Source organism: Ochotona princeps, chromosome 27, assembly GCF_030435755.1.
Source record: "Ochotona princeps isolate mOchPri1 chromosome 27, mOchPri1.hap1, whole genome shotgun sequence".
Lineage (NCBI taxonomy): Eukaryota > Metazoa > Chordata > Mammalia > Lagomorpha > Ochotonidae > Ochotona > Ochotona princeps.
In genome coordinates this window covers 27,839,595-27,978,840 of record NC_080858.1, presented here as the reverse complement: position 1 = coordinate 27,978,840, position 139,246 = coordinate 27,839,595, and the positions used below count along the sequence as shown (strand labels likewise).

Genomic DNA, 139,246 nt, shown 5'->3' with positions numbered 1-139,246 from the left:
CTGGTTGGGTGCTGCATTCATATCCAGTACAGGCAACCACGCCCTGGCATTCCATAATGTGTACTGGTTTTGTCGCGACCAAACCCGGCTCATCCCACACTCTGATCTGGTGATCGGATTTGCCAGTGGGTGATACGGACTGATTCAGCCTGGTCTGCTCCTGACCCATGCTGAATGTGTGCCAGTGGGAAACTTTCCATGGCCTATTCTGGACTGTTTCCTATCATGCTTCTTGCGCTTACCTGCAGGGACTGTGTCCTGCCAGAGGAGTTGCCCAGGCTCCTCCATCAGATCCCCTCCCAAAGGCAGGTTTTGCGCATGCCAGGGGGTCCTTGAGCCAACCCAACTCAGTTCACCTCCTGCCCTAGCAGGAACAGTGGCTTTTCCTGGCTGGCTTTCACCCCATTCTGGTTCTTGTTGTTGGATGTTTCAGCCCAGCCATGGCTCGTCCATACCCACATACAGCTCACGCATGGCTCAGTAGGGGGTTGAGACCCAGCCTAGTCAGTCCCACATCTACCCCCTGGTTCTCCATGCCACCAGATGGTGTTGGGGTCTGAACTGGCCTGGTGCATCCAATCCCAGCCCACACTAGTGCCTCGGGTGACTGCAACTGTTTCCTAGATAGAACGCAGCCCCAATTCCAGCACATACGCCCCTTGGTGGGAACCTCAACCTAGTTAGGGTGTCCCGTTACCTCCCCGATTGGGCTTGTTCCTAGCTGTAAATCATGCACCTGCCCGTGGTTGCTCTGGGGACCAGTAGGTGCAAGAGCCTAGCTCGGTATGACCTGTGTTCCATGCTGGTTTCTAGTTTTGCTTGTAAACAAAGGTTTGTTCAGTCCTGCCCAGTACATTACGGTCCATTACCAAGTTACACATTTTGGAGCTACTATGCCCTGCTAGTCTGAACCCCAGATTTGGACGGCATGTTCACCAGTGAGAGCTATGACTCGCCAGGGGAGCTTCCCAAGTACCTCCACTTGATCCACTCCCAAACCCAGTTTACATACATGCCATTGGTTTTTAGGCCAGTGCCCGGTGTACTCTGGCCTCCCATTTGGCCTTGTATGAGCTGGTGAATGTTGCAGCCCGGCCCACCCCACAGCCTATTCAGGATGCGCATTTGGGTGCTGCTGCCTTGCCCAGTCCAGTCTGTGATTGATGGCAGGCTCCTTGGTCACACCTAGCTTAGTCCATAACCACCTAAAATTTAGGTTTACCAGTGGGGCCAAACTTTCTACAGGGTGTGGCCCACACATCCTGCACAGAGTCCACCCCAGTATAAGGTTCTAGAGTGCTAGTTAAAATTATGGACCTGCCTAATGTGACCAGTCTCCTGAACCAACATCATGTCAGGCAAAAATATCCTGCTAGACAATCCGGGGTTTATCTTTTGCATTATAGGTGTTCAAAGCTCAGCATTATTGAGTGATTAGAAGTTCTCCAAAAGAAGAGTTACTGGCGTTGGGAATCTTTAGGATTGACTCAGAACCCAGAAACAATGGGGTCACCCTAGAGCTATCTAAGCAGCAATTCGGACATCCATTACCCCAGAGCTTCCCGGCCGGGAGGCCAGCAGGCAAAGCCTGGCACCACATGGTGCACTGGCCGCCCTGGATGAGGCCGAGGACTCGTTCACTGCCTTGCGGCAGTGTCTTTGGCGTGAGCCCCCAGCATTGGGTCCGACCCGGCAGGGGCACCCCCCACAGCCGCCACACTGTGAGGAGCGGCAGTTGCCCCCGAATCCCAAGGCCCGAACCCCTCCCAAACTCACCTAGCTGCCAGATATTAGCAGCTGGGTGGAGCTAGGAATTTTAAGCCAGTTCCCAAGTTCCCACGTGGTGCACTTACCCTGAGGAATGAGCTCTCTTGGGTCCTGGATGAGGCCGAGGACTCGTTCACTGCCTTGCGGCAGTGTCTTTGGCGTGAGCCCCCAGCATTGGGTCTGACCTGGCAGGGGCACCCCCCACAGCCGCCACACTGTGAGGAGCGGCAGTTGCCCCCGAATCCCAAGGCCCGAACCCCTCCCAAACTCACCTAGCTGCCAGATATTAGCAGCTGGGTGGAGCTAGAAATTTTAAGCCAGTTCCCAAGTTCCCACATGGTGCACTTACCCTGAGGAATGAGCTCTCTTGGGTCCTGGATGAGGCCGAGGACTCGTTCACTGCCTTGTGGCAGTGTCTTTGGCGTGAGCCCCCAGCATTGGGTCCGACCCGGCAGGGGCACCCCCCACAGCCGCCACACTGTGAGGAGCGGCAGTTGCCCCCGAATCCCAAGGCCCGAACCCCTCCCAAACTCTAATTCTATTTTTTTTAAGACTTATTTATTTTCATTACAAAGTCAGATATACAGAGACGAGGAGGGACAGAGAGGAAGATCTTCCGTCCGATGATTCACTCCCCAAGTGAACGCATTGGCTGGTACTGCGCCAGTCCGGGGCCAGGAGCCAGGAACTTCCTCCAGGTCTCCCACAAGGGCGCAAGGTCCCAAAGCACTGGGTCATCCTCGACTGCTTTCCCAGGCCACTAACAGGGAACTGGATGGGAAGTGAGGCCACCATTAACCCTAACCCTAACCCTAACCCTCGGGCCTCCACAGGCCAAAGAGCAGGTGGGTCACTGGGAAAGCTCATGTAGGAGACCTGGAAGAGGCCCCTGGCTCCCAGCTCCCAGCTTAAGATTAGCTCAGCTCTGTCCGTGGAGGCCATCTGGGGAGTAAACCAACAAATGGAAGACCTCTCTGTCTCTCCTTCTCTCTTTGCAAAATCTGGCTTCCAAACAAAAATAGGTAAATCTTTTTTTTTTTAAAGATTCATTTTCATTATAAAGTCAGCTATACAGAGAGAGGAGGAGAGATAGAGAGGAAGATCTTCTGTCCGATGATTCACTCCCCAACTGAGAGCCAACGGGCTGGTGCTGCGCCGATCCATTGCCAGGAACCAGGAACCTCTTCCAGGTCTCCCAAGCGGGTGCAGAGTCCCAAAGCTTTGGGCCGTCCTCCATTGCTTTCCCAGGCCACAAGCAGGGAACTGGATGGGAAGTGGAGCTGCCGGGATTAGAACTGACGCACATATGGGATCCCGGGGCGTTCAAGGAGAGGACTTTAGCTGCTAGGCCACGGTGCCGGGCCCAAAAATAGGTAAATCTTAAAAGATGATTCAAATAAACAAAAAGAGTGCCTGGTGTGATGGCCTAGTGGCTAAATCCTCTCCTTGCATGTGCCAGGATCCCATGTGGGCACTGGTTCCCATTCCAGCTGCCCCACTTCCCATTTAGCTCTTTGCTTGTGGCCTGGGAAAGCAGTTGAGGACAGGCCAAAGCCACATGGGAGGCCCAAAAGAAGCTCCTGGCTCCTGGCTTCAGATTAGCTCAACTCAGGCTACCTGGGGTATGAACCAGCAGAAGGAAGATTTTTCTCTCTGTCTCTCCTTCTCTCTGTAGATGTGACTTTCAATAAAAATAAATAAATCTTTAAAAACAAATAAATAAAATTTTAAAAATAAACTAAAAGAAGACATGGTTAAGACAAGCTGTATCAGAGTACCATGACTCAAACCCTCCAGATAGCAGCTTCCCAATAAGACAGACCCTGGGAGGCAGCAGTCATGGCTCAAGTACCTAGGTCCAATCCAAACAAATGGGAGGCCTTAACTGAGTTCCTTAGGGTTATGGACATGTGGGGAGTAAATCAGTGGATAAGAGCTATGTCTCTTTGTTTCTCTGCCTTCAAAAAATTATTTTTAAAAATCTTCTTCTACCAGGCACACATACTTTACTTTCCAGCTACCTTATAGGTACATAGGACCATGTCACCACACACATGAATTCTGCCACTTGCAGGATGGCTCCTAGTATCATATGAAAACCCACAATGCTCTCTTCCCTTTTCTAGGGCCCACAGAGTAAACTACTTCATAACCACAGAGGATGGTGGAACTATTCAATGGAAGAAGTTTGATTCTTCTATGAGTGCTAAGAGCAAATATTTCATCCACTGGTCCCAGTCAGCCCACCACAGGCCTCGTAAACCTTTATGCTAAGCCTCTGAGGTGCTGATCAACACATACCTTTAGCACCAGAGGCCGACTAAGTGAAAAGATGCCCTGTGGTTCCAGGATCTGCAGTACAAATCTGAACTACTGCCTCCTCACCCTGGAATGTGCCTTCCTCAATGCCTCACTAGTTACTCCTCAGCTCCCTAACCCAGAGCCTCCCTGACTTTCCTATCACACACAGCAACTTCTGCTCGTAGAGCAGAACACATTGCTCTATATCAGTACTGACATGTATGCCCACAAGCCAAGGCTTATCTTGAGTACCAGAATCTAATGACTGGACCTGGCACATGGCAGAAATAATGTATGCATTAAAGCAAGGATGGCCATATATGATCTTAAATGAGTCATTTATTTGTTGGATAAAATTTTTTTACAGATTTGTTTTAATGATATAATACATGTGAATGTGATTAGTAAGTTACAGATTCTTTTTTGTTTATTTAGTTATTATTTGTAATAATGATTACATGGTTGATGAGGGTGGGAAGGATCGGAGTTTAGGGAAAATTGGGTGAATTCACTGCTTCCAAATTTACTGTTTCTTCCTGTTGTTCCCGGGGGAAGGGGAGGAACAAAGAGGAAAACCACTTACGACTTTCCACACAGGGATGAGAAACTGCCTCATCATACAACCCAGAGTCTCAAAGTGGACATATTCTGAGGCTTCTGTCCAGGTGGTTTGGATAGTTTTAAAATGCTGCCGATTTCACCAATCCGAGGATGATGTCACCCTCCCGATGTCCATTGGTTCCATTCACTGAAATTTTTTGCTGCCATCATTTGTTTGGGGGTAGTTGTCTGGTTAGTTCTGTTTTTCTGCTACAGCACCAAATGTGCTGCCATATTCTCCTTTTACAACAGGGCCTGTGTTCACTACTCCACCTTTTCATTAAGTAGGACATGTTCTTACAGGCAAGTCCAAGTACCTGGGTCAGGTGTCCCAAGCATCGCCGGATCCCCCATCCCTGGGGATCTGGAACCTGACATCCACCTAGTCCCCCATCCCTGGGACTCATGTACCAGGCCCCCGTTAGGGCCAGACTGGCATGACTCGCCTCACCTCAGTGTCTGCAGGCCTATTGTGCAGCCTGGCCTAATCTAGTCTGCCCCCTGTTTCAGCTCCTGTTGGTGGGTGCTGCAGCCTATCCCAGCCCAGCCTGATTGCTGTCCTGGTCCTAATGTGAACTGACTGGTGTTGTGGCCCGGTCTGGCTTCTCCTGCTTGCTGCACTGGTTCTCAGATCTGTTAGTGGGTATTATGTGCTAGCCCAGACTGGTCTGTCCCCAGACCTGTCCCACATGTATGCCAGTGGGTACTGTAACCTGGCGTTGTCTGGGCTGCTCCTTGCCTTGCTTCTTGCGCTCACCTGCAGGGGCTGCATCCCAGTGAAGCAGTTCCCCAAGCTCCTCCATTAAGTCTCCTCCCAGGGACAGTGCTCACACACACAAGTGGGTCATTGGTCCAGGATGACTTTGTCCACCTCTTGTCCTGACAAGAATAGTGGCCTTGCTCACTGGCCACACCCATTCTGGTTCTTGTTGGTTCTTGCAGCCCAGCGATACCTGGTCCACGCCCAGACACAGCTTTCACGTAGTTCAGCAAGAGTCAAGACCTAGCCTGACCTGTTCTACACCCAAATTGGTTCTCAGTAGTGCCAATGGGGGCTGGAGGCAAGCCCAATCTGTTGCTCCACCATCCCAGCGCACATTTATGCCGGTGCAGGATTACAGATTTTAACAGCAATGCGTTGATTCTATGTTTTGTAAGCCATTCTAACCCCTTTTTCAGTCAAACCCATCTTAACACTTCAAAGCAATACTATCCAACATAAACACAATGCAGGTCACATTTGTAATTTAAAATTATTAGTAGACATAGTAAAAAAAAAAGTGGGGGGAAGAAGTAGAATGTAAAAGTGGGTAAACATTAATTTCAATTTTAATTTATATTATGATAGCATGTTTTATGCAGAATATCAACAATATTAACCTTTATCTAGCATGTTACATTTTTAAATTAAGTCTCCGGCATGCAGGTTGCACACACTCATCTGCACTCCCGCCAGCTCCCTCAGCTCTCAGGAAATCCCTCCATCCCCACTCCGCAGATACCAAGGGGGGCGTTCCCAGGTAGCCTGCTGCGCCTTGCAGCTGCGCTCCCCAGAGCAGGAGCAGGTGGCTGTGAAGCCCAGGTCAATGGTGGCCCTGGGTGGGAAGAGCCCGGAGCGCGGGGTGCAAGGCCGTACGCTGATCAGCCAAGAAGCCGAGGCACGCAACCCACGTCCACTCAGGGGCGCAGGAGCCTGACCAGCGCCAGACCTCCTGCCTCGCACCACCACTGCAGCCATCGCGGCCGCTGAGCCCCGGAAGCAGGCGGAGATTTCCTGTGGCCGCCCCGCCCGTGGCTGGCTCCGCCGACCACCCACCCGTTCCAGCGCCAGCCGCCAGCGGAGGACGGAGGGCGCAGAGGGCGCCCAGGAGGGAGGCACCGGGCCGACGGCCAGGCCGACCCCGGGGTGAGTGGGGCCGGGCCTAGAGAGGGACGGTAGTCGCGATGGGAGGGTGCTCAGGTCCCTCTGGGGCCCAAGCAGGTGGACGCGGCCTTCCCAAGGATGGCCCGCCCCGCCCCTTGCCCGGTCTCGGTCCACATCGCCCACATCGCGGGCCCACCAGCTCCCTCAGAAGTCACCGCGCACGACGCCCCACGGTGCCCCCTCCTTTCCCTTAAACCTGCCTTCTGGCCTCGCTCAGCCTTGTCCAAAGATCCGCAGTCCGACTCCTCCCGGGTTCTGAGAATGGGCAGGGGGAAGTCTTTACCCTTGAGTAGACTACTAACGCCAATAACCCACCTGCACCGAGGCAGGATTCTCAGCGCACCTGCAGAGTGTTGTAGTCTGTGTGCTCTTGGGTTCCTCATTTTGATGCAACAGCCCTTTATCTGTCCTAGAGCACTCTCTGCAAAAACGTCCTGCTGCAGGACCGATGGTTGAGGGAAAGGGGGAAAACCATAGTCCCAGAACCCACTGAATAGGCACACGACCATCCTGGACCAAAAGCAAGGTTGAGGCTGCAAGTGTCACCAAGTATCCAGGAAGTGCAAGTAGAGTCCCTTTACTTCCAGGGGGTCTATCACACTGGTCCTAACATGTTCACGGCCAGCTCAGTGGGCTCTGTGCACAGAGGCTTCCTGTGGAGGCCTCAGCTAGCTCTGGTGGGACGACAAGTGAAGAGGCAGATGTCCAGACGTATAACTAAAGGGAATGCCCTGTGGAGGGCAAAGCTGTCCAAAAGAACAAGGAAGTCTTAGGGTGGAGAGCAGGCAATTGATGCCCTTTGTGTTAAAAGTGAAGACAATACAGGGATTGAAATTCAGAGACAAGAAATACAATGAAAGTTTCCCTTATTTTTCATTCACATGATGATTGTGTGAAAAGCTGGAATCGGCCCAAGAAGCAACTGTAAGAACCTAAGCTATCTCTGAACTTGTGAGAGGAAAGGAGCCTTCTTTCTTTCTGTGCACTGACTTCAATTATCACCTACCTCCTGTGTCAAATAGGCAAAAAGATTAACAGTTTGTCATCTGTCATTACCTACCCTGGCTCTCGGGGTTCTTGCAAACATAGTGAAGGTGAGTGAGCAGAGCTAATTACCAGGGTGTTGGGAAGTCTTTCACTAGCCCAGAGTGCTTGAATGTGGATTGACAATCACAATATGTAGCCAACAGACTTCTGCCACGGAGCAGCAAGGCCCCTGTTGGAGCACTAATGGGGTCTGTCCTGCTCTCAAGATGTACAAACAACCTGATCTGGCATACAGCAGGAGTATCAAGAAATAATCTCATCTCATTGTGTCAAAAGTCGTTTCTTCTGTGTGTTCTACATTAAGATAGAAAATACCTCCCTTTACTGTTTGGCAATACTCAATAGTGTTCTGTAACCAAGAGAAAGCTAAGATCACTATTTTCCATTGACTGTTGTTCCAATCCCTCTCTTGGTTGTCATTTCTTCTGATAGACACACTGGCTTCTTCATACCCTTCCTGAAAACTGACTGTATTTCTCTAATGAGAGCTGACTGGTTCCTGCTGTACACAAGTCTCCATTCCCAAACCACAGGGCTGTTGGTCTGCCCCAGGGTCATGTTAGCAGCACAGCAGCCCCTCTTCCTACCTGCAGCCCAGACCCTTTCTTCTCTTTAGTACTTTGTGTCAATTAGACATCAGCTCCTCACTCACCAATTGTTTCTTGTATTTATTATGGCTGCTTTGAAGCCTTATACCCATTTTCCAAGTTATTGGTATTTTTACCATATTTATCACTAGTTTCATTTTATACATGATAGTGACAGATCCTTCTCAATGCTTGTTCTAAGACACCATTTAGTTCAGCCTCTGGAGAGCCATGACATCAGTGTATCCCTGGCTGCAGTAATCATCTCATATATGGACTCACCCCATCGGATGCACTTCTGTGCCACCCCTCCTGCGGGTCTCCAGGTGGCCCATTTTCCTGTACTTTCAGTGGTTGGGACTAAAACTTTTGAATTTCCAAGATTGCTCAGTCACCAGGGATAGTGTGTTTCTACCAGGAGGTCCCCCCAGGTAGTAATTAATGACTTTTCCTTATAGTACCAGACAATTCTTCATTCTTCCAAGAAGCTTTCCTCATACTCAGTTACTGAAACACATCAAAATTTTAAAGTTCATTTTCCATAAAGCTCCTCCTATCCAGTTTCAACTTATGCCTGGGACTGTTCACCATAATTTCCTTAGGAGTATTACCACTCTTCCATTTTTTATGGGCATAACTGATACAACTTTGTTCCAGGTCGCAGTTTAGGCTTATGGTCATGATGCTTTCAGAACAGACTGCAGCACTCAGGACAGGATGGGAGTCAACAAATGTACAGCTGGATAGAGCACGGCCCCCTGCAGAAAGGGGAAGCCAGGAAGAGGGGCCACGGAGGACAGCAGCAGGGCCACTGGAGCACTTGTACTGTGGACTGGAAGAGGAACCACAGTCTCTCCAAGAGAAGGGTGAGAGCCCAGGGATCACGTGGGTTCATCTTTCTGCAAAACACAGAGCTGAAACCCCTGAATAGCCATGGGCCAAACAATGTTGCCAACACCAGGACCAGTCCATTAGTCCTGAGCTCTAGGTCCAAGTACATGTAACTGTGCTCCTTCTGTGTCTTGCATAAATACTCCTGCCACGTGGCAATATTTAATTAGTGGCACTGAGTGTGGTAGATGATGGAGTGATACCAACATCGTTCACTGCTGAAGAACACAACATGTAAGGTGCACTTTGAAGAATAAAAATGCAAACCACAGCTAGTCTAAAATCTACCTTTAAAAAAGACCTTTTGGGCCCGGGGCAGCGGTCTAGCGGCTAAAGTCCTTGCCTTGAACGCGCTGGGATCCCATATGGGTGCCTGTTCTAATCCCGGCAGCCCTACTTTCCATCCAGCTCCCTGCTTGTGGCCTGGGAAAGCAGTCGAGGACGGCCCAAAGCCTTAGGACTCTGCACCCACATGGGAGACCTGGAAGAGCTCTTGGCTCCTGGCTTCAGATCAGCACAGCTCTGGTCGTTGTGGTCACTTGGGGAGTGAATCATTGGACTGAAAATCTTCCTCTCGGTCTCTCCTCTCTCTCGCCCCCCCTACATATATATATTACATATATATATATATATATAATATATATATGTATATGACTTTGCAATAAAAAAATAAATAAATCTAAATAAATAAATCTTCCAAAGGACAAAACAGTCATCAGTCTTATATTTAAAAAAAGACAATTTAAGTGAAGTCTATGCATTGAGTTTTACCAATGAGCATAAGTATAGAAGATAATACCCTTAAGCCCCACTAAAAGGGGCCCAGGGTCTTCTTGGAAAAGCATCAATAATCACGACTCATCTCTAATGGTTCCTCTCTCCCCTCCCACCAGCTCAGTCTGCTCCCTGGGTTCCTGCAAGTACCCAGGAAGGGAGCGCCGGAGACTGGGAGATGGCCACTGCACTTCTTGCAGCTGGATCACAGGTGGGCTGTAGTTCCCCTCAGCCTCTGCCCAGGCCTCATCCCTGTTGCTTCTACAGCTTTCACATCATTCCATTGATTTATTTGTCACAGTAACACCAGTGGTGTGATCCTCTTATGACTGAACAGATTCTGTCCCTTCTCAATTAAATGAAGATGTAACAAGAAGAGGGAATGCCTTGAAGTTAGTAGATTTTGATAGACATCTAAGCTATCCATAGACAGAGACAAATTATCGTCTTGAAGAAGTAAATCTACAAAGATTAGGAGAAAGGAGTCTGAAGAAAGTGTAGAGCATAAACAGGAAATGATTAGACAGATAACAGAATTATAAAAAAAGGAGAAGGCCGGTATGAAGAGGTTCAAGGCCAGCTAAGACAGTCCAAGAACACAGCAGTGGTAACAGTGTTGTAACTCTGCTCTCACAGCACTCCTGTGTGATCAGCCATCCCATTTTACAGAGTAAAAATTGAGGCAGAGAGAGATTAAAGCATTTATATAAGGTCATATTGCTAGTAATGGACACAGTTAAGAGGCATGCGGCTCCAGGATCTGGAATTCTAAGCACAGATGACATCAAAGATGAGGAAAGAACATGTGCTGGCAGGAAAGGTCAGGTGAAACATGGAGGCAATAGTCTGGTATGGAATTCCTACAGAGAAGATGGGGCCACTGAGGAGACACAGTAGACAGCAGTGGCTGAAAAAGGAGGGCAGGGTTTGTGGTGCTTCTGGCTTCTCGTGGCCCCACTTGGAACACTCTTCTGGCAACAGAGACCTCTCTCAGTCCTTGGCCATGTGCCTTCATTCCTCTCTTCACCTTACCAAAATAACGTGTCTGACCTAGGGACCCAGGGACCCAGGGACCCTGGGAAATTCTTTTCCTAACCACCCCCCAAACCTTGCCATTTCATCTCACTGAGGTCACATGTTTTAAGAAACAGATACTGACAGAGTATGTTATATTTTTGTTTCAGGGACTGGTAACCATCAAGGATGTGTCTCTGTGCTTTTCTCAGGAGGAGTGGCGGAGCCTGGACCCCTCTCAGACAGAATTCTATGGAGAATACATTATGCAGGAAAACTGTGGGATAGTGGTCTCCCTGCGTAAGCATGCCATTCCCCAGCCACAGATGATTCAGCCACTCAGAACAGAGCCACCTGATTCAGAGTTCTTGGACCTTATCTATCCAGGGATCTGTCTAGGAATTCACCCAAGAAAGAAAAGTAGAGTTAAGCCCCAGAGAACAAAATGAGGTGTTATTTTAAAAACAAACAGCAAGTAATACTGATTTGTGAAGTAAAAAATTTGAGACTCTGCTTGGTTGGGAATTGGAAAGTTCTTACAAAGCATAAACAGGAGCATCTGAAACTGAGTTCTTGGAAATCTGGAACCATCTGGAAGATGGGAAACAGAACATTGATCACTTGTAGTAGAAGTAATGTGCAGAAGGCCCGGGAAGGACAGCTGACCTGCAAGAATCTGAGTGGAAGAGAATAAACATGAGGAAGGCAGCTGTGAACATCTAGGACCAAGAGGGACTGAGCAGAAATAGGGCAGATGAAGAAGCTAGAGTTCCAAGGAATAATCTAGGAAATGGCTTTTTTAGACACATAAATTTCTCAGCTAATTAACATCTCAATTTTCTTTCCCATGAACAGAATTTCCAATTCCCAAACTGGACATGCTTTCTCCAGTAGGAGGAGGGGGACAACCAGGGTTCCCTGACCCCCAGGACACAGAGGAGAGAGACATTGTGAGGGTCACATACACAGGTAAGGACCCAGAACAGACTTGGAGTCACTGCCTTCACCTCTCTTAAGCTGTCATCATTATACGCTGCTCTAATTCCTCCTCTGCTTAGGGAGGTAGAGTCCAAAGGACCAGAAATAGTTTTCTTCAAAAGCAAGGTAGTGGCACAGAATGGTTTGGAGGGAAGGTACTGCAACCTTTGTGCGCCTGACTTCTGAAACATACCCATGGCACCTTGAAAAAGTAATTAACTCTTTTCGGTTTCCTCTTCTTTGAATTATTGTGTGGATTAAATATGTTAACAGATGAGAACAGCAAAACAGGGCTCAGCACCTGCCAAGGTCTCAGTCAGTGTTAGCTGTCGTTTGATCAGTGATGTTGCGGTGGTGGTTCAAACTCCCAGCCATCAGAGACTGCCTTCCACAATGGCTCCGGTATTGCTGATATGGGGGTGGAGGGGCACTCACCAGTGATGACTTAGGCAGGAAGATGATGATTAATAGTAATACATAATAAGTAATGGCAATCAGTGAATATTGATATTAGCACATGCCATTTACCAAGTGCTTACTGTGTGTAAGAATTCTGCTAGCCGTCTCATAGAAATGTTGAAAGAGGGGTGCTGTCACTCCTGTTTATGGCAGTGAAGGCTTAACAAAGCTAAATGGGAAAGCAGGAACCCAAACTGGGGCAATTTTTCTCCTAAGCCTCAATATCTACTGCACTGCTTTTTTTTTTTTTAAGATTTATTTTTATTGGAAAGTCAGATATACAGAGAGGAGGAGAGACAGAGAGGAAGATCTTCTGTCTGATGATTCACTCCCCAAGTGAGCGCAATGGCCAGTGCTGTGCCAATCTGAAGCCAGGAGCCAGGAACCTCCTCCAGGTCTCCCACATGGGTGTAGGGTCCCAAAGCACTGGGCCATCCTCGACTGCTTCCCCAGGCCACAAGCAGGGAGCTGGAGGGGAAGTGGAGCTGCCGGGATTAGAACCGGCGTCCATATGGGATCCCAGCGCGTTCAAGGGGAGGACTTTAGCCGCTAGGCCACGCCGCCGGGCCCAGCACTGCTTTTTTTTTTTTTTACCAGTTCTCCATTTTATTGATTTTTGGGGTATCTTCTTTTGGTTTCATTTTTTTTTATTAATTATTTTGCATTATGTGACAGTTTCATAGGCTCTGGGAATCCCCCCACCCCTCCCCACACCCGGTGGATTCCTCCACCTTGATGCAGTATTACAGTTCAAATTCAATCACGATTCTTTCCTTGCAAACGTATACCAAGCATAGAGTCCAGCTACTTATTGTCCAGATGGGTTGAACAGTTTCTTGGGGAGACCATTTCTGGTCCGAAGTTAGAGCTGGTAGAATATCATCCCAGTCAATTAAGAATCCCAATATAACATCAACAGCAATTTGCAACATTATGGAATTGACATGGTTTTGAGTAACCAGTATGTTAAAAAAAAAAAAAAAAAAAAAGCAAGTTCTTAACCACAACTTATGATTAGCTCATTGACATTTCTATTTTAGTTTATATACAGGACCGGCTGCTATATACCTTAAAATGGCTATAAGGTACCATTCAGCTGTCTCGTGTCTATTTCATTTTAGTATTTAGCCATTTGTTGTGTTGAAGTATAATTTTACTGATCTTGGCAGATTTTAGGACAATCTAGACTGGCTTGCAACTCTAACAAGACATTTGTCGACAATTAAGGTGCAGAACATTTTTTTGGAGGGGTGCAGGAAAATCCTCAACACCATGGTGAGGAGTGTGCACTGCTTTTTATGACAGCAAAGAATGTTCTCTTGGCTCCTATGGTAGAGGCCTGTGCCCTGAAAGGCATCACACAACCTCAGCTGTGACTTGGGTCCTGGGGTCCTCTTAGGTCTCCCATTCAGATTTGGTGTTTTCCCTTTTCCACAGGAGATGCAAGTGAACATGAGGCAGATACAGAAGCAGATCCTCCCAGAACGTTCTCCAGTGTATCCGAAGATACTATTCTTTGGAGCCCAAAACAGGATGACAGCTGGGACTCCACTCATAGGAGCTCCAGAAGAATGCTCCTGGGCCCACCTTTCCTTCAGGAAGATAGCTTCTCAAACCTACTGTGTAGCACAGGGGTAGATTCCCTGTTAAGACTTCATACATGCCCCCAGTATGGGAAACAGTTTGTGTGGGGCTCCCATCTTGCTAGGCACCAGCAGACTCACACTGGAGAAAGGCCCTACAGCTGTCTCAAGTGTGAGAAGAGCTTCAGGAGAAGACACCACCTAATAAGGCACCAGAAAACCCACCTCCACGACAAGCCAAGCAGGTACTCTGAGTGTGGCAAGAATTTCAGATGCAATTCCCATCTGGCCAGTCACCAGAGAGTACACACAGAAGGAAACTACTGCAAGGACCAGGAAGCCAGTGAGAGTCCTGGGGCTAGGAAACAGCAGCGCGCTCCACTGGTGCCAAAATGCCATGTGTGCACCGAATGTGGGAAGAGCTTTGGCCGAAGGCACCACCTAGTGAGACACTGGCTCACCCACACTGGGGAGAAGCCCTTCCAGTGTCCACGCTGTGAGAAAAGCTTTGGCCGCAAGCATCACCGGGACAGACACCTACTGACCCACCAGGGACAAGGTCCTAGGAGCTGTTGGGACAGAAGGACATCTGCCTTTTGAAATGTGTTTCTGTTGCAGTTATGGCAAATCTGTGAGCTGGTGCTACTAGGAGTCACTGCCAAGCTTGTCCCTCTGCACCCCAACAGCCAAAACACGAGCCCTGGCAATATCTCTAGAAAGATGAGATTTTAGCATTTGCCACAGAATTTCTCACCTGTTCTGAGATACCACATAAAGAATGCTGGAGAACTTCTGGGAGACAATGCATACTACACAACTGGTTTTCGATCTGAGCTCATTCTCAAAGATACAGGGAGCACCGGTTATGGCTGATTGGATGAAGTCTGTGCCGTAACAGTTGTTAAATATTTTGAGTTTCACCCTTGTATACTAACTATATTCTCTCCATATAGAAAAAAACTACATATCAAAAGCTTGGAGAACTTTTGCAATACAGCAAATGGTTAAGCATCTATTAATGTGCTATTTCCTAAATTTATTGTGCCTCAGTATTCTACTTCACCTCCCACAGAACTGGTGACTGCATGCAACACATGCTGTGGAAGACTGGGTTAGCAAGTAACATGGAAACAGGAGAAAGTGATCAAGTACCCAGAGCCCCCTTTTAACCAGCAGAACCCGTGGTCCAGGACTCCTTCCTGTGTGGCTTCGTCATTCTTACCCTGTCATCCACACACACACCTGCACCTCTCACTTCCATCTGCCAAAATCAGAATAACGTTTGTGCTTATATTCCTCCCCCTCACCCTTTGCATACGCACACACAGAGCTAAGAGATTGTTACAGTGCTATGAGATGCACCGCATATCCCCAAGAAATCTCCCTGAACAGACCCTCTCCTCTTGACTTTTTTTTGTGTTTGTCTACATGTGTGCATGGTCTCTGAAGACAGTATGTTACCCAAAAACTGTACAAGGTAGCTTTTTGTAGGGGCTGTATTCTGGGGATGAAGGTAGAGGGAATTGTGTGGGTGTTCTTTACTTGTTTTCTGTAAAGATTAGAGCCCTGGTACAAAGGGCTAACTGATGTCATGGGAGCTGAGTACTTTCCCAGCATCACTGGGTGAATGTGCAGCTGTGGATGTATCCATCTAGGTCCAGATCACTGGGTCATAGGTGCAGACAACTACACACGCATGTGTCCAGGTCTGAATCACCAGGACACAGACTGCTTCCCCCAGAGAATCGCCTCCTCAGTGGGTCGTTGTTGGCTTCAGGCAAGGTGCATCCAAAAGCTTTGTGCTGAGTGGGGGTTTTGTGCTGTTTTGGCTTGAGTGCTGGGAAATTAGGACAGAATCACACTGTTTGTAAGTTGTTGCTATTACTCCTGTTTGATTTTGATTGCTTCATCAACAGGGAAATTATTCTTGAGGATCTCACTCCCCAAGAACTTCCTGAGGAAACCGCTATGGTTGAACTCTTTAGCTGGCTTAGGTTTTCCCCCAGTGCAGGAAGGTATCCATACTAATAGGCTTAACCTCAGGTGTCCAGACTAGGATTCTAAATATTGTGACATCTCATAGTCAATGGATTGCTGTTTTCATTGGAGATTATATTAATACCAATTTTAAAGATCTGTTTATTGATTTGAGAGGTAGTCAGAGAGAGAGGGGGAGATATAAAGACAGAGAGATCTTTTATCCACTCGTTCAGTCCCCAAATGACTATAACAGGTGAAGCCGGGCCAGGCCAAACTCAGGAGGCAGAGGCTTTTTCCAGGTCTCCCATGGGGAGAGAAGGTACAAGCAGTCATGCTTTCTGCTGCTTTCCCAGGCAAGGAGCACATCAAGAGTGAAGCAACCCAGACTTGAATTGGCACCCATATGAAATGCCTACTATACCACAATGCCAGCTCCAATATTAATCTTACAATTTTACCTTAAATGGGGCCCAGCAAAGTGACATACCAGGCTAATCCTCTTCCTGCAGTGCTGGTTTATGTCCCAGTTGCTCCACTTCTGATGCAGTTTCCTACTTATGGTCTGGAAAAAGAGCAGAGGATGGCTTAAGTCCTTGGGCCCTGTACCCACATGGGAAGCCTGGAAGCAGCTTTGGATAACCCACCTCCAGCCATTGCAGCCATTTGAGGAATGAACCAGCAGATGGAAGATTTCCCTCTCTGTCTCTCCTTCTCTCTGTGTAACTCTACCTTGTAAAAAAAATAAGTCCTTTTTATAAAAAAGTATCTTATATGTTAAGAAAGAGGAACTGAACTGAAACAATTTAATGATTCAATTTTTTAAGGAAAAGCTGAGCAAATAACAGCTCCTCAGAGTTCTGGACCCAAATGGAGTCGAAAACAGGGGCATTTTGCTGACTGGGCTTCTGAAGTATATGTGACTTCCCCCACCCCACCCCATCTGCCTGCAGCCACTCAGAGCATCATTCTTCCTCCGCCTGAAATGCATGTCTCTTGTTTGTAATCCAATAAAGAAAGCAAAGTAGCTTGCTGCTTATAAGGCAAGCCTCACCCCCCAGAGGTCCTCGAAGACAGGATCTGCATCAGGAGATGCCCCAGGGAGTAACAAAGTATTAGGTTCCAGTGGTACAATGCCAATTCTTTATTCTCTCACTTTAATACATATCAGTTCTAAATAAGCTATGATTTAGAACCCATTTTGGATCACAGATCCATCTAATGGAAAACATCCACTTTTGAGAAAAGTTATTTGCAATTTATTCACTTTTATACACATCAGAGCCCACCCATAGAATCAGTAAAATGGGCTCTAACACATTCATTATATGTTTGTGTCAAGAATCACGAGGCAAGGATCACCAAAACATCTTCAGTGCTCAAATACCAGGGCATCAGGGTGTTAGAACAGGATCTGGCCTTCAGGGACTAGAAAGATGATGCTTACATTCTACATTTCAATCAGCCCCTCCTCAAGCCTTGTTGGAAGGACTTGTGGGAAGTGTTCTTCCACACTACCAGATGGCACTTCTAAATGACACATATTAACTGCCAGTCTTTTATCTATTTTAGCAGTCAGAAAGACAGTCCCCAAAGTACTGGGCCCCTTGGGTCTTTCTGGTTTACCACTCTCTACCTTGATCCAACACCAGCTCCCTTGAGCAAAAATAAAAAAGCAACAGCCATCAGATGATTGAACAGAATTCAGTGGTTTGGTTTTTGTGGGTTTTATTTTTTGTTTGCTTTTTTCTACAGTGAATCAGCCTCAAACTTCTAGCCAGCTTCTTTCTGTCACCTGTCCCCGCCCCCGAACACACATACACACACACACACATTCCCTTTTGAGCAGCATATAACAGGAAAGCCCATCTTCAGAAGCCTGTCACTTTTGCGCATCTGCAGGTCACCACCCTGTTCCAAGTAGATTCCCCCTTTCCGTTTCAATAGAATTTCTTACACAAGAGTGTTTCCCAAGGCTACATTTTAAGCCTTAGCTCTAATTGTGGGAGAGAAAGTTATTCCCTTGCTAAAGTAGTTATGTCTTTATGGAGAAAGGGGGCTCATTTGGGATTAAATCCTTTCCCTCCAACACTCCTACCATTAAGTCACATTTCTTTTTTTTTTTAAGATTTATTTCTTTTTATTGGAAAGTCAGATATACAGAGAGGAGGAGAGACGGAAAGGAAGATCTTCCTTCTGATGATTCACTCCCCAAGTGGCCGCAATGGCTGGAGCTGCACCAAAGCCAGGAGCCTGGAGCTTTTTCCGGGTCTCCCACATGGGTGCAGTCCCAAGGCTTTAGGTTCACCCACCCTCATGTAATGTCTCTGCTGGAAAGAACCTTCCTTTTAGTCCTCACAGTCTGAGTTATAGGGCTTGCTTTACCCTTGACAGAAATGTGACTTTAGAGCCTGCCACGGTAGCCCAGCAGTTACAGTCCTTGCCTTACATGTGTCAGGATCCCATATGGGTGCCAGTTCAAATCCCGGCAGCTCCACTTCCCCTCCAGCTCCCTGCTTGTGGCCTGGGGAAGCAGTCGAGGATGGCCCAATGCTTTGGGACCCTGCACCCACGTGGGAGACCCGGAGGAGGTTCCAGGTTCCCAGCTTCGGATCGACGCAGCACTGGCCATTGCGGCTCACTTGGGGAGTGAATCAGCAGAGGGAAGATCTTCCTCTCTGTCTCTCCTCCTCTCTGTATATCCAACTTTGTAATAAAAATAAATAAATCTTTAAAAAAAAAAAAAAAACAGGACACTCTATCAGGACTATGGTTCTCAAAGTACAATCTTAAGATCAGCAGTAGTGGGCCCGGTGCTATAGCCCAGCGGCTAAAGTCCTCACCTTGCACATGCCAGGACTCCATATGAGGGCCAGTTCTAATCCCGGTGGCCCCGTTTCCCATCCAGCTCCCTGCTTGTGGCCTTAGAAAGCAGTCGAGGATGGCCCAAAGATTTGGGACCCTGCACCCGCGCGGGAGACCCAGAAGAGGCTCTGGACTCCTGGCTTTGGATCAGTTCGGCTCTAGCTGTTGAAGCCACTTGGGAAGTGATCTCTCTGCCTCTTCTCTCTGTGTATCTGAATTTACAGTAAAAATAAATAAAATAAATAAATCTTAACAAATAAATAACAGCAGAAGCAATGTTACATCAGAACTTGTTAGATATGCACAGCCGCTGGCCCCACTCCATACCTACTAAATCAGAAACTGCACGTGAAGGCGGACAAGCAGGTCCCCAGGATATACAGTGTGCCTGAAGCTTGAGAACCTCTGTGGGAGATCCAAATTCCAATTCAGGCAGTGGTTTTCTGCACCCTCCCACCCCCACACCAGTCCTACTCCCACAGTAAGTTGGATCTTCAAACTCATACTGTCAGGTTTACACCCTCATCTCATTAGGCTTGCCTCAAGTTCTGCTCTTTTGTTCCCAGCTCTTCACTCATCTTTAACCCAATTTTCACCAAGTTCAGAGACTTTGATGAGGCAATGACTAAGTTCCCACTGTTAATTTGGGTTGGGGCTTCCAATACAGTCACTGGAGAATCCCTTCGCTCCCCAGCCAGCCAGAAACTGACAACCTGAAGACTCCAGACTGAGGACATGTGATTAACTCTGTGTTCAGACAGTGTTCTATTTTTTCATTGTTTCTTTTCATCTGCTCCCTATTCTGTTTGATTCACTGTGCCATTCGCAGACATCCAAGCGCCTAACTAAACTACAGCAAAGTGAATTTCAAAATTTAGATCATCTCAGATGAGGCACGTTGCTAGCATTTTCCTACTAGTTGGGTTTGCATAGGATTAAAGCAGTGATGCTCAATTAAGGGTGAGGACAAATATTAATATCACTTAAATTTGTTTTAAATACGCATACTTTCTTCTCCACTATGGAAGACATTAGACCGTTCCAGAGGAAAGCTTGGTCAAGTATGCAACCAGAAAGAGCTTCCAAGCAGTTCTAATACCTGTTCATTTCTACCTTTACCCCTTTGCCGGAGTCTAGCTCCAGAAGAGTGCGTGGAGAAGGCGCAGAAAAGAAATGGAGCACTACAATTTCAGGTGGTCGTAGAGACATCCACCAGGCCTTGCCATGCAGCGGCAAATTCCTTGTGGTCTTGTCTGCAATGAAACAGTTCTCTTCACACCTTCATATCCTCCACACCCACCGTGTGGACCCCAGCACCCCTTCCCAAGAATCTAAAGAACTTTTTGGCTATTCCAGTTTCCTTCATTCCTGTGAATTTGGCTGAAATATCTGGCCCTTTCCAAGTCAGCTACTCAGATGTTCACTTTCCTTGGAACCGCTGCTGTGTCCTACCACAGCCTTGGCATGACAACTACTCCCACACAGTTCTTAACTTCTGCCTTTAGAACTAAACCATTCATATTTGCTCCATACACAATGCCCAACATTCATTGTTGAGAAAAGCAAAGACCTGGACATTTATTATCTGGCCTTTCCCATCTCCTTATATTTTATACGCTCTCTGTAGCCCTAATAGTTTCCTCTTCCCGGTTAATAATGCCATCATTGTTGAATTTTTTCAAGCAATTCGTATGCCATATTTTAGGCCCCTCATCATTTTACCAACACGTAAAGTCAGCTAAAATCATACAAGCCCAGTCCCAACACTGTGAATGTTTAACTTGGTATACGGTCAGTGCAGCAGAACTCTCACTCAAAAATGGTTTCACTAGGTACTGATGCTGTGTGTTTTTCTGCCTCAGCAACTTTTCACACCAGGGTGACTATTAATAGAAATACTTAAGTCTATGCTGGATGTTTTTACACATTAATTTAACTGGGGATTAACATAAAAGGCACAGGCTTTCTAGGTAAAACATATACATTCATTAAAATGAATCCTAAGTGCAGGGACACCGTCCTAAAAGAAGTTTTAGTAAAGAACCCTCTAGATAAGTGGAACACCTCTACATAAAGGGTGGTTGCTCTTCTCCTAACATACCCTCCTCTGTAGAATTCAGTTCGTATTGGCCAATGTTTAACATTCATTCAACACTGCTTTCTAAGCCTGAAAGGCTGTGGTTGTCCTCCACCTGCTTTCTTTCCTCCCAAAATGGCAAGAGAAAAAGAATCTAGGCTTCTCTCCTCACCCTACCTCCCAGGACAGGCTCACAGTAACAACCAGCCTCCTTTCCCCTTCAGGTGCAATAAAGAGCAGACAGACACAAGACGGTGGGAAGGTCTTGCAAATACTTTTCCATTTCAACGAGCATGAGCGCTGAGCATTTGCAGAAGGGTAGTGTACTCCCACACTACGGACTCCCCACCACCTGCCGAGGCCCATCACACTTCAGGGAAGCCTTGGTGCTGGCCTTCCCCTGCCCCCCAGAAACCCGGTCCGTTTTCAACGGGGATGGCTTCTGCGAGGTGCATTTCACCGCCTTCTTCTTGTCCTTCTCTTCATTTTGCCTCACGCTGGACCTCGTTTCCTCCCGTGACCCGAGCCTGGTGTCTTCCTTCGAGGCCCGTCCTCTCCCCTCGTCCATCTTCCTGGCTCTCACGTTTTCCTTGGCTTTTGGCCTCATCCTCCTTGTCCTTCCGTTTACCTTCGTGCTTTGTCTCCATACTGCCCTGGCCTTCTTGGCAGCTTTGCGATTCGTGTGGCGCCTCCGAATGCTTCTGGATCCAGTGGGGGCCCTCCTCGGAGGCAAGCGGCCAGCCTCCTCCAGTCTCGGGCGTCCTGGCTTTCTCTTTGGCTTGGGAATCTTCCAGACCCTGAAGTAGCCGGCGGCTTCGCTGCCACTGACCCGCAGGAGCGTGCCCTTCACCTCGGGCCTGGAAACTTCGCCAGAGTGACGGCGGTTCTTCCTGCGCACCTCGTAGCCTGCGTTTCCGAGCTCCCTCTTGAGAGCAGCCAGGGTCAGCCCTTTGTGGGCAGCAATGGCTCGCAGCAGCAGCTGGGACACTTTCAGCACGGATCGCGGGCTCCGCCTGGATGAGCCCCCGAGCGCTCTCTCTTCAGGCTGCGGGCTTTTTACCTCTGCGCCTTGGGATTCCCCACTGGGCTCAGCCGCTTCAGCCATGGCCCCGCTCCGCCTCCGCGGGGCCACTGGCTTTGGGCCTCTCCAACCAAGCAAGGCCCACGCTGGACCAGCGAGGCCACGTCACAAACGCCGCGCACACAAGGCTGGCAGCCCCACCCAAGTAGGCCTCTGCTTCCAACAACCAACCAGACGCAACCTCCTGCTAGGTCTGAGCCAATCCAAATGTTTAAAGCAGAGAGGCTTGGGATGTGTCTGAGTAAATAAAAAGGACAGCTACTTGAGCTGTTGATGGAGGGCACCAAGTGACTGTGTCCATGTCTCTTTTTCTCACCAAATCCATACACCCTTCCACAGGGGTGGAGGTGGGAGGACAGTAGCAGGAAATGAGATTCAGAAAGGCAGGTTGCAGCCAGGCTGTGAAGGAGAGATACCAACATAATGACACAGTGTTAAATGATCACACACCAGGGGGTGGCATGGTCTAGAATGAAACCTACAGCTACTTAATTCTAAGTCGCAAGTATTCACTACTACAGATATCCTTTTTGCTTAAGGCTGATTCTCTTCCTCTTTTATACTGCTGCTACAGAAGAGACGTTTAATCTCTATAATAAAGTTCAGAGTCACTCAGATTCAAGATCCTTACAAGTACCCACTGTGCCTTTTTCCAGTCTTTAAATTGGGACCAAGTCGATCTAAAGGCAGGAGGCAGGAGCTTCCTCCAGGTTTTCCATGTGGGTACAGGGGCCCAAGGACTTGGGTCATCCTCTACTGCTTCCCAGGCCATTATCAGGGAACTGGATTGGAAGTGGAGTAACCAGAACACAAACTGGTGCCCACATGGAATGCCAGAGCTTTGAAGGTGGAGGATTAGCATTGTTGAGCCACAGCACCAGGCCCATGGCATGGTATTCTTGCTGGGAGAGTCCTGAGGCGGCACAAAGCATCATCTGGCAAGAGCACAGGTGGAAAAGGGATCACATGGGAAGCCAGGAAGCACAAAAAGCAACTTGGCCTGAGTCAGCTTTTATTAAACTGATAAGAACAGATACTACACTTGATCTTAGCCAAAAGACCGAGAAGCGATGAGTCAGCTTTTGTAAACAACCCTTTGGTAAGAATACTTTCTGAGGGTACATCCAATAGCTTAAGGACCTTCCATTAGGTCTGTTTTTTTTTTTTTTTAAACTATTTTCTGTGGAACTTTCTTTGTTAATGTTTACTTGTTTATATTCATTTGCTTAAACAGTAGAAAGAGGATGGGGATGAAGAGAGATCTTTCCTCTGCTGGTTTACTACAAAAATGCCAACAACAGAGAGGGCTAGGCCAGGTTAAAGCCAGGAGGCTAAAACTCTACTCAGGTATTCTACTGAGTGCCAAGTGTCCGAGCACTTGAGCCATCGCCTGCTGCACTCAGGGCGTACATTAGCAGGAAGCTGACTTGGAAGTAGAGTAGCCAGGACTCAAACCAGCACCTTAGTATGGGATTCACTTAATCCACTATGCCACAGAATTCTCCCTATAGCGCCCCCTTTTCAAAGATTTATTTTTTGTTTTTGTTGGAAAGTCAGATTTACAGAGAAAAGGAGAGACAGAGAGAAAGATCCTCCATCTGCTGAAAGTCAGGTTTAGTCAAAGGGAGAGAGAGAGAGAGAGAGAGAGGTCTTCATCTGTTAGTTTACTCTCCAAATGACCATGGCACCCAGAATCGGACCAGACCAAAACCAAGAGCCAGGAGCTTCTTGCAGGTGCCCCGCTTGGGTGGCAGGGTCTCAAACATTTGGGCCATCTTTCACTACATTTACTAGGCTATTGGGTGAGAGCTGGGTGGGAAGCCCATGTTGGTTGCCAATGTAGGAGGCAGTGGCCTCAAGGATGACTTATGAGTCACATCTCTCCAATACGGAGCATAGTGCTCATTCTAGGGTCTTTGTTAATCATGGTGCCTTGACCTTTCTATTTGTAGCCCCTGCTTTCTGCAGGAGTCCTCTTCTCTCAGTTTACTGCCACTTTTGGAGTGATCTAACCTCTAGTATCTTGTTGGAGGTGAGTGGTTAGGAGAACCAGCATGTCTAAATATGTCCATGATGTAAGTAACTCATCAGAGACACATTCCTGCCATCACACTAATGTTCCATGTTTTATCTCTTGTGAAGGAACTGAATTACTTTCCATCTTCATTACTAAAAATATCCTGTGGTACTGGGCATAATGAGATGAAAGTGTCTGTTTTACAAGGGGATTTGATCCTTCCATGGGTGGTTGAGAGAGGCATGCTAATAAGCTGATCCTGAGTTCAGGACTAATTTCTGACACACGCAAAGTGACTGCCCAGGGCAGGCCAGGGGACAGAGGATCGTGCTCAGGCCACCCTGAAGTCCCACAACAGGTGGAGTTGGCACCAGAGTCACCATCTTCCTTGGGGTGCTTGAGTAAGATCTGCAGAGGCATTTCCTGGACATCAGTTCTTTACTTCCTACTTTAATGAATCCCAGTTACTCCTGATGTCTGGCTTGTCACTTGAGAGCCCCTAAAGGCTGCTTCTTAATTAAGCTTCTGAAACACACTTACAAGCCAAGTCTTAATTGAGCCAAAGCAAAGCTGCCTGTGGAGGATTCTGCTTGGAACCTGTGGGAGTATCTAAGCAGCAATGCTAAGGAGGCCCTGAGGCTACCTTCCATCCCCTCAGTCTGCTCCACAGACATCAGGGAAGGGGAAGTGCAGGTTTGCACTGAGCAGAGACTGGCCCCAAATGCCACAGGAAGTGTGCATGCTCTCACTAGTTCCCTGTTTCACTGGGGAGTAAGTGTGGAAGTTACTGCTGGCCACTGACTTGTACCAGGCAATGCCCTGCATTATAATTTTCTGTGGGAGTAGCAGTTATGGTTGAGACTATTAAACCTGGAAAAAGTTAATCTGTGGTTTATATCTTCCTTTGGTTTACTTTAGGAAATGAAAATATTGCAAGGTCATGTTCTTAGAGTAAGCAGAACCTTTGCAAGGATCTGGCAGATGACTGGCAAGCAGGCTGGGCCCTCCCCAAAAGCTCATGGAAAATGCCCTCTCACCCTGCAACTAGAAGAATATTCAGTTCACTCAGCCTGCCATGTGCCAACCAGGGATCAGTGTCACAGGAGACAGATGAGCAAATCATGCCTTTGCCTTCAGGTAGGTAAAAATCTGGCAGAACCAAGAAGAGATTTTAAAAATCACTGGAAGTTTGTGCATATGAAGTACCACTAATGAGACACAAGCAGAAACCAGATTGCATTTAGGGAAACTGTTGGGTATAATGGCTAAGGTGTTGTTGGAGACCCCTTATGCCAACCATATCGGAGTGTTCAGGCTTGAATCCTGAACCTCATCCAGCCCCTGCTGTTACAGGAATTTGGGGAGTGAACCAGCAGATGGGAGTGTTCGCTCGCTGTCTTCCTTCCATGTCCAGGAAGCCTTGCTGGATCAGCACAGTGTCTTCCTTGTTGACTTAGGGCAGATCCGCTGTGGTCTTCTCCAACCAGTGCGTGGTTCATTTTCTAACCATAGTGCAATAGAAGCTGCTGTGACGCTCTTTCCTCAAGAGATCCCAAGCACAATCTTGCTCATATTAATTCAGTAATTAGGGAAGGTATGGTAGAGTGGGGGGAGCTGTCTTCACTCCCATGTTTTTCTCCTTGTTAATGGACAACTTCATAACATGCTTAATGTGTGTTTTTTTTCATTTATGTGATTTCTAAATACAGTTATTATTTTGTAGGCACGTCTTTTTTCTTTTATCTGTTGCATCCCCTAGTTTGCTACTCAAACACCTGTAACAGCTAGTGGTGAAATAAGCCAAAGCCAGAAGCCAGGAATTCAAGCCAGGTCCCTGAGGGCCTTTTTTTAAAACTACACTCCAAGTTATGCGCCTCATTCTGTGTCTTATTTTATTCACTGAGCACTATTTGTCACCTCTGTCTACCTTGCCTCATGTTAGCACATTTTTCTTGACTTTGGTGCCTGGCTGCTCATAGTATGTAACTGCCACCATGTCCCTGGGCACTCTTCCCAAGGCAGCTCCAACTCGATGGCATACAAATAGCCCTGCACTGAGCAGCCTGTGAACTCCTCTGGACTTGTCAAGAGTTTGTTTTATGTTACTTAGGAGAGGAATTGTTGGGCTACTCGCTATGAACCTGTCTAATGTGTTCAAGAAATGTCAGCTAACTTTCAAAGAGTGGTGGAACCAATCTTGAAGAAGTGGAATGTTCTCTGATGCCATGTGCCAGGAAACACTTTCTAGAGTTCCGAGTTTTGCTGTTTTGATAGGTATAAAGTGCTGTTGTTGTTGGCTTAGTTTGTACTTGGTCACTAGTTGTTTTGATCAGAGTCTCACATACCTGTTAGCTTTTTCCTCCAGTGGATTACCTGGGCACATTCTTTGCTTCTTTGTTCAAGTAGGGTTTCAGCCTTTTGCAAGAGTTTCTTATATAGTCTGGAGTGAGATGACATCCTTGTCAGTCACTTTTAAACAAAGCAAATACTTTCTCCATTCTTCTATCTGCATGTTAATTTCTTCCATGATGCCCTGTATGGTACAGGTTTCGCTTTATGGCTTGTGCCCTTGACAGTGTTGAAACACAGGTGCCCCTCTTAGTGGTGCTGGCTCTGTACCTGACATCTCCAAACTAGAGTTCACCGCAAAGGTCCCTCCACTCCTCTTCATGGATCTCCAAATAATGGTACTGATAGAATGTAAAGCTAATGGATTTGAGCTTTTGGCGCCTGGAAGTCTCAGCTGTAGGTGTCCTGTCTTTTTCTTCCCACACCCCTCGCTGCACGCGTCTTTCCTTTTACATCCTTGACTATGGGGAACTCTGCAAGCCAGTCACCTGCGGATTTTGCAGACTCATATGTGTTTAACAGCGCCAGCACTGCAATAAGAACTGTGTCCAGAAGAGTAGTCTTTGCCAGGTCACCCCTCTGAGGGACAGCATTTACATTCATCAACATCCCCTTGGAACTTGGCTTTGTATCAGCTTATTTGTTCCCGATAACTATAATCCAGTTTTTCTGCTTTAGTGGCCTCTGATACCTTCTTAGAGTGACACAATTCCTTCCTCTCCGTATCTTCTTCCAAAGGACTCCTTTATTTCTCCACTATCAGGATACAGGCGCCATACAAGACTGTCTGGATGACATCAAGCACTTCTCATTTGCCTTCTGTCACTTTGCTTTTTCATTTTATGTTATGTCTCCTTGCTTTCTCTCCTTCCTATGCTCTTTCTTCAGCCGGTCCTTCTGAATTCCACAAATGCTGGGCTGACTTTGTGGGCCCTGCTCCTGTGCACAAAGGCCAGCACTCCTTCTCCAGCTGCGTCAAAACTTCGTTCCTGGTCAGCTCTGGGGCAGAGTGGCTTAGGCTGCCACTTGCTAAATCAGCATCTCAGATGATACCCCAGCCAGGGCCTGCTGTTCACATACATCCCATGTGGGACTGATATCATACCACTTGTGATGCCATAGTTCATAATGGGTGCAGATTTGAGGCCCGACTGCTCCGCTTCTGACCCAGCTTCCCAGCAATATGCTTGGGAAGCAGCCCCTTTCCTCTCCAAACTACCAAGAAGAGGAAAAGCCAAACAAGCAGAATCTCCCAGGTCACACCCCCCAATGCTCAGTATGCAGCACTGTGAGACACTACCATGGCACCATTGCCAGCGTCACCCAAACCGTGGGGTGATCAAGGGGAAGTGTGCCACGGCCGAGCATGCTGGAGAGGGCCCATGGCCAGACTCTCCTGACAGTCCCCTTCACTTGCACTCACATAGTCCTTGTTTACCACTCTGAACTGGTGCTGCCTGGGCTTCATGGCACCTGACTCATCTGTAAAGTCAGGCAACTGGGAGGTGGCTGGTGGGTGAGCCCAACCACACCTTTGCCTCCACCACCAATTGCTGGGATGTCTGCTCTTCAGCTGCAGCTTCCTTCAGAAGCTGGATGTTAATCTTAATGTTGCCTCCAGCCTACAGACAATATTCCAAGTCATTTCACATTCACTGAAGAATAGTGAGGGAAGTGGGGGTATTTGGTGCAACAGTTAGGACACAGCTAGGAGGCCTGTGTCCCACATCACAATGCTTAGTTGGCATCTCAGCTTCCTGCTAATGCAGCAGTTGATGGCTCAAGTAGCTGGTCTCCACAACCCATTTACAAGATACGGGTTTTGTTCCTGGCTCCTGGTTTTGGCTCAGTCTAACCCCAGCTACTGCATGTGTGGAGGAGTCAACCAGTGGATGAGAATATGCTCTGACTCACTTGCAGTCTCCAAGTAAAATGGTGAAAATTTTAAATATTTTTTTCTTTGAAAAGCAGAGAGAGGAAAAAACTTAAAAAAAAAAAAAAGCGGAGAGAAAGACAGAGAATCTTCCATTCATTCTCCAAATAGCCAGAATGGCTAGAGCAGGGCTAGACCACAGTCAAGAGCCAGGAACTCTGTCCTTGATTCCCACATTTTTTTAAAGATTTATTTATTTTTTTATTACAAAGCCAGATATACGGAGCTGAGAGGAGCAGAGACAGAGAGGAAGATCTTCCATCCAATGATTCACTCCCCAAGTGAGAGCAATGGCTGGTACTGCGCCAATCTGAAGCCAGGAGCCAGGAACTTTCTCCTCTGTATCTCCCACACCGGTGCAGGGTCCCAAGGCTTTAGACCATCCTCGACTGCTTTCTCAGCCCACAAGCAGAGAGCTGGATGGGAAGTGGAGCTGTCAGGATTAGAACTGGCGCCCATATGGGATCCCAGTGCGTTGAGGGTGAGGACTTCAGCTGCTAGGCCATGCTGCTGGGCCCGATTCCCACACCTTGACAAGTACTTGGCCCATCTTCTGCTGCTTTTCCCAGGTGCATCTGCAAGGAACTGGATCAGAGGAACAGCCCAGACTCAAACTGGCGTTCTGATATGGGATGCTGGCATCCCAAGTGGCAGTTTAGCTCACTGTGCCATAACATGGTCCCTAAAACAAACAAACAAACAAAAAATTCAGAGAGCATCTAGTTGTGCCCATGTGCTCTGTTGGCCTTCCCTTGGTCCCCACACCTTCACATAGCCGTTTACATTCACATACCTGCCTGTTAATGGGCCCAATGAAGTGCACAAGTTCACAAAAATAAAGGATCAGCACTAAAACTTGCAAACCAAGTACTGTGACCTTCAAGAAATTTTCAGAGATCAGTGGAGGACTCTTCTTTTTTTCTAGGGAAGGCTGCTTCAGTAACACTCAAAATGGCTCACAGAATACGAACACACAGAAAGATGCAAACCTGGGTCAAGAATTAATTCACAGGCATTAGACTCGGTGTGAAGAAATTATAGTACAATGATTAGTTATAGTTGTGTGCACAGTTGTGTTACCAAGAAAGTTGCAATTCTAAGTAAGTCTAAAGGTATTCTTTAAATACCGATGACACTTAAAAGTGTGAATGATGGGGCCAGCATCTTGGTATAGTAGGCTAAGCCTCCACCTACAGCACCAGCATCCCATGTGGGCACCGGTCTGTGTTCCAGCTGCTTCACTTCTGATCCAGCTCCCTGCTTGTGGCCTGGGAAATCAGCAGAGAATGGCTCAAGTCCTTGGGCTTCTGCACACAAGCAGGAGACCTGGAGGAAACTCCTGACTCTTGCTTCAGATCAGCTCAGTTGTGGCCATCTGGGGAATGAACCCAAGTATGGAAGATTTTTCTCTTTCTGTCTCTCATTCTCTCTGCCTTTCAAATAAAAAAATGGAATAAAATATAAATGATAAGAAAGCTCTGGATCATCTAGAGGGCCATATGCTCCCTTTCTTCAGGGATGTGCCATAGACCCAAAGGCCCTGGGAAGGCAATGAGCTGGGTACACACTGTTGAGCCACAGACTCATTGATTCAGCCAGGAAGCATCCCAAAGGCACAGAAAGAATCACAAAAATAATGCCAAGCGGGAAGCAGCATCCCCAGGAACATGCCACGGGGACAGCAGTGAGGGAGGAGCCTAAAGAGCTGGTGGTGATCTCTTAACTGGGAGGCACACGAAAAAGCAGGAAGACCAAGAGGAGCCCCAGGACCTGGTTCCAGACCGTGCCATCACCTCCCGGGACTGGTGAGCAATGAGTTCTGAAGCCAAGCTCTGCCTCCCCTTTCAGCTTTAATGACACCTTTATGAATTTAACAAAAATTACCAACTATTTCCCTAGAAGTAAAAGCCCATATTTGGAATCAAGAAGATTTTCCTTTTACAGGTAGCCTAAGAGAAGAAAAGAGGACCAGAGGATATGAAGGGAAAGCAGTTTCAGAGCTGATAGCCTCGGCTGTAGCCCCTTCTCAGGAAACAGGTATGATGCCAGGAGCACTCAGGATGAATGACCAAGAGAAGAGGACACAGGGCCAGGCAACTCATCCAGGGTGAAGCAGCTGAAACATTATTGGTAATAATGCTGGCCTTGACCTTGGTGAGATAGTATGTCTGGAACATGTAGCTGGGAGGAGCTGGTGTTGTGGTGCAATAAGCTAAGCTGCCACCTGCGATGCCAGCATCCTATATGGGAGCACTGATGCTGGCCCCTTCTGATCCAGCTCCCTGTTAGTGTGCATGGGAAAGCAGCAGAGGATGGCTCAGTGGCTTGGGTCCCTATTTCAGGTTCTCCTGTCCTCAGCCTGGCCCAGGCCTGGCCAGTGCAGACATTTGGGGAGTAAATGATTCCGTCCCTCCCCCAAATTCAAATGAACACAATTCCTTAGGGGAAAAAAAAGGAAGCATGGGAGAGAGGGAGAGAGAGAGAGCGAAAGAGAAGGAAGAAAGAAGGAAGGGAGGAAGGAAAGAAGAAAGCAGGTGAGTGAAAGAAAGAAATGGAGGGAGGGAGAGAGAGAAAGAGAAAGAAGAAAGGAAGGAAGGAAGGAAGGAAGGAAGGAAGGAAGGAAGGAAGGAAGGAAGGAAGGAAGGAAGGAAAAGAAAGAAAGAGAGAGAGAGAAAGAAAGAAAGAAAGAAAGAAAGAGAAAGAAAGAGAGAGAGAGAGAGAGAAAGAAAGAAAGAAAGAAAGAAAGAAAGAAAGAAAGAAAGAAAGAGAGAGAGAAAGAAAGAGAAAAGAGAGAGACAGAAAGAGTACGTATAGTTGAGAAATGATCTATAGGGGCAAGTTGGCCAGCACCTTCCTAGGCAGGACCTAGACCCCCATGTTCCCATGAAGTTTTGAGGAAGCACTGGAGAGACAGACAAGCATCTCTGAGTGTGCACTCTGAGCTATGGTGGGAGAAGAACTACCCTCGCAGTAGAAGGATGCAAGAGAGGCTGTGGAGGCTGGTTAGTTTACCACAGCTTACCTTCAGATTCTTCAGATACATTCTGTCTCCTTAGCTTCTGCCACCCACCTCCTGGCACAGGGCCAGGCCTCCGGTGGGCACTTGGTGGCGCTTGCCAAAGCTCGGCAAGAGTGTCACATTGTTATTCTCCAACAGATGGCACCATTACAGCATTCCCGACAGAGCAGGGGTCCTGCATTAAGCACTGTGCCGCCAAGAGGACTCTGCCTCCAGGACAACCCAGAAGCGATAGGAAAATGTGGCAAATGGAGTGAAAGACTCAGGAACACACTGCTGGCACTGCGACATTGCTGCTTACCGCAGTGGGGATTCTGGCATGTCCCTGTGGGATGAAAATGTGTCTTTTCTAGTCGCAGGGAGAATAGATGAAAGTATCCAGGGAAAGAATTGTTCCTCAATTTATGAAAAGCTTCCAAACGAACTGCTTTACTTCACACATTGAGGCAATAGCCTAGGGTGCTTCTAAAGTCACAAGGTGATGTTGGCTGCAAGGGAGCGCAGGGGAAGTCACCACATACCTAGCAGCAGTTTAGCTGTACTGTGCAGACACTGTGGCACACACGTGTCTTCATTCTGACAGGTGAAAGAACCCCTTAAGACAGCCTACCTGGACCAGGGAGGGGGCCGTGCTCCTCACCTCTCACACTTGAGCAGTGCTTGGAACCCAGGGCGCAGGCAGGCTCAGCAACAGCCCAGGACAATTTTTAGCACACAGTGTGTGTCAACATAGACAGTCTTGACTGGACAGGTGGCGAGCAGTGAGGGAAGCTTCTGCTGTGAGAAATACTCCGCAGACCTGGGGGCAAGGGCACTGGCAGCACTAGGCCTGGGCAGAGACACCTGGCTCACACCCTCAGTGCCCTTAGGCTTGCTGCTCCTCTTTTTTCCTCACTTTTTGAGAATCAGGTTTAAACATGGAACTGTATAGTTCTGCACTTGGTTCCAAGGTGTGTCATCCCCTGGAGTCCCACGGTGCCAGGACCAATGAGAGCCTGGTGGGAATCCCAGCCGATACTCCTATGACAAGAAGGGCTGAGCAGGACAGGAGGCTGCAGAACCGTATTTGCTGATGGAAAACTGTTTGTATCTGAACCCGGAGAACCAGATAGGAGAATGGACTGAGGGCACAGGACAGGAGGCATAAAAGGAGAGCTGAAAGTGGTGGGGGTTGAAGGACCAGACCGGACACACCCAGACATCAGTGAGTGAGCTAAGCTGCCCTGGGCACTCCTAGCAGACTCTGCAGGCTGAGTTCCAGAGAACAGAGCAGTGTGGGACGCCGAGACCCCAGCTCCTTCCTCCCCAAGAGCTGGTCCTCTGGCATGTCATCTTCGGGTTGCTCCCTGCCTCAAATCCAAACTGCCCTGACCAAAATGCAGAGTAACAGAAACTGAGCCAATTCCCTTTCCAGTCAGGGACTCAGAACAGCAACTGGCAGACTGGTTCCCACTTAGGGTGCTGTGAGTCAGACACCCAGGTTCAAGTCTTGGCCTGTGACCTTGAGCGAGTCCTAGAGTCTGTGTCTAAAAATAGCCACAGTGCTACTTGGGAGGGTGTGCTCAACAAGTGCCTCCAGACCTGAGTGCTGGAGCTGTGAGGGGGGCCTCGACCGCTTCTTGCACGCATCCTGTTCTTTTAAGCCACTGCCCACCACCGTGCACCTACACCCACCAAGAACCTGGAAAGGCCTGTGCCAGCTCAAGGATGTCACTATCCCTTTCCTTAATTCTCTCCTGAAGGGTACAGTTTCTTTAAATAAGAAAAGATCCAACATTACAGTTTCTGGAAGCTTCCCTAAGTAGTCTTACTTTCTCAGGGGGGCTAGTTATCACCATTACCCCCATCCCAGGGAATTATAAGGAAATTCACATTTGCACAAGACTTCCTATAGGTCTTATTCATTTTTCTCTCCCAACAACCAAATCCTCATTTTATATACATGCAGAAACTAACGAATCATACCATGTTAGAACTGAGATGCTGGCAGATTTGTGCCACCAGGACTCTCCCCGCTTACCCCACCTCCACTCCACCCCCGCAACCCAGAAGCAGCCAGCAGCAAGACACACACAGGCATGGACACACCCAGGACCCTGGCTCATCCCTTCTCCAAGCTTGCTCCAGGGAAGTCTTGGAAAATCTCTGTGGCTCAAGGCTGTAGATGAGCTGATGTCAGTGCAAGCATTCTGGGGAACACCTTACCGGCATCCTCCACTAGAGACCTGAGCAGTTATGGTGCTTTCCTTTGTGATGTGTCACTCCACACTTAGAGATCCAGGGCAATCCCTCCAGAACAATCCCTCCCACTCCACCCCCTCTCCCAACTGCCACAGAACAGGTGTCCAACCTGCCATTCCAGAACCCAGGCTTGCAGACCATCTCCCTGGGGGCAAGACATTGCACTGAAAAGAGGTCTTTTGCACAAGTGCAACTCCAGCTACTGCAAACCCTCCTGAACAAGGCCAGGGGAGTCTTCAACATATCCTACTGCTCACCTAGCCAGAGGTCAAGGGCCAGCACAAAAGGGAAAGCAGGCAGAGATGGCCGAGCCTGCCCCGACTAGGGCAAGGATAGTCAATTCCTTGGAACTGGAGACAAGGACAGAAGCAGGAAGCCCTGGTCCACGCAGGGCGCCCAGAAGCCCCTTCCCTCACCCCTTAGTATCAGTCAGCAAGGAGGAAAGATGATGCCTTTTTATTGAGGTTAACACAAGGACAGCGCCGAGGAGAGGTACACAGAGGAAGGGCACGTGGTCATCACTCAGGAGGAGGGAGGCACATCGGTTCAGGGACCTCAGGACAGCAACATGCTCCATGCCCTGGGTGGGTTGGGGGGAGGAAGGGAAGCGCCACGACACTTGGGGGCTCACGGGAGGGTCTGAAGCTTCCTGAACTAACACCACAGCCACAGCCCTGTCCCTCGGGGCTCACACACTACTGTACAGTGGACACGGACACGATGGAGGCGACACGGAGAGGCAGTGGGCAGGGGCACACTGACAGCAAAGGGAACTGCAGCTAAGCAGGTGTGGCCAGGAGAGACAGTTCGGCTGCAGCTCCGAGAGTGCCTCAAACGTCCCCCTTGGTCTCTGCTGCCTGCGAGAGAGTGGGAGCCTTTATTCTCTAACCCCAGAGAGAGGAAAAGCGATCCCGTGCACAATCCAGAGGCTGACCTATTACTGTGTCTTCATGCATATTCGCGGCCAGCTCCTCCCGGAGCGCCCTGGGAACCCCATTCCGCTTTACCAATCACAGCGCAGACTCGGGGAGCCGGGGCGGGGTGGCGACTTCTGCAGAGCACACAGTGTCTGGTATTTAGCACAGGGGCACCTTCCTATTGCCAGAACAGAATCTGCCCCTCGCTCCACTCACCCAAACCCCCGGACCTCCTTAATTTCTATGTAAATGGTTGGAGACTGTCGGCTGTAGTCCCAGAGGAGTCCTTGTTTGGAATAGAAAAGGCAGGGTTCTATGTACATAGGCCAGGGGTCCTCCGGCCGTCCTCTCGCGGAAGCTCACCTTTGCACAACCCGCCAGGGTCTCGTGGCGGGTAGCGAGAGCTGCGGTCTGAGCTCCCACGAGCCAGCGCCCTGCAGACCCCAGCCGCCAAGGCGTCCCTCGGCCCTGCCCGTGAGCAGCCGTCGGAGGGCGGTGTCCGACCCACTACGGCCGGGAAGCCCCCGGGAGCTCACAGCGAGGCCTCACCCCCGAGCCGCAGCAGGGCGTCAGGCGGGTCCCGCGGCTCCAGCGGCAGCGCAGCCTTGCTGCCTGCGCCAGAGCTCTCTGGGCGCTCCCGGCCACCGGTGGGAGCGGCGGGGCGGGGCCGCTCCTTCTCCTCCGCGTCCCCGTCCTCCGGGTCCTCGCTGGCGACTGCCTCCGGCACAGGGCACTCGGGCTCCCGGGGGTTGCCAGCGCAACGCCCCTGGCCGCCCTGGCGTGGTGCCGTGGTCATGATCCGGCACATGGACACGATGGCTCGCTGGTTCGCGCACACGTCGTCCGAGAGCACCTGGATGTGCGAGGCCTGCTCGTCCAGGGCGCCCCGCATGGCCCGCACGTCCTCGAACAGGGCCTGCAGCTGCGCCTTCAGGTGCTCCATCAGCTCCTTCATGCCGCCGTTGTACTCGCCCGAGAGCACGTCGCCCACGGCCGGCACGCTGGACACCTCCAGGGGCGCCGGCACGTCGCCGCTGTCCTTGGTCATGAGCTCCAGCGGGCCGTCCTCCATGGGGTCGGGGGCGCGTCCAGCTCCGATGCGTGGGGCAGCGGCTGCGGGGGTCCCGGGGCCGGCGCCTACCGCGCGCGCCCTGCCCACCTCGCCTCGGGGCTGTTCCCGAGTCGGCGCACCCCGTGCAGCGCGCGCCCGCCGGTGCCGTCCAGGCTGAGGCCGCGGTCCGGGGCTCGGGACACCCCCCTCCCCAGCCAGGCACGGGCGGCGCCCGCGAGTGCGGCGGGGGCGCGGCTCCGGCCGCGCGCCCAGCTGCTGTTTCCAAGGCGACGCACGGTACGTAGGTGACGTGTCTCTGTGGAAACCGGGACGTGGGGCGGGCGAAGCGGACCGGTGAGGCGCCGCAGTGGGCGGGCCGGGGCGCGCGCCTGGCGTCAGGCTTCGTCAGGCAGCCTGCTCCGTGTCCTGCGAGTCCGTGTGGCACCTGGTGCGGCCGTGGCGGGCGCGCGTGGCTCCGGAGAATGTGGTGTTGTGCGAACGGCATCGTGCACGTGGCCACTTTAGAAGTCCTTGGACTAGATCCTTTACGCCGTACTTCCAGCAGCCCTGGCCACTCCCTTTCTGGAGCTGTGCTGGGACCTTCTGTGTCTGAGGGCGGGGGCGTGGGAGAGAAGCAGAAAGCATCTGCACTTCGAAATGGAGTTCTCACGGGCGGACGAGCCTGGAACCTTGGAGCCGGGCCGGAGACCCAGAGGCGGCTCAGACCTGCGCTGCAGCGATTGAGGTACAGGAGGTTGCAGAAATGCTCGGTAGGCTGATAGTATCAGGCGGGGCAGCTCTTGGAAATTTGGTTTCCCCAGTAAACACACTAAAGATGTGAAATCCTAGGATTGCATGTTCGGAAACCAGCAACTCAGGCCTGCCTGCTGTTGATGCCTTCTTTGCTTCCTCGGGTTTCTGCATCCACCGAGGTGCTGCACCAGCTGAGGGGCTGTCACCCTAGCACACCCGCCCCTGGTGCGGGTGAGAACACTGGGGGATTGCTTGTGCCTTGCTCCAGAGGCACTCCCACCTCGGAAAGTTGGCAACAGGGCCCCTGGAAGACAGCAAAGCCAGCTCAGTCACTGACCGGGCCCTGAGCCTGAGTAGCCAGCGGCCCGCTGTTACACGTGTGTGTTGGGGGGGGGGGGGGGGAGTGCCGCTGTTGCCAAGCTCTTCACCTAGGGGAATCTCATCTTCAGCTGCACCCAGGCTGCATTCTTGTGTCTTCACAGTCTCATAAACTTACCCTATGAGCCAAATTATACTCTGCTGCCCAAGGGCCCTAGCTGGGAGTTCCCTGAGTGCAGGTATGGGCACTCAGAGCCAGGGAGGGGTATCAAAGGCTGATGCAAGTGCCGGGAGGCAGGGGTACCACTGACCTGGTGTTTGTGAACTGAGGCTGGATGGAAGCTGAGGGAGTGGCCAGTGATGGGACCACCTGGTGCCTTGTATTCAGATGGTGGCAGAAATTCTGTGTGAAAAAGAAGGGGCTGGTCTTGGTCAAGCAAAGAAGGGGACACATTTCATACTGTTCTGTGGACAGGGGAAATTGTCGGCCAGACCCTCACCTGCCAGACCTGCTCTCTAGCCTGGCCCCTAGCTTTCGCCACACCGCTCCCTTCCTTCTTGGCTGTGTGAGTATTGTCCCCTGCGGCAAGAAGCTCCACTCCTGCTGTATAGCAGTCAAAGCCTCCTCAGTCCATTTCCTCTCCTAACCCTAACACAGCCAGTGGGTTGCAGTCATGGGACCCCCTCAGGGATTGGAGGCACCAAGATGCTGAAAAGCCATGTGCTGTGGTTTGGTCTCACAGGCCCAGCACAGCTCCTCTGTACCTGTCCAGAGAGGCAGCTACAGATCACCTATCTGAAGTGCTGGGCACATGGCCTGGTGCTGTCGACACCTACTGGGTGCTTGCTGAGGGCTGGATCCTACTAGGGTACTCTGTGTGTTGCAATGTGTGCGTGTACCCGCCAAGTGTCTGAAGTGCTGCACAGGGCCTGGTGCTCTGACACCTTCTGGTTGCGAGCTGAGCAGTGACTGAAGTCACAGAAGTCTGCCTGAAGGACTCCAAGTCAGCCTCAATTTCCTGAGCTTTAGCCTGTGAGGCCACAGAAGCTGTCTGAGTGCTTAGGCTGTTTGCTACCCACCTGGGGGACCCAGATGGTATTGTGTGGTCCACTTTCTGTCTGAGCAGGCTATGCAGCCATTTACAAAAATGGACCAGCAAATGGAAGACCCTCTCTGTGTCTTCCCCAACCCCAGTCACTTGTTATTTCCAATAAATAAAACTTTAAAAGAAAAACAAGGTTGATAAAGTGCCCACCTGCTCTAGTCCCCTTGCCTATCACCAGACCCACCATTAAACTTGCACTGGTGCTGAGGCCCAGATTATCAGCACGCCAGCTCAATGCAATCCCTCCCATCCACCAATCCCCGGTCACACTTGTTCAAAAACGGCATGCTCTCTATACTTTATCTTCAGGAAAGAACTCCTGATTTACATGCCTGTTCTGCTGCAGTAGGTCTCAGAAGTACCCTGTGACCATAAGGTTGGTAGCTACCCAAGAAAGGGGGTTCCAAGTGTGAAGGTTGCTGTGCTTTGAAACTGGTGTTTCTCTTTCCTGAGTTCCTGAATGGGCATATGGTAGGAATTTAGGGCAATTTTCACACTGTGTTTACTTGTTTTTCCCTGTAAAACATGCAAAATAGTTGCATGCTCATCTCTCTTATTTCCATATTTGTGGATTCAACCAACCACAGATCAGAACTATTCAAACATTAGCTTCTGTGCTGAGTTTATTATTCCTTAAGCTAAATAAAGCACAACACCCACCTATAGGGTGTTTACATTGTATTTGGCATTAGAAGTGGTCTAGAGGTGATTTCAGGTGTGCAGGAGGTTGCCCTTATGTGAAGACAGCCACGGTGGGGAAGGTGGCAGGTTTCTGGACATTCGTTCATACAGTGTGTAAGGAGGGCAGTGCCATGTTCCAATGTCATTGAAAAAAAAATCTTTCTTCTAGGTTTTGTAGCCAAGCTCATATATACCTAGAGTTACTTATCCCACTTATTTCCAGGTTTGGGGATTGCTATTTTTGCCTCTTTTTGATTGACTTGATGCATACATGAGATGATTGCCTGATTGCAAAGCCAAAACTACATGTAAAGCTTAAAGACTGATTTGTTTATTTTGAAAGCGTTACAGAGAGAAAGCTCTTCTATCACAAATGGCTACAGCAGTCAGCTCTGGGCCAGGCCAGAGCCAGGAACTTTACCCAGGTCTCCCCCTGTGAGTGACAGGGTCCAAATACTTGGACCATCATCTGCTGTTTTTCCCAGGTCATTAGCAGGAAATTGCCAAGACAGAAATGTATGTCCATATGGGAAGCAGGTGGCTGCTTGACCGACTACAACTGCAGGACAATGCCAGCCCCTAGATGCTATTATTACTCAATTTTTGATTGTCCTCCCACTGCTTCATTTTGCAGAAAGAGAAGGTACCATAATAGATTATGGTAGTGATTCTAAAGGAAACATCAGAATACTCCTCGTCATGTTGATAGCTTCATAATGTTCCACCTTGTGCCTCCCCATTGATGGATATCTGGGGTGTTTCTGTGTCTTTTCCCTCACAGTGCTGATGCAAGAGTGAGCTCACAGGCTTTTGAATTCCTGTCAGCACAGTTAGGAATGCTAATTCCATGTGATGTAGATTGCCTTTCTGTTTTGAGGTAAGCATGTTTTAAGGGTTCCTTGCATGGATTTTTGTTAAAACTCTCTGCTTCTGTCTTAGGCTTGTTTTTGTATCTTAAAGATTTTTTTCGGGCCCGGCGGCGTGGCCTAGCAGCAAAAGTCCTTGCCTTGAACGCGCCGGGATCCCATATGGGTGCCGGTTTTAATCCCGGTAGCTCCACTTCCCATCCAGCTCCTTGCTTGTGGCCTGAGAAAGCAGTCGGGGACAGCCCAAAGCCTTGGGACCCTGCACCTGTGTGGGAGACCTGGAAGAAGTTCCTGGCTCCTGGCTTCGGATCAGCATAGCACTGGCCATTGCGCTCACTTGGGGAGTGAATCATCAGATGGAAGGTCTTTCTGTCTCCCCTTCTCTCTGTATATCTGACTTTCCAATAAAAATAAAATAAATCTAAAAAAAAAAAAAAAAGATCTTTTTCAAAGGTATTTACAGAGAGAAAAGAAGAAAGAGAGAGACATCTTCTATCTTCTGGTTCCCTCCCTCAAATGGCTGTAATGTCTGGAGCTGAGATGATCTGGCCTCTTTCCTCTCACCTTCCCACCTTCTCGGCCTCACTCTACGCTGGTCCACACCTTTGCTGAGGTCATGTCTGCCACTCCCAGGCCCATGTTCAGGGAGTCTGAAGGAGGCCTGCTGCAGCCTGTGTCATTTACCATCCATGCCACTTGCTGAGTCCTTCCAGCTGCAGGAACAGAATGCCTGTGATAGATGACAAACATGGCTCCCATCCCCCTGAGGACATTCTTGCAATCCCTCCCTTCAGTGACTGCACATGGCCCAGGGCGAGGTAAGTCACCTCCGCCTCATCCTGCTGACCCGGATGGTCCTCTCCTGGCAGAGGTCCTCTCCTGGCACCGTGCCTTGACGGTTGGACATCCATGTGATTGCAGAGGCTGCTTTTGCAGTCATCGCCCTTGTGAGCATTTGGCACTTTGGTGACCATTTATATCACGCTCCTTCCCACACCCTCATTTCCACGGAGCAGGGACTATGTTTTGCTGATTCTCGGTTATATCTTCAGCACAGGAATGGGACTTGGAGAGTGCTGAGTGACTGGACAGATGCATGCGTGAATTGGCCACCAAGAGCACCCACCACTCCAAGAATAAATGGAAGCAGGAGGTGTCGCACCCTACCTGACCTCCAGGGAGCACTGCAGAGGCAGCTCGGACACCATGCTGGCAGTGCGGCCATTTACCTGCCCCCACCCACCCCCACCCCCCCCCCCCCCCCCGCCTCTGGGGTCCCTAGGACCCAGTGCCCATCTGAGATGCCAGCGCTGCAGGTGCAGAACTCGCATGCTACACAACAGTATCAGCCTCTGTCTTCTGTGTACTTTTATTGGGCAGTGAAGCAGCTGAGTGCATCTGTGGACAAGGGAGCTATTTGCAAACCAGGAACACCTTGGCTTGTGTCTAACCTCGGAACAGAGCAGACCAGCGGATCGAACTATCTGGTGCTCTCTCTCGTTTATGTCTCCCTGTGGTTACACATAATAGAAGAGAGCACCCCTGGCCTCAATACATCTTTTCCTCTTTCCCTCTTCCTGTCCATGCCCATGAATTGCAAGTAACAAATCAAAGCATACCCAAGACTCTGTTAATGTCTTCTCCCTTATTTTTTTCAGTTTTGCTAACAAAAGAAAAACTATTCTAAGAATTGCCAGCTTCACACAAAATAAGAATTAAGGAAAGCTTTATATGACACCCGGGTTCTTTCAGGGTATAAAAGGCTGTGTATTATTCTTACTCAAAACGTGTCACCTGAAAGTGTGGATGATGGCCTTAGTTATAGATTAGTAAAGTCATTTCGTGGTGTCTCTCCCTCCTCTTTTGAGAGGCACCCCACCTCCTGCCTTCCTTTCCGGAGGTGCTTCCCCTTTCCCTTCCCTCCTTACCTGGTCCCTTCGCAAATAAACTTTTCTGTTTGAAACAGAAAAAAGTCATTTCTCCGTTAAGCATCTTCTTGTTACCTGTTCGATTAATCCTGGCCCTCCTTCCATTCCTAAAAGGAAAACTAGGAAAATTCCCCCTTTCACGCTTTGATTACGGACAGTTCTTTAATGGCCCCTTTAAGTCAAAACCCTCCAGCTCATGTCACCGAGGCGCATCCGTCAAGCCTCCTCAAGCGGACACCTGCCGGCCGGGAAGGCAGCCACTCCAGGGTCAGCGCTGCTTCCAAACAGGCGCCCGGAGCGCCACGTGTGAACCCGCCATGGCGGCGGCAGGGGAGGAGGGCTCGGCGCGCGGCCTCAGGTCGGAGCCCCGGGGACGCCCAGACGGCTGAGGAACGCGACGCGGGATGAGACCGCGGCCGAACGAAGGCAGCGGCGGAGTGGCGACCGCCAGGCCCAGAGCACGCATGCGCGGCCGCAGAGCCCCGGGGCAGCCGAACCCCGGGACCGGGAGGAGGCTCGCAGTGCGCCTGCGCAGAGCCTCCGGCGCCGCGCCGGGAAATCTCACCGGATCGGGTTTGCGCTGAGCGACCAGGAGGCTCGCCGCAGCCAGTGCGCAGGCGCGCGTCCCGGTCGGCCCCGTCCGGTCCACAGGGGTCGCTGGTGACACTTGTGCTTCCGGGTCACGCTTGAAAGCGGCTGTCGGGAACCACCTCGGCCCGGGCCTGGTGAGTGCGGCGTCGGTGCGGGGCGGGCGTGCGGCCAACCCCGCTACGCCGTGCGGACCCTCGAGGCCGCCGCGCGTTCCGGGCCGGGGGCGGCTCGAGCAGGCGGCCGGAGTGCTTTGGCTCGATCCCGGGGCCCCGGAGTCCGGAGTCCCTGGTCTCACGCGAGGCGGGCCGGGCGCGCTGTCTGAGCAGAGAAAATGTGATCTAGAAGGCATTTCTCGGGATTGCGTTTACTTCCCTTCGCGAGCCCCAGAGTATCCTGTTGTGGTTGTCGGCTTGGAGTCTTCAATTCACTTTATTTATTTTATTTATTTATTTATTATTCACTTTATTTTATTACACAGTCAGATATACAGAGAGGAGGAGAGACAGAGAGGAAGATCTTCCGTCCAATGATTCACTCCCCAAGTGAGTGCAACAGCCGGTGCTGCGCCAGTCCGGGGCCAGGAGCCAGGAACTTCTTCCAGGTCTCCCACATCGGTGTAGGGTCCCAAGGCTTTAGGCCATCCAGGCCACAAGCAGGGAGCTGGATGGAAAGTGGAGCTGGCAGGATTAGAACCGGCGTCCATATGGGATCCCAGTGCGTTCAAGGTGAGGACTTTTGCTGCTAGGCCACGCCTCCAGGCCCTTCTAATTCACTTTAAATCTCACTTCCTCAAACCCAAATCCGGCCTCGAGGGTACGTAACTGTTGGGCAGGATGCCCCTTGGGCCTCCGACCTTTTCCCTCAGCTCTGCTGCAGACCGGAGGTCTCAGGGATGCCTTGCTCAGACAGACACTGTGTGCAGGGCCTTTGGCCCTGCCTCACCGCCAGGCGCCCAGTCAGTAGCAGCCAGTGTCGGAGGAGGGCCGGTGCTGGCTTCCCCCACAGCTCAGATGCAGAGCAGACCACAGCGCCGGCTGGCTCAGGGCTCAGAGAGCAGTTCCCTGGCACCTCCAGGCCTCTGGATGTTAGCACCCCCGCAGGCCAACGCTGCACTGCTGTCTTGCAGGCCCCGTGGAGCATGCTCATGCCTTGGCCAGCCCCATGAGTTCCAGCATGTGGTACATCATGCAGAGCATTCAGAGCAAGTACTCGCTCTCGGAGCGCCTGATCCGTACCATTGCCGCCATCCGCTCCTTCCCACACGACAACGTTGAGGACCTCATCCGAGGGGTGAGTCATGGCGGCCCCTTGGGCAGTGGGGGACCGGGAGAGCTGCTGGTCAGCTCTGGCAGATGCTGTTGGGGAGCACGCAGCCTCCAGGGTTTCCGGGAGCTTGTCAACTTGACCATTAGAATGCACTTTCTCCTGTGTCTGCCTTCCCTCCCTCTCACTAGGCACAGTGTGTTTTTCTTGAATTCTGTTCAGGATGAGCTTCCTGGCTGTGGCACATGTGACACCACTGGGCTCGGAGTTTTGGCCTGCTGCTCGCCAAATGAGGTGGCCTCAGACCCTTGAGCTTTTGTCCCTGCTGGGGGGACATCACACACCAGATTTCCTTTGTTCTGTCCCCAAAACTGCACTTCATTTTGGTTGATTTGAGAGGCACAGAAAGAGCCCATGTCCTCTGTTTTAATCCCTGAATTTGCTCCGCAGCTGGAGCTGGGCCAGGTCACAGCCTGTAATGGTTCCTCCCCTAGCATTCCCAGTGGTGTGTCCTGCAGGTGTGTAGTGGGCAGCAGGGACCAGGAGCAGAGTGCTCCAGTAGGTGCAGCATTCCGAGTACCTCTTTTGTTTTGTACTGAACTTTATTTATAACGTGAGGGAATCACATACACACTGTCAGGGATAGAGTGGACAGAGAGGTGAAAGGCAGGGCAGGGAGGGCTTCTCTCCCAGTGGCCTGGCTTTGCCTGAGCCTGAGAAGGGAGTACCTACAGGAAAGCACCTCCAGGTCCCAATTAGGGGCATTCCATCCTGGGAAACGGGTCATTTGATTGTCAAGGAGGCAGAGTGCTACGTAGGCCCTGGGAAGTGCGGCTTCCTGTGGGTGACTCCAAACTTTGTCCCTGCCTGTCGCGTTTCAATCTCCTGAGAGATTTCCGACTCCTGTTCTTAGGGGTTGTTAAAGGGTGTGCTGTCCTTCCTGCCCAAGCAAGGACATCCCACCCTCCATAGGAGTGATTACTGCTCCTCCTGGTTCTGTGGCATTAACCCTGGAGGTGCCTGGAGGTTACAGAGGAAACCATCTTAACTGCTGGCTTTCCCCAGTTGCTCACTAAGCTGTGGGTGGCTGGTGTCCTGAGAGCTTGAGTATCCCATTCTGCATGTTACTCCTGTTGATGGGAAGTTGTGGGAAACCTTTCTAGGCCTTAAAAGATGCACAGCAATGGTAACTTGGATGCTTTAGGGTCCTCATGGATAGCCCAGACTAAGTACTATAGCTGCTTCACAGTCAAGTGGTACAATACAGCTGTAGATGGCTGTACTCGGATCTGGTGGCCTCAGAAAACTCAGCAGTGGAGATGCTGCCATGTTCTGACTCCAGCTTTGCCACTGAGAGTCACTCAGGGCCTTGGGCAGACTGCTGGGACATGGCCATGGTGTCATTTCTTCGCTGAGCACAAATGGAAAGCAGGAACCAGGAGTAGGTTCACATTACCAGCAAAGTTCAGTTTTGGACAGGCAGAGCAAAGCCCACTGACCCAGTGTGCTGTCCCACAGGGTGCTGACGTGAACTGCAGCCATGGCACCCTGAGGCCCCTTCACTGTGCCTGTATGGTGTCGGACGCCGACTGTGCCGAACTGCTCCTGGAGAAAGGGGCCGAGGTAACCTTGGACCCACACACCAGTGCTCTGTTGTGACCCTACCTTCACGTGTCTCCCCTTACCCGCACACCAGCACCTCACTGTGACCCCACCTTCATGTGTCTCCCCTCACTGTCACCCTGTTACTTCCACTGATATTGGCAGTGCTAGTATTAAAACAAATGGATGGTAATTGGGGTTGTCCCTCAGTATCTGGACTATTGAGCCCTAAGGTTCGAGATCCCTGATGCTCAAGTCCCTTATGTGGAATTCTGGGTCATCTGCCCAGCAGCTGTGTCTTGCTGTCAACCTGGCAGCATCTGTCTACTCTCTGGGACTTGCTGGGTTTTCAGGGTGTTGGGTATAGGGGCAGTGCTTCTGCCTGGGCACTCTCCATCCAACCCTGGTGGCCTCCTGGCCTCGGCATATGGGGCCTGCTTCCTCCCTTTGTCTCTTTCCCCTGGATTTAAGCTGCTAGCTCCGTGGTCCTGGCTGGCGTTTTGAGACTTGTTCATGCTTGTGTGTCATCCAGATCATTCTGACACTGCATCCCTGTCAGCTTGCTTGGGACACCCTACCTAAAGAGGGGCTATGGCTGCTGTTTGCACCCACCCAGTGATTCTATATGAGGCAGCTTGCCAGAGGTCATGAAATTAACTCCATATTGATGCAGAACCTTTGAAACCACATGTGGCTTTGTCATGATGTGTTTTCTGTGAGCCCTCACAGCTGTGCATGTGGGCTTTGGCTATGGTAATTTTGGTTGTGGCTGACATGAGCTGCAGGACAACCACAGCCTTCCTTGTGGCTAGTGGGAGGTGCACTGGACTGGGGGGCTAAGTGGTCCTTGTCCTGTTGCACCTCCACTGCTTGTGGCCACCTTGCATGCTGAGAGCATGACCATGGGTAGTACCTGCAGGGGGCTCTACTAGCAGCCACTGTCCTGGTGACCTTGCTACTCCCTCTCACAGGTGAACGCGCTGGACGGCTACCACCGCACGGCCCTGCACTATGCGGCCGAGAAGGACGAGGCCTGCGTGGAGGTGCTCTTGGAGTATGGCGCAGACCCCAACGCGCTGGATGGCAACAGGGACACCCCGCTGCACTGGGCTGCCTTTAAGAACAGCGCCGAATGCGTGCGTGCCCTCCTGGAGAGCGGGGCCACAGTGAATGCCTTGGACTACAACAATGATACGCCACTCAGCTGGGCTGCCATGAAGGGCAATCTGGAGAGTGTGAGCATCCTTCTCGACTATGGCGCGGAGGTCAGAGTCATCAACCTCAAAGGCCAGACTCCCATCTCGCGCCTTGTGGCTCTGCTGGTCAGGGGGCTCGGCACTGAGAAGGAGGATGCTTGCTTCGAGCTGCTGCACAGGGCAGTGGGGCACTTTGAACTGCGCAAGAATGGCGCCATGCCACGAGAAGTGGCCCGAGACCAGCAGCTGTGTGAGAAGCTGACCGTGCTGTGCTCAGCCCCCGGAACCCTAAAGACACTGTCTCGCTACGCTGTGCGCCGCAGCCTGGGCCTGCAGTACCTGCCCGAAGCAGTGAAGGGCCTCCCACTGCCGGCATCCCTGAAGGAGTACCTGCTGCTGCTACAGTAGCCGGCACCGCCTGTGGGCAGCACAGAACAGCCTAGCTCCTGTTGTGTTTTATAGGTTTCAAGGCAAGACACCACAGCAGCAACGCCATGCCACCTCCCTCCACCCAAAGCAAGCAACCAAAGCAATTCTCACTTTTGTTTTCTGTTCATTGCTTACGTGGCTTCTTATAGTACACCCCGCCAAAGAATAGGGCCCTTCCTTCCATTCTGGAGAGTCAGCAGTGCTTACCCCTGAGTCTCTAGGAGCAGAGAGAATATCAAGAGGTGTGGGTTCCTTTGGGGGCATGAGGTAACAAGCCAGAAACTTGCAGGGAGCTTTCCATTGATATGGGAAGAAGTTTCTGGAATGTACAGTTCAGCTCCAGGATGAAGACATGCAGGGCTCTCAGGAGGGACAATCTCCTTGCCCTTATCAGCAGCCCTCTGCCTCAGTGCTGTGGGAATGCCTAGGGCTTGGGCTAGTTTGGCAGTTCTACTTCAGAAAACGTACCTTGCTGCTTCCCACAAAACAGAGGCTCTGTGGGAGCTTAGAATCTTTAAGCCCTGGAAATTTTTCTTCTAATACTTCCAGTGCCTCTGGCACCATGGCCCTCCCAGTACTGTATGCCATGTGCTTGTGGTAGAGAGGAAAGGTGTGGCCTGGCTCCGTCTCCCATGGCCACCTGCATTCCCTGTGGAAAGCTTGCTCTCTCGGTGTTTGTTGCCTTGTCTGGGATTCTGCTTTGTGGTGATCACAATGGGTGAGGTGCAGGTGAAGAGTGAGGAAGAGTATACAGAAGCCTCATGGTGGCTGCCTACCCCAGTGTGTTTCAGTGAATATGTGGCCACTGACACTGTTCTTTTCTATGTTCCTAGGGTATCAAATCCCCACTGAACTTAGATGACCTGTGTGCAAATTTGAAGAAACTTTTTAAGGCAATTGAGTGGGATCTGCTGCCAACTAACTTGGAATAGTGTGGTCTGCATTTGTCCTTTGCCATTGATGTTTATGTCCTTTACAACGAGAATAAATAGTTCAAAAGGCACATTTGATAATTTCTATAGTTGTTACGTTTCTGCACTCCCTTCATCCCTCAGGCCTGGCCTGGTCTTCTCTGTCTGGGCCAGCTTTGCCCCGAGCCACAGTGGCAGCTGCTTCAATGGCACCAGGAATGATAGCCACTACTTTGGTAGTAGTTGTTACATCCAGCTTGGATGAGAGCAACTAGGGATTTAGGAGCTCCTGACTTGCTTCACATACTTAAAAAGAGTGTGGGAAGAGGAAAACACTTTGTCCACATGGGGAAAGATGTTGCCTATTTTCTCAGTTATTCATGATTACTTGTGTTGTTGATGGCTAATCGTTGACTTCATCTTTACTTAGGATTTAAATATATTTACTCTTTAAAGGTTTAGTTAAAAGGCAGTTTGGCAGAGATGTTTATCTGCTGGTTCATTCCCCAAATGCCTGCAACAGTCAGGGCTGGGCCAGATCAAAGCCAGAACTCCATCCAGGTCACAGCAGCAAATGAAGTCCCTGGGTCATCATCTTCAGCCTTTGCAGGTGTATTAGCAGGAAGGTGGATTGAAAGTGGAGCAGCAGGGCTTGAACCAGCACTCCCAAGTAGAAGGCCAGAGTCACAAGTGGCTATTCACCTGTGTACCACATGTGGGGTCCCACTCATTTATGACTGTGGAAGAACAGTACACATTGCCTAGGGTTTCCTCTGGGCAGCTTTCTCCTAGGCCACATTTCAGTCCCAAGCTTGCTGCTGGTCTTCTGAGTAGCTTGCCACTGTGACACAGCCCTCCCTGTCAAGTGACTCTAGAATTAAAGACTGGAAAAAGAGCCTGTCCTTTCACAGCAGTTAGCGCTGGACACACTGGTGCACTGTGCCTGAGCTGCTTTCACTCAGTGTCATAGCCTCATGGCATTTGAATTTGAGAAAAAACAAACTGCTGCAGATTTGAAATCAGAACTAAGTCTGAGATCCAGTTTTTTGAAAGACTGCATGGCTGGCAGACCCTACTGAGTCCTCAAGCCCCAAGGTCCTCTTGTGAGAGGAGCTGCCTCCCTCCCACCACCAAGCTACTTGTGGGATTCAGTGATGTAACAGGCCTAAAACAGCCCTTAACGTCTGCTATTCATTCCTCTTCCCCACAGAAACAGGCAAGGGACATTTGGCTTTAATTTCTCATCTGGATGCTGGTTTTCATGGCAGGAGCCACCTTCCCAGCCAGAAGGGATGCATGGGACACACCTGTTTTCCCACCCTTCTCACACTAGGCTGGAAAGGACATGGACACTGCTGATGGTGAGGGTCTGGGCCACGGAGGCAGCTCAATGTGCTGTGCTATGGGACACATGGGCTAGAGAAGAGACTGCTAGGAGGCAGAGTCACGTGCACTGAAGACCACAGGCTGGACCCATGGGCTGGGCTGGTACAGGGGCTGAGAGAAGACAGCAGGCGAGCCGGGGCACAGCGGCCAGCTGGAGTTTATTTATGTAGTTTGTGTCACTGCACCATAGGTGATAGAGGAGCCAAAATACTTGATTATCACAAAAAAATAAATAAAGCTTATGTTAAGGGGGGGTTTCACCACAGGGTCCAGCAGGAACACTACAGGAGTCCTCCTTGGTGACAGCCGAGGCTGGGGCCGCCTGGAGCTTCCACCCTGTTCCCAGTAGCGCTGAGCAGCCTCCCGTGCAGGGGAAAGGGTTTCTAGTGACTAAAGAGCTATGAGGCAGGAAGGGGTGCAACTAGAGCTCCAGTGCCATCAGACAGCCCTGTCCCTGGTTCCAGGCTAGACAGCAGCTTCCCCAGACCGCTTCCGGGAGATGTGCTCCAGGTGAGCATGCTCTGAGGTGTCCAGGTCTATCTCATACTTGGCTAGGATTTTGAGGATTGGTCTCAGCTTCAGCCACCACTGCTCCTTGGGAATACGATGCCTGGAGAGGAGCAAGGGGGCTGGTGAGGGCACTGCTCAGCACCTGGTAAGCTTCTACCAGAGGCCCAAGGGATAAGGATGGGCAGGAGGCCTGGGCATTGCATCTAGAATGGGTCAGACGACAGTGTTCCTCTTAAAAGAAGAGTGTGGTTGGCAGTGGCCGGGGAGGATAGCAGAGGACAGCAGAGCTGCAGAGCACAGTCAGGGAGGACAGCAGAGCTGCAGAGCATGGCAGTGAACTCACTCAAAGTCTGTCTGGTCCTTCAGTTCTGTCACAGGCTGGAAGACCAGAGCCCTCTTCCGCATGCCCAGGACACAGCCTGAGTCCGGAGTGTTGGCAAAAATACGTCCTACAGCAAGGGTGGCTGTCAGCTGGGCACCTCAGGACCAGTCCCTCTTGAGAGGGCATCCACCCCATGCCACCTACCGTTGCGGTAACTCTCTTTAATCTTCCCAGACATCCAGTTCATAGCCTTGGCGCCCATCTTAGTAGCAAAGTTCCTGTCGAAGGGAGTTGGGCTCCCTCCCTGGACAGAGATCACGTAAGTGGCAGGGGAAGGGCTCCAAGGAACGTGGAGAGGGACACATGAACACACGTGAGAACCAGCAGGAATGGAAGGGGCAGGGCTGCTGGCTGTCACACCCACTCCCTTAGCTCAGTCATCACTGGCAATGCCACTGGGCTCCCCTGTTGTCCCTCAGGAGGACAGGAAATGTTACAGATGGCCTGAGCTCAGGAATAGCCCCTGCCCTTGGGCTAATGGCCCTCCCTGGCCCCAAGTGGGACCTGATGGGGAAGGGGTAGGTGTTGGGACTGGTTCTCCTGTCGCCTGGAAATCACAGGCTCCTCACACATGAGCCTGGACCAGGGAGAAGCTCCTACACCACCCAGAAAGCTTCTCTCCAAAGCACCCCGTCTTCTGTGGAGATGACTCAGTCAAGTGCAGGGTCATCGTTACATTTCACCTTGGCCAAAGGCCAGGGAGCCCTTCAGTGGCATTTCTGCTATTTTGGGGTGAGGGGCCACAGCTGACAGCCACCCTGGGTCGGGGTGCAGTCTGTAACAGGCCACAATCACCTTAGGGAAGCCCTGCCTGATGGCATGGCACCCCAGCACAGGCCAGGCCCTCTGCAGGGCTGACTGATGTGCAGTGCCCCAGCCTGGGCAGGGCCCTCTCCATGACTGCACAGCACAGCCTCCCCACCTGCTGCATATGACCCAGCACGTTCTTTCTGCTGTCGAAGATGCCCTTCCCCTCCTCCGAGTACAGGTTGAAGATGAAGTCCGTGGTGTAGTTCTCGTTGCACTTCTCGTTTCTGCCAAGAAGGGCCAAACCTGATATCCTACTCCCACTCCCACTCCCCAGGGCTCCATATATACTCCTCAGGGAGCCCCAACCAGGAATCCTACCCGCCCCCAAACCAGTCTGTGGGTTAGGGCCAAGGTCCACCTTCCTCATTCCCAGGAACCAGACCTGAGTACCAAGCCTCTCTTCACAGTCGTCTTCATCTTCTGCACAAGATGGTCAACATTCGCCTGGAAACAGATGTTAGCCAGGCCTGGTGGGAGCTGGGAAGGCATGCGGGTGGCCCGGGGTTCTGGCAACCTCAGCCTGAGCTCTGCCCCTTCCAGATTCTTCAGGCAGACCCTGGGCAGCCCCATCACTGGCACTGCATAGCTGGCAGGCAGCAGGCTGGAGGGGTTTGGATGTGGGTAAGGGGTATAGCAGCGGGGCTGTCCGGCATCTTACACTAGGAGACCCCTCAGCTGCTGACCCACACTGTGGGCTCTGTGGGTAAGGACTCTGCGGTCCTCCATGAATCAGGTGAAGGGGCAGGCCACGCGTAGATTTGGCAGCAGGGCACCTGCCGACTGAGGGCCTCAGCCTCAGCTTCAGTGTGCAAGACAGCTCTGCTGTGGCTCAACAGAGCAGCATAGCTATGGGAGGTGCCATGGAGAGGCCCTGCTAGGACAGACCCATGCCCTAGAGGTCCCACCACAGGCTGCTACAGGTGGCTGGGAGGGACAAGGCGGGCTGTAGGTCTACCTGCAGGTCCCGGATGGTGAAAGGCTCTTCAAAGATGTAGGCGGCGTCGGCACCAGCTGCCAGCCCTGCCATGGTGGCCAGGTAGCCACAGTAGCCACCCATGGTCTCAATGATGAACACACGGCGCTTGGTGCCTGCAGCCGACTGTTTGATACGGTCACATGTCTGCAGGGACCAGGGAGCCTGCGTCACTTCTCTGTGGACCCAACCCTGGAACCATCAGGCCCCTGTGGATCCCTGCTATCCCAGCATGTGGGACAACAGGCCCTCTGCCAACCACATACAGAACTGTTGTGCAATGCTATGCAGGAGGAAGTGCCTGACACATGGATGCCTGTGCTCTTGTAGATAAGGAAAGGCCTTTGGTCAAACATGGACATTCACTGGGACCAGGGCACACAGCCAGTCCCTTCCCTGGACCTCACTTGGATGCACATATCCCCACTGGAAGGGTGGGCTTGGCAGGCTCTCACCGTACAGATGGTGTTGAGTGCGGTATCAGCACCAATGCTGAAGTCCGAGCCAGGAACATTGTTGGACACCGTGGCGGGGATGACCACGAAAGGGATACAGAGCTCGTCAAACTGCTTTCTGCCCTCCATCAGCTCCAGGCCCCCAGTGTATGCCTAATGGGTAGTGGTGGGCAGCATGAGGTGGGGATGGGACACTCACCCCAAATCCCATGGTGATGGGAATGGGGGTGCTTACTCTGAAGCCCCAGGAGTAGCAGTGAGAGGGCACTCACCCTGGAGCCCCGATCATGATACAAAGAGGGCACTCACCTCAAAGCCCCCAATGATGATTAGGCCCTGGATATTAAACTTGGTTATGTTGGCACTGATCTGTTCAAAGCTCTTTCTGGGCAGAGTCCTAGTTGGATGGGAGTCAGAGGAGGAATGACATAAGGATTTGGGGAACACAGCGAGATGTTGGGACAGGGAAGAAGATGACAAGAATGGCTGCTGGAACTCCTTTCCCCACTCACCCTGTCCCAACAGACCCACCCAGGCACTAAGTGGGCAGAGCCGCCTACTTATATCATCAGTGGGCAAGCAGCCTGCATCACTGATGTCCCCTGAAGGGTCCAAGGCTGCTCACCTTTTAGTGCCCAGTTTGGAACCGCCTTGGCCAGTCCAGCCCCCAACGTAGCTCCAGCCGGCTTCCTCAATCTGCAGAAAAAGGTCACATGCTGAGTGGTGGCCACAGCACCAGGGGCCTATGTGGCCCCTCCCTGCGACCTGAGCTACCTGCTGGGACAGCAATGCCAAGCACAGGCCTGTCCCAAGCAGGTAGCTCAGCCCTCATGGCTCACTTAGACTGCTATGGTTGCAGGCATGACGCAAGCTGTGGGCCAGGAGGATCTGCACAGCTTCCCTCAGCCTGGACCCTGACAGGGCAGGGACAAGGCAAGGCAGCCTGCCTGGTGTTGGCCCTGGGACCTCTGGTGTGTATACGCCTTTCCTCTGAGTCATACCTGGCCCTTGGCCAGGCCCTCGAAGCCATCGTGCACCACCAGCACCCGGTTGCCCTGGATCAGGCCAATCCTCACAGTGGAGCGAACAGCTGCATTCATTCCTGCTGCTGGGGCACCCACATTCATCACGGCCACTGTATGCGAACCACTCTGCACAGGAGAAAGCATAGGACTAAAGCCAGGCAGGGCAGTGGGCAGCAGGGCTGAACACAGCAGGCTGTCGGCCCCTACTAGATTCTTCATCCTACAGAGGCTGGCAGAGACCCTCCAGAGCCACACCCTCAAGCCCAGGTCCTGGAGCACCTGTGCTAGAGTGGCCTGGTCATTCAGGGCCTCTGCTCTAGGGGATGGGGAGACCATTCCCCAAGGATTAAGCCAGATGCCCATTCTTTACAATCTCACCTGCTCCAAACTGAGCAGGGGTCTCAGGTCAGGGACACCCAGGACACACCAAAGCATGGGGACTGAGACCCAGCAAGATGCAGGTCACACAGTCTGGGTACAGGGGAGGCCATGGCCAGGGTGTGGTACCTTGGAGACAGGGGGCCTGACATGAGCCAGAAGCTTATAAACCTCCCAGTTGTTCATGAAGCTCCTGTGGAAAACAGAGGGGAGGGTGGTTTGGGACTCATTTCCCATGGCCAATAGGCAGGGCTATCCTGATCTAACCAAGGAGGGGGACAAGATAGCGACTGCAGAGCGGCCTCAGTGTCTCTCAGAGCCTCTAGAGGAACAACAGTGAGAGGCTGCTCCATGGGGGAGCACCTTTGAGTGGCACGCAGCCTCCTGCTCATCCCCACCCACCACCCTAGATAAAGGCTGTACAGCCCAGGAGGAAACAAGAGTGCCTCTCTAGGCCTAGGCTGGCTGCTTTTGGCTCCCTTTGGCATTTGGTTTCTGCAGATGGTCCAGCCATTTCCTCACCGGCCTCTCAGCTTCATGGCTTCGTCAAATTTCTTCTCATCCATGGCCTTGGTCACATCTTTGGTCTGAGGAGGAGCAAGGTGAGGCAGGTTCAGGGCGGGCCCCCACACCCCTGCCCCTCTCGGGGTCCTGTACTCCACCTTTCCCAGGTCCCCAACACTGTCACAGAAGTTACCTTCCTTTCCCTAGATTCCCTGAGTAATGAGTAGCAAAAGAAAAGGGCTAAGAGGACACTCTAGTTACAGAACTGACGCAGTGGTGGCAATTGTGTCTCCCCAGCTCCATACCCAGGTCTGCCTTCAAGGTAGCCTCCACTGGGGTACAGGGAGTATAGGGGGTGCAGCTGAGGAAGCCCAGGGGGAAGCAGCTGACCGGACACTGTTAGCTGACTAGTGCTGGGGAAGCAGTTCCAAGCCAGATCCCTTGGTCTCAGAGTCAAGTGGCTAGCAGAAGGAGTATCCAGCAGCCCTGCACCACTGCCCTGGCCCTGGTGTGCAGCCTCACAACTGTGTTCTGAACACAGAATGTTCCCCACTCCCTGGCCCTTTTCCACAATCTGGGGAGAGAACCAGTAACCCATGCTGGTTCAGGAAACAGGCTCTAGGTCTACTCAGGATGAATTATGCATCCCCCACAGGGAGTATGGGGGGGTTGAGTGTCTGTAGTGAGAGGGGGAAGACCTGTGTCCTCCTTGGGAGCATTTTACAGGTAGGGGGAGCAAGGGCAAAGACCCCACGTCTCCACCCCTACATCCCACAGGAGAGGGTGAGGGCAGAGACCCTGTATCCCCTCTGCTCCTGTATCAGCACCCAGGACTTACCACCTGGACACACTCCATGAGCGGCAGGCGCACAGCCTGGTTACCAGACAGGCTGACCACACAGGCCGGGGTGTCCGGAGTCCCTTCCAACAGTGCCATCACTGCTTCCACACCCATCCTGCTGCCCTGTGGGACACATCAGGCCTGCTGAGTTCAAGGGGCCACAACCAAGCACGGAGTGGGCTCCTCCCCACTGGCTACACCTCAAACCAGAAGCCACTATATGCTCTCATGCTCAGGGACCCAAAGAAATGAGATCCCTCTTACTCATCTCCTTCCCATAAAAGACAGAACTGAGAGCAGAAAAGTTGGGCAATTTCACTGATCCTGAAAGTGCCAGGCCCCTGGACATAATTTGGGGAGTTGGCACCTGCCCTCATTTTTGGGACAAGAGTGAACCTTTTGAGTATGAGAAGGTGTCCAGGTCACGGCAGGGCAGTGTGGGCCCTGCAAGCCCTCTCTGGGGAAGACATGGGGGACCCACCAGGATGCGGTCAAAGGCCGATGGTGTTCCGCCTCGCTGCACGTGTCCCAGGACAGTGACCCGTGTGTCATAGCCCAGACGTTTTACCACCAGCTGAAGAATCAAGGACACACACAGACAGGTTCACCGAAGTCAGGGGAGAAGGCAGGTAGGAACCAGGCGAAATGTACGCTGAGTCTCCTTCCCACAACAGTCCAGTGGGGATGAGGAGCAGTGGCTGGGGGAAAGAGAGAACCACCAGAGACGGCAGAGAACACAGAGAACCACCAGGGAGGGTAGGCTGGGACCCAGAGAACCACAGGGAAGGCAGGGGCGGGGGAAAAAAACCACCAGGAACAGAGCCTTGGTGCCAGTGCCCTACTGCTCCCTTCACACTAACATCCTTCACGCCTTCTGAGGTGATGGGCTTCCCATGCCGGTCGATGGCACCCTCAGCCACAATGATGATGTTGAGGCGAGAGCCCCGGTTCCGAGTCTGGTCAGGAACAAGGGAGAGGTGGTGATGAGAAGACCTGTGCACAGGGCGCAGTGATGGGGTGTGAAAGGGATGGCTGTGCCCGTACCTCACTCAGCCGCCGACAAAGGTGATCTTCCCAGTCATCCTCTGGAGGGCACTCAGGAATGAAGACCCAGTCGGCGCCACAGGACAGAGAGGTGACCAGGGCCAGGTACCTGGGACAACAGATGGGCCACTGCACTCACACTCACTGCACATGCAGGTCTCCCACATCCGTACAGCCGAAGCAGGCCTGTGGAGCCTCTGCTTTGTGCTCAGGGCAAAGTCAGAGCACTGGGCTCCTGACATCCCTCTGTGACAGAGCCAAACCCAGCAGAGAGCGTGAGGACAGTGGGGCAGCAGTGATGGGACCCCATGGTAAGCAGATGGGGAAGGGCAGGACCCGCTACCAGGACTAGGCAAGACCTTACCCACAGTGGCGGCCCATCACCTCTAACACGAATGTCCGCTGGTGACTGCAAGAGAGAGACGGACTCACTCACACACCCAGGCCACCCTGCCAAACACTGCAAGACATGCAGGCTGAGTTGTGGAATATCCAGGGACCCTTCTAGGAGACCCTGCTGCAGTCGTCCAGGAGCCACAGGCTGGATAGCAGGCCAGTCAGAACAAACGCTCACAACACTTAGGAACCAGGGCCATTTTTGTGCCCTAGCTAGGCACCACAGGCCAGCCCCAGAAAACTGGCTGCCAGTTACCTTGGCACACATACTTCACTCAAGGAGCCCCAGCTCTATGGCCTGCCCCTAGTTAGTGCCCACCTCTGGGCAGTGGTGGTGATGGCGTCCACAATCTCAATGATACGGTGCAATGCAGAGTCTGTGCCAATGGTCATGTCCGTTCCACAGAAGTCATTGTCAATGGAGCCTACCAGTCCCACGATGTTCAGATAGCTGGACTTGGTGGCCTCCTCAGCTGTAATCTTACCTAATAATGAGAAGCACGCCTGGAGTCAATGCTATGAGGGGCGAGCAGGACCACGGGTGTCGCGAGCAGGGACGGCAGGGCAGGGCCATGGGTGTCGCGAGCAGCGATGGCAGGGCAGGGCCTTGGGTGTCGCAAGCAGGGACAGCAGGGCAGGGCCACAGGTGTCGTGAGCAGGGACAGCAGGGCAGGGCCATGGGTGTTGTGAGCAGGGACGGCAGGGCATGACAGGGAAGGAAGGTGTGTGCACTGACACACATGTGCACACAATCACATGGTCCTGACTCTTCACCATGTCTCTCTCACCTGCCTTCTGGAGGTCACTCAGCAGGTCACTCCACTCAGAACGGAAGGTGTCTGCCCCAGTGAGGCTGCCATCACCACCTATCACACACAGATTGGTGATGCCACGCTTCACCAGGTTATAGGCAGCTCGGAGCCTTCCCTCTCGTTCCCGGAAGTCCTTGCACCGGGCACTTCCGATCACTGTGCCTCCCTTGAAGGAAGAGGTACAAGTCAGCACCCTTTCTAGCAGCCACATCTGGGCTCAACACGCTACCCAATCCTTATCCCTACACAGTGAGTGCCCGGTGGAGGGAGGCCTCCTGCATCCCATCCTGCTCTGCACATCTCAAACACTTGAGACCAAGCCCTGTACTTAGAACCTCAGCTAAGGGTCACCCTCAAGTATGGTCATGGTTGCAGGAGGCACTACTGCTCTTCATATCTCAAAGGCGCTGAGAAGCCCCTGGTGGCCCAAGAGCACTCCAATCTGGGGGCCATGCCTGAGTGGCCAGTGCACGGGGATTCCCAGCTGTCCCTAGCACTCCAGGTGTGTCTCTCTTCAAAGTCTACTTCTCACAACACTAAGAGTCTTCCTGATCAACCATGGTCATGCACATTCAGGGTGGCAGGATGGCCTTTTAGATCTGTCACCAGGGGACAGCAGGCCCAGAGTTGCTCTCTTCAGCCTGCTCCAAGAGCATGGCCTGGAACTTGTACCTTTCAGGTAACCCTGGCCAGGGGGCTCCAGCCTGCCCTGTGCCCCTACCCCCAGCTTCAGGAATCACCATCCTGTGTGCAGACCAAGGGGTTGGGTCTTACAGATGGTGAGGAACACACAACCTGTCTTTCTGCATTGACTCACTATACTTACTGTGGTGCCCTAACTCACGACTCCACCTGTGTTGCTGCAGGTTTCAGGATTTCACTCTGTTTCATGGCTGGAGAGTATTCCAGCATGTCCCTACTACAGTCTTACATGTTCATCTGAAAATGGACACTGTGGGGACTCCAATCTTGCCTACTGGGAACAGTGCTACAATTAACATGGGGGATGGTCTCTGACGTAACAACCTGGTACGTTTTGGATATACATCCATTACTGGGACTGTTGGGTCAGCGACAGTACCAGTTCTAGTTTTCTGAGAACTCCCCATGCTGTCTTTTCCAGTGGTGAACTAGCAATGTGCAAGGATTCTCTTCAGCAGTACTTGTTCCCTTCCATCTTAGTGCAAACAGCCACTCTATCAGTGGTCCATATTTGCATTTCCCTGACAGCCAGTCAAATGGAGCATGTCTACACGTATCTGCTGACCATCTGTCTTTTTTTGAGAAATGAATACAGAGGAACTGTAAGACCAATCCAGGTAAGAAATGGGTGGAGATCCTGCTCCTTTCCTCTGAGCCCTTGGGACCTGAGGTGTCAGCAGCAGGAACTATCGAACCCCAAGACCTCAGAGGAGAAACAGTTGTGGGCCCAAGGCCCAGCAGGTCAGAGAGGCGATCTCACAGGCCTCCCAACAGCTGGGATGCAGAACTGGGCCACATAGAGCCTTCAACAGCTCTGCTGTCAAGTTCTCCCATGGTCAATCAGGAGTTGAACACAAGACTAAGGTGCCAGGGCAATGCCTCACGGTCAGCTCATCAACGCACAGTTGTGTGTGCCATGCTGCCCACAGTGCTTCACCTTAGAGCTAGGATTGGATGCATCCTTGGTACTCCACCTTACAGCTAGGGTTGCAAGTGGCCAGGACATTCTGAGGACTTTCTGAGCCGTGGAATGGCTCTCTTAGGCCCTCCCTTCCCAGCACACTCTGGTTTCAGGTCTCATCTCTATCACATGAAGATGGTTATGTCTCAGCTGTGCTTTGGCTCCAGGCTGCCACAGGTTATTTTCAGGGTCTGACCTTCCCCACACTCCCAAGTTGGCCCTGCTGACATGGACTCTCTGAGGCTCGCCAGTGACCTTTCTGTAAGGAGCAGGCCATCCTGTGACTCCTCCAGGGAGCCAGAGTGCTGTTTGCAAAACCAAGGCGTAAAGGGCAAGCCCAAGCACCTCTCATGTCCTCTCCAGCCACATGACAGGGACTGAGCAGGACAGGCACTGCCCGGACCTACCAGCTGCAGCATCATGGAGACACTCTCCCAGGTGGCCTCCCGAATGTGATCTCCACCATCCACCAGACCCTGGTAGCCCTGTGGGATACAACATCCGTAAGCTTGGACTGGCTGGCCCTGAGTTCTTGGGCCAAGATGCTGTCACTGAGAGGAGACCCTGCCCCAGAAAAGCAACGAACCTACTCCCCCAGTACCATGGTGGTGCGCAGATTCTCAGAAACACAGCCTAGGGAAGGCAGAGGCAGCCCTCCAACATCCTGCTCCAGTTTCTTCCATTTAATTACTTCCAGTTCCTCTCATGTTTGCATAATCTTATTCCCCAAAGAGAGGAAAGAAATGAGACTTGGACAGGCAGAAGTATAGGGCCTCAGAGGACGGGGAGAAAGAGGAGGTGGGGAGGTAGCCCTGGCAATGGTGCTGCCTAGCCTGGCCAGGGGCTTTAGCCCTGCACATGCTACGCTTGCCACACATGTCCACCCACCACAGCTGCTCCCCCTCCTTGCTCACTCCTCCTCCCTATAAGCAGAACAGGATGCACAGGACTGTTTTGTGGGTCCTGGAGCCTTGCATCAGCCCTGGGGAGGTGGATGTGTCAGAACTGGAGGACAGAGGAAGGACATGCAGCAAGGCAGGGAACTGACCTCATGAACAAAGAAGACCCGGGCTCCAGTGAAGATGCCAACTCGAACCACAGCCCGTACGGCAGCATTCATACCTGCAGGGGCAGTCAGGAGAGGTCACAGCTGTTGTGGACACGACACGCTGAGTCCAGAACCTTCGCTCTGCCTGTCTCCTCACAGCTGCATTCCACGTTGAGGGAACACCAGCTCCCACAGCCTAAACTGCTGCCTTTCTGTCAGGACAGCCCAAGGGGTAAAAGACGACAGCAGCAGCATGCATCTCCCGAGTGTAAATCGTGGGACAGACCTGTCGATGGCCTGTCAGACACCCCTCACTCACCCCTGAGGCCCCCAGAGGCCCAGGTCCTGCAGCTACAGTTATTGGGGTGCTGCACTGGCTGCAGAAGGGCCCCACCAACTGCTGTGCTGAGCCCACCCATCTCCACCCGCTGTGCTGAGCCCGTGTGAGGGCTCTCCTTGTGCTCTGCCTCAAGTGCAGACACTGAATTGGCTGGGCTTGGCAGGGAAGAGGCAGGTCTCTAGGAGCAGCAGGTCAGTCTGTTCCTGGGAGGTGGGCTCTGAAGGCCATGTCTATGGCCTTCTGGTGTTACATTTTGACTAGGGAGTCTTCCATCACAGCTACTGCCTAAAATAGAGTTAATGGCGGCTCTACTTCCTCACTTGCCTGCCTTCTCCTAGGGCTCTGTGGAGAAGACAGCTCCAGGGAACTTGAAATTTGTACCGCATATCACTATCTCTGCTCCCATTGGTAGGAAAAGTAAGGACGACATGGACGTTGTTCCCCTCACACACATGAGTTCTGTCCCTTCCATGGAAGCTAATAGTGGCCAGGATCTCCCAGGCCAAGGCCACTGCTACAGAGTGGGTTGTCCCTAGGAAAGCTCTGCCTCAATGGACATGAGAAGCATCCCTGTCCACCTCGCACAGGCGGGCTGACACTCACAAGGAACCAACTTCCAGCTACCCCACGGCACAGGTCTGTGTCCATCAAAGGTAAACTCCTATGGTTTTCACCCTGCCTACAGTGCAGACCCTAAGCTACCAGAGACCACTGGGTACTCCATGCTATCTGAAAACGTCTGTTCCTAGGGGCAGGCTGAAAAGGCGGACTGCAACTCACACTGCAGGTGTGAAGTGTTGGGTGAGGACTCATCGAACACCTGCCATGCCAGGGACTAGAGAGACCAGGGAGCAGGGAAGTGAAGTGCCTGGCCAATGCAGTGGTGACAGGGCTCAAGGCGCAGAAAACATGTCACACAGTGCAAGGTGTCACAGCAGACAGTCCACGTGCAGCAGGACACAGTGAGGATGCTGTGCTTGCCAGAGGGAAGTTGCAGAGGAGGCAGTACTGTCCAGCGCCCCTGGAGCAATCCGCTTTAAATCCCTCAGTCAGAAAAGGGTCTCCACAGACTTGACCAGCCTGCGGTGCATACTGGCAAGCATGGGAACCAGGGTAGCGGGCAGAACAGGTGGGGGTTATGGGGAGTCGCCCCAACTAGGCCGCAGCTCCAACCGGTTTGTGTGAGGACCGAGTATGAAGTAGGCAGGATCGAACTGGACTACAACACCCGCTGGTTCACGAGGAAGACAGGGCTGGAAACAGAACAAACCCAGCAATCCCAACGACCAGCAAGTGCATAAGCTGATTGGTGTGACGGACGGTATCGGACTCTGTACTAGCAAACTTGCGCAAGAATCAGGCCTGAGATCATCTCAGATGAAGTTTCTTTGGAGATCCCTCCAACTGAACTGTTGATCTTAGAACCCCAACCATGAAGAGACTGTCAGCCAGTGGATTCTGAATAGGGTTCATTGTGATTGGAACGGAGACATTGGCAGCAGTCCAGAACTGATGAACTATCAAAACTGTATGAGCAGGACCCTCAGAGCACGCCTCCCATTGGGGATCTGGGATGGGTGGGAGGCTGGGTGGGGCTTTTCCCTTTATTTTTTTCCCTGACCCCAGATACAGGGAAAAATGATATTGGTGTGGAAACAATGGTATTACCCACTTTCACCCTGTAGCTCTTGACCCTTTGTTCCCTAATCAACTAAATAAGATTATTAAAAATAATTTTTTAAAAAAAAGGTTCTCCAGACAAGAGAAGGTTGTTCACTGTTATGAAGAGCAAACCACAAGGCAGAGGCTGTGGGGATGTGAGACCACATAGCCCATAGGCACCATGCAAAAGTGTGGCTTTCACTCACCTGCCTTGACTTCATAGGGAACCCAGGAGCCCCATGGAATCACAAACACTTTTGGGAGAGGGTGATATGTGGGAAGTGGGGTGGCACTACAGCCAGGATGGATGCCCCAGAAACACCAACCAAAGGGTTTCAGGAAGGATGCCAATAAGGGGCAGTGAGAGTGACACTGGGAAACAGGGCCAAGCAAGGTCCTGGAAGCCAACAAGGGACAATCTGAAAAGGCGGGAGCCACCCCCAAAGTCCCTGTTGGCTGAGTATGACACCAGGTCCCAGCACATCTACAAATCTGGGTCAGCATACCGCAGGGAAAGTAAGCTAAACCAGAACCCTACAAAGCTCTATGGTGAAAGATGGAACATTCAGAGCCTACAAGTAGCTCCCCACGCTTCAAGATGGCCAGCCACAGGTGAGAACAACTGCAGCCCTGCAGGGTTCTCCACTGACACCCAGAGCTCTGCACTTGTGCCCTGGGAACCTCAGGAGAAATGGTAGCCGCTGGCTCCCAGACCAAGCCAGAGGAAGCACATAGCTGGAGGCCTGAGGGCCCACCATGGGAAGGGCAAGCAGAACAAGTGAGGCACTGCCTCCATTCTGTTCCCTCCCCTTCTCACCACGTAAATGCTGCCGCCTCCAGGGGCTGAGCATCCCGGCTCCTGCCCAGATTTCACAGCTCAGGGCCCCTTCCAGGCCCCACACCTGGGTCTGAAAGTCCCAGGCCAGGCTGTGGAGATGGCTCATCCTGGGACTCCTATCCCAGTTCACTGGCTGGCTCTGGCCCCAAGCCAGTCCTGGCCAGACTCTTCCTGGCTGTTCCATGTTGCCCTAAATAGCCTTCCAGAAGCAGCTGCCTGACTTGTTAACAGAAAATACTGGATAAGATTGCAGGCTCCGTTTAGGGCTGTCATGGGGAACATCACAAGTGCTGAGCTTGGTCTCTAGTTACAACCTAAACAGGCTGTGGGGAGGGAGGGCGGGGGATAGGGGTGGACATGGTCCCCAGGAGAGAGACCAAAACAACTCTATATGACTTGGTCACCACGTCTTCTGTTTTGCTGAAAGCTGACGCTGTAGTTCCTTTCTAAGTTAGATCAGAACTATGAACAGTAGACAAACTAGATGTGAACTGTACTGTGTATGTGCCATGGCCCTGTGCACCTGCCTCAGCTCAGTCTGGAGGATGAGGTTGCTCCCAAGGGTAGCTCTGCTTGGGGTTAGTCACAACCCTGGTTTCCCTGGAATTTCACCTTCTGGCCCCCCTCAGGGCTCTATGTCCCGGGACTCAGAGGTGGGGTGTCCTGCTGGAAGCCTATCCCCATGGCCCTAACAGGTCTCTGAGCTCCAGGTCAGAAGCAGGATGCTCTGTCTCTCTCGGACTTGTGTGTCTCCCCATTTCTCAAAGAGTTCCTGCCCTCCACCTCACAAGTGTGAGTCCCTGTGCAATTCACAGCAGACTCTCCACCCCCACCCCCAACTCAGATGACCTGCCATCTGAGAGAGGCCACAGGCACCACACCAGAGTTCAGCAGCAGAGAGAGAGAAAACCAATGAGGGCCAGGTCAGCATCTCCCTGGCCTCCACAGGATTCTGCATTCTGACTGCATACCTGTCCTTCAGGTACTTCACAATTAGAATCAACACAACTTTGTTCTAAAAGTACGCTGCGAGTCAAGTTTCACTGAAAAGCCCGCAAGAAGGAGCCTAACAGCAAGGACAGCATGTGACTTGCCTCATTAGTCCCACATTTACTGAGTGCCCACCAGGTTCTGGCGACTGCTCACAGATCTTCCCTGAATGCAGAGTTCAGTTTCTTACCACTCTCTTCTCCATGAAGATTTCCTTGATGAATCCAACCAGGCCCTACCACTTCATTACACATAAGATACAAAAGTGGATTCCATTGGCTAGTACAAGCTTGCTTATTTCTGTTTACGTGCCTTTTTGTTTTTTAAGCCTTATTCTATTTAATTGAAAGGTAGAGTTACAGAGAGAGAGCAAAAGAGAGAAAAAGAAGGAGATCGTGATCTTCCATCCAAAGGTTCACTCCCCAAATGGCCAGGGCTGGGCAAGGCCAAAATCAGGAGTTTCAGCCAGGTCTCCCACATAGGTTCAGAGGCTCAAAAACATGGGCCATCATCCGCTGCCCTCTTTGACCATTAGCAGGGAGCCGGAATAGTAGCAGAAGAGCCCGAACGTAACCTGCTCCCACATGGAGGCCAGAATTGCAGGCAGCAGCTTTACCTATCACATCACAATGCCAGCCCCACTTATGCGCCTTAGATAAGCAATCTAGTGACATGTGACCTTTCCACATTAAACTCGAAGTCCCCAAAAGGAATCAACTTCTTATCAATGTATGTGATGGGGTTGTATGCAGAACAGCTCAGGGCTGCAATACCTGGGCCTGATCAGCAGAAGCCCCTGCCTCCCTCTCTTGTCCAGGACCACTTCCACATCTCTGCAGCCCTTTCACAGAGACCTCGGGCCCTCTCCAGTGTGCTAAGAACTTGAGTACATGGTGAGAATACAGACACTTCACTTTTCCTACAGCTCGAGGTTTCCTGCCCACGGCCCAGGGAAGGGCACTCTTGGCTGTTTCCTGCCCCAGCTCTGGAGAATCTGCACTGTTTCCCTGCTGCTGCCACAATCTGCTCTCCAGAAAACAGACACCCCAACCAACTCTGGCAAGCACAGAAATCCCCGCCTCACCAAGGATGAATCCTGGGTCTGCTCTCTTCCCTACCCATCCTGAAGCACTTGGAGAGAATCCAACCACACCTTCTCAGCAGTTTTACCTCTATTTCCTCCCCCAATGTGGCACTCATGGCCCAACATGGCTCCAAGTCTTCAGAGAAACTTGGAAGGAATTTTTGCATAAGTAAAAGTAGAGTAAACAAAACCCAAATGAACCAGGGGTCTTGGACAAAAACAGATGTGCAGGGAAGCCCAGGACTCCATGCAGTTCCAGAGAGACACAAGCAGACTTACAGCTGTGTCCTGTCCGCATTCTTACCTTGGGCATCCCCACCAGAGGTTAGTACGGCGATGGCTTTGCCGACGCCCAGGGTTTTGGCCGCATGGTGCTCTTCGTGGGTCATGATCCACTCTAGAACACAAAACAACAGGCAGTTAGGACACAGCTGGGTCCAAGTGCTGCTAGCTCAAGCAATGGCTCCGTCACACTAGCTGGAGGTAGCACAGGCAGGCTCTCCCACTACCCTACCACTGCCAAGGCAGCCTGCGAGCTCTGGGCGTCTTCCAGGGGCAGCCACACCCCACAGAGAACCACAGCTGAAATGCCACAGTAATCAAGCCCAGTACTCAAAAGTCCTGGTTAATCCCTCCCCGATCCCTCCCTCCCCAATTGGAACCTATTTGCAGAATAAGGTAAGGTCAGGGAGAAGGGCAGGGAACAACAGAGGAGAGAACCCTCATCAATGGGGGGCAGTGAGGAGGACCCACCAGGACCAGAGTGCAGAGGCAGAAAACCAAGTGCAGCCAGGGTTTCAGGTGACAGTGGGGTTGGAGGTCATCAAGGCACAATGGGGACCACTGGGGACTACCAGCCTTCCCCATGCCCCTCACATTGCAAACTACTGAATGTAACACACATCCCTGCCCCAGATGCATGGACACACACACACGACAGGGGAACACCTACTGTTGCTGGACCCGAGACACTCTTCCAAGTACATTCAATGACAGGGCATCCAAGCAAACACCTGCTGGTTTTTCACTTCTTTTCTTCCTCTCAGAACCAAAACTGCCACCAAACCCACAGTCCTCTTGCAACAATGTCTCCCCAGCCACCATCCCACTGCCATCCTCCTGAACTGCTCACTGCAGAGCTACTCTCTCTCTGCCAAGTTCCCTTCACCATACATATAATAAACATATATATACATTATATATATATATATATATATATATATATATATATATATATATATATATATATAAACTTATTTGAAGGCAGAGAGAGAGAATCTTCCATCCATTAGTTCACTCCCAAATGGCAACAATGGCCAATGCCAGGGGCTTCATCCACATCTCCCACATGGGTGGCAAAGGGCAAAGCACTTGGATCAGCTTTTGCTGCCTTCCTGGGCACATGAGCAAGAACCTGGTTTAGAACCAGAGCAGCTGAGACTTCAACCAGCATTCCAGTGTGGAATGCCAGGTTCGTAAGCAGCTTAACTTGCTGCACTACAATGCCTGCCCTCTGAGGCTTCAACGTAGATGGATTAATACACATGAGCAGGAGCCGTAAAGGAAGTTCATGTTTCCCCTCCGCATCCACACCCACTTCAGGGCAACTGCTTAAGACACGGTCACATGGCACACACATCCACACACAGACTGTAAAGACAACCCCGGCCTGCAGCACTGACAGATTAAGGTCACCAGCTGTGGGGCACTTCCACCTGCCTCATGTACACCTCTACACTGTCCAGGAGGCTCTCCCTGCCCTTTCTACAGTCTGCACCCACCCAGCCAGGGAAGGCCAGGCCTCATGCACCTTGCTAACCAGAATGCCTTCACCAACACTCAGCATCCAGAACCATGTCCTTCACCTACCTGACTCACTTCATACCTGATGTAGTGTGTTACCTGTTGCTTACCCACTGACAAGAGTCTGGGCTAGACTGGGATAGTCTGTGGCAGCCTGGGGGCAGCAAAGGACTTGGCAACAGGGGGAAGTCAGAGTCCAGCCTACCCACAGGGACTCACATGGACGGAAGGATAAGCTGTGGGCTACATCAGCTGAACACAGCCTCCACAGAGCCTGCTTCACCCCCCACCTGCGCCCCACTCCAACCAGAGTCCCAACATTCTGCAGGTTACAGGCCACTAGACAACAGTTCAAAGTGTGAGGAATGCAGGTGGAATTGAAGACAGGCTTGGACAGATACACCTGGACTCCAGGACCTGGGCAAGCCAAGTGACAAATCCTGGAAGGGTAGCCACACAGAGAGCTGCTGAGGAACTCGGAAGGGAGCCGCCTGATTCCGCCTCCCCCCCTCCTCTGTCCTCTCCTTGCACAGCACTCCCAGGCTCCCTCAAGGACAGGTCATCAGGGCAGAGGCCCGCTGAGTTCTTAGCTAGGCAGAAAGCGCAATGAGCAGCTCCACTTTCCTCCGGAATCTCTGCAGGGCGGCGGCTCGGGACACCGGACCACGGCAGACCCACTCCATCCACATGTGCGGACATGACATACACATGAGGAGGGACACACATGGAGCGAGCCCACATCCCATGGGTCCAAAAACCCGTGCATGCGCGCACACCTCAGTCCCCACAACCCACGCAATGTGGACAGAGACCCACGCATGCGGACAAACACGAGTCCCGCAACCCATGCGTGGGAGCTGCAGGAACACACGCACACACGCATAAGCAGAGCCACTGGGCCCAAGCCAGGTTTGGGGGCCTGTGGGGGCAACTCGGCCACAGGGCCTCCCTCCTAGTCCGGTCGCAGGATGAGGCAGTGCAAGGCTGCCAGGGACAGGGGTCCCTGAGCGCGGCCCCACCCTGCGGTACTCTGGAGAGCCTGCCTTCCCCCGCACGGCCACCTCCCCAGGCTCTCTGCCTTCCTCTTGGACCCGGTCCTGCTCACCGAAAGCTGAGCTCCTGCTCAGTCGCGGCTTCTCCCCGAGCTCTCGGCCTGGGTACCCGCAGCGCGTCCGGGGGGGAGGGGCGCCAGCAGGCGCGGGGCGGGGCCGCGAACCCAGAGGCGAGGGAGGCTCCGCCCCGGCACTGCGGAGCCCCTGGCACGCGCTCCGCCACCCGGACACCCGGACACGGAGTTTCGTGCTGGTCCTGCTCTGGGCGCCAACAACAGTCTACCCCGACCCTGCCTCTGGCTCACTGTTGTTCCTGCACCTGCACATTCTGCCCGCAAACACTAAGAATGCAACTGACTTGAAGACAGACACCGGTTGATGACGGCGGAGTAAAAGCGTCCATGGCTGGAGTGTCGGGGAGAGGAATCCAATCCCCCACACCTCGCCAGCACCCGTTTTCAGAGCAGGAGGTCCAACTCTGGCTACTTTGCTTCCAATTCAGTTTCCTGTTAATGTGCGTCTGGTAAGACAGTGGAAGATGGCCACGTACTTGAGACCCTGTCATCCACGCCAGGGAGACACTCAGAGGTCTCAGCGCCTGGCTTTTAGCTGATGCCGCCATTTGAAAAATGAACCAGCGAATGGAAGTTCTCTCTTCCTTTCTTTGCCTCTACCACTGTCTTCCAAATAAATAAAGTCTTAAAAGCAAAACAAACAAACAAAAAAACTTCTGTACTGCAAAAAAATGCACTTAAGTAAAAAAGTAATCCTCAGAATGGGAGAAAATATTTGCAAATCGTCTATCATGTAGGGGACTGGAATCCAAAATATGTGAGGAACTCTTGCAACTCAGTGACAGGAAAAAATGGACCAACTAAAAATGGGCAAAATATCTAAAAAGAATATGTGTTACAAATAAACATACACAAATGCATTCAACAATATTTATCATGAGGAAACTGCAAATTAGAACAGCTTGGTTCTATTATTTGCCTATCAGAATAATAAGAATACCACAGGCCGTTGTGGAGCAATTCACTGAATGCTGATTGGAGCACACTGGCCCAGCCACAGGAAGCTAGCAGAGGATTTCTTAGAAACCTAGACACAGCCTTACCCATGATCCAGCAATGGTACTGCTAAGTATTACTCAGATAAGCTTAGGAGTACAACTGGGCTGATGTGATGACCCAATGGCTAAATCCTCACCTTGAACACACCGGGTTCCCATATGGGTGTCAGTTCATGTCCCAGTTGCCCCACTTCCTATCCGGCTCCCATGGCCTGGGAAAGCAATAGAGGATGGCCTGTACCCATGTGGGAGACCCAGAAGAAGCCTCTGTCTCCTGGCTTCACATTGGCTCAGTTCCAGCCAATATAGTCACTTGGGGAGTGAACCAGCGGATGGAAGATCTTTGTTTCTCCTTCTCTCTGTAAATCTGCCTTTCCAATAAAAATAAATAAATCTTTTTAAAAAAAGTACACCACACCAAAACCCACCTGCATATGGAAGCTTATACAGCTGCATGGGTAAAACTGGGAAAAATCAAAGCATCCTTTGAAAGGTGAATAAACATCTATACAAACAATGAAAAGAAATGATCTACTAAACAATGAGCAGATACAGAAGAATCTTAGTGGCATACTGCTTCGAGAATGTCAGCTTGTGCATAGCTGTAGCCTCACAGCTGGCTCTGTGACATAATAGGCTAATCCTCCTTCTGCAACACTGGCATCCCACATGGGGGCTGCTGGTCTGAATCCCATCTTTTCCACGCTGATCCCACTCCCTGAATATGGCCTGGAAAAGCAGCAGAGGATGACTCAAGTGCTTAACCCCCTGCAGCCATGTTATGGGTACGGTCCTCATTATAATCATCGTATGCTGATGTGGTGCATCTGTTACAGTGGATGAGCCAATGCTGTCACAACTTAGGCTGAGTCCAGAGTCTCCATCAGTGTCTACTCTCTCTGTTGGAGGTTCCTGTGACTTTTGACAAGTGAATAATATCATGTATCTGTAGTTTTATGAACCTAACAGTTTCCATGTCCCTTCCATTCCTCCCTCATTCTCTGTGCCAAGCCCAAGGTACTACTGCTCTTTTTACTGCCTTTTGCAGAATGCTGTGCGGTAGCTGTTTTTATTTGAAAGGCAGATTTTACAGAAAGAAGAGAGGGAGAGAGAGATTTTGTGTCTGCTGGTCCTCTTCTCATATGGCTACAAAAGCTGGAGCTGGGCCAGTCTGAAGCCAGGAGCCAGGAACCTCTTCCAGGTTGCCCACATGGGTACAAGCACTTGGGCCTTCATCTATTGCTTTCCCAGACCACGAGCAAGCAGCAGGATGAGAAGTGGAGTAGCCAGGACATGAACTGATGCCCACAGGGGATGCTGGCATTGCCAGGCAGAGGAGTAGCCTGTTACGCCACCTACTGGCCCCTAACTGCTTTTTGAATTTACTGATCTGAGAGTGCCCTGATGGAAATGTTTAACAGCTGAGCAGTTCAAGAGGGAATCTGCCCAGCTCCTGCTCCTGGGGAGGTGAACAGCCTGCTGTGGATCAAGGTGTGGGTGCATGAAGCCTGCACCTGCAGGCAGGGTGGTGACTGAGGAAAGGGCGTGAGGATTGCCACAGGCCAGGGAACCTAAGCATGGCAGAGCGGGACAAGCACAGGTCAGCAGAGCAAAGCAGCAGTCCTGGCAAAGGAGACGGCACCCACGCCACGCTAGCAGGGCCTGGTCATCCAGATGGCCTTCACAGCTGCACTGGTCAACAGGCTGAGTGATTCTGTGCCCTTCCCCATGTTACACACACACATAGCAAGGGGGTGACACGTCCTGGGGCGGTCAGCCTCTCACCAGGGTTGATGAATGTTCCAAGGACCAAAACACAGGAACTAACCATAATACTGCTAGGGAACTTAACTTCATCCAAGCTATACTCAGCTTTCATCTGTTGCTGAGGTTGGTAGCAAAAATCTGGAACTTAGGGTACCTGGCCCTGGCATGGAAAGAGGGAAGGAGAGGCCCAAATGCTCAAGAGGACAGCTGGCACAGGGCTGAGAGGTTTCAAGTGTGCCATCTCCTCTACCTGCACTGGCCAGGCACTGGTCTCCCTACCTGCAGCCACGTACTGAATGCCTAACTCCCAGGTAGCAGGGTTGGCAGACTGACAACCAGGTTCCTGCCACAAGGCTGCTGCTCATTAGAACCTTGTCAGAGGCCATGCTCAAGGGGCTGCTCCAGTTTGAATTACAGCCTCCAAAACTGTGAGACACCAAAAGCCCCACCTTGATAAATATTTAAGAGGGGGGGTGGGGGTGGTGCAACACCCAGTAGTTAAAGCCTCACCTTGCATGCACTGGTATCACATATGGGCTCCAGTTTGTGTCCTGGCTGCTCTAATTCCCAACCAGCTCCCTGCTTGTAGCCTGGGAAAGCAGTACAGGATGGCCCAATGCCTTGGGACCCTGCACCACATGGCAGACCCGGAGGAAGCTCCTGGTTCCTGGCTTCAGATTGGCTCAAGCTTTGGCTGTTGCAGCCACTTGAGAGGGTGGGTGTTATTCCTAGTGGTTATGAAGTCCAGGCCCCATGTTGGGATGCCTGGGGTGCCTGGATTTGCCACCTGGCTGTGGCTCCGGACTCGTGTCCTGCCAATGTGGATCCTGGGAGGCAGTGGGGACAACTCAAGTGACTGGATTCTGGCCACTCAGGGGAAATTTGGATTAAGCTCCTAGCTCCTGGCTTCAGCCCCATATACCCTTACATGGCAGGCATCTGGGACATGGACCATCAGGTGGGAGTGCAGGAGTGCTCTCACTCTCCTCAAATTAAATATACATGCACACACATTTTAAATAGAGAAATACTATTTTTGAAACTTATTTATTTGAAAGGCAGAGAGAATATTTTCCATCTGTCTGCTGGTTTGCACTCCTCCAATGGCCACAACAGCAAAGGGTAGGCAAGAGTGAAACGAGGAGCCAGGAACTCTACCCAGTTCTCCCACATGGGTGGCAGGGGCCCAGGAAGTGGGATCGTGGGTATGTGAGCAGAAGCTGGACTGGAAGTGGAACAGCTGGGACTTCAACCAGCACTCACACGTCAGATATCCAATTCCTGTCCCACCTCTTTGCTTTACAAGCTACCCTGCCTCAGGTATTTGTTACAGACTGATACCCCAGGTAATGCTATGTTCCCAGGGAGAACTAAGCAAGACCTCACCCCAGCCCCAGCTATGAGGCAGGTTCTCTGCATGACCCTCAATCTACATGATGGTGGTTCAGAAGGCCCTGGTGTGCCTTCTGGGGCTCGCCAGGGGTCAAACAACTGTTACAGTACTGGCATCAAGTTCATATACATGGTAGGGTTAAACATTGTAATGATCTGACCTGGTGTGGTGGCCTAGCGGCTAGTCTCACCTTGTACGCTGGGATCCCATCTGGGCGCAGGTTCATCTCCTGGTAGCCCCGCTTCCCATCCAGCTCCCTGCTTGTGGCCTGGGAAAGCTGTTGAGGATGGCCCAAAGCCTTGGAACCCTGCATCCATGTGGGAGACCCAGAAGAAGCTCCTGGCTCCAGATCAGCTCAGTTCTGGCCGTTGCAGTCACTTGGGGAGTGAATCATTGGACAGAAAATCTTCCTCTCTGTATATCTGACTTTGCAGTTAAAATAAATAAATCTTGGGCCCGGCACCATGGCCTAGCAGCTAAAGTCCTCACCCTGAGCACCGGGATCCCATATGGGCGCCGGTCCTAATCCCAGATGCTCCACTTCCCATCCAGCTCCCTGCTTGTGGCCTGGGAAAGCAGCCGAGGATGGTCCAAAGCCTTGGGACCCTGCACCCACGTGGGAGACCTGGAGGAGGTTCCTGGCTCCTGGCTCCAGATCGACAGCACTAGCTGTTGCAGTCACTTGGGGAGTGAATCATTGGACGGAAGATCTTCCTCTCTGTCTCTCCTCCTCTCTGTATATCTGACTTTCCAATAAAATAAATATTTAAAAATTAAACAAACAAAAAAAATCAAACAATAAATAAATAAATCTTAAAAAAAAAGAAACATTGTAATGATCACGAAAGCAGGCATCTTGGGGAGAGCCACTGAGGAATTCTAAGCACCTGGTTGCAGGCAATCATTCCACAAGAGGGCCTGGGTTCAAGTTCTCACCCCGTTCCAGATTCATTTCCTGTGATGGCCTTAGTAGTTGGGTCCCTGCCACCACCCTGTGGGAGACCCAGATTGAGCTGCAGGCATCTGGCTTCCTCCTAGTGCAGGCCTGAGTGCTAGAGGAACTTGGGGGCAGTGGCCCTGTGGAAACATCAATCAACAAACATGTAAAGCACCTGGTTCATTCCCTGGCCTGACATTAGCCTGCATGTCATGGGCAAGACAAAGACGACATGGACTGCTTTGGACAAAACTTCAAGCTGGGATAAATCTAGATGAGACTACCGGGCAATAAATGTGACAAGTTATCAGAAGCTGATGTGTTAGAAGCAACAAAGGCGTCCCCTCACCCCACTACGGTGGTGTCTTGGCCCTAGAATGGGCAAGGAAGGTCTGCACTGATACCACTGTGATAAGATGAGGAAGGTATTGCTGGTGACATACAGTGCATTTTGGAATGAGAAGCAGGGACCAGAACTGTGGCACAGTGAGTTAAGCTGCTGCCTGAGATGCTGGCATCTCATATGAGTACCAATCTGAGACCTAGTTGCTCTTCTTCTGATCCAGCTCCCTCTAATGAGTTTGGGAAGGCAATGGGAATGGCCCAAGCACCTGAGATCAAAATACAATTCCATGATCCTGGCTTTGGCATGTCCAAACCCTGGCTTTTGGAGAGTGAACCAAATATTAAATATTGGGAGATAGGGTGTGTAGTGTATGTGTAGTGTGTCCGTGTCTCCTTCTCATTTTGTGACTCTGTATTTCAAATAGATTAAATTTTTTTTTCTTTTAAATAAATAGATCTTAAAGAGGGAAATAGGCGAGGCAGTCACCCAGATGTGACTCCAAACCAGGACCCTGAGACATCTCAGGCACTGACTGGGAAGCCAAAACCAGAGCAAGCAAACAGCTCTGTCCTCATGAGCTCAGACACTAGTGAGCAAAGCACATAAAAATCACACCAGCCAAGAACTGAAGAAAAACAGGAAATGAGAAGCAGCAGCGTGACAGAGATGCTAATGAAGCTGGCTGGAGCAGAAACATTTCAGAAGAGGTCTGGCTGCTAAGCTCTGTGGGCAGCTGTTCAGGGAACCAGCACGGGTATACAAGGCCAGAGGCTGGGACAAGTCAGGTGGTTGGGGGCCAGAGGACAAGCACACCAAGGGGTTGGCAGTGCCTTGGTGGAGGAGCCTGAGGTACAGCCCTCTCTGGACAGCTGTGTCTCTGGCCCTCTCACTTCCATCCCACACAACTGGCCTCCTGTTCATCATCTGCCTCCTCACTAAATTATAAACTCTAGGAGACAGACCCCGAGCATAGGCAGGAGATGGCCATTGCACCACCACAGCTCTGGCTGGACAGGGCAGCTCCACCAGTCACTGGGAACAACGTTTCTGCCACAGGGCACCTGTCTGGCTCTTCTACCTCACTTGGCACAGGTGGCAGACTTTCTTTGTGTGTCCTGGTTGGTTGAAGCCAACAGTTCACAATTTCAGTCTAGGAGAAACTGGCTGGGGTGCCACTGCGTGACCCCTACCTGGGTGTGCTGAGACATTCTAGGACTGACAGGAGTTGGTCCAAGAAGATGCACTCTGGAGCATCACCCGAGGACAGCGGTGTGTTCAGACACGCATCTGCATGGAATTCTGCATCACACACACCACAGAATGCAGACACTGACCTCCACGGTGTGGCCCTACACTTACTCTACACAAGGGTATATGTGGGCATTCTCATTCTCCTGCAGGGAAATAAGCTTATTAATTCCATTTTCCATGAGCTATTTGAAGCATTCTTGTACTTGGATATGAAAAGTCTTTGTCTCTGATGCAGAAAATAAGGCCCTACTTGGAAAGAACATGGGCCACTGTCTCCACATCCCACCTGCGCACCCATCGGGTATGACAGGTCACCTGGGTGTGCATGTACTTATAAGAGGCAGCACAGGGCATGGTAATGCAGACAGGTGGTCCTACAGAGAAGCACATGACAGTGCAGGAGCAGGGGTGTGGCCAGCTCAGTCATCCTGGGAGTCACTGGCCACCTAGGCAGGCTGCCCATCAGGGATGTTCTCATGCCAGAGAGGTGTTAGTTGTAGTCGGCAGCCGTAGCTGCTAGACCTGAACTTGGCACACAAAACTACCTGTCATCCTTCTGTTTCCATCCTGGAGGAAATTGACCCATACCCTTGGCTTCCTGGGCTGCTAAGCACCTTTCTTCACAGAGGCTAGGGGCTAAAGCACAGGCATGAGGATGAGGCCTCAGGGACTCACTCTCCTGATGGGGTCCTGCAGCTGGTAGGGGGTGCACTTAGGCTAGCAGTGTACAAAGACACACACTCTTCCCCTCCACTGCACCCAGTGACAAGGAGTTGGAGGAAAGGCAAGAGAAACACCCCATTCTCCTGCTGGCTCTGCACATGCACAGTTGCACCACATCAAGGGGCAAGTGCTGGTCAGGCTGGCAGGAGCCGCTGAGGGACAGCAGCAGGCTTGAGCATGTCTGGATGTTAGGGGTTATTACGTCTGCTCATCACATGACATATGCACAAGCTCATCCGTGGCTCCCCACGGGGGCGTCTTCAAGCCTAGATGGGAAAGGGTGTGGTATCCACCCTATCAGACAGGTCTCCCCACCCAGCAGAGCATGCTTGTTAATACACAAATAGGGTCACTCGTTATGGTTTCCCCAGCACAATGAGCATGAAGCTCCAGCAGGCACTGTACTTGCCCCTCTCATGCTGTATCTAGAGTTCTGTCTCAATTCCTGCCCACCATTTGGGTCACAGCAGTCAGCTCTCCTTTTCTTGAAACCTATTGTTCTCTTTTTTTCCCTTTTACCTGGATAAGGCACCCTTGCCCCTCAAACCTTTCCGAGAACAGGGTTTTCTCATCCATCGGGTCACATTAGGTCTCATTTACACACTGATCCCACAGTGCTAGGTTCCTTCATGGTGCTAGCTGCATCCGAACCACACACCATGTCTGTTTCCATGGTTATTGCCATTCTCCGAATGCTCCTGTCTTGTTTGCTGCCCAGTATAGCTCTTGACACGGAATGTTCAGTAAATTTGCTTGGAAGGGATGACAGGGAGAGAAGAGGGAGAAGGGTAAGAATGAGGCAGGAAAGAAGTGGAGCTCCACACTGTGCAGGGAGGGGAACGTCAAGCTCCTGACCCAGATAAGACCCAAGAAACCAGCTGATCTGGCCCTGCCAAGGCAACTGCAGGCAGGACCTGAAATTCAGTGAATTGACAGCAGGGCAATTTTGAAAGAGGTAATTTTGTGTGGTCTGGGAAGGACACCAGTAGTACCCAAAGTGCTTTGGTAGAGAAGGCTCCCCACCCAACTCCACCAGGAAAGCTGGCTCTCACCCAAGAACAAGAGGATTTTTTCTAAGATAAATTTCCTTAATAGTCTTATATATCTTTCAATTTATTTGCTTTCATTTTATTTGAAAGGCTGAAAGAGAAATCCTCCAACCCTCAATGCATTCCCCAAATGGTCCCCACAGCTAGAGTTGGGCCAGGCTGAAGCCAGGAGTTCAGAACTCTACTCGGGATGTTAGGCACCCAAGCCCTTGGGCCATCATCAACCACCCTACCCCCCAGGGTGTACCACTGTGCTCTGGGACACACACATCCCCAGGGAGTGGCAGGACTGCTCAGCTGGACCCGGCCTAGCCCTGATATCCACAGGCGGAAGTTGTCTATGGGATAAATCTGAGCTCCAGCCAGAGGCAGGCCCAAGGCATCATCTAAGCAAACAGAGTATGAAATACTAGGAATAGAGCAACAGGAGAAACAGAAGGGCACAAGAGGACAAGCAGGAAATAACATCTACTAATTCAAGACGCACTAAGACAAAGCCCGCAGCTAGCTGTTCCCAATGCCTTCCCTGCATGGATAAAGCAAGGCTGGGTAAACGCAAAACATTCACACAGACTGGCCATGAGTAGAGACATGGCCCAACCATCTAAACAAGTCAGCTTCCTGTGTGAAGTCACCTTCTTGTGAGAGTGGTCAATTTTGTGCACACTGATAAGACTGCAACAAGCAGAGCTAAGGATCCAGAAACAAGCACTCACTCCTTCCCTGGTTCCCTACATCGCTAGACCTCCTTGCTTTGAGGTTCAACACTGTGAGCCTTTCAAGTGGGTGCTGGGATGCCCGGTTTAACCCATGGTTACTGCTAGAGAATGCTGGGAGGTGCCAGTGAGGGCTCCAACACAAGACCTGCATGGAGTCCCTTGCTTCTGGTTTTGGCCTGGTCCAGCAACACTGTGGCAGTGAGGGAAGCCAAGCAGCAGCTAACAGAGATGAAGAGGGCGAGGGTTAGGGAGGGAACGCCACTCACTGATCTCTTTTGTCTCTCTCTCTCTCTCACACACACACACACACACACACACACACACACACACACATCCTCCCTGTGTCTTAGCTCCCATTTCAGACCTGGTGGGTTCTACCATGGCTGACCACTGCACGTATGAAGACATCACGCTTCAATACTCCTGCTTTCCTACCCCAGTGACCCACAGGCCTCACCAGTTGGAAGAGATGTGCCTTCCTGGGAATCGGGGTCATCCTCAGTATCTAGTCCAGGTGAGGCCTCTGGCTTTGATGAAGGGCTGGGTGGGAGCCTGCTGGAAGTCGAGGCCTCCCCGGCTGAGAAGCAAGAGCTCTCGGTTACCCTCAAGCCAAGACCAAGGGAGGGGTGCCTCCCCCACCCTCCTAGGTCCAGTGTGCTCCCCCAACCCCTCACATCCCCCAGGCCTCTCCACTCCTAAATTCAGTAACCCATCTCCACAGTTGTCTTACAGCAAGAAATGTCTACCCCTTTGACAGACACAGAAAACTAGAGCTAAGTGGAAGGGGTCATTTCCCCTTGGGGCATAACTTGCCTGCAACAATGGCACCTGGGGTTCCCCTGGTGAGCTCAGGAACCAACTCAGGGGCTCCCTTTCAACAGCCAACCCTGCCTGCTTGCCAGGGACTGTCCACACACACCGGGCCAGGGGTCTGTTCATGCGGATGCTCCGTGAGGAAAGCATGAAGGGACACACCACTCACTGGCCCCTTCGGTCTGTTTGAGCCTCCCATGGGAGAACCCCGAGCCACAGCGGGGCACCGTCGGGAGCCACAGGGGTACCTGTGCTTGGAGGAGTCCTGACTACCTGCTGGGAGCGAATCACACACATGAAAAACTTCAGGTGAAATTCCTCTTTACGCATGGCTGCCCCTAGGAATAAGAGATAGCGTTAAAGCAAGCGGGCGCCAACGTGTCCATGATTTCCCAGTACCCGCACCGGCGCGGAGCCACCGTGAAAAGCCCGGCAAGGGCGCAGGTCAGGCGGGCTTGCGGAACGAGGCCCTTCGCGGCCGGGCTTCACGGTCCCGCCCGTGGGGAACCCCACGCGAGGCCGCCGGGAGACTAACTCGGCTCCCAGTACCTCCTGCGCAAGCGCGAGCGCTCCGGGCCTCGCCACACGACACGGCAGGGACTACAAGCTATGCAGGACCCGGGTCCCCGGGTCTGTCCTACGGCCCCGGCGGCTGGCCGCGGGTCCAGGGCCGCGACCGGCTGCCATGGAAACAGCAGCGCGAGCACAGGCCGCCGGGCGGAACCAGAGTGCACAGGCTGCAGGAGCCGAGGGACGGAGAAGAGCAGTACACGAAGGGCGCGCTTAGCGCACGCCGCGCGTGAGGGCGGAGAAGAGCGCGGGCAGCCGGGGACGGGCGCGTGGCGACCACCGCCGCCTTCGCGGCCGCACCAGCCGCGCCGCCGCGTGCAGGTGCCCCGCGGGGCTTTCGCGTGGCTTTCGCGTGGCTCCCTGGCCGCCGGCCCTCGTCCCCCGCAGGCCCTTCCGGGGGCTGGGAAAGCGGTTCCGGTTCGCGGCGGCTCCCGGGATTTGCGTTCAGCGACCGGCCGGAAACCCCCTCGCCTCGCAGCCGGTTCCGGTCCGGTGAGTGGCGGCGGGAAGCCGGGGGCGGGGGCGGATGGCGGGAGCCTGGCCGCGAGGCCGGGCCTGGCGGGGAGCGTGCGTTCCCCGGGCCCTGCCCCCGTGCCCCTCACCCCGCGCGGCCGCCGGCTGGCGAGTGGCGGTTCGCCGGAGCGCGTCGCGCAGCGCCCTGGGGCCCACGCCGGCGCCGCCCCCTGGGCTTTCCCGCCCGAGCGAGGTCGCCGCCCCGGGACGCGCCCTCGCCGGCTCACCTCTCGGCTTCCCCGCGGCCGCTCGTGCGCCCCGCGCGCCGCTCGCCGGGAGGCGCCTGCGCTAGTGCCGCGGCCGCCCCGCCGCGCCGGACGCCGCTGCGCTCATCGCCGCTCGGTAATCCGCGGTGCCCCGCCGGGATCGCTGGGCCCGGGTACGGGGATTCGCGTTATCAGCGCCACCGCAGCGTCCTATATCTCGCCCGCAGGGACGCGCCGCGTTATCACCTCCGGGGCAGCCTCCTCGGATGTTCCGAGTATTGTTCGGTGCGATGGTGATTCTCGGATGCCCGCGGGAGGCCTTGCAGGGCTGACGACTCCCTGGCCCGGGGTCGTGGCTGCCACCCACAGGGACCCCTGGTCTGCACAGCTCCTGGGGTGTGCTGGGTTCAGTGGGATCTTAAGCATCCCTTGGAGCAGGTGCCCTGAGCCTTCAGGGGTCTGGCCGCCTCCCAGCTGGTGAGTGGAAGCAGGGGTCGGGTGATGCAAGCAGGTGCTTCTGCTGACCACGGCCAAGTCCCGCAGGGCTACAGCCTCGAAAGTCCTCTCGTCGTGGGAAGGCTCAGCCAGGCCGGTGGCCAGCTTCTACCAGCAGACCCGTCCTTCCTCCCTCCCCTGTATGTGGCTCAGGTTTCTGGTCTCCTTGGGAATTGGCTGGGCTGGTGGAAGCCAGGAGCACAAGATGATGTGCCCGGGACTACCCGGCGCACGCAGATGCTTCTGTCCACACACCTAGCTGGCTGTGAGCAAAGTTTCCCAGGGACTGCGTCCCCAGGCAATCTCCAGTGTAGCCCCTAGGAGTGTGTGAACTCAGGACCTGCTTCCATTACAGTCAGGACTTCCTCCTCGTTTTTCTCTTGTAGGTCTTTATTACTTTGTGCTCCGCTACTAATCTGGTTCACCTCAAGAACTAATTGCATACATTATTTCAGTGAAGAAAATGGTTAGTGTGTACAAAGAAATTCATTATTTTTTTTAATTTTTTTTTCAAAGATTTATTCATTTTATTACAGCCAGATATACACAGAGGAGAGACAGAGAGGAAGATCTTCCGTCTGATGATTCACTCCCCAAGCCGCAACGGGCCGATGCGCGCCGATCCGTAGCCGATCCGAAGCCGGGAACCTGGAACCTCTTCCAGGTCTCCCACGCGGGTGCAGAGTCCCAATGCATTGGGCCGTCCTCAACTGCTTTCCCAGGCCACAAGCAGGGAGCTGGATGGGAAGTGGAGCTGCCGGGATTAGAACCGGCGCCCATATGGGATCCCGGTGCTCAGGGTGAGGACTTTAGCTGCTAGGCCACGCCACCGGGCCCAAAGAAATTCATTATTGAATGAGTTACTTTCTTAACAGGAAAACTTTATTTAAAACTTTATTTATTTGAAAGGTACAGTTGTATAGGTTTTGCATCTGCTGGTCCGCTCCCCAAATGGCTGCAGGAAGCCAGGACTGAGCCAAAAGTTGCACTCAGGTCTGCCATGTCGGGTACAAGGTCTTTGAGGGCTTAGGCCTTGTGCTACTTTCCCAGATGCTTTAGCAGGGAGCTGGATCGCAGCCGCTGGACCTGCAAACTGCTGCTTATGCGATGCTGGTATTGCAGGTGGCAGCTTTACCCAGAGCACCGCAATTCCAGCTCCAAGAGAAAAATTCCTACACTTGAAGGCGTTTAGTGGTCTGAAAGTTACCAATCCAGCATTGCATGGAGAATCTTGGGATCCAATATCCCTTCTCCTGATACAGTTCCAAGGTGGTGAAAAGAAAGCACTGTGGACACGCTGAGGAAGGTCGGTCTGTTTATCCCAAGTACACGTCAGGCTTCAGTTCCTTAAAGTGGTGGATCAGTGAGGAATTGTGAGGCTGGAGTAAAGGAAGTGAAGTATGGGGTGTGGGCACATCTCACTGAACCTCCCCAGCACAGCCTCCGGGTTTTTAGCTTGCTTTCCTCTTCACGTCTGTCTCGTCATTCGTCATGGGATGTGTCACTGGGCTGCAGGTTTTATATTGGCATTCTTTTTTAAAGATTTATTTATTTTTATTGGAAAGTCAGGTATACAGAGAAGAGGAGAGAGAGAGAAAGGTCTTCCCTCTGTTTCACTCCCCAAGTGACCACAACAGCTAGAGCTGAGCTAATCAGGAGCCAGGAGCTTCTTCCGGGTCTCCCACATGGGTGCAGGGTCCCAAGGCTTTGGGCCATCTTTCACTGCTTTCCCAGGCCACAAGCAGGGAGCTGGATGGGAAGCAGGGCCACTGGGATTAAAACCGTTGCCCCTATGGGATCCCAGCATATTCAAGGCGAGGACTTTAGCCACTATGCTATTGCGCCGGGCCCTATATTGGCATTCTTAATACAAAAAGAAAAAAAAAAGTTGATAACAGTTACCAAGTGACCTAAGACAGCACTACTAATTTATCACTGGTTAATGTGATTTTCTCCCTTACCCTGGAACTCAGGGGAATTCAGTTAAAGAAGAAAGGAGGGCCTGGCGCTGTAGCCTAATGGCTAAAGTCCTTGCCTTGCACACACTGGGATCCCATATGGGCACTGGTTCATATGCCGGCTCTCCCACATTCCTTCCAGCTTCCTGCTTGTGGCCTAGGAAAGCAATCGAAGATGGCCAGAGCCTTGGGACCCTGCACCCATGTGGGAGACCCAGAAGCAGCTCCTGGCTCCTGGCTTCGGCTCGGCTCAGCTCTGACCATTGTGGCCACTTGGGAGTGAACCAGTCAGTAGATGGAAGATCTTTTTGTCTCTCCTCTCTGTAAACCTAAATTTCCAATAAAATAAATAAAACAGGAAGAGTGACCTGGAGAATTTCCACATAGAAGTCTTTTAAGTTGGACTTTTTTTTTTTTTTTCAAAGATTTATTTGTTTTTGTTGGAAAGGTAGATTAATGGAGAGGAGAGACAGAAAGATCTATCTGCTGGGTCACTCCCCCATGTGGCCTCAGTGGCCAGAACTGAGCTGATCAGAAGCCAGGAACCAGGGTTTTCTATGTGGAAGCAGGATCCCGAGGCCTTGGGCCACCTGCTGCTGCTTTCCCAGATGATCCTCAGGGAGCTGGGTGGGAAGTGGAGCAGTTGGAGTTGAACTGGCTCCCACATGGAATGCTGGTGCTGACAGGTAGAGGATTAGCCACTTTAGCCATCGAGCAGGCCTGCAGATTGAACTTTGGTAATGCATTTGAAGCACAAATCTAAGGCTTAAGTTCTTTAGGGGTCCTGTTTGGCAGACTAGAAAATCCCGTGTTGATTGCTGTGCTTGGCAGTGTTGCCCTCCCTCTGTGCAACCACGAAGTGTGCTGTGCTCTCAGCACTGTTGGCGTCATACTCCACCCTCACTTTTGGCCCTGAGATGAGATGGTGTCTAGATGCAGGGGCACTGTGGCCTCCTGGGAGTCTGCTGAGAAGCACACATGCCAAGGGCTTGTTTATTAGCCTGGTTTCAGAAATTGGGCTTTAGCTTCTTTTCTTCTGGGAGAAGTGAATACATCAGAGAAGTGTTTGTGTACAGCAGTCCGTCACTTGATGTTTTGCTGCCCATGGTCTTAATCACCCATGGTCAACTCTGTGATCAAAAATGTTAAGTGAGAATTTATTTATTTTTTCGAAGATTATTTGAAAGGCAAGAGGGACACAGAGAGGATCTGCCATCGCCATTTGCTGGGTCACTTCCTAAGTGGCTACAGCAGCCAGGGTTGAGCCAGGCTGAATCAGGAGCCTGCATTCCATCTGGGTCTTCTCCAGGGGGGCCTCTCGTGTTCCTGGCAAGGAGCTGGGTCAGAATGGAGCAGATAGCACTTGAACTGGTACTGTGATGTGGAATGCTGGTGTCAAAAGGAGTGTTTTAAATCCTGGTGACTTAATTAGTCCATGTTTTGAGAGTCAGAAAACAGTGTTGTATTGTATTGTTATAATGCTTATATCTCATTATTTGCTACTTACTTATTGGGCTCAATTCATATATTAAACTTACAACTGATATATGTATTATGGTACTACAGAAAGTTCATGGAGAAGTAAGATTTTGAAAAAAGTAAGATTTCTGTTTAATAAAAATTGTTTCAAAAAAACTTTTTGAAAAATGTATAGTCTGAAAAAAAGTACGCGTGCATTTCAGTTTTTCTTAAAGATACAGAGAGGAGAGACAGAGAGGAAGATCTTCTGTCTGCTGGTTCACTCCCCAAGTGGCCACAGTGGCTGAAGCTGAGCTGATCAGAAACCAGGAACAAGGAGCCTCATCCCAGTCTCCCACACAGGTGCAGGGTCCTGAGGCTTTGGGCCATTCTCAGCTGCTTTCCCAGGCCACACCAGGGAGCTGAATGGGAAGTGAGGCTGCTGGGATTAGAACCAGGGCCCATATGGGATCCCAGTGCATTCAAGGCGAGGACTAGGTTACCACGCCTGGCCCAAGAAGCTGGGTTTCTAGGGTGCAGTGCCCAGGACCCTAAGGATCCACTAAGGAGGCATTCTGTGTAGGCACTGGAGCTTTATTTTGTTGCATGATGGGGTGGAGGGGCTGTGCTTTGTACAGACTGTAGCATTCCTTGCTTGTCCACAGGAAATCAGCATATTTGCCCTGAGTACCACATATGGAAGATAATTTTAAAAAAAGAGCTTTTCTTATTTTTTTTGAAAGACAGTGTTATGGCGAGCGGGAGATCTTTTATTTGAGGTTTTATTCCACAAATGCCACAAGGTCTGCGGCTGGGCCACACTGAAGTCAGAAGCCTGAAATTCCATCTAGGTCTGCTAGGTGAATGCGAGAGCCCAAAGACTTGAGCCATTCTCTGCTTTCCTAGGCTCCTTTGCAGGGAAGTGGATCTGAAGTGGAGCAACTGGGACTCAGACTAGCCCAGATGAGAAACTGGCAATCTGAGCAGGAGCTTAACCCTGCACAGCGCTGGCTCTGGAAGAGAAGTCTGCGTGGGGCCGTAGTTGGGACAAGGTGGCTCATCATAGCACAAGGCGCACAGGCAGGAAGGACCTGGGTTACCTGATGTTGTGACCTCGTGTGCATTGTGCAGTTTTCCTGCAGGGGTGCTCCCAGCTTGCTGCTTGTATTGGTGCTCGGATGCTGTGGCCTGGTCGTGACTGCTTGGTGGCCTGGCACAGATTGCCCAAGTGTTGGGAAGCAGCTCAGAGCACTGGTAGTTCCCTTGTTCCCCATCAGGTCAGCCCTCCTTATACCTTAGACTTTTCACTCCTGAAGAAAACAAAGGATTGATACTTCTGAGTGGCTTTCTGCTCTGCAGTTAGATAAAATGGATGTCTATAATGTTCATTAGGTAATGTTTCTCTTTTGTATCTTTTCCTCAGTGAACTTTGTATTGTTGCCAAAGTCAGTGATGTGAGAAGACCTGACATGGGTAAGACTAACCATAGTCAGTTCGATTTTTTAATTGCCCTGAAATTTTTCAAATTATGTATTTATTTTTGTACTTAACCTATTTATTTGAAAAGCAGGCTTACCAAAAGAGAGATTGTTTATCCTCAGATTTGCTTCCCAGTGCTATCATGGCTAGGGCTGTGTCCAGTGTCTGGGGCTCAAGCATGGGTCCCATCTGCTGTTGCTTTCCCAAGTGCACAAGCAGGAAATGGGGTTGAGGTGGGGCAGCTAGGTCTGGAACCAGGACTTAGGTGGAATGCCAGCGTCATGGACAGCAGCTTTACTTTATGTGCCATAGTGTCATCTGTCTGATTAGTGAAGTGCCCAATACTAACAGTGTTGGCTTCTGAATGGTAAAACTTTCCCTCAATTTTTTAATATGAAAACCTGTGTTTCATCGCTTTTCGGCTTTTTGGCTAAGATCAAGTGTAGAAAACCTGTATTTCTAATGTTTAAACATTAAAACTTTTCTGTGGGAAAACTTCATTATTTCTAAAACTTAAGGCTGTGTTTTTGAACTATTTTGGTATACAGTTTTAGTTCTGAATGAACTGGTTTCTGCATAAGGACCTCTTGAACACTTTTTTTTCAACTTAGGATTATGGGCAGGGGGTGTTGTTTGACTGCAAAGTTCTCTGGGAATCAGTTTTGTTAATTGCTTTTATTATATGAAAAGACGGGCTCATAGGAAAAATATTGAAGAATGATGTGGCTTGAGCTAATCTGGTCTCTCCTCAGATGATACTGCTGACAGGGCGAGGATGGATGCTAGCGAGGTGACGGTCATGAACCACGGCTCTATCCTCAAATCAAACTTCCTGCCACAGACAGGCTTTCTCAAGGACCAGCCTTCACGTTCTGACCAGCAGGTTAGGAATAATCACCCTTAATTAATTAGTTAATTAGTTAAGCTCATTGTAAGTTTTTATCTGATATAGTTTATTTTTTCTTTTTTTAAAAAAGTTATTATTATCATTTTATGATATAGTTCCATAGGCCCTGGAATTTCCTTTACCCACTCCCCAAATTCCCTTCCCCCCACTGAATTCCCATATATTTTTACTATAGTATAGTTCTTCATAAGCAGTCGTATCGTCCATCATTGCAGGCATGGACAATGGCAGAGAGTCTTGTCAAGATATAGGTAGCAGTTTCACTGGGAGTCTGTCTTTGATCTGGAAGTAGAATTGCATACTGCATTGTATCCTCATACCTGATATGATAACCTCCTTTACACAGTTACTACATATCCCCTTGAATGAAAAGCCACAATACAAAATCAACAACAGGAAGAAAAATAGAAATTCACAATGCATTGAAGTTAAATAGTATGCTGCTAGATATGATAGTTTCCATTATATAGTTGCTGTACATCCCCTTAAGTGAAAAGCCACAAAACAAAAGCAACAGGAAGAAAAAAGAAATTAAAAACACCATGAAGTTAAATAACATGCTACTGAATCACTAATGTGTCACTAAAGAAGTGAAAAAGAAAATCAAGAACCTTCTTGAAGAAAATGATGCTGCTGTGTGATCTATGAAGAATTTATTGAGAAAAAGTTTTGAAGAAATGAAGCAAACAAAATAAATCCTTGAAATATAGTTTCCGTTGATCTTTGTTGGTGAAATATGTCTCCTGTAGGCAACAAATACATGGGTTATGTTTAATAAACTGTGTTGTTTGATTTATGAGTTTAAGCTGTTTACATTCAGTGTTAATATGAGTGGGTGGTAATTTGGTCCTGTCATTTTAGCAATGGGTTGTTCATTGATTTAGACTTATGTTGTTATTTTACTGCGATGTTCTTCACGTTTGTCTTTGGTTTTGATGGGTGCTATTCCTCTTCTCTATCAAGAAAACATCTTTGAGTATCATTTGTGGGGGCAGTTGTAGAAGAGGCATATCCTTTAAAACTTTCTTTAATTTCATTTTCAAGGACAGAGGAAGGCTTTGCTAGGTACGTTGTCCTGGGCTGACAAGTTTTTGATTTTAGAATCTGGAATATGTCACTCCATTCTTTTCTGGCCTGCATGTGTCTTGATGAAGATCACTTTTGGTCAACCCTGTTGGGAGTTCTGTGCCACTCTTGGATGTTGTTTCTCAATTCTTTCTCTAGATTAGGGAAAATTTCCCTTATTATTTCATTAAATACATTTTTAAACCCATATTCTCTTCACCTTCTGGGACTCCCATAACACACACTTTTTTTTTTTTTTTTTTTAAGATTTTTTATTATTATTGGAAAGCCGGATATACAGAGAGGAGGAGAGACAGAGAGGAAGATCTTCCATCCGATGTTTCACTCCCCAAGTGAGCCGCAACGGGCTGGTACGCGCCGATCCGAAGCCGGGACCAGGAACCTCTTCCAGGTCTCCCACGCGGGTGCAGTGTCTCAAAGCTTTGGGCCGTCCTCGACTGCTTTCCCAGGCCACAAGCAGGGAGCTGGATGGGAAGTGGAGCTGCCGGGATTAGAACCGGCGCCCATATGGGATCCCGGGGCTTTCAAGGCGAGGACTTTTAGCCGCTAGGCCACGCCGCCGGGCCCCACACTTTTTTTTTTTTTTTTTTAAGATTTATTATTTGTTTTTATTGGAAAGGCAGATATACAGAGAGGAGGAAAGACAGAGGGGAAGATCTTCCGTCCAATGATTCACTCCCCAAGTGGCCGCAACAGCCAGTTCTGAGCTGCTCCGAAGCCAGGAGCCAGGAACTCTTCCTGATTTCCCACACGGGTGCAGGGTCCCAAATCACTGGGCCATCCTCGACTGCTTTCCCAGGCCACAAGCAGGGAGCTTAAATGGAAGCGGGGCTGCCGGGATTAGAACCGGTGCCCATATGGGATCCCAGTGCATTCAAAGTAAGGACTTTAGCCACTAGCCCATGCCACTGGGCTGTCTGCCGTAGTCTTAATTTCTGCTGTATCAGCCTTCATTTGATTCATTTCCTGTGTGACATATTCCTTAAATTCCTTGAACGCCTGCCTTACACGTTTCTCATTGTTAATAAGAAGCTTTATAACAAGTGTTTTGAAATCTTATCCCCCATTTTCTCAGTGTATTCCTCAGTTAACTCTGAGGTTGGCAAAGACTTGCTCCTTTGCAGGGGAGTTTTCAGTAATATTCATTGTGCCTACATCTCTTCTTTTTTGCTCTTGGTCATTGCAGATTCTTCTCCTTGGGGCAGGTTTCTAAGCTGTGTCACCCATAGGTCTACTATTTGATTTCTCTTATTGTGATTGGTACATGGCTCTTTGTTTACAGTCACTTGTGCCACTCCCTCCAACGAGTTCCAGGTCTGGATTCTTTTTTTTTCAAAGATTTATTTATTTTATTACAAAGTCAGACATACAGAGACAGAGACAGAGAGGAAGATCTTCCATCCAATGATTCACTCCCCAAGTGAGCACAATGGCCAGTGCTATGCTGATCCGAAGCCAGGAGCCAGGAACTTCCTCCAGGTCTCCCACACAGGTGCAGAGTCCCAAAGCATTGGGCCGTGCTCGACTGCTTTCCCAGGCCACAAGCAGGGAGCTGGATGGGAAGTGGAGCTACCAGGACTAGAACCGGCACCCATATGGGATCCCAGCGCATTCAAGGCTAGGACTTTAGCCGCTAGGCCACACTGCTGAGCCCAAGGTCTGGGTTCTTATGTTAGACTTCCACCATGGTCTCTGTAGCTCCAGCTCCTGGATCATCACTCTCCACCTCCTGTGATACGTGTTGAGGCTGAACTGTTGTCTGTACAGCCTTTCTCCCACTTCAGTTTGGAGCAGGTCCCAGGATTAGGGAGACACCAGGTGTCCTATATAGCTAGGTTGTTGGTGGTATTGATCTTGCCAGAAGCTGTTGGCCATTAAGTCTGACGGCCACATGGACCTATTTTGACCCATACGATGCCAAAGTCAGTATTATTTTCCCTGTGGGGCTAGTGCAATGTACTGAGCTCAGTGAGTGCGCTCCCAGCTGTATGTGTATGTGCAGCTCACTATTTGTCCTTGCAATCTTAAAGCTTTTGCCACATGGTACAAAATTGCGCCTGTTGTGCCACTACTGGAGTTAGTGATCTGCTGGCCATGCAGTCTGAGGGCTACCCAGTCCTATCTTGGATGGAACCTGTAGGATGCCATTTGTTTTGCAGTTCACTGAGCTAGAAATGAGTTCCCTCCCAGCTCAGTGCATGTGCGGTACTGTTTTATAGCCTTTGCCTTCCTATACAAAATGGCACCTGATTCGGCTCTAAAGGGTATACTGGGCTGTCAAATCCATCTTGCATCCGCACTGCACATCTGGGACTTGCCTCTCTGTTTCTACTCCTGGTCAAATCAAACAGACCAGCAGGACAGGCCGTTCTTTTCTGGATTCACCTCTGAACTCCTGGTAGAAGTCCCTTCCCACCTGGTTGTTGGTGGAGTTCCAGCTGTGGGTATAGCTCAGATCACTGCTGGCTGAATGCTGCTGGGGTATCAGTCACCGCAACACCACCCTGTTGTGTCTGCTCTTTCCTGTGTCTGTCAGTTTCTAGGTGCCCCCTGCTGTTGTTCTGTCCTCTCCTAGTTCCTGTTACGTACCCTCTCTGCTTCACACTGGCTAATGTTTCATCATCTTTTTAAATGTGTCCTTACCCTATTCCACTATCCTGATTCCCCTACCTGATACAGTTTAAATGCACATCTCAGTACAAACAAATATTTTTAAGAAATTTAAGATATTTGCCTATTCAGTAAGCAGAGTTACAGAGAGAGGTATCTTCTGTCCACTGGTTCACTTCTCAAATGGCTGCAATGGCCAAGGCTGGGCCAGGCTAAAGTTGGGACCGGGAACTTCATCTGGGTTTCCCATATGGGTGCGGGGCCCGAGCTTTTGGACCATATTCCACTGCTTTCTCAGACATATTAGCAGAGAGGTAGGGCCAAAGTGGAGCAGCCAGGGTGCTGGCATTGCAAGCAGTGCTTCATTTGCTGTATCAGTAAGCATTTAGAGCCAGGAATTTTAGTGTTTAGAGTTCTGCTTCTTACATTAAGGTTGAGATGAGACAGGCTAATTGAGTTATTGGGAAAAAAAACAATACCTTTTGAAAGTAGTCATTATCCAACAGTTCTGGTTGCCCTTGCTGATGTCATTTTTCTGGAGCAGGGGAAAAGGGAGGGAGCATGCACCCACCCTGCTGGGCTTGTCTGTGCTCCAGCTTTCCTTTCCAAGGCCAGTCAGGGAACAGCTGCATCAGGATCCCTTGGGTAGTGTGGAACACAAAGGCCTCACCACCACAGTCATGGTCTGTGTGCTATCTCATGCATTTTCCAAGAAAAGGAGAGAGACCTTTCATCTTTGGTTCTTTTCTCATGCCCACAACAGCAAGAGCAGGATGAGGCTGACCTAGAGCCTGGAACTCAGTCTTGGACCCAAATATATGAAGAGCTGCTTGCCAGGGTCTGCATTTTCAGGGAGTTCAAATCAAGCAGAGCTAAGACTGATATGAGGTGTGGACTTACAGACAGCGTCTGTTGCACCAGACCCTTACCCCAGGACCTATGTGTTGTACATGCCCACAGTATGAGACCCCCTACCCTAGGTCTGTGGGTTGTGCACATCCACAGTGTGAGACCCATACCCCAGGGCAGTGTGTTGTGCATGCCCACAGTGTAAGGCCCCACCCCAGGATTGTGTGTTGTGCACGCCCACAGTGTCAGACCCCACCCAAGGGCTGTGTGTTTTGCATATGCAGCTGATTGACCTTCATGCAATTGGAAACACATAGCTAGGACAATCATCTTGGTAGAGGAAAGCATGGATACCTTTGTTGAAGTAGTGCCCTGCTGTCTGAAGCTGCCTGAAGAGCAAGTAGTTGCCCCTTGTCATTAAAAATCTAGTGCTTCCCATCCCCTTCCGCTTCCTCTTGTTTTGATGAATAGCACACTGCCACGCATATCCGGCTTTGTGTCAGCAGTACTGTGGCACCTCTGATAGGTTGCTTCTCTGGCCTTTTTCTCATATATTACAGCTGGCTTTCAGATTGCCTAGTCAGCTGTTAATGAACATTCTTTGGATTGAAGCGTTTAACGTGTTTTGTTCATATTTCTCCTCAAACCCTGAATCGTTTCACCAGAGTGTGTTTTCTTTTGCTAGTATGTAGCTTGTTTATAATATACATAAATATAATGTAACTATATTGGATTCTAAAATATAGCATGATCTTGTTTGATGGTATATTTAACTTGCAGGTTTTTATTTCTTTTTACTGTTGACATACAATTTAACAAACATCTTGTGGTTTGTTTAGATTTTACCTTCCAGGCGGGATTTGGAGTCATCCTTTGCTTGCCCGAGAGGAAGTGCAGCTTACAACCCAAATCACGACTCAGGTATGGCTGTTTGCTCAGAGTCAGGCCCGTGTGTGTTTCAGGTTTCTCCCTAGCAAAGGTTTGTTTGCCATCCCTAAAGTCAGTGTCAGAATCAAGATGAAACAACATTTTAATGCACTTGGTGTGTGTATGTGTGATTGCTATAATCTTCTAATGATCCTGGTCTCAACCAATGGTGCCTATTAGTGGCACATTTTTTTAAATCTAGTTTCTTGTACATGATGCCGTCATAAAATACAGTATCGCTTTGATTTTGTTTTGACAATTATTTTGCATATATTTTGCCTTGATTTGAAACCATAAAACTTGAAAATGTGTTTCTGCCCATACTTGTCCCCATATCAGTGCAGGGAATGTTTCATTCACACAGCACCTGCCACAGCCATGTGCTCGCCTGGGTGGCTTGCGAGACACGTGGAGGTCAGCATGCTCCGGGCTATGCCAGCTCCTCAGCCCACCTGCCCCAGGCCTGCCCAGTTCCTGACATTGGTATTTCCGCCACTCCTTTGCCTCTGGCCTAGGGAAGGGCGAATCTTGTTAACTTCTTGGCAGTTTGAATCAGGAAGGTCACAATGACCTTGCCAGACCTTTTCACGTCTTAGACTGAAGTCTGTATCGCCCCCATACTATACAAGTGAGAATTCTAGTAGTACCGTCAAACCTACCTAAACGGGATCCTTTTTTAAAAACATTTATTTATTTTCATTTGAAAGGCAGGTTTATAGATATGAGAGACAGAAAGATCTTCCATCCGCTGGTTCACTCCCCAAGTGACTGCAACAACCGGAGCTGAGCCAATTGGAAGCCAGGAGCCAGGATCTTCCTCTGGGTCTCCCACGTGGGTGCTGGGGTCTCAACGCTTCGGGCCATCCTCTACTGGTTTTCCAGGCCACAGTGAGGAGCTGGATGGGAGGTAGAACAGCCGGGACTCAGACTGGCACCCGTATGGGATGCCAGCACTGATAAGCAGAGGAGTGGGCAATTGAGCTCTTGTGCCAGCCCTCTAAATGGGATTTTTATAAGGACAAATTGAAACAATAAATAGGACATGAAGAAATAATTTTTATTGTTATTTGGCTTCCTCAGGAATCTTTGTCAGCAAGATGAGATCTCCCCCAGAAAGACATTAGTAGGATGCTCTCTTAGATTTATAGAATACTTAAGTGTGATGGTAGGTGGCACTTGCACGACTCTGGGCACTGAATACCCTTCCTTGGGGTACATGGTGGTCTCCACACAGCATGTGCATGACTTGTAAAAAGCAGTGAGCTTGCTCAGAAGGTAGCTGTACTGTCGTTAGTATTGAAAAGGCCTTTCTGATTAGTAGTGCGCCTGAGATCTGGTGCTGAGGAGAGATGGTTGAGGTTGAGGGGCTAATGAATTCATGTCATCAGTGTTTCCCTGTGGGCTTGTGATTTCACGTGCCTGTTTACCTCTAGGAAGAATTGCTTAATGAGAAACAGGTGTAAACTCCTGACTATAACTGCACTCCGACTTCTCTAACCTCTAATTTTTATCTAGGGTACACACTGTGTGGTTTGGCGTGTCCTGGGTTTTTGTTTTTAGATTCATTTATTTTTGTTGAGAAGACGGTTACAGAGAGAGAAGTAGGGACAGAGAGATCATCACTCTACTGGTTCAGCTGGCCACAATGGCTGAAGTTGGACCAGCTTGAAGCCAGGAGCCTGGAGTTTTCTTCTGGGTCTCCCATGCAGGTGCAAGGTCCCATGCTCTTGGGCTACTCTCTGCTGCTTTCCTAGGCCATAAGCAGGAAACTGGATGGGAAGTGGAGCAGCCGGGACTTGAATTGGCACCCATTTCAGGTGCTGGTGCTAGCAGGTGGAGGCTTAGCTTGCTAAACCACTGTGCCGGCTCCTTTTTTAACACAGTGCTTTTTCTTTTCCATGTTTCTAAATTGTCATTTTGTGTTGATTTGTACTTCATGAAATAATTAAGAATGTACACCATTGCTAATATTCATGCCAAAATCCTAAAAGCCCAAAAAGATGTTTTAATCATCGATTGAACATCCAAACCTGACCTGACATCATTCCTTCACAAAATCAGCATGAGCTGATTTAAATGGAACTGTTTGTATTTGTTCTCTGTGATTGTGAGTGAGCTTTTTCATGTTTTGGTGCAGATAGATAGTGTGTATCATGATAGGGTGCTACAAATGTTACATGGTATACCAGGTGCCTGCCTTAAATTCCAAGACATTTAACTTAGAAATAAAGCTGATCCAAGGGCTTAGGAGATTGGGTGGTCCTAACCTTCATTCGCTTCATCATTGCTGCTATGATTTAGATTCACTTCCACCATTCTCCTTAGCTATGCTTTCATAATGACTAGAAAGCATTTGTGTGCATAGCCTTTCTATTTCAGATTCTAGATCCTTGATACAAGCAGTGTGTCCAGGGCCATCTCCAGCCCTAGTGTTCTTGATCTGGCAATATTTGTTTAGATTCCTTTGTTTATTTTCCTGCCACAGGTTGATCCCCAGACCAAAAATTTGACACTGATATTTTATCTCTCAGTTGACAGCAGTTTCTGTATAGAGAAGACATTTCATTTACAGTCATTGTCTACTCCAAAATCATACTGACATGGGGTGCCAATCTGGCCTCTGTCTAGCTTAGTTTTTGAAGCTTGGCTGCTGTGACTCCATCACAGCCCTCCTGGAACAAGCTGTAGCATAATGCAGACCTCCATGATTGCTGCCCAACAATTAGAATTTAAAGTTTAATGCCAGGGTTATTTATGCTGTTTTCTTTAACAAAATCTTTTTTAAAAAGATGTATTTATTTTTATTGCAAAGTTAGATATATAGAGAGAAGAGGAGAGACAGAAATATCTTCTGTCCGCTGTTTCACAACCCAAGTGAGCGCAACAGCCGGTGCTGTGCTGATCAGGAGCCAGGAACTTCTTCCAGGTCTCCCACACAGATGCAGAATCCCAAGGCTTTGGCCGTCCTCGACTGCTTTCCCAGGCCACAAGCGGGGAGCTGGATGGAAAGTGGGGCCACCGGCATTAGAACCGGCACTCATATGGAATCCCGGCGCGTTCAAGGCGAGGACTTTAGCTGCTAGGCCATGGCACCGGACCCTTAACAAAATCTTTATCTTTTCTTAGAGCATTTCAGGTCCACAGATGTCTGTGTTCTTTTCCACTGGTACTCACACTGATTGGTGTGTTCATTCACTTTTCTCCTTCTTGATGGTCAGATGGGCATCCCTCATCTGCTTGCCTGGCTTTCTGATCCTGTCTGGGATATTTGTCTCAGTTCTCAGCCAACTATCCTACGATGGAAATGAACTGAAAATCCCAAGAGTATAGGATCCGGGTATGGGGCTTCTCATGTGTTGCCTTTTCTGGATCTGCCTGCCCTCTAGCTCAGGCTTCTAAAAATATGTTCTTCATTCCATTCAAGATCAGACTGTTAAAAATGCTGCCTTATGAAAAAGCATCTACAACATGTCCACCTTAATGACTTAGTGATGATCAGGCTCGCTCTTTCTCTCTCCCTCCCTCCTTCCTCCCATCAAAAGCAATCACAGTGACAGAACATCTGTCAGTCCTCAACTTAGAAACAGATTCAAATGAGAAATGTTTTTGCTTACACCTTTAATCATTATCAGTGTCCAGTAAATTAAGTTACAGACGTACATTGAACAGTAAGAGGATTAAAGTTCTTACTATTATAGTAACTAAACCCTAATGTTAACAGGTGCACCTGATGATTATTTTCAGAGTAAATGATTATTTGAATCATTTTGTTTTAATGCAAGATTTATTTTATTATGTGCATGAGTTTTGCCTGTCCCTGAAGAAAATTTATAGAAAAAGGTTGAAAGATACACATCATTCTGTCATAGAAAACAACCACAGTTAGGGTTAGGGTGTGTTTCCTTCTAGTTCTGTGTGTGTGTGTGTGTGTGTCTGTGTGTGTGCGTGCATACGCGCAAGTTCACATGCACAAGTGCATTTGCAACCATATTAGTGATGACAGAGTCCCAGGCTAAGCCCTCCCTAGGAAGAGAGAACTGCCAGCCTTTCTTCCTAGCTTTGCTGCACACCTTCAGTAGCAGAAGGCTGTGGGTGACTAGGGAGTGAGGAAACCCATTGCCTCCTTCTTGGTCTGCACTTTCCCTGCACATTGGACCCTCAAGTTTTATACCTGGCAGAGTAATTTGCATTTTTGACGGATTGGTCCTCAGATGGCACTTTTCAAGTTGGAGCAGTTCCCTAGTAGGTATTAGCCAAAAGTCATGAGACAAGATGTCTATTACTACTTTGTATATATACTTGGAAACTTTCTGGTTGTTGACTGAGACTTGTTCCCATTAGCCTATGTCTTGGTCCCTGAAGTATGAGTAACAGATCCTAAGCCTAGGCAGTGATGAGGAAGGAAAAGCTACAGTTTACTTGGGAAGTAAATTTAGTTCATCCGGTAAATAAACTAGGATCAGAATCACTTCCGGCTCCCTCCCACCCCCACCGTCTTTGTTGTTGAATAAACCCTCTGTCCTTAGTAACATGAGAAATCACAAAGTTGTGTTTCTGAAGGCTGTCTTGCTTCAGGAGAGAATATTACAAGATAGAATAAATGCTGTAAATGGTAAGAATATACGCTATTATGTAAAGTTCTATAGTGATAACTTTGAAAAAGAACCTTCAAAGTGATGTCAGCTTTAACAAAATGAAGAAACAAAGTTTTCATTCTTGTTTTTCTCCCTGAAGCTTCTAAGAGTTCCTAACCTACTGTCCCTAAGGGGCTTGCTCCGGGAGAGAGCAGTGCAAACATGGTCCTGGGGTTCCCAGTTGAAATCTTGGGGGTTTCTTCAGATATCAGAGAAGAGATAACCCTCAGTCTGACTGCAAACATTGGAGCGTTCACATGTCTGATGACAATGGCATGAAGTGACTGCAGAGTTTGGTCCCAGAGCCGGATGTGTATGGGGAGTCATGGTGGCCTGGGTCAGCCAAAATAAGGCGCCAATAGGGGGTGTCTGCTCTGTTAGAGTTCCTGAGGCTTGAACGTGGTAACTAAAATGGAGAAAGCGACATCAGCTGCTCTGAAGCACTAACTGTTGTTCATTTGAATGACATTCCCCTTGGCCCTCCACTGCTTTCTTACTGGTCTGGCCTACCTTCTTTCAGGCCCAGGCCTGGGAGTGCTTGCAAGATATAGTTGGGGTACAATGTTGACTTTTGGTGGACACCACGGAGTCACATTGATGCCGATCAGGCACATGGCTGTGGCAGGATTCAGCTCCTTCACCCATTTTCAGGTTAGTATGGCTGAGTCATCCTAGTTTGTAGATGTTCCCTTCCCACAGACTGAACTGGCTCATTCTTCCCCAGAGACATGGTGATATGTCACATAGGAATACACTGTTGGATGGTGGACATGGCTGCAGTCATTGGGAGAACCAGCTGTAGTTATTTGTTTAATTATTCACACTTTTGTTTTTTAGACAACCCTTTCTTAGACAGTTTTCTTGGCTCAGGAGACTTAAGAACCTTTGGCCAGAGTGCCAATGGCCAGTGGAGAAATTCCACTCCCACATCAAGCTCAGCTTTACAGAAATCAAGAAACAGCCGAAGTCTTTACCTCGAAGCCCGAAAGACCTCAAGGTTCGTATTTTGTCTTGTTCGGCCCTTCCTCATGTACAAAAGAAAATGGCTGCAAGGCAGTGGTTAAATTGGCATTTTAAGGGAGGAGCACCCTTTTTGGCCTTCAACCTGTAGATAAATATAAATAGACAAACCCTTTTCAGCCTTCAACTTTAGATTTATTTGGTACTTGCTGAATCTGACCTTTATTAGTGAGGAGCTGGTTGAAGTCTTAGTGGTTTTGAGTATCCTCGGACCCTCAGGGTCACTATCGCTGTAAATGGTTTTAAAGAGAAACTCAGTCCGTGTGCACTCTTGAGTAACAGAGAGCAGCATAGCTCACATGTCCTCATGCAGCTGAGCCCTGACCCACACCTGCCTTCTGCAACTTGTGCCTTGGCCGCCAGACCAAGCTGTTGCATCTGTCAGCCCAGAGGGTACTGCAGGGTGCTTCATCCCCTTGACCTCGGCTGACCACCTGCTTCTGTCTGTCTGCTTATCTTCCCCTTTTCCATTTCAGTTATTCGTTACTCAGGAATGTAACTCACTCACATTGTGAAATGAAGACATGACTAACAAAGCTAAAGACTAAAGACCCCTTGGGCACTATTCAGTCTAATTCTGCTGCCACTGTGTGTTTCCTTCTAACACCTTGCTTGTGCATGTTTTCTTCTAATGTCTTGTTTGTTCATGTTTCTTTCTCATTCATGCAGTATGAGATCTATGCTGTGAGTACTGTGAAGTGTATCATACCCTCTTGTCTTCGTTCAAGATGTTCTTGAGGCATCACTCAGCAAGTGGCTTTTTTTTCCCTCAATAATGTCATACTTTAAAAAAAATTAGTTTTCTCTTACTTGACAGAGTTGGAGGAATGGAGAGAGAGAGACAGTTAGAAAAAGAGAGAACTTCTATCCTCTGGTTCACTTCCCAGATGGGTGCAAGGACCCAAGCCCTTGGGTCATCTTTCACGGCTTTCAGGAGTGCATTAACAGGGAGGTGGATTAGAAGTGGAGCAGTTGGGGCTTGAACTGATTCTTGTATAGGATGCCAGCATCACCCACCTGCGCCAGTACTGTTACTGCTTAAATTTTCATTATTACAGAAATAGCATATAGGCTTTGTTAAAACTTCACAAATAAAGATAAGCGAACACAAAATAAAAACATCACATTTTTGCCAGCCAAATATCTACTCTATGGTAGCTTAGGACATACACTTCCAGATAGTTCTCTGTTGTCACATACTTCCTCCCACCAAAAAAAAAAAAATGAGCTTGTTACTATATATACTCCCATGTAATCTGCTTTTTCAGTCTTTCAATTCAATAAGTTTTATCTGGTGTATGCTATGTTTTAAAGTATTCTCTACAGTTCATTTATCCTGTCTGGGTCCGCTTCTTGTACTTACCTGCCCTGGAGTCCCCAGAGTCTCAGAAAACCCATTTTAAGATAACCTGACTCTTAGTTGTGCTGTACCTTTGGGATCTGAGACATGACTTAACTTGCTTGCTTATAGTATTGTTTTTAAAGATTTGCTTTTTTTTTATTTCTATTGGAAAGTCAGATACACAGAAAGGAGGACAGACAGAAAGATCTTCCATCTGCTGATTCACTCCCCAAGTGGCCGCATCTGAGCTGATCTGAAGCAAGGAGCTTCTTCTGGTTCTTCCACACAGGTGCAGGGTCCCAAAGCTTTGGGCCATCCTTGAGTGCTTTCCCGGACCACAAGCAGAGAGCTGGATGGGAAGTGGGACTGCTGGGACACAAACCTGTGCCCATATAGGATCCCAGCACATGCAAGGCGAAGACTAGCTGCTAGGCTACTGCGCCAGGCCCCAGCCTGTGTTTTTGTAGACTAGATATTTGGCTTGATTAAAAAAATGATGTAGTTACATCACACTGAAAAGCAGCTGACAGGCTGTTCAGGTTCTCCTCTCATGGTGCTGTTAGATCAACCTCTGGCCCAAGGTGTGAAGTTGTGGACCTTTGTTACAGAGCTGGGTTTTTCCAGAGTACTTGGGCCTTGTATGATGGCAGCTATCTAATGGGTATTTAGGTCTGTTGGTAATCCTTACCTGCTAATAGTTGTATTAGAGTTAATAAAATTATGTTTTTCTAATTTTGTCATTTGTCCTTGGTGAATTGGACCTCTGATAACTTGTTCATTTGTTGAGGCTCTTGGTTACTCTGAAGTGAGCCCAGGGGTAAATGCAGGAAAAAAATGACTAGATCTTTTCTTTTTTTATCAGCAATTTTCAAAGTACTTTTTTTAAAAAAAAAAAAAAGATTTATTTATTTTTATTGGAAAGGCGGATATACAGAGAGGAGGAGAGACAGAGAGAATGATCTTCTGTCCGATGATTCACTCCCCAAGTGAGCGCAACAGCCGGTACTGCGCTGATCCGAAGCCAGGAGCCAGGAACTTCTTCCAGGTCTCCCACACGGGTGCAGGGTCCCAAGGCTTTGGCTGTCCTCGACTGCTTTCCCAGGCTACAAGCGGGGAGCTGGATGGAAAGTGGGGCCACCGGCATTAGAACCGGCGCTCATATGGGATCCCAGTGCGTTCAGGGTGAGGACTTTAACCACTACGCTATTGTGCCAGGCCCTCAAAGTACCTTTTAAAAATAGTCACTTTGTTTGGTTCAGATGATTTTTTTTCTGTGCTTTTTTGAGTGTGGTTATGGATTCAGTATGTTTCAGGCTACTCATTATTATTTCTTGAATGCTCTCCTTCTCATAGTTTTGACCTGTGAGAGCTTCCTTGAGGCTTGCCTCCCTGTCTAGCCCATCCTCATTAATATGTACCCGTAACCCTTGTTTTCTGGCATTGTAGAAGGCGCTTGGACTGTTTCTTTAGCGAAACAAGTGCTCACTCTGGTGACCCTGTGGAGACTCCATTCTGATTCCCCAGTGAGTTAGGTTGCCCTTGCTGTCTGCATCCTTCCTGAGGCAATCAGCCTCTTCTGAAATCTGGAGTTGCTCAGCTTTCTCATTCTGCACACACACTACCACCACTACCACCATTGTCAGAGTAAAAATGCTTTTTGAACTTCTTTAGATCTAATCTGACTTTGAGTCCAGACCAAATGTAATGATTTAAAAAGTAAATTTCATTGATTTCAGCTTATTTAACTGTTTATTTCTGTTTTTTTCTTCTCATTAGAGAAAAAAAGAAAAGTTTATTTTCAGAGTATTCAGACTTACTAAATAATAGTACATGCAAAAGAGTACTCAGAAAAAACTGAAAATTATTAAGCCTGTAGCTGAGACTGGGGTTTTGAATTCATACAAATATTTTCATGCTAGTTTTTCCTGTTAGATAGGATGCCGTCGTTTAAAGAAAGACAAAGTTCTTCCAAGAGTGAGCCGCCAAGAAGACTTCAGAGTGAGATACTGTGGCCTGCCAAGGCCTCCGGTGGTTGGCAGTGAAGGCTGGGAGCCCAGCTGGTTTCTGAGGAAAGTCAGATTCAGTTTGAAGGCTTCTGGGAAGGGCTTCCGTGTCACCCATTTTCACATATTTAATCGTGAAGTAATTCCTCTAAAGGGCTTAGGAAGGGCTGCAGGGAGTCAGTGAAAATAGTCTGTGTATGAAGCTTACTGGACACAGGTCTGCGAAGACCTCAGCCTGGTGTGCCAGCTGCTGGCGCCTGACCGTAGCAGCTGGGCTGTGGATCCAGGAAACAGTTCTGTGTGTGATAATTATTTTGTAAAAACAATACCTCTTAAGTGTCAGGACCTGATACATCAAGCCCATCTGCCATTTCTGATCTGTTCCCCTCAAGTGGCAGGCCTGTCACTCTGTCCATTTGTTTCTGGTGGTTTTTTGTTTTTCGTTTCACGAAAGTGAAAATGATCACTGTATTAGATTTGCCTTTATCCTTCTCACAACCACCCTCCTCCCCCTTTTTTTTCTTTTAGTGGATTATCAAACACTTTCACAGGAAAGTCAAACCATCACTGCCACGTGTCTGCATATGAAAAGTCTTTTCCTATTAAACCTGTTCCAAGTCCGTCCTGGAGTGGTTCGTGTCGTCGAAGTCTTTTGAGCCCCAAGAAGACTCAGAGGCGACATGTTAGCACAGCAGAGGAGGTGAGGAGACCCACCCTCCCATAAGTCATCAGACCCTCTCACGTGGACTTCATTAGCTATTCTGACTAGTCAGCTCTTCTGGCCTTTTTCTTGATGGGAGTTTTTGAGTCTAGTCATGTTTTCTAAGGAATCAAGAAGATGTTTTAGCAGACTTTATGTTCTTCATCCTGGTCTTGAGGACAGGTGTGACCATCCATGCTTTCTGAATGGCTTCTCCAACATTGGTCCCACTCTCCTCTTTTTACACCCTTCCTAGCTCCTGTTTGTATACCAGAACTGATAGCCTTGCTACAAAAAGTTTTGGGGTTTTGTTTTGAAGATTTTTGTACTTATCTGAAAGGCAGAGCTGCAAGGAAGAGACAGCATCCATCCACTGGTTCATTCCCAGTTGGCCACGATGGCCAGTTCTGGACTGCATTGAAGCCAGGAACGAGGAGCTTTATCTGTGTCTCCCATGTGGGTGGCAGGGTCCCATGCAATCGAGCCATCTTCAGCTTTTTCCCATGCCGTAAGTGGAGAGCTGGATCAGAAGTGGAGCCAGCCAGAGGCTCACACTGGCTCTCAGAGGAGATCCCAGTGTTTCAACTGGCAGCTTAAGGTGGTATTCCACTAGAACCCCTATAAATAGTTTTTGTCTTGATAAAAAAAAATTTTTTTAGGATTTATTTTTATTACAAAGTCAGATATACAGAGAGGAAGAGAAATAGAGAGGAAGATCTTCCGTCTGATGATTCACTCCCCAAGTGAGCCGCAACGGCTGGTGCTGTGCTGATCCAAAACCAGGAGCCAGGAACTTCCTCCAGGTCTCCCACACAGGTGCAGTGTCCCAAAGCATTGAGCCGTCCTCGACTGCTTTCCCAGGCCACAAGCAGGGAGCTGGATGGGAGGTGGAGCAGCCGGGATTAGAACCGGTGCCCATATGGGATCCCAGCACGTTCAAGGCTAGGACTTTAGCTGCTAGGCCACGCCGCCGGGCCCATGTTTAATTAGTTTTCATATTGAATTAATTTTTTGTTTATTCGAAATTTTTAAAGATTTACTTATTTTTATTGGAAAATCAGGATCACAGAGAGAAGGAAAGACAGAAAAATCTCCCGCCTGCTGGTTCACTCCCCAAGTGGTTGCAGTGGCCAGAACTGAGCTAATCTGAAGTCAGGAGCCAGGAGCTTCTTCTGGGTCTCCCACACAAGTGCAGGGTCCCAAGACCTTTCTCGACTGCTTTCCTAGGTCACAAGCAGGGAGCTGTAAGGGAAGCCTAGCAGCCAGGACATGAACCAGCACCCATGTGGGATCCCAGCGCATGTGCAAGGCAAGGACTTTAGCGACTAGGCTATTATACCAGGCCCTACATTGAAGTAATTTATCAACATTTCCAACAGCAAAATTAGAGAAGTGTTGGTAACTTCTTGTGATTGATGTCTTTGAGAGTAACAGAGGCCCTTTCTGTTTTAGTTTTCTCGGGCTTTTCCTAAGTTCTTACAGGATGGGATTTTTTCATTCCCTTGGTATCCTGTGACAGCGTCTGTCCACTTTGCTCTCCTCTGTTACCTGATGGGCACGGCAGTGGATGTGAACTAAAATGCTTGGTTAGTGTTGTTCATTTCCATGACCCTTCTCATTGCTTGATGTTGGCCCTTGGTGTGTAATTATGTTACTTTTTGTAGTGGGAAGGTAGAGTCCATGTTAGGGTGGGGTGTTTTACATAATTCCAGTCAGTAAAGTGTCAGAAAGCATTGCCTTTCTGCTCATAAATCATGGTCAGCTCAGTTGACAGACATGTCTTACAACCTCTCAGTCTGCAGTGATGCTTCATTTTACTCTCTGTTTAAAGAATCTTTGTATTGACAGAACAACAGAAGAGAGATGTCTTATTCTTTTGTTCATTCCCCAAGTGCCTCACAACTGTCAAGGCTGGGCAGGCCAAAGCCAGGAGCCCAGAATTCACTCCTACTCTTTGAGGATGGCTGGCAGGAACTCAGCCATCTGAGCCATCACCTCTGCCGCACAGGGAACACAGTTAACAGGAAGCTGGGTCCCAAGCAGAATGACAGCTCAATCTTAGGCCTTCTGCTGTGGAGTACAGGCGTCCCAGCGTGGGTCTGGCCTGCTGCACTGTAGCACAGCCCCTAGCTCATCAAGTAAGCCCGTAGCTAGTCAAGTAAGATAAGTCTTTCTCTTAGGGGATTGTAATGTAGCAAAATACATGTGCAGATAAAGAAAAAACCTACCTTTATATACTCAACTGTTTAATTCATTTCTGCTTATAAAAGCACAACTGGAGGTGTCAGTGCAAGTTTCTAATTTTGGAACAATGTTCAAAATCATTTGCTGTGTTAATGTAGGCAAAGAACAAAGTACTGGAGCCTGTTACTTAATGAAATCGCTCTTTGTCTCGGGAGTTCAGGGCACACTTCGTTGCTGTGCATCTTCGAGGAATCTGTTGTGTGGTCTGTCTGCTCTGCCTTTTCTCACAGCCCTTGCTGCTGCTTGCGCATGCACAGTGAACACTTCCCTTTCACAGCTTTCCATTTGCTCTTCTTCTGCCTGAAATCCTTCCTTATGTGCTTCTGTGACTTTCTGATGTGACTTTCTACTGGTACACCACCTTTTACAGGGCTGCCTCAGCCCTTCTTGCTGGTTCTCTTCATCGCTCTCTGCTGCCTGCCACCTGATCTCCACAGGATTGGAGCTTTGTTGTACTCAGTGCAGTGTCACTGACAATTGGAACTTGATGGGTGTCACTGTGAATATATGAAGGTCAGGGTTATGGGATACTTCCCAAACTTAACATTGAGGCTTTAACAGGAACAGGAAGTTCTTTCAAAAGTTTATGCTAAAGAAGACAGGATTAGTTTGCTGCAAAAAAAGTTTTGAAATCCATGCAGTTTTGTTTTTAATTTTACTTTTAATATTGTTTACATAGCTGAGAGGGATACATGCCCTTGTGGGCCTCTGATAAGGGTGTGGGATGGTCAGGTTGGAGGAAGGTGGATGGGACACATTTTTTCCTGTGTCCTGCTGTCAAATTACATCAGCATCCGGGATGGTCCTTTAATGACGATTATAAATCCCAATGTGGGAAGGTCTTGCAAGGGTGTTACTTGAGTGGTTTTGACAACCTTGAAATGTTGTTAGTTTCATTGCTCTAGGGTTGAAGACATTTTTCCCAAGTCTGCTGGTTGACAAAGTCCACTTCACTGCAGCCATAGAGACCCATGAATATGTTGCAAAGCTGGGTCAGAAGAATTGTCCAACCTGTCCTGCTTTCCATCCTCTGATGTGGCACTTAACATCCCCTGCTTGCCTAGATAAACTGGCTGTCATGTCCTTTTGTGCAACTGGACATGATGTTCATTGCACGGACATCAGCACCTGAGAAGGCCCAGTCCTGATATATGCACTCCAGGGTTGGACTACACATCCTGTGATTGTCCCTGTGGCCAGGGTCTTGAATCCCAAAAGAAACCTCACCTCGAGCAACTTCAAATTTGACGCTAGTGTGCACCAGCCAGTGCAAGCTTTGGTCTGTTACTTGTACTAGCCAACACACATACCAGTGGATGTAGCTGCCTAGTCAGTTCTGCCTCATATTTTACTCAAACCAACAGGCGCAATGGCTCAGCACAGTCAACCCATCACAGAGCCAGTCCTCAGGCATGCCAGTGGGTGTCAAGGCCTAGTTGGGTGACTCCCAATAATCCCCACAAGGCCTGACCCAGACCTGGTTTTTGTGGATGCCAGCCTTTGCTGTGACCTAGCCTGGACAGTGCACATCTTATCCTGCTCTTGTGTACACCCATGGGTGCTGTGGCTTAGCCTGACCCGTCACCCAGAACCAGCTCTCACGCATGCCAACAAGTGCTGCTACCTTGTCCAGTCTGGCCCTCCCTAACCCTGGTTTTTGTGTTCAGCAATAGATACAGTCCTGCAGAGGAGTGCCCACAGTTCCCCACAAGGTATATTACCAGTGCCGGATCTTGTACCTGCCAGGGGACACTGCAGTTCAATGTAGGCACTTGCCAGCTGGTGCTACAGCCTAACTTGGCTGCCTCACAGTCATTCTGGCTTTCATGCATGCCAGCAGGTGTAGCAGCCTAGCCAAGCCTGGGCCCTCCCCAATCCCAGCTCCCATACTTACCAGTGGAGCAGCAGGCCAGCAAACGAGTCCACACAGTTACCCTACCAGGCCCACTTCTAGCCCCAGGTCTTGCATCATGTCCCATCAGGTACTACAACGTAGTCTGAGATGGCCTGCCCTCCAGTCTTAGCATTCACCAGCAGGTGCTATAGCCTGGCTTAGCGCAGCCCACCACCTGGCTCTCATGTGAGCTCACAAGTATTGAGGTCCCAGTCAGCTTGACCTGCACCTGTCCTGGCTCACACTTGTGCCGGTATGTAACGTGGACCCTGCCCAGCCAGCTAGCCAGCCTCAGAACTAGCTCATACATGTGCCAACAGGTGCTGCAGCCAAGCTGGCCTAGCCTGCTCCCAGCCCCAGCTCTTGCGCTTAACAGCTGGAGATATACCTAGCAAGAGAGTTCCCTAAGTTGCCCTACTATGCCTGTTTCCAGCCCTGAATCCCATGTGTACCATGAGGTGCTACTGCCCAGACTGACATGGCCAGCCCCCAGTCCTGGCACTCACCAGTGGGTACTGCGGCTTATCCTGACTGGCCCACACCCATTCTGGCACTTGTGAGCACCAGTGGGTGCTGGAGCACAGCTCAGTTTGGCCCACTTCTAAACCCAGCCTACATGCATGTCGATAGGTGCTGCAGGCTTATCCAACCTGCCTCAGCCTGCCACAATCCCAGGCTCTTGTAGCTGTAGCCCAGCAGGGGAATCCCCAAAGTTCCCCTACCAGGTTCATTCCCAGCCCTAGGTCTTGTGCATGCCAGCAGGTACTTCAATTCAGCCTGGCATAGCCCACCGATAGTCTCAGCTCTCCTAGCAGGTGTGCAGCCCAGCCCAGCCAGGAGTGGCTCACACCCTGTTCTGGCTCTTGTGCTTGCCATCAGGTGCTAAGGTCTAGCCACAGAAACAGGCCATATAAACACAGGCAAGTGCTGCAGCCTTGCCTGTTCTGGCCTGGCCTGGCCCACCCCGAGTCCTGGCCCTGGTATTTCAGAGGGAGCTTCAGCCTAGCAGGAGAGTTTTTCCTAAGTTCCCCTGCTAGGCGTGCTCCCAGCCCTGGATCTCAAGCATGTCAGTAGGGGCAGCAGACCTGCTTGGCACAGTGTACCCTCAGTCCTGGCTCTTGCATGTGCTAGTGGGTGCTGCAGCCTGTCTCACCAGGCCTTATCCCAATCTCAGGCCCCATGAGTGTCAGGTGGATTCCTGTCAGGTGGATTCTGTGATCCAGCCTGACTTGGCTCATCACTGCCTCAACGTGCCACATAACCCATGCAGTGCTGCAGTCCCATAGAAGTGAGCCCACGAGTCCTCTACGTAATCTATCCCCAGATCTGATTCTCTTGCATGCTGGTAGATGCTGTGGCCCAGCCTGACTTGACCTACCCCCTGCAATACCACTACTCACAGGCAGGTATTGCAGCTTAGCCTAGCCAGGCATCCCCTCCGCCCAAGCTTTTGCAAGCACCAGTGGGCAGCACAGATGCTATTTAGCTCAGCCCAGTTATTCCACATGAGTGAGTGCCCTGGTGTCACCCAGATATACCCTCTGATTTCCCTCTTCTAAACCACTGTGTCAGTTCCTTTGCCCACCTGCAAGTGCAGTGGCCTGATCTGTGGAAGTCCCCAGAAATCATTTCTTCTCTGTCAAACATGCCCTTAGCCACTCTCCAATACATCCCCAGGTCCCTTTCCTAGGCAGTCTGCAGCTCCCCTCACCTGGGGGCTTAAGTGGCATAGCCCAGTCCAGAACTTCCCCACTTATTAAAAAAAAAAAAAAAAAGGAAAAGAATAAGCCACTGTGCTGGCACACTGGTGTAGTTAACATAAATTTAGCATTAGCCAAGCCCAGAATGACCACCCAGCTATTGGCTGCATTTTTCCCAGCAGTGTAGCATTTGTCTAGGTACAGGGTCGCCTAGACAGTTGCCTACAGGTAGAGCATAGTTTTTTTGTTTTTCATAATTAGTACTGTCATGAACTTTGAAGGTCTCAAGGATTTTAGACTTTATTTTTAAAAGATTTATTATTTGAATAGCAGAGTTACAGAGAGAGGAGAGGAAGAGTGATTCTCCATCCACTAGTTCACTCCTCAGATGACTCCTCAGTAGCCGGTGCTGGGCTGCTCTGAAGCCAGGAGTCAGGAACTTCTGGGTCTCCACATGGGTACAGGACCCCAAGAACTTGAGCTATCTTCTGTTGCTTTCCCAGGCTATAAGCAGGGAGTTGGACTGGAAGTGGAGCAACTGGTACTTGAACTGGCACACAGTGTGGGATGCTAAAGCCACAGTTGGTGGCTTTACCTGCCATGCTATAGCATAAGCTGCAAATTTCACACTTTTGTGGCAAAATGAGTTTAATGTTCTAATGAACTTTTCTGAAATGCTCTTGCAAGTGCTGGAGGTGCATGCCACCTGTAAGGTCCCTGTGCTCAGATAGGGTGGGAAGCTGTTGGCAAGCTGTTCTGAGCCACATGATCACTTTGCTTGCTTCGTTGTTTTTGTAATGGGATGCCAGGAAGCAAGGGATTTGCTTGGATCTTTGTGTGGAGGCCCTCACGTGGTTTCATTCCTGGACTTGGTCTTTGGCCTTGTGGTTTCATGTCCTGTGTTCTGGTCCCACTCTCAGGAGGGTAGTTTCCCACATTGTTTCCACTGTCACTGCCTCCGCTCCGCTTATACATACTTGATCATGCTCTGGAGTACCCTTAATGTACGTTAGTTCTCAGTAACGTCAAGGCTCTGCTGGACTCTTGGCCAACCTTTGGGGACTCCATCTGGTTGTTCCTTTGAGCAGCATTTCCCTTGTTGGATTGTGTAAAACTTTTGTTTTCTCTTACAGACGGTTCAAGAAGAAGAAAAAGAGATATACAGACAACTACTGCAGATGGTCACAGGGAAACAGTTTTCTGTAGCAAAACCTACCACACATTTTCCTTTGCACTTGTAAGTCACAGAAGGATATTGCAGATAAATTTTATTCCAGAGTTTGTTGCCCAGTACTCAGACTATGTTCTCTTGCTAGGTCTCGATGTCTTAGTTCCGGTAAGAACATTTTGAAAGACTCGCTATTTAGAAATGGGAACTCTTGTGCATCTCAGATCACTGGCTCTGACTCTTCATCCTCCGGATCTGCCAGCGTGGTCGCTGCCCAGGAGCAGCTGCCCCACGGTGTGTCTGCCCTCTCCTCTTATACCCCTAATGTTGGTACGTTTGGATCCAAAGATTCAGACCCTCTTCATCAACCCCTCCGGCAGCACTGTCTTCCACATAAGCCGGACAACTTACCAGCTTCAAATTCACAATCTGAAGGTAAAAATGATGTTGCACTGCTTCATTGTTAGCCTAAGGGCCAGTTAATTGTTCATTGGGTCTATGACAGATAGCTTTGTAATTGACATGTCACTTAGCCAGTGTGTAAGGTACTTTGATTGCAATTAATTCAGCTATGTTGCCAAGAGTAGAGTAAGATTCTGCCTGAAGACAGTGAGGTACTGATTTGATACAATATTTTAAGAAGCTGTTCCGCACTACTGCTTCAGCACTTTGTTTTATTTTTGTTTCTGTTGTGTTTAAGATTTATCTATTTTACTTGAGCTATGAAGAGAGAGAGGGAGAGCAAGAGAGAGAGAGAGAGATCTTTGATTTGCTGGTTCACTTCCCAAAGTCCGCAACGATCAGAGCCGGGCCAGTCGAAAGCCAGGAGCCAGAAGCTTCGTCTGCATCTCTTATGTGGGTGCAGGGATCCAAGCACTTGAACCTTCCTCTGCTGCTTTCCCAGGTTATAAAGTGAATTAAGCAGAGTGGCGAGGCTCAAGCCTATACCCATTTGAGATGCTGTCACCATAGGAGTAACTTGCTATGCCACCATGCTGGTCGCTTTTTTTGTTGCTTTACAATGAAAGTTAAGTGCTCTCAATTTCTGGGACTTTTGAAACAGCGAGTGAATATTGAATTGTAAATACTTTAGTATATATACTATTTGTTAGACCTTTATAGTGTATTTATGAGTCTCAGAAAAGTTGTGAGCCAATTGAAACTTTAAGCTAACTGGATTGTTCAGTCTCTTAAAGCTTTACAGTTAATTAAGATTTTGTTGTGCTGGCCTTCTTAGTTTCCTTCTCCTTTGGACACATTATGTGTGTGTTTGTGGTATGTGTGCACAGAAGGCGGTGGTGTTAGGACCTGTACGTGCAGCACCCTGTCAGATGCTCTTCCTGCCTCTATCACCTTCTGAAAATTCTCATTTAGGGATTAAAATTTCTGATGGTATCACACATATCCATGAAAACTTGTATTTTGTGAGGTGATTGACTAAGAATCAAGAGCGTTGCTGAATGTCCTGAGTGTGCTTTGTGTGGCAGGTGCTTGGATGCAGCTGGATTAGAGCGTACACACTGCACTGCACTGTCCATTGTTTCCTTGTACTGTTTGGTAAATACTCTGATAGCACTGTGGGCTTCTTATCTTTGAGGAGCATCTAACACAGAAAGCCAGTGACAGAATAATTAAAGGCTGTGCTGCCTTTTTTAAAGATTTAATTTTTATTGGAAAGGCAGATTTAGAGGGAACAAAAGACAGAAAGATCTTCCATCTGCTGGTTCACTCCCCAAATAAACACAATGGCCATAACTGAGCCAATCATGAGTTGGGAGTGTCTTCTGGGTCTCCCATGGATGTGTTAGGATCCCAAGGACTTAATCCATCCTTCACTGCTTTCCCAGGCCACAAGTAGGGAACTAGATGGGAAGTGAAGCAGCCATGACATAAACTGACACCATATGTGAGCCCAGCCCTAGCAAGGGGAGCAGTAGCCAATTGAGCCATTGTGCTGGGCCCTGCACTTTTTCTTAAAAAAAAAAAAAAAATTATTTTTATTCAAAAGGTAGATTTACAGAGAAAGAGTGAGCTTCCATCTGCTGTCTTACTCCCCAAATGGCTGCAATGACTGGACCTGGGCTAGTCTGAAGCCAAGAGGTCAGTCTTGGTCTCCCATGTGGTTGCAGGGACCTAAGCGCTTAGTTAAGTGCCTGAGACTTGAACTAGCATGCTCATGTGGGATGCTGGTACTACAGGCAGAGCCTAACCTCCCATGCCAAGGGATCGACCTCAAAATCTGTACTACTGACTCTTTCTGTTATGCTATTTCTTGTTCTTCCTCCTTCCCCTTCCCTCTACATCTCTGCTTGCACCTAATTCAGTCTCATATCAGTGGTGAGCTCAAGTCTTTGATGAAATCCTGGTGTGTTCTCCGTTAAGGTAGTTTCTGGCCTCCTGTCCCTTACTCTCCCACCCTACCCTTGTCCTTAGGTACTATGCTGCTGTTATATCCCAAGGGTATCACAGTTCTGGAGACAGAATATAACAAAGTCTGAAAACTCAAGCTAAGATGTGTACAAAGTATTTCTGTTGAGTTTTGTTAGTAATGAGATGCTCTGTCTTTGATCAGGATCAGACTCTGTGATTTTACTCAAAGTGAAAGACTCCCAGACTCCTGCTCCCAGGTAATTTTGAAAGATCTTGCTGTTTTCCCTTTCTTAAACCGTGTCTTCTTAACTAAAAGTTATATAACAAAAATAAAACTGCTTCTGCTGTATGTCATTTGGATCATTTCAGTGACTTTCTAATTGGTCGTCCATCCTGCAGACAGGGAGCGTTCTAAAACTGCTGCCTGGTGATTTGATAACTGGGTTTGGTGGTGACCTGCTAAACTCCTTCCGGGGTAGGTCATCAGATGTAGAGAGAAGACCAGACTCCAGAATGGCTATGGAAAGCACTTCCACCACAGGCCTCTCTTTGTGTCTTGCATTCTTGCCTTAGTGAGTGTTTACTGATGCTGGTGTAGACATGAGAGTGACAGCAGGATGGGGGAAGTCTTAGCAAGTACTAGAGGACCCACATGTGAGAGGCTTCTGAGAGTTCTTGCAACTTGTCCTGTGAGAGAACTCTGTAGGAATTCCCAAGTTTGTACCAAAATAAACCCTGAGTCCTTTTTCCTGCATCCTAGAAGTGCAGTTTGTAACACTGTGCAGGAAACAAGCAGAGTATAGGATCCAGGAACATTTGAGCAGAGACTTGACGGGGATGAGATAGGGAAGCTGTGTGGATATAGAGGACTCTTTCTCTCTTCTTTCCTTCTCTTCCCTTTCCTGTCCTCTGTTTTCCTTCCTTCCTTTTTTCCTTACTCATGCCCTTCCTTTTGTTTCTTTCTTTCTTATTTCCTTCCTTCCCTTTCCTATGCACTCTTTGTCTTTACTCCTTTCCTTCCCTTTTCTTCCTTTTTTCCTCCCTCCCTCCCTTCTTTCCTTCCTTCCTTTAATTTATTTTGACAGGCACAGTGACAGATCTTCCTTGTTTGGATTCATTGCTCAAATGCCCACAACAGCCCTGGCTACACCAGGCCAAGACCAGAACCCAGAATCTCCTTCAGAGTCTTCACGTGGTAGCATCAAGTACTTGAGCTATTATCAGTTGCCTCCAGGTGTGTAAGTAGGACAGCAGATTTGGAAGCAAAGAGGAGCCAGGATCAAACCAGCCTCAAACTTAGGATATAGGCATCCCAGGCAGCAGCTTTACCCTGCCATGCCACGACACTTACCTCAGTGTGTAAATATAGGATGTGCTTTCTTGCCTTGATGTTCAGTGTTCCTCTGCCTGGAATATCTTTTCTCCACTAGTTTGTCTGTCTGTAAATAATCTCCATTTGAAGTCTCTGTTCAGATATGCGCTTTTCAATAGGAAGCCTGACTTCTCTGAGAGGGGTTCAGGAGGTCACCACTCAGATGGCTGAGTTTTCTCTTGAGAAGATTAGCAATAACCCTAACCATCATTGTCATTTTAGTTCCCCTACTTCTTGGTAGCTCCCATACATGTTCTGAGTGTTTAATATATTTTGAAAAGTCTGTATTCGTTAAGTCAGGGAGTTGTTACTGTTGGGCTTCTTTATTTTTTACTTGTTTCCTGGAGTCACACTTGGCTGCTATTCTTGGCCTCATGTAGCTTTGATAGGGGAATTGAAGATAATAGGTTCCCATAACCTCAGACAGGAGGGAGGCCATAAAAGTGTTTCTGCTAACCAGATTCCAGACACAGGAAGGCTGGGAATGGAACTTTAAAAGTTACCTTCAAAAAGAAAAAGTTACCTTCACAGGAACAGGTTTGAAAGATATGAGAACTGAAAGGGACTCTAATCACTGTTCCTTACAAATCTTGAAACCAGGGCCCCTGGAAGGGGAATCATAAAGCTAACTGGGGTTGACTCCAGATTACCAGATCTCTTAACACCCAGTCTGATATTCTGTTCATCATCATGTTTCATTTGCACTCCTCTTTCTTTTGTTTCTGTGGCAGATCCCTTAGTTAGGGAGTTGCTAGGAGTTGAGGAAGTTTGAGAAAAGCAAAGATGCTGGGACAGTTCACACTCCTGTGCCTGCCAAGTGTCAGGTTACTTGTGCTGTCCACGAATGAGAGCCCTGGGGAACATAATTGGCCTCTGCATTGGGATGAAATCATACATAGTGCTTACTCCCTGCCCTGACTCATTGGGGAGGGTGATTTTGTAGATGGGGATTTTGTGATGTGTTTGGTTGAGTTAGACCAGCAAGAAACCTAAAGAACCTGAGTGCATCTGTCTGCCACGACCTGGGGATGAATACCATTGTAGCTGGACGTCTTGTCCGGCATGAGGACTGCTGTGCTGTGTGAGCAGGTCAGCTTCACCTGCATGAAGGGCTTTGCCAAGCTGGAGGTGTCTGCTGAGCTTTGGGTCACCTTTTCATTGACGTTGATGTAAATGAATACTGTTTATAGCCATTATTTCCTGATTATGTCACTGAGGTCACTTGTTTCATACTTGTGAACATTCTTATAAATTATTTGAGTGATTGCTTTTGCTGGTGAAATGTGTGGATTTTCTCATAAGCCCCTTGCTCATTTTGCATATTTTCTTCCCTTCTCCCCTTCCATAGCCCAACTTTCTTCCAGGCAGAGCTGTGGATCAAAGAATTGTAAGCAGTTTTTTATTTTGTTTTTCCTTCTCAGACACTTCACTTTCACTTAGCAGAATTCCAGCACTTACCCTGCTTGTTTTCAGTCAGTGAGAATGATCTATTGTTGAGTCTGAAAGTTGTTATGTTTTAAAGATTCTGTTGCAAATGGGATAGTGTTTATTACAACTGTAACAATTGTTGAAACTAAACTGAATTGAAAAATATTTCAAAATCAGCTATTACATAGGAAGGAAAGTAAATAAATTTTCTAAATCTCCTGATCTTACAAAATTTTTTAAAATTAAAATATAACATTTACACTAAAGCCTCAGTGCTGCTTTCTGTGATTTTCTCCTTCAAGTCTTCTCCCATTTGTGTGTTTCTTTTTTTTTTTTTTTTAAGATTTTATTATTATTGGAAAGCCGGATATACAGAGAGGAGGAGAGACAGAGAGGAAGATCTTCTGTCCGATGATTCACTCCCCAAGTGAGCCGCGACGGGCCAGTGCGCGCCGATCTGAAGCCGGGAACCAGGAACCTCTTCCGGGTCTCCCACGCGGGTGCAGGGTCCCAAAGCTTTGAGCTGTCCTCGACTGCTTTCCCAGGCCACAAGCAGGGAGCTGGATGGGAAGTGGAGCTGCCGGGATTAGAACCGGCGCCCATATGGGATCCGGGGCTTTCAAGGCGAGGACTTTAGCCGCTAGGCCACACCGCCGGGCCCCCCATTTGTGTGTTTCTAAAATGAAGCTATACTTTTAGCATAATCTTGGAAAAGTCATCTACTTTTAGTCATCCACATTTAGCAGCAAACTAATGTTCTTAGTTTTTCCATAAAAATGATAGGATAATTGGAGTTATGCTATGTAGTTTCATGTGGCTTAAATTTTAAGTGTGGTGAGAGATTAGCATGAGGATTTCAGGCATCTGTGTCCATGCGAAGTATTTAATATTCCCTATGCATGTAGAATGTGTTTGCTTCTGTGAGAGAAACAAATGTTGCTTCTCTTCCCTTTTCACTTCCCAGAACCAGTGTTTATGACTCTCGAGCACGGGAAAGGTTGCGCCAGATTGAAGAACAGAAAGCACTGGCATTGCAGCTTCAAAACCAGGTAAAAAAAAAAAAAATGGAATAAGATTACAAATAAATAGCACCTCCAACTGACACTTTTGTGGGAGAATTCCTCAGGTGTGGATCGCTTGCTATTGTTATTGGGTGGCATGTTATGTCTGACTAGTCAGTGCCGTTCAGTGTGTGAGATAAGTAATGGATGTGTTGATCCACTCAGTACCGTTCAGTGTGTGTGATGAGTAATGGATGTCTTGATCCCGCTCAGAGGCTGCAGGAGCAGGAGCATTCAGTTCACGACGCAGTAGAGCTGCGTCTTCGTGTGCCTCTTGAAAAGGAGATTCCTGTCACAATCACCCAAGAAACAGAAAAGAAAAGTCATAAAGGAACTGATAGTGAAGAGGAATTTCCTGAAATTACAGAGGTAAATTACATAATGTTAATTCCTGTACCAGAAAGTACTATGTCTAGAAAGAATGCTTGGGGACAATGTCAGACATACAGGTACTCAGGGTTTAAACCTGCCAGCAGGCCCCAAGGCAGAGGTGTTCTTCAGCCCTAAGAACCACTGGAGACAAGCTGATGAGGAATATCTGCTTTATTAAGCACAAGTTATAGATTTTAAAGGTTAAGGAAGGGGATGACAGGAGGCCGCCTTCTGCAGGCCTCCTACCCACCAAAGACACTGTAATTGGCTATATGACATGTCTTTTTCCCTTGACTTTCTGTCTTGTCAGAGGTCATGTTCCACATGTGTTCCCCTTGACCTTCTAGTCATGTTGGAGGTAGCACTAGTGACCGAGTCATGTGTAGGCCTGGAAGCTGTGCCTCAGGTCATGGGCAGGTAAGCTCTAAGCCGTGCCTACCAGGTAGCAGGCAGGGGCCCAGAGACAACTGCCCACATCTCCCCCTCTGCTACATCAGTGTTGTTGCATATGCCTGCTTTTCATTTGTATTACTTAGCTTTATTTTTAAAGAATCATTGAAAATTGATAAAAGAATTTTGAGTAGTTTTTAACAAATTCAGTGAAAAAACACTTCATGTCCTGTGTGCTTTTACTTTTGGGCATATACAATAGCTTACCATCAAGTTGTAACCTGAGATTTGCTGTTATTTTTGAGTAACAAAACCTCATCATAGAAAATTTGGGAAATACGTAAAAGTGTACATGTTAAAATAATATTTATTAATCCATACTTTTCTTTGAAAAACTCCCTACTTTGCATTAAAAAGGCTTTTCCCAGAAAGTAGTATCTAAAACTTACTTTCTTTTTTAAGACGTAGTTGTTTATTTGAAAGGCAGAGCAACAGAGTCAGAGAGATCTTTTATCCACTACTTTACTCCCAAAGTGACTGCAGCAGCCAAATCTGGGCTAGACTAAACCAGGAACCAGGAAGTCCGTTCTGGTCTCTCAGTGCGTGGCAAGGACGCAGGTGTTTGAGTAGTTATCTGTTGCCTTCCCAGGCAGATCAGCAATAAGTTGGACTGGAAATGGAACAGCTGGCACTCAGGCTCCCTTAATCCATCACACCAGCACAGCAGATACTTAAAATATGTCTGCATACTGCCTGCAGTGAAAGCCTCTGTTAGGAGATCATTGAAGCTAAATGTAGAAACTGCAGTCAGGTTGTCTTGTGGGCTTAGACCATTCTATAGAAAATTTAGACTATAGGACTTAGTTTGAAACAGGGTCTGAATGCTATTCTGAAAAATAGAAGGAAGGCCCAGATGGGTTGGAAGGTGTATCAACCAGAATTTTAAATGGAAGTATATTGAAGAACAGTAAATTGATAAGCAATTGCTAAGGACTGAGCATAATCTGTGGGTCTTGTGTGGCTGGGTAAGAAGCCTGGTTGTCCAAAGCTGTGTCCTTGTATGCTTGATCTCTGACACCTTCTTGTTTCCTTAGGAAATGGAGAAAGAAATAAAGAGTGTGTTCCGTAATGGAAACCAGGATGAAGTTCTCAGTGAAGCATTCCGCTTGACTATTACCCGCAAAGATATTCAGACGCTAAACCATCTGAATTGGCTCAATGATGAGGTATTTCTAAGTTTGTTTGTTTTTAAGATTTATTCATTCATTACAAAGTTACAGAAAGATCTTCTATCAGCTAGTTCACTGCCCAAATGTCCACAGTAGCTGAATATGGACCAGTCTAAAGCCAGAAGCCAGGAACCTGGAGTTTCTGAGTCTTCCATGTGGGTCCAGGAGCCCAGGGCCTTGGGTAATCTGGATTGGAAGTGGAGCTGCCAGGACTCAAACAAGCGATCATACAGGATGTTGGCAGCACAGACAAAGGGCTTAACCTACGAAGTCATGTTGTCATTCCCCTCCACATTTATTTTTGTAAACAAATAGTAAGTGAGCATGAAGTGGAAACTAAATTTAGCTATTCTGTTTGTTAGGGTGTGGTCCTCAGATGACCTGCCCAGAACCCTTCCCCCAGACCTCTCCCTTCTCAGGGGAGCCTTGTCTGGGGGCCCAGCATTGGTGACAGACATGTCAGTGATTTGTGTGTACTTGCGGTCTGAAGAATGCTGAATTTACTTTTTCTTATATTAAATATTTGTATATATCGAACGAGAGACCATTCTCTCATTGCTATTCTCATGTTTGTTTTAAGCATTTTACTTATTTATTTGAAAGGCAAAGTTAGAGAAGGGAAGAAAAGATCTTCCATCTGCTGATTCACAATGGCTGGGGCTGGGCCTGGGGCCCCAGAGTTTCCAGGTCTCCCACATGGATGCCGGGCCCAGCACTAGGGCCATCCGCTGCTGCTTTTCCAGGCACATTAGCAGGGAGTTGGATCAGAAGTGGGGCAACCAGAACTTGAACTGGCCCCCATGTCAGATGTCAGCCTCACAAGTGGTGGCTTAATCTACTGCAGATTGGTGGTGGCCATAAGGGATGCTGGCACTGCAGGTGGTGACTACATTCCCTGTGCCTTAGCACTAGCCCCATACGCCCATGTTTTTAAAGGACCACCTTGCATCTTCTGAGCCAGTGTTTGACAATTGACCATGCTGCAGCATGAAGGAGGACTTTGGGACTTGCTGATAGGAAGAAGTCTATGGGTCTCTTTGTGTGTCTGCTTGTTAGTTCACTTACATTATGAATGGATTTTTCTAAGATTGCTTCCACTTATACATGGGTTTTTTAGATTGATGCTGAAATAGGTACACTATTACTGAACAGTTAATGTGTCCAGTAAGGAAAAATAAAATAGGACCCTCACCTTCCAAATTCAGTTTACACTACAGTCCTTAAACTGTTGTATCCCATTGCTAAACCTATAGGAACATGTTTCATCTCATGTTTTTTATTTATTTGAAAAGCAGAGTTAATGAGAGGCTAGAGAGAGGGTCCATGTGTTCATTTACTCCCCAGATGACTGCAACAGCCAGAAGCTGGGAGCTTCTTCCAGGTCCCGCACGCAGGTCCGGGGCCCCAGGCACATTAGCAGAAAGTGGAGCAGCTGGATCCTGAACCAGATCCCTTATGGAATATTGACACTTCAGGCTGAAGATTAACTTGCTATGGCACAACTCTGGTCCCACAACAATTGTTTTCATAGCAGGAGAGAACCAGTGGACTGTCTTTGCCTGAATGCTTCTTTTTCCTCTGGGAGAGTCCTTGCATGATCTTCTGTGTGTGTCAGATCTCACTGCTTTGTGGGTTTATGCCTCCCTAGAGGCCATTCTTGTATGCCATTCTTGTATGCTCATAGCTGTCCGAGTAATGACATTGAAATATCTGTTATTGGACACTTCTAAATGTGGTGTGTGTTCTCCTGTGGAGTAGCAGCCACATCCTGGGAGGCAGGTATTGTAATTTTATCATCTTTACTCTATAGGTAAACAGTCAGTAGCAGAGCCATGCCCAACAGTCAGGTCCGCTGTGCTGTGTCACACTTCCTCAGTCTCGCTCTGGATTCTACCTTAGGGAAGGATGTGTGGGATGTAGGGCACATGATGTTGATTTTCTCTGAGCCAGATGGGCTGACTTCTGTCTCTTTGCAGCGGTCAGTCCTAAGACGCACCACCCCTTCACTGGTGTCTTCCACACAGAACCATAAGGGAAGCTTGAGTTAGTGTTTTTTGGGAGGAAATCCTCCTTATTTTTGTACATATATTAGAAGATTGAATCACATAATAGGGAAAAAAGAGCTCACGTAGTCAGAGGAGGAAGTGGAAATCAAAAAGAATTAAAAGTATCGACTGGCAAGTTGTTTCTGACTGGTCTTTGGCCATTTTTGCTGCCCTTTTGGAGAGAAGAGGTGTAATGGTTAAAGGAATTGTAGGCTGTGAGTTTTGCAGCACCAGCTAGGGGGCAGCATTGAGCAGGGTCTGAGCTGATCTTGGTCACATACCTGGCTTGTAAGAGGGGCAATATCCTGGGGGACATTTTCCATTCCTGGACCCCGCAGAGGCTGCATTTCTTTCTTCCTTTTTTTTTCTTTACTTTTTTTTTCTAATTGGAAAGTGAGATATACAGAGAGTAAGAGAGACAGAGGAAGATCTTCCATTCAATGATTCAATCCTCTGGTGGCTACCATAGCTGGAGCTGAGTAGATCTGAAGCCAGGAGCCTCTCCAGGTCTCCCACGCAGGTGCAGGGTCCCAAGGCTTTGGGCTGTCCTTGACTGCTTTCCCAGTCCACAGGCAGGGAGCTGCATGGGAAGTGGGGCCTCCGGGATATGAATAGCAGCCCGTATAGGATCTCTGCATGTGCAAGGCGGGGACTTTAGCCACTAGGCTACTGCATTGGGTCTAGAGGCTGCATTTCTAGCTCGCAGAAGAGATGAGATGCAAGAGGTTCCTTCTGCTTCATCTCTACCGCACCTGCCTGGACCTTTATAGCAACAGGATGATGCTAACCTGCTGATGGTGGGAGAAGTCATTGTCACACCACTTGGGCTGCAGCTGCCTGCCAGCAGAGTGCTGGTGCTGACGTGCTGGTACCCATGTACAAGCACTTAGTCCTGCTTCTCAGCTGTAAACTCTCAGTCTTCTTCTTATTCTTTTTAACTCTTACTCTTCTCTCCAATAGATGTTTTCATTCATAAATGATTCCTTTCTTTTTTATATCTCTTTCAGTTTTATGTGACATATTAAAAGTGTTCCCCAAGTAAGTGACTGATTTGTGTTTTATGGATAAGGAATATAAAACCCAGGCAATGAAAGGATTAGTTTTTATTTCCAGAAGAAGTAAAATCCAGAACCCTTCTCTGTGACACATACGTACAAAAGGCCTTTGGGCTGCCCTTTCCGTGGTCTCTTTCCCAACAGACCAGCCATCTGCAAACCTGTCCCTGTGATGTGCTTCAGACGTGAGCAGCCGAGTGATGGGACACCTGCGTCCCACACCAGGGTCCAGGCTTTGCTTCTCAGGTGTGGCTCCTGACTCTGCCTTCCTGCCAACTCAGTCCCTGGGAGGCAGGGTTGATGGCTCAAGTAACTGGGTTCTCGATACCCAGGTAGGAGAACTGGATTGTCTTCCAGGTTCTCTGCTTTGTCTTTTTGCTGTTGTTCCCCACTTTGTCTTTAGCCCTGCCCTGGCTTTGACAGGCATATAGGGAGTGAACCAGCAAATGAGAATTCTATGTTTCTGTTTCTTCTCTCCTCTTATCAGATAAATTAATTAAAGCTTTTTCCTCTGAATAGATCTGTGTATAGGAAAATTTCATTAAATTCTATATAGCCTTGGAGCACTGATGATGAGCTGGGTTGACATTTTTGCTCAAGTTAGGAAACTCAGATTTCTCAAAAGGGACCAGTAGGAACTGCCTGCTATAAAACGCACAAGAGGAAGCTGACAGCCTGGTAAAATGTGGGAAGCTCTTGGTGGGTCAGAAACATCTGATCAAGGGTGAGAGGAAAGGGTAGAAGAATTAGCTGCAGGAGATCGTGAGTGCCACGACCCAGGGGACACACTTTGAAATGGCTGTCAGTGCTAGAAATGACTACCACACCTCTGAGGTGAACTCCTGAGCTCGCCTGTGGGGGTCCTGGCCTGAGAATCCCCCTGGGAGCTCAGTGTGCTCACATGTTGGCTGAAGATGCATTCCCCTTGACCAGTCTGGTGCGCTCTGTCCCTTTCCTCAGGGACACCATTGTACCTGTCACTTGTTGCTGATGTAAGTGCATGGATTGGAAAAATGACTGCTTTGCAAATACATAGGAATTATCAGCAGTTGTTTCCACTTCAGAAAAGCATTGGGCTGTGGGGTGTTATGTTTCTGGAAGTGATGTGAGGAAAAATAGCATTGCAGATGTCAGGTATACAGGGTGGTGAAGGGGAGATCAGATGGAAGGTCCCACTTCAGGGAAGGCAGACTGCCCACCTTGTAAGGTTTGCCGCTGGAAGGAAGTTCTGTGGAGCCCCAGCCTTGCACTTGGAGAGTGATGGGACAGTGGGAAGAACCACAGTCACTGGAGTTTGATTTCAGAGTCAAGCTCTGAGGGCAGGGCAGGTGCTCTGTGTCTGGAGGTCTAGCTGCAGAGTGCCTGTCCTGATGATTGTTTCTGAAGAGTGCTTGGTAAAGAAAAGAACAGCTACTCCAGCCAGCCAGAGCCAGCTTTGGAACGAGTTTTCCATAGGAAATCAAAATGGAATGTGGAAGGAGAAGAACCAGGTAGAGTGAGAAGGGCTAGATACTGAGGTGTGGTGGGTCAGATGAGAGTATTGGTGTTGCTAACATGATTCATTGGCTTCCATGCTGTGAAGAGTTTACATCTTTGAGGAGTTTCTTAGAGTTAGTTTAGTATTTATGGAAGGTTACATTGGAGAAATTTTCTCCATAAATGACTTCATAAAAATAGGTGCTGCCTGTCTCTCTCTGAGGCTTCAGCAGTAATTCTAATAATTGACCAAAACTTGGCTGTGGAGAAGCAACCCGGGTGCTTGCACAAAGTGAGGTATGCGTGCCCTCTTGGTTTTGGTAACATTCATGCCAGGGCCTTCTGAACCAGGATGTGCATGCGCTACTTCTTGGTACATCTTGGGGCTTTGTGGTTGTCAAGGGTAATTGGAGCTTGGGAGTCAGAATGGCAAGGTCAGGGTGATGATCTAGAGTGATACAATTGGGGAAATGCCTTTTGTGCCCTGCACATTGCTGTGGTCGCTGCTAAGAAGCACTGTCATTCTTGGGACTCCCAAAAGACTTGCTTCAATACTGACAGAAAGGCTCGAGACAAGTGTGGAAAGGGTTACAGCTCACTCCCTTGCTGCTGGTGAAATGGTCACCCATGTCCTTGTGGTCACCAGGAAGAGAGCCGAAGCCTTCGTTTGGAACACTGCAGGCTTTTCCTTTAAAGAGGAGCTTTATTCGGCATCAGCCTGGCAGCTCTTCAAATAAAATCACAAAGGAGCGAGACATGATACACAACCCTCCCATCCCAAGGCAGGACTGCATAGACAAGCAGACGCTCATGGCCAAGGCTGTGGAGGCAGCAGGAGCCGCAGCAGCACACAGGGCAAGCATGGGCCCCAGGAGGGGAAGCACATGAGGACAGCATCGGCCTATCAGCTCTGAGCCCGTGTGCAGCTGAGAGTCTGTGCAGAAGGGGCTGTCACTAGTCACAGTGAGGGGGGACCTAGTTTTTGGCACAAGTCAGCAAGTCCCTTTGGTTTAGAGTACACCCCTTCTCTGCCATCCTTGTGCAGCCTCAGGAAGAAGAATCTGGAGGCTTCCTCCGGCACACTCCCCTAGCTAACTTTCATGCTGTGACCATGTCTTGGTTGCACTGTGGCCCTTTTGCTCTTTTGGGCACCACCGTAGCTGAGAAACTGAGGAGAGACTTTGGTATGAATTCTGCCTCATGTGTCAGATTAGCTCCTGGGGAGGAATGCTGAGGCCACCAGACTCCCTCCTGCAAAGATGCAGGAGCTGAAAAAGATACCAAGTCCCCATCTCCCCGAACTGAGTATGGATTGCTCTCTTGGCTTTGGAGGAGGCTGTTCCCATCAGTGGGGAGTGTGGGCAGGTGGCAGTAAAGGGAGATGCTCCCAGGTACAGCTCCTGTGGTGTCCATGCAGCAGCTGTTGCCCCTCAGCCATGCAGGCCCATGCAGGCTTTACTGCCTGCCATGATTGTGAAGAGAGAACCTCAGGTTGTGTAAACATCTAATTATGGAACTATTTCCTCACCAGCAGTGACCCTGTCTTTGGTTTTCTACTCAAGGGTACTAACTCCAGAGTGGTACCGCCCCAGGCGATTAAAAGAGGAGGCACTTGTCCACCTTCTTGGCTTTTGCATGTGTGGCTCTCCTTAGTTCTGCCTGACTCCCTTCAGCTCCCCGTATGCTCATTTGGCCTGTTGAGATGTAATCCGCACCAAGACCTGAGAGGTCCCTTCTTGCTGGGGAGCGTGGTCTGTGGCCTGGAAGCATGTGCTTTACTGCCCCCTACCCCCATGTATGTGTATGTCTAGGTGCCATTGCCCAGTTGGAGGCACTGTCAGCCTGTGGTCCAACCTGGATTGGAGACATGGTGCCCTGATTTGTTATTACAGCCACTGAGCTCCAGTTTTGTACTGGGCGTTGAATGTGCTGCAGCCATGGTCCTCTGGGCCTTTGGGGCTGGCCTGCCGTCGTCTGCACAGCAGGTAGAGAACAGTGTCCTCCTTCAGCCCTCAGAGCCCTGCCTCAGGCCTGGTGCGGTTTCCCTGTGGCTGCCTGCCTGGGCACCCTCATCTATAGCCCCTTTCTCCAGTGTGCTGCCTACCCAGTATGTAGTTGCCTACTGTTGGGTGGCAGCTCACTACTCTGGCATCCTAGTGTATAAATATTTGTCAAAGGATGGGGACATTTTCCCATTTCTCAAAAAGCATTTTGAAAAATGTGCCTGTTTTCTTAGTCATATTTCCAAGCTCTGGATCAGTCAGGCCATTCATTCCTTGCAGTTGACAGACACTGGCCTGGCCTCAGCTGGCCATGGAAGTAAGTTTGAAATAACTTCTGGCCCAGTAACTTTCAGGCCTTGGTACCAGGGGATCCTGGGTCTAAAGGAACCAACAGCAGCAGTGTCACTGATAGTGGAGGCAGAAAGACATAGCCGGACAGGTGTCAGGAAATGGCCAAGATGAGGGAGCTGATGGGATGAGGCTTGCTTATCCTGCAGCCATGTGATGCGGCCGGGCTGCTGTCCATTTAATGTTGATGCCTGGCCCTAGAACTTAGTTCTGCCAAAACCTGAAACTGTCTGCCTCTGTAGAATGGCCCCTGGGCTGATCTGGCCAGTGGGAAGCATGGAACAGAGCTGTGTTTGTTTCAGCCCTCAGGGTTGAAATCTTGATCTGAGCTAGCTTCATACAAGGCTTCATCTGAGCCCCACATCTCTTGCACACACTCACACAGTCCCCACCCTCCATCAACTGCTGCCCACAGTACATCTCTGCTGGCTTCTGACTGTTCCTGACCTGCTTGTCTATGTCCTCCATGCCCTCAGATGCCAGCTCTTCTTTTTTCCCTCTTGTTCCTGGTCCCAGTTTGGTACAGCAACATGAGGTAATTGGAGTGATGAGAAAGCAATAACCTGCTGAGTGAGCAGGGGCCTCCTGGTGTACTGCTTTTCTGTTCTAATACATGCACTCTCCTCCCACAGATCATCAATTTCTACATGAATATGCTGATGGAGCGAAGTAAAGAGAAGGGACTTCCAAGCGTGCATGCATTTAACACTTTTTTCTTCACTAAGTTAAAAACAGCTGGTTATCAGGCAGTGAAACGTTGGACAAAGAAAGTGGACGTGTTCTCTGTTGACATTCTTTTGGTGCCCATTCACCTGGGAGTGCACTGGTGTCTTGCTGTGAGTACACCCTTTTTGAAACAGTGGAAAACAAGTTAGGAAGTACATCAAAAGTAGTGAGACGCTTGACAGGTTCACCTGACCGCTGAGTACAGCATTTTGTGGTAGGTTGGTATACATCCTGAGCAGAGAGGGGAGATACTTAGGCTTTGAAGAAAGCTGTGGAATTTCCTTTCCTGGAAATATTTAAAAGGATGTCATTGAGTATCTGAGCAGCCTCAAGGTGTGACAGAGTTGGAAAATGACTTCCTGGTAAGGCTGCAAACTCAGATACTGCCATTTTTACCCTCTGCCTGGTCCTGACTCATCTTGTATACTTGGTGACTTCACAGTTTTATGACTGAGAACATGACTGCACTAGATTTGTGTGTTAGTAAAAGTGTAACAGTTATTTCACAGTCTGTTTTGAATTACATTTGGAAAGCATAAAACCAAAAGAAAATTCTCCAGGTTAGGAGTCGTCACACTCTGAGACTAAGGGGAGTGTCTCCAGGAGTCCCACTTCTTTCTCTGAAGGTCAGGTCCTGAGCTCTGGAGACAGTCCACCTGGGAACGCTCAGCAGCCACCTGTGCAAATGCCGACAGAGCGCTGGAAGTCTGACGGGGTCCCAGGGCCCTGGGAGGGAAAAGCAGAGGACCTGGTCTTCTTCACTCTGTGAGCACTCAACTTTTCTTCTGTGCCCAGGTTGTGGACTTCCGGAAAAAGAGCATTACATATTATGACTCCATGGGCGGGGTGAACACTGAAGCCTGCAGGACTCTCTTGTAAGTCGGGGCCAAGGGTTTGGGTCACTTCTGGCTGCTGAGCCCAATTGTCTGTCCCCCCCAAGGGAGGGGCCAAAAAATTTCACATGCAATAATAATGGGTATTTTACATCTAAATTTTAAAATAATGTAACATTATCAAAAGTGCAGGCAGTTAGTGTCCTGACACACTCAAATATGGAATGGATAGCTAGGCAGAGTTGTCACCATTACTTAGGAATCATTGAATCCAGCCTCCTGTTGAGTTGAAGAAACCAAGACCCACAGAGGTGGTGACTCTGAGTTGGCAGACCCTATAGCTAGTGGCTTTGCTAGGAGCCAGCATGCAAGCTATCTGTACACCACTGCTCACTCTGCCCTGAGATGGGAAGAGGAGGTCAGCTCCAGAAAGGCGGACTATCCGCACTCCCAGAGAAAGCTGTGTGTACTTTGTTGTCCTGAGCTGTTCTGGTTAGCATTGCGTTTGACACAGTAAAGCCAGGCCTAGCAAACAAATGCCTCCTTATTAATAGAGAAACATTTCTGTGTGTTAGCTTGAGCCCAAAAGGGACAAGAGTCAGAGCTTCTTCCTCAAGAGGAGCAGTAAGTGGAAGGCACCTGAGTGGCAGATACAATGGCTGTGTTCCTCTTGGGCTGACATCATCTGCAGTTGGGAAGGCAGCCTTGCTCCAGAGGACACTTGCCAGTCAGGCTGGCTGCCCTGCATGTTACCTTCCCCAGGATGGTGCTGCTTCCTAGGGAGTAGCTGTCCTCCATGTCGCCACAGCTCATCTCATTCTCTTCCAATACCTTAGGCAATACCTGAAGCAAGAAAGTGTTGACAAGAAAAGGAAAGAGTTTGACACCAACGGCTGGCAGCTCTTCAGCAAGAGAAGCCAGGTACCTGTGGCGCCAAGGAGGTCCTGGAAGCTGACATCTAGTGGAGAAGAGCTTCCCTTAGTTCCCAGGCCCCTTCACCCTCCTTGCTCAAGTGTCCAGCCTGATCTCACCCTGGGTCTTTGGCTCAGATGGAACCTTTTGTGGGAAATCTGGGGGTGGGTGTGGATGTGAACAGCATTTCCCAGGTGCACTGCCATTCTACCAGACTTTTCACTGCTGTGGGAAGCGTTTGGTGGCACATGGACCTATGGGGTCTTTACCTGGATGACCATGGGTATCTGAGATACTGTCCTCCGTGGTTCATGTAAAAGGCATGCACCTGGCGAAAATGCAGACATCTTGTTTTCTGTGAGCCTCTGTTGTCCTGAGTTGAGGACCAGAATTTAGGGGAACCTGTAACACACACGGCTTTTGGTTCTTATGTTTAAGAAGCAAGGAAGGTTGGACAGATTGTCTTTTGTTGTTGGTCTTTCAGGAAATTCCACAGCAAATGAATGGAAGTGACTGTGGCATGTTTGCCTGCAAATATGCTGACTGTATTACCAAAGACAGACCAATCAACTTCACACAGGTGAACTGAGTCTTGGCAGGGGAGCTCTAGCCCGCCAGCTCTCCTTGGGGGCTCTGCACTGACGGGTGGCCCCTGATGGGGACAGGCTACATTGGGTGACCCTGTCTCATGCACTGTGATAGTGAAGAAATCCTGACTGAGTGCAGAACCTCCTGCTCTTCCTGTCTCCCCCAGCCTTCTCTAAGCCACAGGGCTAGGAGCGGAGCATGCTTTCTTCCATTCCTCTCTGCTTGGGCACCCTCAGGGTTCAGAGCAACCACGCCCTCCTCTCCTGCCTTACTGCTGCTCACTTGAGGCAGCTGGCAGATCTCTTGGTGCACGACAGGTCATTCCTGTCTGTGCTCCTTCAGGACCGAGGTGGGTGGAGGCTGGAGATGAAGGCTTGTTCTGATGTAGTCTCCAATGTTACTGCACCTGTGTTTGAACCAGTGGCTTTATCGGATCTTCCACATTAATCCTTGGGCTAACAGACAGCTGATGCCTGAAGTTCCCTCCACTCATCCCCTAGAAGGCAAGATTCTGTTTTTAGGCCTCAGTGTCATCTCCTGTCAAAAACTCTTCAGACAGAACTTGATCACCGCCTTTCTCCAAAGGTTTGGAGGCATCTGAGCACAGCCTGAGGACTCCTGGCCATGCCCAGTGTGACTGCCAAGGCTATAGCAATAGAAATAGTGATAGGGGAAAAAAAAGTAGTGGAAAGAAAAAAGCCACATGTCATCAAAAGTGGATGAGATGAAAACTCAAAACACATCTGAGATGATGTTGGTAGGATGCCTTGAAGCAGAGAGGAGTGTGGGGAGGCAGGCCAGGTCAAGAGAACAGGAGTGGAACTAAAGCTGTCTCTGTCCCCACAGCAACACATGCCATACTTTCGGAAGCGGATGGCCTGGGAAATCCTGCACCGGAAGCTCTTGTGAAGACCATCCTGGTTGGTGAATGTTGATCCTGTTGGGGACCAGCCTTTTGCCGTCTGGCCAGAGACCTTGAAAACAACTGCTCCCAGCCCTGTGTTCTTATAGAACCCTTTGCCCCTGGACAGGCCCTGGCGAGATGCGTTCACAAGCACATCTGCCTTTTGTTTTGTATCTCAGATACTATTTTTGCAAAGAAATGTTGGTGCTGTGAAAGGGGTGAGGGACATCCCTGACTGAGCTGAAGAGAGAGACTCTCTTCATGTCTTCAGTTCTGCCATCTTGTTCTCTAAGGGCTCCAGACTCACTTGGCCCCTAATGAGGGGACTGGGAAAAGCTTGGAAAGGTCTTGGTTTGCCATAAACTCCTGTTAGGCCTTACTAGGATGTAGGAAAGGGCATGGACAAAAAGTAGAGCTACGAACCACCAGCATTTCCGTGCACCAACGTCCACATACACCTGAGCACCCCTCAGGATAGGTCATCAGGAACGTGACTCTGAACTGGATGCCAGCTTCTCAGTGCCCCTGTTTGAAACCCTTCTGCTTCCAGACAAGGTTGTTTGGTCCTCAGTAGCTTTTTCCCTTCCTAAGGCACAGCACATGAGCCTTGAATGGACGCCTCAAAATCCCAAGCTGTCCTTTCCCTCAAAGTAGGGGCTTGCATGTCTGAGGACACAGGATACTGTCCGCAGAGCAGCCTGGAAGGAGCCAAGGCATGGCCACTTGAGCCTTGAGCCTGGAATTCCAACCCTGGGTAAATGCAGGTCTACCTGGTCTGTGGCAACTTGGTTTAAATGTATTTCTGACCACAGAGGATTTTATATATTTTACAGGGATATGCTTTTTTTAAAAAGGAAAGACTGAATGTGTTCACCATTTAGCCTGTAGATTGATTCCCAATTTCCAAATCGCAGCACACTGAGGCCCTGCCCTGTGTGTACTTGCTGACAGCTCCTTGAGGGACTCTGGCTCTGCAGGTGGATGGTGTCCCAGCCGAAGGGTGATGGCCTTTGGGTGTTCCACTTAGCTCCTTGGTTCTTCCCAGCATCCCCCACCCAGAGCGCCTCAGGCTTGGAGGGAAATGACCCTCTGCCAATGTGGCTTTTGTACTGAAGTTCCCAGACAGGAGCATTTTCTATTTCCTGTATTGTCCTGGGTAGTTTTGTATGAATTCTCCTCCCTGACCCATCCCCGGCAGCATTGTACTTTCTCCCTGGGCTTCTTGGAAGATTTTACTCTGTTTTATACCAAGCTTGTTTAGTACATTTTTCTATGTTTTACCACAGTTACAATTTGAAAAGAAAACTATTTTTTTTAAATATTCCATTATTAACTGGTTGTTACGTGAGTGTCCAGATGTCCTGCTTTTCTGGTAATTGCCTGCCCAGGGGTGGGGGGCAGCGTGTATGCGTGTGCTCGCTCGCTCTCTCTCTCTTCTCCGCTTTCTTTTTTTCCCTGCCTCCATCTGTCTATGTTTCTCTTCCTCTTCCCCTACGTCCCTCTGCTTTTGTCTTTTTTCTTTCTCTTTTTTCCCATCCTTCCTTCTTTGTTTCTTTCTTATGTTTTCTGTAGGAAATAAATAGTTTTCTGTACTTGAGTTGCTGGGACCTTTCACAGTCTCTTCTAGAAAGCTGTGACTTTGAAGCATGTTGGAAGACTCCTGGAATGTTGTCTGGTTCCTGGTACTTCCTGTACTTAAGTGACAACTTGAAAAGTGGCAGTGTGCTGTGGATTTGGACTGCAGAGCAAAAGCCCTGAATTCTTCAGGCTGTCTCACATTTGTCCTGATAAGATAGTTCTGTATTTGCTGTTGCCATTTAGGTAACATCTGTCTTACCTTCCTCAGAGACTTTCCGTATAGACCAAAGCAACAAATACTTATTGCTATATGTAGCAGAAAAGGAGACATCAACAGAAGTACTTTGGAAATACATAAGAAATTGTTGAGCTGTCTGAATTTGGCCCCTTTCTGCAATGCAATTTTGTGTAGGACAGAACAGAGCGATTCCAGGGTCACCCCCCACCCCAGACCATGTGGGAATGGGTGGGGCTGAGGTGTAGGGTGTGGCCTAGTGGCTCCGTGAGAACCCAGTCCAGAGAGGCAGCCATGAAGAATGGGACCAGGACCTGGAATCCTTGTCTTTGTATGAGTGGGCTGGGATACATCAATTGTGGAGGGCGTAACTGGGGTTGTGTAAGCTACTGCAAACTGAGTTCTCTTGTCCTGCTCCTCCTCCCTCTGTGTGCAGTGCTTGCAGACATCCTGTTTCTCCCCAAGAGGGAATACATGGGTGAAAGCACAGATGATATAAGGTGGGGGACCCTGTCCCTGTGCAAAGGAAGTCCAGCCTGAGGGGATAGGACCGTCCAGCACAGGGACTGGTCACATCCCATTTGTCCCAGGAGACTTACATCTGTCTTGTGCCTCCTGCTGCCATGTACCATCACTTCCCTGTTGTCCACCACTGTGGTCAAACAGTCAGTTTCACTCGCTGCTCCTGTGCTACCAGCCGGGCTCCTGGGGAGACGACCACCGTGGCCTGTCAGCACCTGGTTTTACAGGACCCATGGAGGGGAGGGTTGCTAGAAGCCACAGTACCTTCCCTGCCTTAGCTTTGGCCCTTGCCAGAAGAGAGGCGGCTGACACTTGTCTTGTCCCTACCCTGCTACACCCACATGAGCTCAGAAAAAGCAGGTTGAGGCTCAGTGACCTGTTGATCCAAACGGGAAGCTGCTGTACGTGTGCCCAAGAGGTCACAGAGCAGTGTGTCCCCAGCTTGAGATTCTTCCAGCATCGCATGGCTCCTCAGGGCCCAGTGTCACCTATGGCAAACCCTGACGTTGCCTCCAGCACTTTGCTGCCATTCCCAGGCTCTGAGGTGGGGGAAGGCTAGGACTTGCTGGAGAGAAAGTGCTGACATGTACCTCAAATGCTTTCTGTATGGCTACTGTAGGCTTGGGCCACGTGGCCAGGCTCCTGTCTGGCTCTAACTTGGATGCTGGGCTGTGAGAGTTAAGGCTGGGGTTGACATGGGCCTGCTTTCAGAGCTGTGGCATCACTCAGAGTCCTGTCTGATAAATAGGCTCTCACTGACCACCTCTACTTCCTCAGCTTCTGGACCCTGCCCTCTTCACCACAGAGCACAGTTGCTGGAGAGGAGAGCATGGCAGGGTCCAGGCTGCCAGTACCCCACACCCAGATCCCATCTGAGAGAACACAGCCCCATAAAGCGCTGGGAGTGGACTGAGTCAGGTGTCCGCTGGACCACCTTCAGAGACAGGGACAAGGATAGCTCCACAAAGCTTTAGTGAAAGAACACTGCCGGCAGGTTCCTCTGTGGTCCCCAACTTGGTACCCACTCTTGTCCCCAGTTTTGTGGTGCCCTTCTGGGCTTGATCTCAATCACCACATGTCCTGCTAAGTGCAGCATTCCTTTTTTTTTTTTTTTTTTATTGTTGGGTCTTATCATTTACCTTTTTTTTTTTTTAATAATCTTACTTAATTGATTAGGGTACAAAGGGTCAAGGGCTACAGGAAAGTGGGTAAGACCATTGTTTCCACACTAATATCATCACTTTTTTTTCCCTGTATCTGGGGTCAGGAGAGAAACAAAGAAACCCCACCCAGCCTCCCACCCATCCCAGGTCCCCGATGTGAGGCACGCTCCGAGGGTCCTGCTCAAGCAGTTTTGATAGTTCAACAGTTCTAAATTGCTGCCAGTCTTGCTGTTCCAAGCACGATGAAATCTCTTCAGAATCCACTGGCTGACAGAGTCTCTTCATTGTTGGGGTTCTGAGATCAACAGTTCAGTTGGAGGGATCTCCAAAAAAACTTCGCCTGAGGTGATACCAGGCCTGATTCTTGTGAGTGCTTGCCAGTACAGGGTCCGGCGCAGTCTGTCGCCCCAATCAGCTTATGCACATGCTGGGTCAGTTCTGTTTCCAGTCCTGTCTCCCACGTGAACCGATGGGTGTTGTCATGCATCCTGATCCTGCCCACTTCCTACTCGGCCCTCACACAAACCAGTCGGAGCTGCAGCCTAGTTGGGGCAACTTCCCATAACCTCCACCAGGCCTGCCCCCTACCCTGGTTCCCACACGTGCCAGTATGTACCGCAGACTTGTTCAGTCTGTCCCACATCCCATTTAACTCTCATACATGTCAATGGGCATAGAAGCCTAGTTCAACCCAACAACCCTACTATCCAGCCCACACACATACTGGCGGGGCAGCACCCTTTTGATTTCCAGTGGTGCTTTATGTCCCTGTCTGTTTGCCTCAGCCTTCTGAGTCACCTCCTGAGCTGGTGCTCCCATAGGGTCCCTTGAGAGCCTATGTGCGAGCCCTGATCTTGGGGTGCCTGGCAGCAAGTGGAAAGGGATGGTAAACATGGTAATGAAAACCACCTTGTCTTGGGGGCTACCTTTGCAGACTTCATCGCTGAGCTGGCATAGGTGTCTGGGCAGACGGTGTGCCCTCAAGCAGGCAGACCCACTCACCAGGTGGCAAAACCAGCCAGAATGGGCAGTTGCAGGGCAGAGGCGGATGTTACCTTTATTAGCCTGTCTCTGTGTGACTGCCGCCTATTAAAAGTTGATTTATTTAAAATAAGTTCTGTGGATTTTGCCTCCTTGCTTTGTACCCTCCCTGGTCAGAAGGAGGGGGTGGTGTTTGTCTTTGTCCTGCTGTCCATGTTTGCATCTCCTGATCCATGCTGGGCTGCTGATTGGGTCCTCGGGGTGGCCTGGATCTGAGTCCACCCCTTAATCAGAAGTCTGAATACTATTCATTCATTCATTTCATTCCACATACCTGGAAATGAAGCCTGGGACGTAAATAACATGCAAATCCTTGGCTCTCTGGCACTTTTAAAACGAAACCTGTCTTTGGGGCAGGCAGAGAGCCTTTGGAGGACAGAGCCGCCAGCCAGGCTCCAGCCCACCCTGCTGGCTGGCTCCTGGTCTGGATGCCTTGCTTGCACCCTTTGTTGCAGCACACTTGCTCTTCCCAAAAAACTCAAACATGAGAAATGGCCTGTCTCACAGCTCTCCCACCGTGTTGGAGGTTTTGTCTGAGGAGAGTCCATCTGTGTCGAGCACATTTTTGCATTCTAACAGTTTGGGAGCATTATGACGATATTCCCCAGCTTTTGAAAATGGAAAGTGAGGAAGAAACTGTTTAATTCAAACCACCCTCTGTGATTCCTGAATGTGGTACAGAAACCCATGCCTCCCTGGGTGGGCACGCATGGAAGGGAGGGCCTGGCAGATGAGCTTCACAGCAGCCCACACCTGCTGGGGAGATGCCCCCTCCTCACCTCTCTGTGTCTGCTGCTAACAACTGTCCCCTGCTAGTGAGCAGTGTCTGGGGCCCCTGCAAGGCTCTGTACTCAGGGCAGCAGCCCCCACTGGGCTATGGTCAGAGGTGAATCCCAGTTCTCGTGGCTTCCCTGACTCACTTGTTGGCCATGGTGCTACCTGGCTTTTGACTGACCTGCCAGTTTGCTACACCTGTGCCTCACTGTGGTTGTGTGTTGCCTGTGTATCCCAAGCAGCCCAAACAGCCAGCAGGCTAGCATGAGGCACATAGTCACTTGTTTCCCTGCCTGTCCTGGCCTCACTTCCCTTCAGGTGGTTTTCAGCCATTTCCAGGCTTTTGCCTCTTGTGTGTGCCTTCAGGGCTGTTGCCCCCTTAGCAGACTCTCTTCTTCTGTTAGTGCTTCCTGAGGCCCTGACCCCAAACCTGGATGTCTGACCTTCTTACCCTATAAGCCTGTGAGGCAGGTATTAGCAGCATGGAGGCTAAAGAACTTGGCAGTGTCACCCAGCCGAGGGTACAGGCCTCCTCAGCCTTGGCTTGGACTTGCTGGGGTGCTCCTAAGTGACAGTGGGAAGACCCCTTCTCTCCAGGTAGCAAGGGAGGACCTGCTTCCCCTCCTCACCATAGTCTGCAGAACAGAGGCATTCAAAGGTTACTGTGCCTTTGAAGCCCTTTTACCCTGGGTTCTCAGGACAGAGGGATCCTCTTCTGCTCCCTCTGTGGTCTTCAGTAAGGGGAAGCTGAGGGATTAGGGGACACATGTGCAGAAGCACTGGTGCCCTAGAGGCTGTCTCATCAGGTCTGCACGTGGGTGTATGTGGAACCCTCCCCCCCAGCTCTGCTCCATCTTTCCTGTATGTGCTTGTCCCCCATTTTCCCTCAGCTTTGGGAATCTCAGGAATGCAGAGCACAGAGCCCTCCTTGTCCCTCCTGCCCCACACTCCAACCTCTAGAGGAAAGGGAAGCTGGACTCTAGCTGGGGCCGGGATTGGGGGGCTGTGTTCTTGCACCTCTCATGGAGAAGAAAGACCCACTCTTGACCCACTTCCCCTAGATCAGGCTGGGCATCCACCCTCCCACCCCTGGGGAGGCCTCTCTTGATGGTAATTGCTCCTAATTGTCTGCCTGGCTCACTGACCAAGGCTTTCCTTGCTGGCCCGAGCCAACAGCCCTCCTCTGTGTGCCTGGAGAGCAGGCTGCTCTTGGGTTCAGAACCCTGCCTTCTGGACCTAAGCTGCCTGCCCCAGTAGACAGTGGCAGCTTTTGGAGAGCCCTAGGCACTTCCTTCCCTAAAGATCACCACCTCACAGAAGTAAGGGAGCTATAGGAGCCTCCAGGCTCTGACTTCCGTGATGTGGGGCAACCCACAGGAGGCCCAACCCTGCCCAATCCAGTTGCTGTTGCAGGTCTCAGGCATGCCGGTCATTCACACTTGTGCATACATGCATACTCATATACACACATGATACACATCGTGAGCACACGTGGGTGGTTGTATGTTGCTCCTTCCTAGTGTCCCCAGTCCCTGGGTAAATGCCGTGGTAAATGGTGTTGGAGCTGGGCCGAAGGGTTGGGGGAGAGGGAGACCTTGGAGAGTGGGGTACTGTGCACATTTTGCATCTCTGCTTCAGCAGCATTGCTGGTCCTGCTTCATTCTACACTGCCAGGATCTACTCCTAGGAAGGGAACTGGGATTCAGCCAGAGAATGTAAGACCCAGAGATGTTGTATTCATTGATTCATTCAAGTCCCTGCAGAATGCCAAGCCATTGTGTTAGATGCTGGCCCCAGCCAAACATGCCTTGTCCCAGGCCCAGTTCCATGGTCCTGACATTCCTGGCAGCCTGAGCCCCACTACCTCCTACCTTCTTGCACCCTGACTCATCACTACAGCAGAGCTTATTTTAGGGAGCCAATCAACCTCTGTCCATGTATCCATCCATCTGCCCACCACCCAAACTCCACTCATCTTTCTACCCAGTCATCCATTTACTCATCTAGCCACACATCTCTGTATATGCATACATACATGCAACATATGCACCCACCTGTCCATTAGTCTGTCCATACATACATGCCTGTAACTACCCATTCATCCAGCTTCTACTCAGCTGTCTTTCCTTCCATCTGTGTTTACCCATACCACCCATCCACTTGTGTATCCATTCATAGCATATATCTGTCCACCCACCCAGCCATCTACTCATTTGTCTATCTACCCACTCGTATACCTGTTGAGCCATCTACCCATCAATCTTCTCATCCATCTACCCATCTCTCTCCACTCCTCCAGGACTCTAGCAGTCTCTTCATCCCTCTACTGTTTCCTCATTTAGTCCTCTAAGCCAGGCGCTAGGGAGAGGAGAGGATATCTAGTTGCTGATCTCTGTAGACCTGGCTTTGTTCTCTGTGATAATTCTCACTCAAAGCTACTTTCTTAGAACCCAGATCTTTCTTTTCTCCTGGTGTAGGAGACCAGATGCCAATCTAGAAAAATCTCCCAGTGAGTGACCTGTAGTCCTGAGCCATCAGAAGCCAGACTGGAGACTGGAAGAGTGAGGAAGACGTGTGGCCTGGCCCCTGAGCCTGTCCTTGTGGTTTGGCTCATCTGGTGGGGAAACTGAGAAGCTCAGAAACTTGCCTCACTGTGTCCTGGTCGCTGAGCTGCTCCCAGATGAGTCATTCCACAGAGCAAACTCTCGCTGAGGGCAGCAGGGACCCAGGCCCAAAGAAGGACACAGGGACCAGCCTGTGCTTTGTGCAAGTGAAGCCAGGGGGCCAGATGGAAGTGCAAGTGTGCACCAGAGTAGCTGTAAGTGAGGCAGCAGAAAGGGCAGCTACACTGAGTCTTATCCCACAAAAGTGGAGGTAGCTAAAGGAGCAAGTAGGACCTGTCCTCTGGAATATGAGTAAGGGTTAGCTGCGAGCTAGGAAGAGCAGATTGTGATGGCAGCAAGGGTGCAGTCTTTCTCCTTCATGCAAAAATCAAGAGGCTATGCCTCTCCTCCCCATTCCACATGTGGCTGAGCATGAGTTAATGGGACCTTCACACACAGAACTTGCACGGCTAGAGGACAGAGGCCCATTCATAGCAAGAACAGCACGGCCCCTCTCCTAGGCTGGCCCGCAGTCCTGGTCTTGTGCCACCCACATGCGCAGGGAGGGACGTGGCGCCTCATACATGCAGCAGTGCGCTTGCTCACACACGCAACCCTCCCTGGGGCCTTCTCCCAAGCTGTGAGTGTTCTGTTCTCCACTTGGCCCTTCAATCAGCCTCAGACCCACCTGCCTTACCCCTCCGATCCCGGGCTTCAGCAGCTTAGCAGGGCCAGGAGGGAATGAGGGGCACCCAGCATGGAGCAGCATCCAGGTGCAAGTCAGACTGCCCTGGCAGCTGTGGGACCTCACACAGGTTGTTGGCACTCCAGATTCTAGTCTGGGGAGGGGGTTAGAGGGCCATGGAGCAGCCCACAGGCTTGATAGCAAGACATGGACCCTACATTCTACTGGAAATAGGAGTCAGTTTCAGCCATTACCCTTTCCTTTAATTAAATGTTATGTTCGTTTTATTTGAAAAGCATTGAGACAGAGATCTTCCATAAACTAGTTTACTCCCTAAATGCCTACAAGAGCTGGGCCTGGCCAGGCTGCAGAAACTCCATCCTGGTCTTCAGTGCGGTGGCTGGGTCCAAGGACTGTGTCACAACCTGCTCCCATCCCATCATGCACATTAGCAGGAATGCTAGGTCAGAAGCAAAGGCAGGACATGAACCCAGGCACTCTGCTGTGTTCATGTCAAGTGGTGTCTTAGGTGCGGCTGCTAGTAGCGTCTTGGAGTTCCCTGGAAGCTGTTTAGAATTTAAGAACCAGAGAAGATTCGATGCTTTTCAAGACTCACGTGGGTCAAGTTCCTTGAGTTCTTTATCTGGCTAGCCCATGAGTTCATCAAAGGTCAGTGCCAGCGGGACCACATGCCTGTGTGCCTGCCTTACTCCAGCTGACAGCCTGTCCCCACATATGTGCTTTGCTGTGTAGGGCCAAGCCTAGCAGGGCTCTGGGCAGAGAGTTGGAGGTGGGGTAAACATTAGGGGCAGCAGCTGTGATTGATTCCAATGTGCGCTGAGTGCCTACATGTAGCCACATATGGAGTGCGGGTGGCAGCACACCCATTGACCAGATAGGGTGACCGAGGACAGCTGATTGCCCAGGCCACCAGCCAATCTCCGCTCCAGAAGGAGTGAGAGCACCAAAGGGTGATGACACACCCCCAGGGGCATTTCCAACGACTTGGGGCCCAGGCTGCAGGAGGGACCCCCTTTGGGGGTAGAGGCCTGGTCCAGCCATTGGCTCCAGGTGGACCAGGCATGTGCGAGTGGCAGGGAGACAGGGCTCAGTGCCCTGGCCCTGTGGAGCTTCTGCCAAGGCCTGACTCAAAGGCCACTTTGTTCCCTGCTGCCTCCTCTGGGCTTGAACGGCCTTAGTGCTGGGGGCTCAGTCCCACCCGGCTCAACAGAGAATGGCTGTCCCCAGCACAGGGCCTGCATGCCAGCTGCCCCCAAATCAAACACAGTGCACTCCTTTTATGTGACTTAAAAGAGTTTCTCAAATCATACATAAATATTAATTAATAACTTGGGGTGACAGAATTTGTTTGTTATGAATTATTGCAGGCTCAGGCTTCCCCAGCTACTGTCAGTGCTCTTCCCCCTCCTCCTGCAGCTCCCATCCCAGCCCAGCAAGGTTAGGGTACATGCAAGGCTGAAAGAATGTCAGGCGGCTTCCCGGTGGCCATCCTGAGCTTGAGCACAGCCCCCACACACCCCTGGGCTGTGGGCAAGCAGGGCACCCCCACTCTGCCTTGGTCCCTTTAAGCCTGGGTTCTCCCTTGACTGTGACCTCATTCCTTGCCCTGCCCCTCACCCAGTGACAGAGGGCTCTGAACATCCCAAGGCAGATGCCTGCTCTGAGAACCCCAGCTCTTGTACTGCTCTGCTGTTGTCCTACTCCAGCAGGTTGGCGCCACTCTACAGGCCACCCCAGAGACCCCTCCATGCACAGTGGGTGCCAAAGACCCTTCTTTGGACTTGCCTTATTTACTTCAACCTACCAGTCATCCTGGTGGAAGTCAGAATGTCGTGGGGCTCCTCGACCTACTCTGTGCTCAGCACAAGGCACTTAGGTGACATCAACTGCATCCATCGCTCTGCACATGTCACCCTCAGCCCCGGGGACTACAGAAGCAGAACAGCAAGTCCTGGCCAAGGGCTTGCCTTGTGTCAGCACTAGTGCTTACTAACAGAGGGGCCTCGGCTCACCTGCCTACCTGCCTGATCTCTGTGTGATGTTCACAGCTATTTCCATGGCAGTGAAGGCCAAAACGGGAGGGTCAGGATCACTCTCGGAGTGGCTGTCTTCTGGCCACTGCCCAACCTAAAGATGCCTAGAGCAGGAGACTCCAGCTTGCCCTGACTCTGGACTTAGACTGGGAAGGGGTTGTCTTCTGTTGTCTCATGTTGAACAGACCCTTTCTGGTCACAAGACTGGAGGAGAGTTTCAGAAAAGATCCAGGCCTATGAGTCAGAGCTCTGCACACACACACAGTCAGAGTTCTACATACACATTCTCTCTCTCCGGCTTTGCAATGCTTCATCCTCTGTGCTGCCATTGTGTTAAATTGCCACACAGCCAGGCCTCTGTTCACCCTGAAGGCCTGCCTCTGGGGATTCCAAAGGGCTGGCCGGACCCCGGCCCACCTAGTCCTAGAGACACCAGGCCAGGCAGGCAGGCTCTGGGAGTGCAGAATATTGGGCTGTCCTGCCTGGCCCCTCATCTGCCTTAGGCAACTATCAGTGGTCTGTGTGTGCTCAGCCTGCAGCACTCACCAATCCTTCTGCAGAGGCACTGGGCAGCCCTGCATGCTATGCCTTGCCTGCTGAAGCCTGGGTTCAGTCTCATAGCTGGCCTGTTGGCTGCGAGTACCTGATGATGAGTATGAGCACCTGTTTGTTTGTTTCAATTTATTTTTATTGGAAAGGCAGGTATACAAAGAGTAGGAGAGACAGAGAGGAATATCTTCCGATGGTTCACTCCCCAAGCGGCCGCAACGGCTGGAGCTGAGCCAATTCAAAGCCAGGAGCTTTTTCCAGGTCTCCCATGTGAGTGCAAGTCCCAAAGCTTTGGGCCATCCTCGACTGCATCCCCAGGCCACAGGCAGGGAGCTGGATGGGAAGTGGGGCCGCAGGGATTAGAACCGGCGCCCATATGGGATCCTGGCGCATTCAAGGCGAGGACTTTAACCGCTAACCTATTGCACTGGGCCCGAGCACCTGTTTTTAAAGGGTTATTTGAAAAGCAAGGATGGGAGAGAAGGATAGAGAGCTCTTGGATCTGGTTCAATCCCAATTGGCCACGATAACTGAGTCTGGGCCAGCCTACTCTCCCACATGGGTGGCAGGAGCCTGAGCACTTGGACTGTCACCTGCTACCTCTAACGGTGCACTGGAGGCAAACTCGATCAGAAGCAGAGTAACCAGGACTCAGGTCCCACAGTCCCACGTGGAATGCTGGTGTTGTGAGGAGAGGCAAACCTTCAGGGTATATGTCCTGCCACCTTCTGGGTCTGTGGGCAGCTTACCCTGTCTGGTGGTGGGAAATCCCTAAGAGCCTTCTTTCAGCCAGGAACCAGCCTGCATCCACTGCAGTTCTGCAGGCCTCTCTGACCTGGTCACCGCAGAGACTGTCCTTCCTGCCTGTGCAGCAGCCCAGGGGCCCTGGCAACCCGTAAACTGACCTCCAGCATAAGGCCAGCCCTCAGCCGGTGTTCCTGGGGCACTGTCTTTCTCTGGCGGCCAGGATAACCCAAGGGCAGGCGCTCTGTGGTGACCGAGATGTCCCAAAGGGCAGGCACTCTGGTGGCCAGAGTATCCCAAGGGGCACTATCATTTCTGATGGCTGGGGTGTCCCTAGGGGGCACTGTCTGGTGACTGGGATGTCCTGATGGGATGCATTCTCGTGATCTGGTTCCTGGGTGGGAGCTTTATGTTTTGCCTCACCCAGGGTCTGGCCTGGTGTTTGCTGGGGCTCTTGGTTGTTTCTGACACTGCCCGTACCAGGGCCAGAGTCCATCTTGCCCTCTCCCTGGCAGCCAGAGGCACCCTGTGAGCCTCAGAGCCCAGAATTCACACAGGGGCCCTCCCTCGGTTCTGAAGACCCTGACTTCAGCCTTCTCTCTGCTGGATGAGGTTTGACTTGGCCCCCTTCTGACCTTTGTATCCCCCAGGTCCATTCACACCCAGATGTGCTCTCCCCTTTCAGGTGATCCTGGGTGGGGGAACCGGGGGCTGTGGAGCCATTTCCTGCCGCCCCTGCTACCCGGGCCGGGGGCCCTGCCACTCCTCACCTCAGCCGGCCCCTCTGGGGCAGTGCGTGGGGCTGTGGTGGTAAAGGCACAGGGAGGCCGTTAAAGCCACTTCCCTGGATACAAAAGCTTCTTTCTCACCCTCGGAGATGAGGTTTCCAGGCAGGTTATTTTTACAGCAGGCTCCTTCAGAGAAAATAAACACAAGTCACACACACCAGTCCTCACGCCTGCAGTTGCTGGCCTGGCCTGGCTGAGAGGAGGGGGTGCCGGGATGCCTCCCAGTGCTGAGCCCTAAGCTGCCAGACAACCGCTAGGTAACTTGCTAGGACCTAGCAAGTTAAACGTGAACTAGTGAAGCAGCCACTAGGGCCTCAGTCCTGCTGGGAGAACACAGCTCTGCTCTGCTCCACACAGCCCCCAGGCAGCACGAGGCCTGAGGCAGGAGAGAAGATCTAGCACCCAAACACATCTCAGGGAAGGGTGCTGGGGGGCTGGGGAGAATGCTGCCCCTGAGGCTGCTGTAGGTGGGG

The 139,246-nt window shown here is 50.0% G+C and overlaps 6 protein-coding genes and 2 pseudogenes across 12 annotated transcripts; 4 read left to right on the top strand and 4 right to left on the bottom strand.

The window, feature by feature from the left end:
- The first annotated feature begins 8,908 nt into the window (after nt 1-8,908).
- ZNF641 (zinc finger protein 641) lies at nt 8,909-14,525 on the top strand. 2 transcript variants are annotated; one of them, XM_058656061.1, is made up of 5 exons: nt 8,909-9,092; nt 10,011-10,102; nt 11,118-11,205; nt 11,761-11,874; nt 13,780-14,525. In XM_058656061.1, exons 1-5 carry the CDS (start codon nt 8,909-8,911, stop codon nt 14,523-14,525), a joined length of 1,224 nt encoding a protein of 407 aa, XP_058512044.1. The 2 variants fall into 2 exon arrangements, with proteins under 2 accessions (XP_058512044.1, XP_058512043.1); XM_058656060.1 differs by having other exon boundaries at nt 11,076-11,205.
- A 6,572-nt stretch (nt 14,526-21,097) lies between these two features.
- Nucleotides 21,098-22,022, bottom strand: LOC131478125 (testis-specific H1 histone). The gene has a single exon (XM_058655919.1). It carries the CDS (start codon nt 21,947-21,949, stop codon nt 21,179-21,181), a length of 771 nt encoding a protein of 256 aa, XP_058511902.1. The 5' UTR covers nt 21,950-22,022; the 3' UTR covers nt 21,098-21,178.
- Nucleotides 22,023-22,881: 859 nt separating this feature from the next.
- Nucleotides 22,882-22,997, bottom strand: LOC118760285 (U2 spliceosomal RNA; annotated as a pseudogene).
- A 10,927-nt stretch (nt 22,998-33,924) lies between these two features.
- CCDC184 (coiled-coil domain containing 184) lies at nt 33,925-35,721 on the bottom strand. 2 transcript variants are annotated; one of them, XM_058656106.1, is made up of 2 exons: nt 34,618-35,721; nt 33,925-34,535 (listed from the first exon to the last, which is right to left on the bottom strand). In XM_058656106.1, the coding sequence occupies exon 1, from the start codon at nt 35,471-35,473 to the stop codon at nt 34,934-34,936; it is 540 nt and encodes a 179-aa protein (XP_058512089.1). In that variant the 5' UTR covers nt 35,474-35,721; the 3' UTR covers nt 33,925-34,535; nt 34,618-34,933. The 2 variants fall into 2 exon arrangements, with proteins under 2 accessions (XP_058512089.1, XP_058512090.1); XM_058656107.1 differs by having other exon boundaries at nt 34,632-35,721.
- A 5,973-nt stretch (nt 35,722-41,694) lies between these two features.
- On the top strand, nt 41,695-47,164 carry ASB8 (ankyrin repeat and SOCS box containing 8). The gene is made up of 4 exons (XM_058656105.1): nt 41,695-41,829; nt 42,822-42,985; nt 44,477-44,581; nt 45,532-47,164. The coding sequence occupies exons 2-4, from the start codon at nt 42,857-42,859 to the stop codon at nt 46,162-46,164; spliced, it is 867 nt and encodes a 288-aa protein (XP_058512088.1). The 5' UTR covers nt 41,695-41,829; nt 42,822-42,856; the 3' UTR covers nt 46,165-47,164.
- Nucleotides 47,165-48,621: 1,457 nt separating this feature from the next.
- On the bottom strand, nt 48,622-77,542 carry PFKM (phosphofructokinase, muscle). 3 transcript variants are annotated; one of them, XM_004597847.3, is made up of 24 exons: nt 77,411-77,542; nt 76,807-76,926; nt 64,542-64,634; nt 59,324-59,397; nt 58,683-58,760; nt 56,589-56,778; nt 56,120-56,285; nt 55,769-55,813; nt 55,405-55,513; nt 55,221-55,316; nt 54,842-54,934; nt 54,358-54,483; nt 53,538-53,602; nt 53,145-53,208; nt 52,614-52,763; nt 52,238-52,308; nt 51,922-52,009; nt 51,613-51,765; nt 51,140-51,304; nt 50,567-50,628; nt 50,297-50,408; nt 49,519-49,618; nt 49,336-49,441; nt 48,622-49,092 (listed from the first exon to the last, which is right to left on the bottom strand). In XM_004597847.3, exons 1-24 carry the CDS (start codon nt 77,490-77,492, stop codon nt 48,948-48,950), a joined length of 2,553 nt encoding a protein of 850 aa, XP_004597904.2. In that variant the 5' UTR covers nt 77,493-77,542; the 3' UTR covers nt 48,622-48,947. The 3 variants fall into 3 exon arrangements, with proteins under 3 accessions (XP_004597904.2, XP_058512083.1, XP_058512082.1); XM_058656100.1 differs by lacking the exons at nt 76,807-76,926; nt 77,411-77,542 and adding an exon at nt 67,146-67,268; XM_058656099.1 differs by lacking the exons at nt 76,807-76,926; nt 77,411-77,542 and adding an exon at nt 64,752-64,770.
- A 696-nt stretch (nt 77,543-78,238) lies between these two features.
- Nucleotides 78,239-127,380, top strand: SENP1 (SUMO specific peptidase 1). Of its 3 annotated transcripts, XM_058656102.1 has the most exons (19): nt 78,239-78,587; nt 78,679-78,744; nt 83,786-83,835; nt 84,594-84,724; nt 90,133-90,214; nt 95,692-95,851; nt 99,748-99,919; nt 106,891-106,994; nt 107,074-107,360; nt 109,498-109,552; nt 112,016-112,054; nt 113,060-113,144; nt 113,322-113,525; nt 115,013-115,144; nt 122,707-122,910; nt 123,596-123,675; nt 124,470-124,554; nt 125,030-125,125; nt 125,980-127,380. In XM_058656102.1, the coding sequence occupies exons 3-19, from the start codon at nt 83,832-83,834 to the stop codon at nt 126,040-126,042; spliced, it is 1,983 nt and encodes a 660-aa protein (XP_058512085.1). In that variant the 5' UTR covers nt 78,239-78,587; nt 78,679-78,744; nt 83,786-83,831; the 3' UTR covers nt 126,043-127,380. The 3 variants fall into 3 exon arrangements, with proteins under 3 accessions (XP_058512085.1, XP_058512086.1, XP_058512084.1); XM_058656103.1 differs by lacking the exon at nt 78,679-78,744; XM_058656101.1 differs by lacking the exons at nt 78,239-78,587; nt 78,679-78,744 and adding an exon at nt 78,751-78,928 and having other exon boundaries at nt 113,370-113,525.
- LOC131478147 (U2 spliceosomal RNA) lies at nt 84,252-84,430 on the top strand (annotated as a pseudogene).
- Nucleotides 127,381-139,246: the final 11,866 nt, after the last annotated feature.

What these genes read in the sequence shown, in the direction of transcription:
- PFKM (XM_004597847.3), bottom strand. Translation starts at nt 77,492, where the DNA reads ATGCGTAAAGAGGAATTTCACCTGAAGTTTTTCATGTGTGTGATTCGC. An exon ending in TCATCATTGGGGGCTTTGAG is followed by an intron (nt 51,766 to 51,921) that starts GTGAGTGCCCTC and finishes ACTACCCATTAG; the next exon opens with GCATACACTGGGGGCCTGGA. An exon ending in TCACCATCCGGGACCTGCAG is followed by an intron (nt 50,629 to 51,139) that starts GTAGACCTACAG and finishes ATCTGTTTCCAG; the next exon opens with GCGAATGTTGACCATCTTGT.
- SENP1 (XM_058656101.1), top strand. Translation starts at nt 78,756, where the DNA reads ATGCCCGCGGGAGGCCTTGCAGGGCTGACGACTCCCTGGCCCGGGGTC. An exon ending in CTTCACGTTCTGACCAGCAG is followed by an intron (nt 84,725 to 90,132) that starts GTTAGGAATAAT and finishes TGGTTTGTTTAG; the next exon opens with ATTTTACCTTCCAGGCGGGA. An exon ending in AATTTCCTGAAATTACAGAG is followed by an intron (nt 113,526 to 115,012) that starts GTAAATTACATA and finishes TTGTTTCCTTAG; the next exon opens with GAAATGGAGAAAGAAATAAA.
- CCDC184 (XM_058656106.1), bottom strand. Translation starts at nt 35,473, where the DNA reads ATGGAGGACGGCCCGCTGGAGCTCATGACCAAGGACAGCGGCGACGTG.
- ASB8 (XM_058656105.1), top strand. Translation starts at nt 42,857, where the DNA reads ATGAGTTCCAGCATGTGGTACATCATGCAGAGCATTCAGAGCAAGTAC. An exon ending in TTGAGGACCTCATCCGAGGG is followed by an intron (nt 42,986 to 44,476) that starts GTGAGTCATGGC and finishes GCTGTCCCACAG; the next exon opens with GGTGCTGACGTGAACTGCAG. An exon ending in TCCTGGAGAAAGGGGCCGAG is followed by an intron (nt 44,582 to 45,531) that starts GTAACCTTGGAC and finishes TCCCTCTCACAG; the next exon opens with GTGAACGCGCTGGACGGCTA.
- LOC131478125 (XM_058655919.1), bottom strand. Translation starts at nt 21,949, where the DNA reads ATGGCTGAAGCGGCTGAGCCCAGTGGGGAATCCCAAGGCGCAGAGGTA.
- ZNF641 (XM_058656060.1), top strand. Translation starts at nt 8,909, where the DNA reads ATGCTTTCAGAACAGACTGCAGCACTCAGGACAGGATGGGAGTCAACA. An exon ending in TTCTTGCAGCTGGATCACAG is followed by an intron (nt 10,103 to 11,075) that starts GTGGGCTGTAGT and finishes TTTTTGTTTCAG; the next exon opens with GGACTGGTAACCATCAAGGA. An exon ending in TGTGAGGGTCACATACACAG is followed by an intron (nt 11,875 to 13,779) that starts GTAAGGACCCAG and finishes CCTTTTCCACAG; the next exon opens with GAGATGCAAGTGAACATGAG.